At 39.9% G+C, this 144,179-nt stretch overlaps 3 protein-coding genes across 4 annotated transcripts; 2 read left to right on the top strand and 1 right to left on the bottom strand.

The window, feature by feature from the left end:
- Positions 1-34,197: 34,197 nt before the first annotated feature.
- Positions 34,198-65,015, top strand: LOC124517891 (cytochrome b-c1 complex subunit 2, mitochondrial). Its single transcript, XM_047087576.1, has 14 exons — positions 34,198-34,303; positions 37,256-37,339; positions 37,437-37,586; positions 37,965-38,029; positions 39,531-39,587; positions 39,810-39,934; positions 41,760-41,857; positions 44,426-44,483; positions 47,018-47,113; positions 47,441-47,640; positions 56,650-56,730; positions 59,194-59,270; positions 63,263-63,416; positions 64,748-65,015. The coding sequence occupies exons 1-14, from the start codon at positions 34,271-34,273 to the stop codon at positions 64,829-64,831; spliced, it is 1,362 nt and encodes a 453-aa protein (XP_046943532.1). The 5' UTR covers positions 34,198-34,270; the 3' UTR covers positions 64,832-65,015.
- On the bottom strand, positions 63,427-78,198 carry PDZD9 (PDZ domain containing 9). The gene is made up of 5 exons (XM_047087577.1): positions 78,168-78,198; positions 76,116-76,295; positions 71,452-71,641; positions 65,760-66,471; positions 63,427-64,042 (listed from the first exon to the last, which is right to left on the bottom strand). Exons 1-4 carry the CDS (start codon positions 78,196-78,198, stop codon positions 66,078-66,080), a joined length of 795 nt encoding a protein of 264 aa, XP_046943533.1. The 3' UTR covers positions 63,427-64,042; positions 65,760-66,077.
- A 6,368-nt stretch (positions 78,199-84,566) lies between these two features.
- MOSMO (modulator of smoothened) lies at positions 84,567-143,943 on the top strand. 2 transcript variants are annotated; one of them, XM_047087247.1, is made up of 3 exons: positions 84,567-84,692; positions 132,346-132,558; positions 143,363-143,943. In XM_047087247.1, exons 1-3 carry the CDS (start codon positions 84,587-84,589, stop codon positions 143,548-143,550), a joined length of 507 nt encoding a protein of 168 aa, XP_046943203.1. In that variant the 5' UTR covers positions 84,567-84,586; the 3' UTR covers positions 143,551-143,943. The 2 variants fall into 2 exon arrangements, with proteins under 2 accessions (XP_046943203.1, XP_046943204.1); XM_047087248.1 differs by lacking the exon at positions 143,363-143,943 and adding an exon at positions 137,975-138,835.
- Positions 143,944-144,179: the final 236 nt, after the last annotated feature.

Raw genomic sequence — 144,179 nt, 5'->3', positions numbered from 1 at the left:
TATTCATCTAGAATTAAATTATTAAGGTTAAGTCTATTTTTTACCCTTGATAATTTCTTAAGGTTTCCCCTTGACCATGTTTCTTCTGCCTTTCCCTGATCCCTGAGGCAGGCAATGCTTATGAAATGCAAGCTAGAACAGTAAACTCCCTTTATTCCTTTCAAGGAAATAATCTGGATGCATAACACATAAAAATCTATTTGCTTTTGTGGCTAAATTTAGTAAGTGCCTCTCTGTGCTCATGGTACACAGTCATTTACAGCTAGCTCTATTTACTTCTATTCCTACTCCTTTATTCTAATCATTAAGCAGAAACATGATAAAGAATTTTTAGTTCCTTAGTCTCCAGCTTGAGTGATCACTCTATCAACAGTGTGGTGGCCAGATAGTCAGGATACAAGATTAAAAGCATGGAGACTATAATGATGAGAAAGCAATAAATAGTATTGGACTGCACTGAGAAAGTCAGGGTAATAATAGAGAGGAGGGTAGCTCCTGGGTAGCTCAGTCAGTTAAGCCACTGACTCTTGATTTTGACTGGGGTCACGATCTCGCAGTTCGTGGGTTTCAGCCCCATGGTGGGTTTCATGCTGACAAGGCAAAGCCTGCTTGGGATTTTCTCTCTCCACTGCCCCCCTCTCCCTCTTTATCTGACCCTCCCCACTCACACATGTACACCCTCTCTCTCTCAAAATAATTTTTTTTAAAAATCTTAAAAAAAAAAAAGAATAGAGAGGAGGACATGATAGGAAATAGATACACACACATGTCTGTGTGTTCAATTAAAGAGGAAAAACCACTATGTGGGAAAGATCATTAGTTCAGGTATATATCAGGTATATTAATTATCCCTGGATATTCAGATAAATATGTCTGTTAGGCAGTTGAATATTCATTTAGTCATCATTCATATGATTTATGAACACTTATTGTATGCAGTGTTGAAGATACTGAATTAACCACACATCATATATACTGTCTTTCACATGTTATATTTCTTTCTTTTCTCCTTTTCTGGATATCCAGATTATCCAGAAAAGGAGAAAAGAAAGAAAATAGTTGCTTTTTCTATAGCATGGCAAATTATACTCTCAGAAAGGTTCTTCTATTAAGTAAAAACATATACTGGAAACATTAAGTAAAATTACTTTTCACTTATTTTCTTAAACTCACAAAGAAAATAAGAACAATTCAAAGAACCAAAACAGAACAGAAAAAAAATCATGAAGCTGAAACTTGATAGAAGAATTTAAAAATGCAAAAGCTGGTTTTCCTGAAGAAAATTCCAATACCAGTATTGAGATAGGATGTGACTTTGGACTCACTGCAATGTTGCATAGATTAACCTAAGATATATCAATTGAAGATATATCAATAAAATAACCAAAGCCAAAAAACAAAGAAAACAAAGACAAAACAAAAACAAACAAAAAACAGACCAGAATATGTGAAGACTGTAGGACAACTACAAAAGGTGCAACATATGCATAATGGGAATACCAGAAGATAAAGAGAGAAAGGAACAGAAGAAATATTTGAAACCATAATGACCGAGGATCTCCCCAAATTAATGTCAACACCAAACCACAAATCAAGGAAGCTCAGAGAACACCAACAGGATAAGTTCAAAACAACTACACCCAGGCATATCATTTTGCAACTGCAGAAAATCACAGAAAAATAAAAAAATCTTGAAAGAAATCAGAGGAGAAAGATACCTTACCTACAGAGGAACAAAGAAAACAATCACATCCAACTTCTCAAAAAATCATGCAAGCAAAACAGTGAAATGAAATATTTAAAGTGCTGAGAGAATAAAACCACCAACATAGAATTCTGTACCCTGAGAAATTACCTTTCAATGTGAGGGAGAAATAAAGACTTTACCAGGCCAAAAAAAAAAAAAAAAATTGAAGTTGTTTTTGTTTTTTTTTTTTACCAGTAGACCTGCCTTGCAAGATACATTAAAAGAAGTTATTTAGAGAGAAGGAAAATGATGCAGGTCAGAAAATCAGATCTACATAAACAAAGGAAGAGCATCAGAGAAGGAATAAGTAAAGATAAAAATGAAAACTTTTATTTTTCTTATTCTTAATTGTCCTGAAAGATAAGTTTATTCAGAGTAATAATAGAGTGATGTCAGCAAATGACCAAATAGGAGTTTTCTACAGTCTTCTCCACAAAAAGACATCAATATGAAAGTCATCCACATGTAAGAGTGGTGGAAGTAGAGAGTCCAGAAGAGAAGTTCCAGCACATCAGTGAGCAGAGAAGTCCAAGATTGGTCACACTGGTGAGAGTAAGAGAAACAATTTCACTTTACCAACATCACCCTGACTTCAAGGTGGCACACAGCTCAGTGCCAAGAGAAACCTTATTTGCACACATTTTCCCTCATGAGGGAAAGACTGAGTAAGTAAGCACCTGACTTCCCAAGTTTTGAGGAACACTGACAAAGAAACCCACCTTGTCTTTCTCCATCCAGGATACTGAGATGCACTGCATGACTGGGGCAGAGACAAGCTGGGAGAACAGGAGCAACTAAGTCTCTCAGGGGTCATCAAAGGGATTCAGATCCTACAAATTTTAATTGGATTATTCATTTGGGGGGGGAGTGGTATTGAGTTTTAAAAGTTCTTTATGTATTTTTGATACTACCCTTTATCAGATATGTCATTTGCAAACACCTTCTCCCATTCCATAGGTTGATTTTTAGTTTTATTATTTCCTTCTCTATGCAGAAGCTTTTTATTTTGATGAAATCCCAATTGTTTTGTTTTATTGGTTTTTTTGTTTTGTTTTGTGTGTGTGTTTTGTTTGCTTTTGTTTCCCTTGCCTCAGGAGACATATCTATAAGGAAGTTGCTATGGCCAATGTCAAAGAGATTACTGCCTGTGTTCTCCCTTAGGATTTTTATGGTTTCAGGTCTCACATTTACGTATTTAGTCCATTTTGAACTTATTTTTGTGTATAGTATAAGAAAGTGGTTCAGTTTCATTCTTTTGCATGTTACTATCCAGTTTTTCCTAACACCATTTGTTGAAGAGACTGTCGTTTGCCCATTGGACATTCTTCCCTGCTTTACTGAAGATTAATTGAACATATTAGTTGAACATTCATTTCTGGATTTTCTATTCTATTTTCTATTCTATTCTATTGATCTATATGTCTGTTCTTGTTTGTTAAGAAACAAAACAAATGAGCAAAGGGGAAAAAAGAGAGAGAGGCAAACCAAGAAACAGACTCTTAACTATAGAGAACATACATAGTTACCAGAGGGGAGGTGGCTGGGGAGATGGATTAAATAGATGAGGGGGATTAAGGATATACTTGTTATAATGAGCACCAGGTGTTGTATGAAGTGTGGAATCACTATATTGTACACCTGAAATATTAATATTACACTGTATGTTAACTAACTGGAATTTAAAGAAAAACTTAAAAACATATACTAGCGAACAGAATTCAACAGTATATTAAAAGGATCATATATCTGGGATTCTCTCTCTCTCTCTCTCTCTCCCTTTCTCTGCCCCTCTCCTGCTCTCTCTTTCTCTCTCTCTCTCAAAATAAATAAATAAAATTTTTAAAAGGGTGGGTATCTTGGGTGGCTTAGTTGGTTAAGTGTCTGACTCTGGATTTCAGCTCATGATTCATGAGTTCAAGCCCCACATTGGGCTCTGAGCTGACTGTGCAGAGCTTGCTTGGAATTCTCTTTCTCTCTCTCTCTCTCTCTCTCTCTCCCTCTCTCCCTCTCTCCCTCTCTCCCTCTCTCCCTCTCCCTCCGTCTCCTTCTCCCTCTCCTCCTCTCCCTTTCTCTACCCCTCCCATGATTTCTCTCTCTCTCTCTCTCTCTCTCTCTCAAAATAAATAAGTAAACTTAAAAAAAAAATAAAAGGATCATACGTCATGAACAAGGGGGACTTACTCCTGGGATGCAAGGATGGCTCAACATATGGAATGTGTGATATACCACATTAATAGAATGAAAGATAAAATCATACAATCATCTCAATGCAAAGAAAAGCACGACAAAATTCAACATCCTTTTATGACAAAAAGTCTCAAATTAATTATAGTAAGAATGTACCTCAACATAATAAAGGCCATATATGGTAATCTTAAAACTAATATCATAGTCAACAGTGAAAGGTCAAAAAAATTTCCTCTATAGGACACCTGGGTGGCTCAGTCAGGTAAGCATCAAACTTGATTTTGGCTCAGGTCATGATCTCACAGTCGTTAGATTAAGTCCTGCATCAGGCTCTGTGCTGGATGTGGAGCCTGCTTGAGGTTCTCTCTCCCTCTGCCCTAACCCCACTCACTTGCAGACATGCACTCTCTCTTAAAAAAAAAAAAAAAAGCTTTTCCTCTATGATCATGGTTAAGACAAGGATGTCCACTCCCATCATCCTATTCAACATAGTACCAAAAGTCCTAGTCAGATAAATTAGGTAAGAAAAAGAAATAAAAGTCATCCAAATTGGAAAGTAAGAAGTAAAATATCCTTGTTCACAGCAACTTATCCTTTGAAAATACAAATAAAGTCCATAAATGTCTAGCCAGGATACATAAGAAAAAAAAAGACACAAATTACTAATATCAGAAATGAAATGGGGACATCAGTACAAATCCCATGGACGTTAAAAGGATAATCAAGCAATACTATGAATTAGTCTATGTCCACAAATTTGATAATGTAAATGAAATGGACCAATTCCTTGAAAGACACAATCTTCCAAAACTCACACAAAAAGAAATAACCTGAATAGGACCTTATCTATTAAAGAAATTGTCTCAATAATTGAACTTCCCAAACAGAAACTACTAGACCCAGAGGGATTCTGGTGAATTCTACCAGACATTTAAGGAAGAAATTATACCAATTCTCTACAATCTTTCAGTGAATAGAAGCAAAGGGAATACCTCCTAACTTACTTAGCATTATCTTAATACCAAAGCCAGACAAACATAACACAACCAAGTGTGATTTAGTCCATGGATACAAGGCTGATTTCAACAATCAAAAGAGAACAATGTAATCCAATACATAAACAGTCTAAAGAAGAAAAATCACATGATTATGTCAATAGATATATAAAAAGCATATGACAAACTCCAACACTCATTTGTGGTTTTTAAAACTTACAATATACTAATAATACAGAGGAAAGTCCTCAATGTGATAAAGAATATCTACAAAAAAACTACAGTTATCATCACACTTAAAATGTGAGAAACTTGAAGATTTCCTACTTAGGCCAGGAATAAGGCAAGGATGCCCTGTCTAACCACTGCTCTTCAACATTGCACTTGAGATCCCAGCTAATGCAATAAGACAAAAAAAGGACATAAAAAAACAGATTAGAAAGGAAGGAATAAGTGGTGGTTTTTCACAGATGACATGATTGACTCAGAAAATCTGAAAGAATCAACCCAAAACTCTGGGAATTAATAAGTGGTTAAATCATGGATGCAGGATACAAGGTTAATATACAGAAGTCAATGAATTTTCCATATACTACCAATGAACATGTAGAAGGTCCTTTTTAATAATTTTTTTAGTTTACTCATTTATTTTGAGAGAGGGAGAGCATGAGTGGTGGAGAAGAGTGAGAGGGAGAGAGAGAATTCCAAGAAGGCTGCATATTGTTAGCTCAGAGCCCAATGAGAGAATTGATCCCACAACCCTGGGATCATGACCTGAGCCAATCAAGCATTGGGCACTCAACCAACTGAGCAAGCCAAGCTCCTTGAACAAGTAGAGTTTTAATTGAAAACACAATACCATATACATTACCCTCCAAAAAATGGTATGCATAGGTAGAAGATCTCTACGAGGAAAACTGCAAAATTCTGATAAAGGAAGCTGAAGAAAAACTAAATAAATGTAGAGATATGCCATGGTCATAGATAGAATAAGTAATTTTGTGGATATCAATGAATTGATTCTAAAGTTCATATGGAGTGGCAAAAGTTCCAAAATAGCCAACATGATATTGAAAAAAAAAAGTTGGAGGACTGACAGTACCTGACTTCAAGGCTTAATATAAAGGTACTGAAATCAAGACAGTGTGGTACTGGGGGGAGGGTGGGATAGATAAATAGATTAATGGAACAGAATAAAGAGCCCAGAAATATGAAGCCAACTGATCCTTGATAAAGGAGTAAAAACGATTCAATGGAGCAAAGGTAGTCTTTTAAGCAAATGATACTAGAACAACTGGATATCCACATGCAAAAAAAAAAATGAACCTAGACAAATACCTAACACACTTAACAAAAATTAACTCAAAGTATATTACTGGCCTAAATGTGGAATGTAAAACTATAAAACTCCTACAAAAAAAATTGGAGGAAATATAGATTACCTTGAACATGGCCATAAATTTTAGATACAACACTGAAGTCATGATCCAGGAAAGAAATAATGGGTAAGTTGGACTTCATTAAAATTATTTTTTTCTGCTCTGTGAAAGACACTCACTGTCAAGTGAATAAAAAGACAAGCGACAAACTGTGATAAAATATTTGCAAAAGACATATCTGATAAAGGACTATTATCCAAAATATGCAAAGAACTCTTAAAACCCATCAATAAGAAAACAAGCAACCTGATTTTAAAATGGGCCAAAGATGGGACACTTGGGTGGCTCAGTTTGTTAAGCATCTTGGTTTCCGCTCAGGTCGCGGTCTTGGGGTTTCATGAGTTTGGGCCCGAATGGGGCTCTGCACTGGTGGCGTGAAGCCTGCTTGGAATTCTCTCTCTCTCCCTCTCTCTGCCCCTCCCCCACTCACACTGTCTTTTTCTCTTTCAAAATAAAAATAACTTTAAAAAATAAAATGGGCCAAAGACACAAAGACACCTCACTAAAAATTATATACAGATGGCAAATAAGCACATGAAAAAATGTTCCACATCATATGTAATCAGGGAAATGCATACTAAAACAACAATGACTTATTACTACACACCTATTAAAATGGTCAAAATCTGGAATATTGATAACACCAAATACTGGTAAGGATGTGAGCAACAGGAACTCTCATTCACTGCTTGTGGGGATTAAAAATGGTATAGCCACTTTGGAAGGCAGGTTGGCAGTTTCTTATAAAGCTAAACATACTGTTGACATATTATCTAGCAACCATGCTTCTTGGTATTTATTCAAGGAGTTGAAAATTTATGTCCACACAAAAACCTGCACATAGATGTTTATAGTTGTGTTATTCATACTTAACAAAACCTGGAAACAAACAAGATGTACTTAAAAAAAAAAAAAAGTCCTTGAGTGGGTGAATGGATGGATAAACTCTGATTCATCCAGACAATTGAATACTATTCAGCACTAAAAAGAGATCTAATAAGCAAATTTGGCAAAATTTCACAGTATAAGATCAACTCCCAAACTCAACTCTATGTTATATATCAGCAATGAACAAGCCATACAAAGAGTCAGGAAAGCAAGTACATTTACAATGGCATCTAAAAATTAAATACTTAGGGGCACCTGGGTGGCTCAGTCGGTTAAGCATCCAACTTCGGCTCAGGTCACGATCTCACAGTTTGTGAGTTCGAGTCCTGCGGCGGGCTCTGTGCTGACAGCTCGGAGCCTGGAGCCTGCTTCAGATTCTGTGTCTCCCTCTCTCTCTGCTCCTCCCCTACTCACACTGTGTGTGTCTCTCTCTCAAAAATAAGTAAACATTAAAAAACTTAAATAAATAAAAATTAAAATTAAATACTTAGAAACAAATATAACCAAGGAGATAAAAGACCTATGCAATGAAAGCTATAAAACATAAAAGAAATTAAAGATTTAAATAAAGGGAAAGTGTCCCATGGTCATAGGAAGACTTACCCATTGTTAAGGTGTTAATGCTACACAAAGGAATCTACAGATTTAATGCAAATCCTATCAAACTCCCAATCTTTTTTGCGGAAATAGGAATATCCACCCTAAAATTCATATGAAAGTTCAGTGGACTCCAAATGGCCAAAACAATCATGAAAAAGAACAAAACTGGAGTATTTACTCTTCCTGAGTAGTTTGGAACTCAGGAAGTATGATACTGGCATAAAGATAAGGATAGTTACATAGATGAACAGAATGTAATAGAGGGCCCAGAAGTAAACCCTTGCATATATGGGCAGCTGCTTTTCAACAGCTGGTTGAAACAGTCTAGAGTGCCAAGACCATTAAATGGAGAAAGGACAGTCTTTTTTAAAAAATGATGCTGGGGGGGCGCCTGGGTGGCTCAGTCGGTTGAGCGGCCGACTTCACCTCAGGTCATGATCTCGCGGTCCGTGAGTTCGAGCCCCGCGTTGGGCTCTGTGCTGACAGCTCAGAGCCTGGAGCCTGTTTCAGATTCTGTGTCTCCCTCTCTCTGACCCTCCCCCGTTCATGCTCTGTCTCTCCCTGTCCCAAAAATAAATAAACGTTAAAAAATTAAAAAAAAAAAAAATAAATAATAAAAAATGATGCTGGGAAAATTGGATATCCACATGCAAAAGAATGAAGTTGAACACTTATATCATATGCAAAAATTAACTCAAAATGGATTGAAGACCTAAATGTAAAAGCTAAAACTAAAATTCTTAGATGAAAATATTGGGAGAAATCTTCATGACATTGGGTTTCACAATAACTTCATAGATATGAGCCCAAAGCACAGGCAACAAAAGAAAAACTAAATAAATTGGACTTCATCAAAATTAAGAACATTTGTGTACCAAAGACTACTATGAAAGTAAAAAAAACACCCTACAGAATGGGATAAAATATTTGCAAATTATATATCTGACAAGAGATTAATATCCAGAATATATAAAAATCCCCTACAGCTCAGCAAAAAAATAAAAAGAAAAGAAAAAAATTCAAAAATAGGCAAAGGACTTCAGTAGACATTTCTTCAAAGAAGATAGAGAAATGGCCAATAAACACATAAAAAGATGCTCCACATCGCTAGTCGTCATGGAACTTAAGTCAAAACCACAATGAGATACCACTTCACACCTGCTAGGATGGCTATAATCAAAGAGGGAAAATAAGTGTTGGTGAGGATGTGGAGAAACTGGAATTATTGTGCATCACAGTGTGAGTATAAAATGTAAAAAGACCACTATGGAAATCAGCTTGGGAGTTCTTCAAAAATTTAAAGAGAATTAACATACGACCTAGCAATTCCACTCCTAGATATATCCTCAAAATAATTAAAAGCAGGGACTTCAACGGATATTTGTAAACCAGTGTTCCTAACAGCATTATTCACAATGGTCACAAGGTGGAAAATACCCAAGTGTTCATCAAAGATGAATGAGTAAATAAAATGTGATACATACACACAGTTCAGCCACACAAAGGAATGAAATTTTAATAATGCTACCACATAGACGTACTTTGAAAATATTATGCTTAGGGGGAAATAAGCCAGACACAGAAGGACAAATATTGTATGATTCCACTTGTATGATGTACCTAGAATAGGCAAATTCATAGAAGCAGAAAGCAGAACAGAGATTACCAGGAATTGAAGGGAGGAGTGGTGGGAAATTGTTTAATGAGTACAGAAATTATATTGGCGATAATGAAAAAGATTTTGGTATAGGTGATGTTGAGTACACAGTATTGTGAATGTAACTAATGCCACTGAATTATACAGTTAAAAATGGCTTAAATAATAAATTATCATGCATATTTTACCACAATGAAAAAAGATCAAGAAATTAGAGACTATCAAAAATGAATAAAGTAGATTGAGGAAATTCCTTTCTTTTTAAGTTTACTATGAATCTTAATTATTAATGGATGTTGAATTCTATCTCATGACTTGCACACATCTATGAAAATGATTTTATAATCTTTGCTTTTTTCTGTTAATGTGGTGAATTATATTGGTTGATTTTTTTTGAGGGTGGCACATCCTTTTTTTCTCCTTGATAGACGTTATTTTTTAGAACAGTTGAGGTTTACAGATGAATCAATAAATGGGTTTTCACATGCACCGTGTTCCCCTCACACAATTTCCCCTTGCATTCTTGCATTAGTGTGATACATTGGTTACAAGTGATAAACCTACATTGATACATTTTTTTTTATATTTGATGTTTTTATTTTAGACTGCAAATACAAAAACAAGCAGAGAAACAACAAAAAAATTGAAATAGGCTTGTCAAATGATGTAAATTCATCCTTTCTAGGGAAGCAGAAGGTAGACCCTACCATAAAGAAAAGATGCTTAGTTAATGGTTAACCTCCATTAAAAATTACATTTAAAAGTACAGTTAAAATAATGATAGTGCATGTGTGCTCTCTTTCTCAAATAAAAAAATAAATACAAAAAAAAAAACTGGTTGAGACAAATATATGGTTAAGAATTTCCAGGGGCGCCTGGGTGGCTCAGTTGGTTAAGCATTCAACTCTTGATTTCGGCTCAGGCCATGATCTCATGGTTAGTGGGATCAAGCCCCAAGTCGGGCTCCACACTCAGCATGGAGTCTGCTTGGTATTCTCTCTCTCTGCCCTTCCCTTGCTCCTGCGCTCTCTCTATTCCTCAAATAAATAAAAGAAAAAGAATTTCCAGTGAGACCAGAACTGATAACTTTTTAATGGACTTTGTATTTTAAGTGATAAAGTTAGAAATATTGATACAGTTTTAACTTAAGCCCATAGTTTACATTAGAGTTCATTCTTTGTGTCATACACTCCTATGGGTTTTAACAAATGCATGTCATGAATCCACTACTGCAGTATCCTACAGAATATCTTCACTGCTCTAGAAGACCCAGTGTTCCACTTATTCATCCTTCCTTTCCACCTCACTAACCTATGGCAGCCACTGATCTTTTTACTGTCTCTATACTTTTGCCTTTTCAAGAGTGTCCTGCAGTTGGAATCTACACATGTAGATTTTACAGACCAGCTTCTCTCACTTAATGCTGTGTATTAAGGTTCTTCCATGTCTTTTATGAGTTGATAGCTCATTTCTTTTTATCACTGAATACCATTGCATTGTATAGATGTCCCACAGTTTGTTTATCCAGTCACCTAGCAAAGGACACCTTGGTTACTTCCACTTTTTGATGATAAGCTACTATAAACACTCATCTGCAGACTTTTGAACATAAGTTTTCATCTCATTTGGGTAAATACCTAGGCTATGATGGCTAGGTTAAATGTAAGAGTATGTTTGGTTTTATAAGAAACTGCCAAATGTCTTCTAAAATAGCTGTACATGAAATTAAAATAAAAACTTAAAAAAAAAAAATATATATATATATATATATATATATATAAAACATATATGTGTGTGTGTGTGTGTGTGTGTATACACACATACATACAATAGCTGTAGGGGCACCTTGGTTAAGCCTCCCACTCTGGATCTTGGCTGAGATCATGACCTCATGGGTTTGTGGGTTTGAGCCCCACATCAGGCCATGCGCTGATGGCATGGAGCCTACTTGGGATTCTGTCTCTCCTGCTGTCTGCCCTCCCCCACTTGTGCACATGAATGTGTGCTCTCTCTCGCTCTCTCAAAACAAATAAATAAACTTAAAATACCAAAAATTTATTTATTTTTTTTATATATGAAATTTATTGACAAATTGGTTTCCATACAACACCCAGTGCTCATCCCAAAAGGTGCCCTCCTCAATACCCATCACCCGCCCTCCCCTCCCTCCCACCCCCCATCAACCCTCAGTTTGTTCTCAGTTTTTAACAGTCTCTTATGCTTTGGCTCTCTCCCACTCTAACGTCTTTTTTTTTTTTTTTCCTTCCCCTCCCCCATGGGTTCCTGTTGAGTTTCTCAGGATCCACATAAGAGTGAAACCATATGGTATCTGTCTTTCTCTGTATGGCTTATTTCACTTAGCATCACACTCTCCAGTTCCATCCACGTTGCTACAAAAGGCCATATTTCATTTTTTCTCATTGCCACGTAGTATTCCATTGTGTATATAAACCACAATTTCTTTATCCATTCATCAGTTGATGGACATTTAGGCTCTTTCCATAATTTGGCTATTGTTGAGAGTGCTGCTATGAACATTGGGGTACAAGTGCCCCTATGCATCAGTACTCCTGTAAAATACCAAAAATTTAAAATAGCTGTACAGTTTTACATTCTGATCACTAATGAATGAGAGTGATCCACACTTGCCAGTATTTGTTGTTATCATTGTTTTGGATTTTAGCTGTTCTAATGGCTGTGTAGTGATATCTCGTCGTTTTAATTGTTTAATTTGATTCCCTAATGACAAATGATTTTGAGCATCTTTTGTAGGCTTCTCATCTGTATATATATATTTTTGGTGAGGTGTCTGTTTAGATTTTTTACCCATTTTTAGTTGGGTTGTTTGCTTTCTTATTGTTGAGGTTTTTGTTGATTTTTCAATGTAAGGCATTCTTGTATTCCCAGAATAAATCTCACTTAGTTCTAATGTACTCTCCTTTTTACATACTGCTAGATTTAATATGCTAGTATTTGATAAATATATTTTCATTTATGCTCAGAAGATATATCGTTCTATAATTTTCCCTTACAATTTGTGGTATCTAATTTTAGGATGAAGTTTATACTCGTCTTATAAAATGAAATTTGAAGTGCACTCTCTCTACTCCTGAAATCCATAGTAGGAATGAGTACATATGTTCACTAAAAAAATACGTACAAAGTTGTTTATTAAAAGCTCTATTCAGAGGCACCTGGGTGGCTCAGTTGGTTAATCATCCGACTTCGGCTCAGGATATAATCTCACAGCTGGTGGGTTTGAGCCCCACGTCAGGCTCTGTGCTGACAGCTCAGAGCCTGGAGCCTGTTTCAGATTCTGTGTCTCCCTCTCTCTTTGCCCTCCCCTACTTGCACTCTGTCTCTCTGTCTCTTAAAAATGAATAAATGTTAAAAAATAAAAAAATAAAAGCTCTATTCATATTAGGGTTTTCAACTCCTCTTTATGATTTCCTTCCTTCTATTTTATTTGGATTTATTCTGTTATTCCCTTTCCAAATTCTTAGATAACTAACTTATTAATTTTTAATCTTTCCTTTTTTATAATATAGATAGAGCATAAAGTTTCCTCTTAGTTTTAGCTGCATCCCAAAAGTTTTTATATGTCATATTTTCATCATTATTCACTTGTGTGTGTGTGTGTCTAATTTTCTTATTTGACACAAAATGTTACATCATTGGTATTAGGTATACAACATAGTGATTCATCTCTGTACCTTTTGCTATGCTCACCACAGGCATAGTTACCATCTATTACAGTATCACGGACTATAATCCCTATGGTGTGCCTTTTTTTTTTTCTGTCTAGACCTTTTATTCATGTGACTTACTCATTCCATAACTGGAAGCCTGTATCTGCCTCTCCCCTCTACCCATTTTGCCCATGCCTCCACCCCCTCTCTCTTCTGTCAGCCATCAGTTTCTTCTCTGTATTTATAGGTCTGATTCTGCTTTTTGTTTGTTCATTCGTTTTGTTTTTTAGATTCCACATACAAGTGAAATCATATGTTATTTGTCTTTCTCTGTCCACCTTATCTCACTTATCATAATATCCTCTGGGTTTAGCCATGTTGTTGCAAATGGCAAGATCTCATCATTTTTTATGGTTGTGTAATATTACACTGTGTGTGTACAGATGTAGATATATAGATACCACATCTTCTTCAACCATTTATCTACCAGTGGACACTTGGGTTCCTTCCATATTTTGGCTCTTTTATATAATCGTATATAATTCATGGAAAACATCTATAACAAAAACTAAGTGATGGAGTATCTTCCAAGAACCCTGAAATACAAACAAATAGGCCAAAATCACTATAGCAACATGACTTATGTACAATCATCGGTTATGCTGGACATACCCAAGGGAAGAGAAAGGGTAGTTTTGATATTCTTAACAGCTAGGGACTCTAGAAATTGTTATGTTTTGGAGAGAGCAATTTTCTATTTCAAAAAAATAAGCAAAACAAGCAGCAAACATATAGAAAGGTGCTCAACATCATTAGTCATCTGGGAAATACAAATTTAACTTGCAGTGAGTTACCACTGCACACCCATAATAACAGCTAAAATTTAAAAATTGACCATACCAAGAGTTGGTACAGATGTGTACAAAGGAGACTCTCATACATGGCTGGTTGGAGTAAAAAGTACTCGGAAAATTTTGGCAGTATCTACAAATGTAATGAAACTCAAATCTCTGCCCCAACAGTTCCACTCCTAGGAAAATTATTTCATATAAGCACCACAAAGTAGGTGGAGAGGGGGTGCCTGGGTGGCTCAGTTGGTTGATCATCCAACTTCGGCTCAGGTCATGATCTCACCATTTGTGAGTTTGAGCTCCTCATCGGGTTCTGTGCTGACAGCTCAGAGCCTAGAACCTGCTTCTATTCAGTGTCTCCCTCCCTCTCTCTCTACCCTTCCCCCCCCATAAATAAATATTAAAAAAATTTTTAAAGAGAGAAAGTAGGTAGAGAGTATTTTTTAAATCATGTGTAACAGCCCCAAAGTGGAAGCTATATCAGTTATCTCTTGCTGCATAACAAATTACCAAAAAAAAAAAAAAAAAAAAAAAGCAAAAAAAACAAAAACAACAGTGGTCTACAACAACAATAAATACTTACCAGACTTTCTGGGAGTTAGAAATTTAGGAGTGGCTTAGCTGGGTAGTTCTGGCTCAGTCTTTCATGAAGTTAAAATAAGGCTGTTGACTGGGGCTTCAATCATCTGAAGGCTCTCTGGAGCTGGAGGATCTGCTTCCAAGATGACTCATTCATATGGCTATTGACAGTTCCTCACTACATGGTTCTCTCCACAGGACTTCGTAAGTGTCCTCCTTACAACATAATGTCTGGCTTCCCCTACATCAAATGACCCTAGAAAGAGCAAAATAGAAACCACAGTGTCTCTCATGAATTAGCCTCAGAAGTCACACTCTGTTGTTTCCACAGTGAATAGGTCAGCCCTATTCACTGTGGGAGGGGACTACACAATTTTGTGATTACTAGGAGGTAGGGATCATTTGGGGCTACTTAGGAGGCTGGATACCACACCATATATCCACCAACAATAAAAGTGTAGTCATACACTGGAAACTTTATAGTAATGAAAACAAATGAAGTACAGTTTACAGAGCAACGTTGATGAATCTTAAAAATATAATCAGTGACAGAAGCCAGATAAAAATAATACAGACTGTATTACTGCACTCATATGAAGTTTAAAAAAGCCAAAATTAAACTCTAGTACTTAGGATTCCACACTTAGGTAATAAAACCATAAAGAATAGGAAAATAAATGCTTACCTTAGGGAGGACATGAGTTTTGGTAGTGGCACAAAGCTAATATCTGGAGTGCTGGATTTCGGTTACACATTTGTTAACTTTATTATAAATCGCTGAGCTGTACATTTATGTTCCATATTATAATTCGCTGAGCTGTACATTATGTTCCATACATTTATGTTCTATACATACATGTTCCATATGTATAAAATACATATATACATTTTATATATGTTTGATGTATTTCACAATTGGAAAAGTTTTTTTTTAATTTTTTTCATCTTTATTCATTTTTGAGAGAGAAACAGAGTGTGAGAAGGGGAGGAGCAGAGAGAGAGGGAGACACAGAATCCGAAGTAGGTTCCAGGCCCCGAGCCTTCAGCACAGAGCCCGACACAGGGCTCAAACCCACAAACCATGAGATCATGACCTGAGCTGAAGTCAGATGCTCAACTGAGCCACCCAGGCGCCCCTGAAAAGTTTTTTAAAATTTTATTCCATGGAGGTTATTTTGGGACTCATTACAAAATTAAAATCAGTATTACTGATTATACTTTTTAAAAAATACTTTAACCCAGGGGCGCCTGCATGGCTCAGTCAGTTAAGTGTCCGACTTTGGCTCAGGTCATGATCTCACGGTTCGTGGGTTTGAGCCCCACATCGGGCTCTGTGCTGACAGCTCAGAGCCTGGAGCCTGTTTCAGATTCTGTGTCTCCCTCTCTCTCTGCCCCTCCCCCACTCATGCTCTCTCACTCTCAAAAATAAACAAACATTAAAAATTTTTTTAAAAATTACTTTAACCTCAATTCCATTTGCAATAATCTCCAATTGTGTGATAATATGTATAAGTGCATCCTATCAATTAGGAATGGCTACAATATTACTACCATATTTTCAAAAGCTGTAATATCCCATTTCTCCAATGAATGACTTCACATTTATGTTTTATATATATGAATTTTTTCTTTCCTTTAGGATGAAGATTCCCTAGTCATGAGAATAGTTATAGAGATGCTACCCTAAACACGCGTGTACACACACACACACACACACACACACACACACACACCTGGAGAAGGAAACGACACCCAAATTTATGAGCATAGTTTCAGGACAGTGGAAAATTAGGATTCATATAAGTCAGGTTTGGCAAAATAAGTCTATGACCTTGCTGTGATTATCTGTCCCTCTATAATTTTTACAAACTATAGGCAATAAGACCATAGTTCATGTGGAAGTAAATCTATTAAAATATTTAACAAAGTGACATATACTAAAAGAGAAAGGGCTTTGGGATTACGTTGTCTTTTGTATTAATATATATTCTCTCTTCCAGTGGTATGGACAATTAGAATAGGATTTATTTATCTTATCAAATACGGGGCCCTTTCTGTTACTCACCTGTGAAATCTTACCTTTCTTAGGTAACGACATACACCAGGAGAATCAAGGGATTATTGGCTACCACATTCCAAAAAAGGAAATCTGCTGGGAAAAGGTGATTGTAGAAATCATATTCTTCTAGCATTGTGTGTAAGAGAGGACTCTTAGAAGGAGGCATTGGGATTAAGCATGTGGAATGGGAGCCTGACACTGGCACAGGAGAAGAAACTTTGTTACTTTTCAAAGGCCCCTGTAGTTTGAGACTTCTAACCCTAATTAATTCTATCATTCTATCGTTATCAAGAGAATAAGGATGGAAAACTGCCTTCTCTCTATTTTTCAACTATCTTTCCTTCTACTTTCTATCTTCCCCCTTCTGTGTCTTTTTGTCACTAAGCATAAACCTGGCAGGAGTTGGGGAACGACTGGGTGGAGGAAAGGGTCATCTGGGGATATTACAATGGTAATACATCATTTTTTTCTATTAAAGGTGTTTAGGATTTTGGAAGAAGCTAAAGCACTATTCAATCTAGAAGACTATTCTGTCAGATAACACTGGAGTAAATATTCCTGACCATTGCTAATATTGATAAAACAAAATACTCAAATAAACCTGCTATGAGATTCAGTTCCAGTAAGTGACCATTACGTCTTTCTTAGATTGCTGTCTGCAATTAGATACTAATTACTATTAGACACACAGAGGGACTTCTCCCTCTCCATTTGTGTCTTTGTGTGTGTCCATGTGTATACACAAATTGAACCCCCAAAGAAGAAAATGTGTAGATTTAAGATTAAGAATACAGTAAGTGACCTGTTGTAAAGAACTGAGATGTTACCCTACTTGAAAGCTATCAAGTTGGCTTACCACAGTTTCATGAATACTGGCAGAAGACTCTGGAATCCTAGGTCAAAGACAGGAATTTATTATAGCAATAGCAGTAGTCAGAGATTATATTTGTGCCAATTCTTTAATCCCTAATTTTAATTTATTTTTTTAAGTTTATTTTTGAGAGAGAGACACAGAGTGTGAGCAGGGGAGGGGCACAGAGAGAGGGAGACACAGAATCCCAAGCAGGCTCCCGGCTCCAAGCTGTGAGCACAGAACCCAACACGGGGCTTGAACTCACAGACTACCAGATCATGATCTGAGCCAAAGTCAGATGTTTAACTGACTGAGCCACCGAGGCACCCCAATCCTTAATTTTTATAAGGCAACATAAAAAGAGCCATGTAATGCCTGTACATTCAGTGGGTTGTGTGACAGAAGAGGAACTTTGGGCTTATGGAATCCAAATCTTTTGTAAAGGGCCCTACCTTTGCTCTGGAAGGAAACATTCTTAGTATACTAAACATTAAGTAAATGTTTCCTCTGGTCCAGAGGGAAATATGATCTCTCTTCAAGGCTGTTTGCTCTATATTCATCCTTGCAAAAATAGTCCAAAGCAAAAGGGCAGTTAGTGGCTTCTGTTTGCAAGTCATGCAGAAATGCAAGAGACCCATGAATTGTCTCCCAATAAATATCTGCCCCTTATTTCCACGCCATCTTGGCTTCTGGCACATTTCTTCTTGAGTGTGCCACCTATCAGCCATTCTGGTTAATATGAGATTGGAACCAAATTTAATTTGTCTCATATAATTTTCAATTATGTATAGACATAAGTAAATAGATAGGCCCAAGAAAAAATAGAAAACTTAAGCTGATTAATAACTATTTTTTAATAAAAATGTTAATCAGGGGCACCTGGGTGGCTCAGTTGGTTAAGCATCAGACTCATGGTCTCAGGTCATGCTCAGGTCATGATCTATGGCTCGTGAGTTGGAGCCCCATGTCGGGTTCTGTGCAGACAGCTCAGAACCTGGAGCCTGCTTCAGATTCTGTGTCTCCCTCTCTCTCTGCCCCTCCCCTATTCACACTCTCTCTCTCCTTCAAAAATAAATTAACATTAAAAAATTTAAGGGGCGCCTGGGTGGCTCAGTCGGTTAAGCGGCCGACTTCGGCTCAGGTCATGATCTCACAGTCCGTGAGTTCGAGCCCCGCGTCGGGCTCTGTGCTGACGGCTCAGAGCCTGGAGCCTGTTTCGGATTCTGTGTCTCCCTCTCTCTGACCCTCCCCTGTTCATGCTCTGTCTCTCCCTGTCTCAAAAATAAATAAAAATGTTAAAAAAAAATTTTTTTTTAAAAAGAAAGAAAATGTTAATCAGAACTCATCCCATCTGACTCTCCAAAAAAAGGCCCAGATGAGTTTAACTACTTTCAAGGAATCTCTGTTTTTTTTAAAAAAAAATTTTTTTTTCAACGTTTATTTATTTTTTGGGGGACAGAGAGAGACAGAGCATGAACGGGGGAGGGGCAGAGAGAGAGGGAGACACAGAATCGGAAACAGGCTCCAGGCTCTGAGCCATCAGCCCAGAGCCCGACGCGGGGCTCGAACTCACGGACCGCGAGATCGTGACCTGGCTGAAGTCGGACGCTTAACCGACTGCGCCACCCAGGCGCCCCAAGGAATCTCTGTTTTTTATAAGTACTTCCTGAAAATGTAAGAACTGCAAAATTGATATCATATTATGAGATCATATCACCTTGATATTAACAATTATATAAACTTGATACCAACACTGGATAAGCATAAATCAAGAAAACTATTTTAATTCTATTTCACTTATGAACATAGGTTTGGGCAGATAGCTTTCTAAACCTTCTGTACATCATTATCCTGGTATTTCATTTTCTTGCACTCCTGGGTTGGTTCTACTTTTTTTGGTATACTGTATCTTCCTCTTTCTTGATTTTTGTCCTCTTTTTGCTGGAGTGAAACCACAAGTAACTTTGTAGGCAAGAGGAGGGAGTAAAGTTTCTGAGTAATTGCCTGGCTGTTTCTTTGTACTTCACACTGCTGGGACAGAATGTCTGGGTATACAATTCTACTCTAAATAGTGTATTTTCTCAGAACATTGAAGACATTATGCCAGTCTCCTAACATCCAGGGTTGCTGATTAGCATTCCTTTGTAGTTAAACAGGTACCACCCCAAACATGAACACACCCAGCTCTTCCATCACCCCAAGACTTTTTTCCCTTTATGCTTGGGGTTCAAACATTTCATGAAGAAGAGTCTTGGTGTAGGTCGTGTTGCATTCATCCTGTTACACAACAGACTCCTTCAAGCTCAAGTCTTTCTTGAGCTTTGAGGAAATGTTTTCAGTTATTTAGTAGTTGCTCCCCTCTATCTTCCCCTGTTCTCTTTTTCTGTCTTTACTATTATGCAAATGTGAGATCTCCCACATTAATGATTTAAGTCCCTTATGTTTTCTCCCATATTTCTTTTGTTTTTTCTGTATTCTCAGAGAGTGCCTACATTTTGTCTCCCAGCCCTTACCTTGTTTCTTTTAAGCAATGGAATTTTTCATTTCAAAGGGTTCTTGCCCCACTAATGGCTGCTTTTTAAAAAAGCACCTTCTGGTTTTATGCATTGCAGCCTTTTCTAGTACCTAGGATTCTACACTTGGAGCCATCTGGGTGCTATACCCTACCTGACTGGAACAACTATGCTAGTTTTTAAATTTTAAAATTTTTTAAATTTTTAAACTTTAAAATTTTCATATATGTATATATTTTTTTAATTTTCCCTATATTTTTAAGATCTCCAAATCACATGTCAACTCCAAGCCCTGGGTCTCTCCAGGACTCCCCTGAGAAAATCTGCACCTAGATCTAGTGTATCCCCTCTTGCTCGCTTGGTGACAAATTCTCTTCCTTTCATTTGTCAACACACTTCCATCTGCTTTCTAACTTGAAATCTTTTATATTGTTAACCCACTCATGACCCTTGCCTTTTGTTTTCCTCTTTTGTTGGAGGTTTATTTCTATTCCATTCATTTTAGGGAGGAGAAGCACCATGTCCTCCAAAATCCAAAGACTAAAGATTTAAGTTAGAGACGAAAACAGACACACAAAACATATTCAATCGCCGAAGCGTATATAGGTAATAAACTTAAGAGCTAACCAGTGTAAAGGGATAAAGAAGGCATGGCGCAGGAAGGCCGGATGAGAAGGAGACCTGTTGCAGGAAATAACACGGGGGTGCCTGGGTGGCTCACTTTGTTGAGCACCCCACTTCCACTCAGGTCATGATCTCACTGTTCATTGGTGAGTTCCAGCACCGCTTCAGGCTCTCTGCTTCAGTACAGAGCCTGCTTCGGATCCTCAGTCCTCTGCTCCCTCTGGCCCTCCCCCTCTCTCACACGCGTTTATGACCTCTCTCTCTCAAAAATAAACATTAAAAGATAAAACAAACGAAAAAATCAGGAAAGAAATAGAGAACAAGTAGAAAGGCGGACAAAAACAGCAGGAGACCCAGGATGTAGGGTGCAAGGCTAGGAATAGGACTAGCTGAAGGAAAGCAGGAGGAAGTAGGGTTATGGAGGATAAAGGCTGAGAGGTCTGCACGCACTTGGAGGGGCTGAGGGCGGTCGGACCTCAAAACCCGGGCCTGAAGAAGCCGGCCAAACGCGGAGAAGGGGGGAGCGCCCGCGTAGGGGGAGTCAGGGTGTGGGGATACACGCGCTGGGACTAAGGGGGCGGGGCGCACGCGCCGGGGGATCAGGGAGTGGGGATGCACGCGCTGAGGGTTCAAGGTGTGGGGATACACCTGCTGAGGCTGACGGAGCGCGGCGCACGCACTGAGGAGTCAAGGAGTGGGGATGCACGCGCAGGGGGTTCAGGGTGTGGGGATACACCTGCTGAGAATGAGGGAGCGCGGCGCACGCGCAGGTGGGTCAGGGGAGGGCCGCAAGCATGGCGGTTTCGGAGAAAGCGGGCTGCGCGCTGCTTATTGAGCGCAGCCAGAGAGCCCTGGCAGCGAGGTGTCTTGGGTGAGTATCCCCATTGGCTGGGGCGCTGCTGTCCGGGAGTGTCCTGCGCCGCTCTGGGGTGGTGACGGTTGTGGGACGGAGGGAGGCGCGAGCCCCTCGCCAAGTTCCGTGGGTGAGGCAGCTGTGGTGCCAGCCGCCACGGAGACTCGGAGCCGTCCCGCGAGCGCCCGCAAGCTCCTTGCATGCAGCTCCTTCCCACCCGTCAAAACTGGCGCACACGGGGCCCCCGACCCCACCTTGCTGAAGGCCTGACGTCCAAAGTGATGGATAAAAGTGTGCCCTGGCTTTGTAAAGTTCTGGAAAACTTAGGTTGATTCCGGAAATTCTGAGAAAAATTTGAAATGACTTTTTTCTCTTTACCCAGTACAGGACTGAAGTCACTGTGAATCATCTAATTTGATTTCTACTTGAAAATGTCCTGTGTATGTGTTGTTTCAGTGTTAAAATATAGTTTGTGTGTAATTTTATTTTAAACAGCTTATATTTAAAATGGAATTTTAAAAAATGTTAATGGGGGGGAAGGGACAGAGAGAGAGAGGGAGACAGAATCCCACACAGGCTCCACACTCAGCATGGAGCCCATTGTGGGGCCCCATCCCATGACCTGGAGATCATGACCTGGAGATCATGACCTGAGCTGAAATCAAGAGTGGGATGCTTAACTGACTGAGCCACTCAGCTGCCCCTAAAATGAAATTTTAAAATGGTTTAAGACTTTAAGGAATCTGGCAGCCTTTGGTTTTTTTAGATGCTTTTTGAAAACCAACAGTTTTAACAGACGTCATAATTTTTGGTTTCGGAACATAAAATTTTAATAGTTTCTGAACTAATCATCTTCTTAAGTGTCAAATAGAGAATAAAACATCTATTTCACAGACCTTGTTGTCTTTGTACTTATAGAACCTAGCATGTGTCTGGCACATTATAGACATTTAACAAATGTTTGCATTGAATGGAGAATGGAAGAATGCCATTTTTTAAATGGACAGACCTGTTACATGAAAGCATTTAAACCCATTATGCCCACTCTATTATCTTCACACATCTTTAGAACCGTTAGTTGACAGACTTGCCTAGAGCATTATCTTTTAAAAAACCTAACCAAATCCCACCCCAGGAGCTTGTCCTTCATGAGATCAGCAGTGGGATCTCAGAAACTGTATTTTAACCAGCCAGGTGTTCTTTATGCACAGCCAACATAAAGGATCCATCTCAAAGAAACAGATCTCAAGGATGTACCACCAGAATTGTACAACCAATCTTCAAGAACTAGGGTGGCAGTGAGGGGTTTGTGCACTAAAAGCATGGCCAGCCTTTCTCAAGGGCTCTCTGCATGTCAATTTAATTTCTTCTTCTGCTACATTAGTCTTTTCTCCCACAGTGGGATGTTGCCACTGCTGGCTTACAGACTTACCTCATTACATTTTATCATCAGAGAGACTTTACCTCACTCAAATTAGAAAATGCCTTGAAGGATTCAAACTGATTTGCCAAGATCTTGTATGCCTGTCATTTTGATGCACAAAAAAAGATCTCAACTTCCATTTATTTTTTTTAATGTTTCTTTATTTTGAGAGATGGGGTCAGGGGGTAAGGGAGCAGAAAGAGAGGGAGAGAGAGAAGCCCAAGCAGGTTCCATGCTGTCAGTTCAGAGCCCAACTTGGGGCTCAATCTCAGAAACCATGAGATCATGACCTGAACCAAAATCAAGAGTTGGACACTTAACTGATTGAGCCACCCAGGTGCCCCTCAACTTCCATTTAGATCTCATGTCTAGGGATGCCTGGGTGGCTGTCAGTTAAGCATCTGACTCTGGCTCTGGTCATGATCTCATGGTCCATGAGTTTGAACCCCGTGTCAGGCTCTGTGCTGACAGCTCAGAGCCTGGAGCCTGCTTCAGATTCTGTGTCTCCCTCTCTCTGCCCTACCACCACTCATGCTCTGTCTGTCTCTCTCTCTCTCTCTCAAAAATAAATAACATTAAAAAAATAAAAACAAAGGATCCCATGTCTAGGGTGAGAAAAGATCAGTTCTCCAAGGGCTACCACATACAGTTTTATAAATTGTGGCATGGAGTGTCTTTTTTCTAATTTGCATATGTCATATAAGACACAGTAGGTATTCAGGGATGAATGTCCTTATTCAGTGATGAACAAAACAAGCATATCTCATGGCTGTCATTCTAGTGAAGACAGAATGGATACACAAGCTATTATTACTAGTACCTTCTAGTAACTAATACTAGCAATTGTGATTACTAATTATTCTGTGTTAATAGTTAAGATAAGTGCTATGAACAGGGAGAAACCATTGTGCTGTGAGGAAGACTATCAAAAAATGACTCTGGAAAAGTGACATTTAAACTGAGAGGTAAAAGGTAAGAAGATACCAGCCAGCTAGCAGAGGTCAGGCTCAGGAGTACCTTCCAGCTGGAGAGAATAACACTTGTTGAGCCCCTGAGGCTGGAAAAAAAGATTGATGTGATTAGATCATCTGACATCTAGGGCTGAAGCAAAAGGAACATTGGAAAGGTGTGCAGAGGCATTTTAGGCCTTGATAAGAGTTTGGATTTTATTCCAAGTACAATCAAAAGTCATTAGAAGAGACTTACCAGAAGAGCATTTATTTTTTTAACACCAAGCATATAATACCTACAGCAAACATTTAATGGGAATTTGTTGTTAGTTGTGCCAAATTTAATTTGGTAGTCTCATGTTAGACTATCAGTTGGTCCTTACTAATATCTGAGAGGACGTTTAATACACTGGCAGGGATAAGAGCCAGATTTTGCAGAATTAAATAATAGATAAGGATAAAAAAAGAGTAAGTGTAGTCATTTTACTCAACTAGCTTTTAAAAAAAGGAATATGTCTTTTAAAAGCATTTTTATTGCCATCCCTATTCACTTTATATTTTCCTTTTTGTTTTAATTCACATTATATTTTCAAGTATGAACTACTTCCTCTAATGTAGTGCCCTGGGGTCACATACTTTCTGTTTGTGCTAGCCAATCTTACTTCATGTGTACTTAATGCTCTAGTCTGATTTTTTTCTTTGATGGTATAGATCCCTGGCTTTAAAGTGATGACAAAATATCCAGGTGGATTTAAGTGGCAAATATTAAAACTGTAAAGTTAAATTTCTCTTCTCTTGAACCTCCTAATTCTCTTGGTTATTTCTGTCTGTCCCACTAAAATATAAAGTCTTACTCATCTTTCCACACTTCACATTATATAGTATACTGCTTCAAGCATGGTTGGTATACCATTAATGGATATTTTTTAAGCAAAATTAATTTTTCTGCTACTGATACTTTTTCCAGGTTATTTTATGATGGCAAGATACACATATCATAAAATGTACTGTCTTAACCACTTTAAGTGTACAATTCAGTATTATCAATACATTCATAATGTGTGTACAATTCATACACTTGTAATGTGTATCACACATAACTATCCATCTCCATACTATTTTCAACTTAGAAAATATTTATTTCAGGGCATCTGGGTGGCTCAGTTGGTTGAGCATCCGACTTCAGCTCAGGTCATGGTCTCACAGTTCGTGAGTTTGAGCCCCACATCAGACTCTGTGCTGACAATGCAGAGCCTGCTTGGGATTCTCTCGCTCTCCCTCTCTTTCTGCCCCTCCCGACTCTCTCTCTTTCTCTCTCTCAAAATACATAAACTTTAAAAATATTTAAAAATATATTAATTTCCAATAGTTAACATTTGCTTAATAATTTCAATACAATTATATTTCTTTAAGTTGTTTTCTAAATTCTAATTTCAACACCCACTTGGGAATCATTCTCAACGCTCTTTGGCTGTTCGTGACCACTCTTGCTCTGTATCAGAGTAATATTTCTCTTTGATTAGCTCTAAAATCTTATGGCAAACGAATACCCCATCTGTGCCTTCACTCTTTCACACTTAGGGTCACTCTCTTAGGCTGTTTCTCCACTTAAAGGGATCAAGTGTTTTTGTTTAAATATTTTAAAAATGGGGCACCTGGGGAACTCAGTCAGTTAAACGTCCAACTCTTGATTTTGGCTCAGGTCATGATCTCATGGTTCATGGTTCGTGAGTTTGAGCTCTGCATCAGGTTCTGCACTGAAATTGTGGAGCCTGCTTGGGATTCTCTCTCTCTCTCTCTCTCTCTCTCTCTCTCTCTCTCAAAAATAAATGTTAAAAGTAAATAAATATTTTAAAAATACAACTAATCAAAAAATAATATTTAAATAAACATAAAGTGGTTTCTCACCTCATCCTTGTGAATCAAAAATATGAGTTCTGTGCATATTTTCAGTAAGAAGTTAATTCTGATTTTTTTCAAGGATTGTTCCTTCTAGAATGCAAGGATCCCAGGGTTTTTTTTTTAACTTAGCTTTGATGTGCATATGGTAAAAACACTGTGCTAGAAAAGAATTATGTTATCTTATCCTCATTGTGGTAAAAGAAAAAACACGTAACATAAATATACTATCTTAACCATTTCTAAGTGTAGAATTCAGTAGTGTTAAGTGTATTCATATTGTTGTGCAACCAATCTGCAGCCACCCTGGTGGCTCAAGTCGGTTGAGGGTCTGACTTTGGCTCAGGTCATGATCTTACAGTGCGTGGGTTCAAGCCCCGCAGTGGGCTCTGTGCTGACAGCTCAGAGCCTGGAGCCTGCTTCACATTCTGTGTTTCCCTCTCTCTCTGCCCCTCCCCCGCTCACGTTCTGTCTCTCTCTTTCTCTCTCAAAAATAAATAAGCATTGAAAAAAGTTCTTAAAAAGTGTTCCTTGGACATTAAATAATCACTTTTAAAGAAGCTCCCTAATGAGTTATCTTCTAAAGCAAGGACAGCAGTGTACAAATAGCACTTCAGACGTATGGGAGACTTAACAGGACAAACACATGTTTTGAGCTTAGATCATTGAGCAACATCTCTATAATTTTTATCCCAGCTCATACAACAGGGAGAAAAAAAAGAAACCTCTGACTTCTGAGGGACAAATACATCAGCAAAGTCTCTATCATGTGGGACAGCATTTGGAAGTTTACTACAAGATAAAAACAAGGACATTGCTGGCTGCAGAGAGCACCAGTTACCAAATTCATTAAAACAGCAGATAATGGACCCCACTCCCAAAGATTCCAGTTCAGTAAAACCGCACTGGGACCAGGCCTCTGTGCTTCTCAAAGCACCTGGGGTGATTATGATGCAGATGATACGAATCATATGTTGAGAAATATTCCATGGTATGCGTCAGGCTATATCTAGGGATCTTATTAAACATGCAGGTGCCCTGGCCTTCTCAAACCCAATGAATAAGCATCTAGAGGAGTGGGACCAAGGCATCTTTTTAACAGGTTTTCTGGGAGACTGTGATGAACCTTTGTCTTATTGTTAGGGTGACTATCTGCCCACTTTTTAGTTGTAATTCACATATCCTATAATTCACTTCTTTTAAGTGTACAAATTAATAATTCTTAGTCAATTCAGCCATCACTACAATCCAGTTTTAGAACACTTTGCTGTTCTCATCACACTAATAAGATCTCACTGATAAGATCCCTGTTCCCACCCCCAGTCCTAGGCAACCCCTAGGACTTTCTGTCTCTATAGATTTCTCTTCTCTGGACATTTCATATAAATATCTTGTATGCCAGATTTCTTTCATTTAGTATGGCTTTTTAAAATGTTTATCTATTTAATTTATTTAGAGAGAATGCACGAGCAGGGAAGGGGCAAAGAGAGAAGGACAGAAAGAATTCCAAGCAGGCTCCGCACTATCAGTGTAGAGCTGGACACAGGGCTGGATCTCACAAACCGTGAGATCATGACCTGAGCTGAAATCAAGAGGCAGACGCTTAACCAACTGAGCCACCCAGACACCCCTCATTTAGTATGTTTTTGAGGTTTATACTAGTTTCTAATTGCTGCAAATTGCCACACACTTAGTGGCTTAAAACAGTGCAAATTATCTTAAAGTACTAGAGGCCAAAAGTCCAAAATGGGTCTTAGTGGGGCTAAAATCCAAGTATCAGCAAAGCTGTGTTCCTTCTGGACACTCTGGGGGTGAAACCATTCCTTGTGTGTCCAGCTTGTAGAGGCCACCTGCATTCCTTGGTTCTTAGCACCACTCTCACTCTGACCTTTGCTTCCATTGCCCTGTTATAAGTACCCATGTGATTGCATTGGGTCCACTATGATAAGCTCATCTCAAGATCCCTAAGTTAATCACATCTGTAAAATCACTTTTGCCATGTAATGTATTCAGATTCCAGAAACTAGTGTTCTACCTACACAAGGTTCATCCATGTTGTATACATGTAGTATCAGTATTTTGTTATTTTTTTATTGCTCTAGTGTATGGATATACCCTGTATTTATTCATTCACCAGTTAAAGGATATTTGAGTTGTTTTCCCTTTTTGAATATTATGACTAATGCTGCTGTGGACATTCACACACAAGTCTGTCTGTGGACATGTTTTCATTTGTCTTCAGTGTATGTCTAAGAGTGAAATTGCTGGTCATATGGTCCCAGATTTATTTTGTCCTGGTTTACTTACTAATAGTTCTCCCTGGGGCAGCTGGGTGGCTCAGTCAGTAAGCGTCTGATTCTTGATTTGGGCACAGTTCATGATCTCAGTCCGTGGGTTCAAGCCCTGTGTCGGGTTCTGTGCTGACAGTGCTGAGCCTGCTTGGGATTCTCTCTCTCCCAGTCTCTCTGCCCCTCCCCTGCTCACGTGCTCACTCTCTCTCTCAAAATTATATAAACATTTATAGTTCTCCCTTTTACTCTCAAAATTATCTCGGTTTGTGTAGTAACCCTAATTATAGTAGCTTATAGACCAGAACGTATTGCAATCAATGTAGTCCTGCCTCCTGGCCCAGAATGTTTTACAGGTGGAAAGAGTAACATTAATTATAAACTTGATATAGAAACATAGGTAGTAACTCTAGTTCTTATCTCAGAGCTTTCTAAATGTGGAGATATTTTGAAACTAAATGAAAATCAAACAAACACAAAAACCAGAAATGTTGAAGGATGGAGGGCAGGAAAGGAAGGGAAAGTAACCAGGAGTCTAAGTTTGGTACTTGAATCCCCAGACATCTGTGAAATCTCCACATCAAGAGATAGAAGGACAGCAATGGGTAGGGAAGAACAGATAAATACAATTAAACAAGGAGAATCTAACAATCTAGGAATTCAGTAAAAGCAAAAGGATTGTAATTTCTGAGTTTAAAATGACCTCAAGGGGCGTGTGGGTGGCTCAGTCGATTGAGCGTCCAACTCTTGATTTCAGCTCAGATCATGATCCCAGGTCATGGGATCAAGCCCCACGAGTGCCACAATGGGCTGTGCTGAGCATGGAGCCTGCTTGAGATTCTCTCTTTCTCTCCCTCTGCCCTTCTCCACTGTTTGTGCCCTCTCTCTCTTTAAAGTAAAAAATAATAATAAATTTTTTAAGTGACAGCAAGTTTTCTCTCCTTGTGTTTTGTGTGTAAACAGTAAAAATTTAAAGGCATATACTCCTGGAGCACCTGGATAAGTCAGTCAGTTAAGCAACTGACTTTGGCTCAGGTCATGATCTCACAGTGCGTGGGTTCAAGCCCCACAGTGGGCTCTGTGCTGACAGCTCAGAGCCTGCAGCCTGCTTCAGATTCTGCGTCTCCCTCTCTCTCTGCCCCTCACCTGCTCACACTCTGTCTTTCTCTCTTTCAAAAATAAATAAACATTAAAGGCATGCACTCCTGCTATATGCTAATTACTACACAGGGGCAGAGAGGCTAAGCCAGCTGTTCCCAGACTTTATGACTAGGCACTAGATTCACCTGGGGGGCTTTTCTTTAAAATGAAGATTCCTTGGGGCCCCTGGATGGCTCAGTCGTTTAAACGTCTGACTTCAGCTCAGGTCATGATCTCACACTTCGTGAGTTCGAGCCCCACATTGGGCTCTGTGCTGACAGCTCAGAGCCTGGAGCCAGCTTCAGATTCTGTGTCTCCCCCTCACTGCCCCTCCCCTGCTAATGCTCTGTCTCTCTCTATGTCTCAAAAATAAATAAAAACATTTTCAAAAAAATTTTAAATGAAAACTCCTAGATTCCAAACCCTGTAGAGTCTGATTCAGTCAGAGTGGTGGAGAACCCAGGAATCTGCATTTTAACTAGTACTCCACCTAATTCTGATACGTATTTGGCTCTGGGGCAAAAAATGGGCAGGCTTCCAAGGGATTCACAAGTTAAGGCTTGCAATTTTAACACCTAAGAAGTCATTTTTATTCTTGGGAATTAGTAGCAGGTAACAACATATCTTTAGTGATGTCACCACTCAAATAAGACTTCCACTAAAGCCATACCGAAGAGATGACAAACACATTCTCCTTTCCCAAACTTACCAGTGTCAAGGCCTCCTTGCTAAAGTAGTTTTGGCTACCCGAGTCATAAAATAATTTCAGAGAAGATAGATCAGCCTACCTTGCTTGCAGAATTTCACGTTTTTTGATATCATGAGGTCGAAACTGGACATCATAAGAATACAGCACTGGCATCTAGGCTGACTCCAGAATATTCTTTCTCAGTAAGGTGTGAATCCTGAGGTCCCTTCCTTCCTTGTCTTTGCAATCTTATGACACAAGTGATCTCCCTTGGATTCTCCCTTTCACATCTGACATCAACCAAGAAGGCGCGTAGCACTTACGTGGATCCCACATACAACTAAGAGAAATGTGAAAAGCAGAGTTTTTAAGACAAAAGGGCTGTATGTTTCTGTTTAATAAAATGCATGGATCCAAGAGAAAGTGGGAGAATTAAACATTACCTAGAGCAGCTTTGACTTCAGATCTTGACCACTAAAGTGAGGTGTCAAAAATAACCATGCCCTTGGCCCCTGCTCAGGGATGATATACAAATTAGTGAAGCATTCCATATTTAAAAATTTTTTACATAACCATCCCCCTCCCCAATTATGATTGGTAGCTACCTTAAACATTTATGAGTCATAGTTCTCTCCATTAAGGAGCTTAAAATCAAAGAAAGGTAAAATGTTGATTCTGGTTGAAACTGGGCAATAGGTAAATGGGAGTTCATTGTGCTATCCCTTTAACTTCTATTTGTCTGAAAATGCCAATAATGTTTTTTCTTTAATCTAGTTAAGGAAAATGAAACATGAATAAACAACCAATTATCAATACAAGGCAGTAAAGTTCCCAGAAGGGAGAATAAACTCCAGGCTATAGTGCTATCTGCTTGGGTAGGATTCTGAGAGGAACAGGGAAGGAAATGCCAACAATCAAAATTATGGATTAGGAGGAGCCATGATTAATGCCTCTGGCTCTAATATGGCAAGATGATGTTCCCAAGTACAAGATCAAACCACGTTCCTAGAGTCTATTTTGCCTCCCCATAGCCTCCTTCCTTATGATGTTCCTCCCCACCCGCCCAACTCCAGCTCAAGGCAGGAAGTTGGGCTCCACGGGTCAGATTTGACTCCATATTAAGAAAACTAACAAAGCTTTCCAGCAATGTACTCCTCTGGTTTTCCATCTTCTTATTCCTTTCCTCTCCCAGGGCTTGCAGTGTCTCCTATGCAGAAACAATTTCAAGGACCTCGTTTTCTTCTGCAGTAAAATTCGAGAGTTGTGGCAGAAATCTGACATGAGCTGGTAAGGCAACCTGGAGAAATTTCAAGGTCTTCTGTCACCTACACCCTTGTTTTTATGCTAGTCTGGGCCATGGGCATTATAAAAGAGGAAAAGAGGTTTTAAAAATACATTTAAAAAGTAATGAGTAAGGAGATGTAGGCAATCTGGAGCCTCATCTAGATAAAGAACACTCTTCTTCCCTCCCTTTTTTCTCCTTTATTTCTTATCCTCTTGGTCACCCGCTTTCTCTTTCTGTGTCTTCAATTCTCAACTCTTTTACTACTTCCCTCCATTTGGGGGCTTACTCCTCCAAGCATTAATTATTCAAAAGGTGTAGGGAGTGACAACGCAAAATGAGAATTGGAGCTCAAGGATCCAGCCTCCCCCAGCACTATAATTATGTAATTAGCTATACAACTGGTTGGGAGCTGAAGAAAAGCATGAGGTGGAAAATGTACACTACCTACCAATACCACACATGTTAACAATGGCATCCCATCTCAGTTACACACACCCTTCCTCCCCTCATAAGCAACAGTCAATGAATTAGGTAGGACACTGATATGATGTGGAAGTGGTAGATCTGTCCACAAGATGGCAGTCCTACTTTGTAGTGTATAACAATAGGAAATTTGTGGTGGTACAAAATATGAATAAACTTAGAATTATGTTATTTATATAGGTGATATCATGAATTATATTTCAATTCCTACCACATATTAACAATTTTTTGTTTGGGTCACAGTTAAATTTTGAGGTGTGGGTGATATTTATTACAAGGGAACATTCTAAATAGGTGTGTGTATGCGTGTGTGTGTGTGTGTGTGTGTGTGTGTGTGTGTGTGTATCCCACCTAACCTGAACTGTTGGATGAAATTCCAATGACTGGACTCTCAGGGGTGCAGCTAATTTGGGGGGTAATGCTTAAAAAGCACTGGAAATAGAGGTTTATATTCCATGTTAATGAATTTGAACTTTATCTTGAAAAACATGGGGAATCATTGAAAATTTTTAAACAGGTGGGTGACTTGATCAGAGCAATGTTTCCCCAATTTCACTCATTGGTATAGCACCTTCATGATTTCTGCCATAACTATTACCAGTAGTTAATTTACTCAATGTTGTTTAAACCTACTTTTACTCTCTTATAACGTAAAGAGGAAACTCATTACTAGTATTGCTTGCCATAATCAATTTCCAAAATAAATGTACAACTGTTGAAATGGAACAGTATTCATTTATAAACTTAAAATTATCTCATGCACCGCTATAGTGTTAAGTCTCCCACACTTTGGGTCACTCTCCTGTGTGGTATGGACTGAGTTAGGGGTGCCCCCTGAAAGCACAGAAATTGGGTTTGCATCAGATACTTTTTTTTCCATGTCCCCAAGTAAATTTTATTGCCACTGCACATAGAAGAAATTAGAATGTTTGACATAAATATTCCAAAAATAATTTTCCACTTTTTGAGAAACTTCAAATGTAAAGAAAAGCTGAGGGAATAGTACAATAGATGCCCATTTACCCTTGACTTAGATTAATTTTTTGAAAGTTAAAAATTTTTATTTATAAAGAAAATGATTGTATGCTAATTTGAACAGCTACATTGTACAAAAAATGACTTGAAAATTCCCTTTTGATATCCTTAAAGAGCTGGATGCCAGTATATATGCTTTTCTCTCTCTTCGGACCTCTTAATGTTAAACTGGAGTTGAGCAGAAATATAACCTAGGTTCTCTCAAATCATTCTTGGGCTCCAGACAAGGAACTGGACCTCTGAACAAATAAACGGGTTACTAATAACTAACCAGGGAAAGACAAAGCTATGAGTGATGAAAGTTTCTTCCACATGGCATCCCTCCACTCCTGCATCAGATTCTTAATGACCAGGTGTCACTTGAAATCCTGTTAGACAATTGTAGGCGTGAAGCCAGTTAGCTACAGACCAAAGAGTTAGACATAAGTTCGTCTATGCCTTGTAAATGTCTAAAGCACCACCACCCCTTCTGAAATTTCAATGTGCAATTCTTGTAAAATGCAGATTCTGACTCAGTATGTAGATTCTGCATTTCTAACTCTAAATGGTGTTAATGTTGTTTTCCCCCAACCGTGCTACGATAGCACAGTACGAGACTGTAAGTTCCTGAAGGACAGGGGACCACGTCTCAATCTTTAGCATAGCCATGGAAGGTGACTTCATGAGTCATGAGTTAATACTCATTGAAGAGGGGTGAACTTTCTTCCCCTGGATAGTCACAAGACTCCTAGTATGCAGGTTTCAGCTCAGAAGGACCCCCAACACACAGCCCTGCTATTCAAAACATTTTAATTTTTCGCATACGAAAAGTGTAGTTAAGTTTTTGTTTTCTACGTAGCCTCGGCCTAGAATATAAATTTCATGAAAGCAGAGGCCTTAATTGTGAGGACTGCCTCGGTTTCAGGACTCAGCCCATTTGTATCCCCCGCCTGTTCTGGGAGTTAAAGGAGCAAGTTCATTGGACAAGACCTCTATTCTCAGAAAGCTAATGATCTAATGAGGACTTTACCAAGCGAGGGACAGTCACGTCCGGACTCGAAGCCCGTCTCTGCAAAAAAGCAAATAGATAAGGGAGGTCTCTCCGAAAGCGCCGGCCGAAAGACAGCAGAAAAGTGCGGGAGCTCAAGAGCAAGGGTAAATCCAGAGACCACGGGTGGGATCCCGGGAAAGGGGGCTCTCTCATTGGACAATCCGGATCGGGAGAATCCAAAGTGCGGGGGGGGGGGTTCTGATGGGATGTCGTAGACGTAGAGCAGGATTACAGAGTGGATATCCGGGCCAGGACTAGAGTCCAAAAAGTGGTAACATAAGTAATCTTCTGCTTATTTACTTACAAAATTATGCGTCTGCCTATCCTGCGTCTTAGAGTAATTGGACTGGCCCAACCTCCTCCGGGGAGCAGTAGAGTGCTGTCCGCATAGAGAGTCCTCTTACGTAGAAGGCGTGGGAAAGAGTGTCGCGGGGGAAGCTGGGAAACTCCGTCGTCGGCCACCATCTTGCTTTCCTTTAACCGGCTGTGACCGTGGATTAGAGCAATCTTGAGCCATGAAGCTGCTAAGCAGAGCCGGGTCTTTTTCGGTGAGCACAGCCGGTGGGCTTGGGGAAAGGTTGGGGAGCAGTTTGTCGGCATGTCAGCTGATACGGACCGGTGGTGCTTGGTTTGGAGTTTCGGGGCCTTGGGCTTCCGTCTGCCCTTCAGCCGAATTCTGCGGGCCAAGTGGGCTGCAAACTGAGTGGGTCGCGCATTGGAGGCCCAGCTCGTGCTACGAGCAGAAGAGACCTAACGCCGGAAAACCTGAAAAGGAGAGGGAAAGAGCTTGAGAGTGGAGGTGAAGTGACTCGGTGGAGGGACCTCTGAAGGTCACTGCTGCACTTGGCATGCGGGAGGAGACAGCGAGTCCTGGGGGACAAGGAGGCCGGCGAGTACCTAGCCCTCCACCCTTACTTACCCTGTCAGCCCCGGCCCCTGCTTCTTAGTGTATCACGGAGCATCAGTTTCCCCAACGGTTAAGCTGAGCTTATGAGTAAAATGTTAAGGAAGAAATAAGCAAATTGCCGTACAGTGCTTATCACTGTGCCTGAAACTTATTACGGTGCCCCAGCAGTATAACGTGTTTTTCTTGATGTTAGAGAATTCTAGGAGGGGCTCAGGGTCAGCCCTCGGGAGCCGCTTAAGACTTCTCATTCAACCCAGACAAAACAGAGCCGTCACTTGGGGAAGACTCCTCAAATGTCAGCGTGTTATCACTGTGGAGTGGAGGTTATCATCAGGGGAAGTGAGGAACACTTTTAAAAATTTCAGGTGGGCGGGGCCCCTGGGTGGCTCAGTCGGTTAAGCCAAGGTGGCTAAGTCGGTTAAGTTTGGCTCAGGTCATGATTTCTTGGTCCGTGAGTTGGAGCCCCGCGTAGGGCTCTGTGCTGACAGCTCAGAGCCTGGAGCCTGCTTCAGATTCTGTGTCTCTCCATCTCTCGGCCCCTCCCCTGCTCATGCTCTGTGTCTGTCTCTCAATAATAAACGTTAAAAAAAAAAAAAAAAAAACTCAGGCGGGCAAGGTTTGCTGCCAGGGAATAGTTGGTAGTATCTGCATACATTTTTGGTTATAATACCCTTTGGGGGAACGTACCTGGCATCTAGAGGCCAGAAGTGCTGCTAAATTCCTACAGTCCGCAAACACATTTCCCCACAACAAAAAATTAGCCCAAGATGCCGGTAGAATCTGGTTACTAGATAACCTAGTAACCTGCTAGAGAGTGGTGAAGAAGAACAGGGAATGGAGTTTCCCTGTGCCTAATGTTTAAATAGATATACTGTGGATATATAAAGGGCTGCCATTTACAGTACAATATCACCTAAATTACCCTTTCTGGCACACCTAGACAAACCAGTAATTAACAACTCTGAGAGCAGCCTAGTTAAACTAGCAAAACACCCCAAAATCTCCATTCCATCCATCCCCACTTTCCAGTAGATGAAAGTACTCAAAGGTAACAGAACTGGAGAGGACTAATGTAAACAAATTGCAGTAAACTTGAAAACAATTAATGTTCCCAATTTATATCACTTACTTTACAGAAGAATAAGTTTATACATATTTGGTTATTAACGTAATCTAGTAATTGCATGACAATTACGAGGATAATTCTTTGCAACTGATTTGAATGGGACCAATTAAGGACGGTACATAATCAACAAAGCTGTTTCTTGAGGGAAAAGCACCTAAATCTCCCTTAACAGTGGAACTATAGATTATTCATACTTGAACAGCTATGAAAACCGAAAACCAAAATCACAAGTAGAATTAAACGTACCACACCCAGCAAACGAAATTGATAGTAAAACAAAGCTCATTGTAATTTATAATTAAAAAGTACTAATAACAAGTGAAAACTAGGACCCAACTTAGTACAGCACTGATGTTGAATATATAACAGCCCTTCAGGACATCATAGAGGAGGGGCATTGCAGCCTCTGATGGGAGTCCTCAGGAAACTCCAGCAGTATGTGGATTTGGTTTTGGGATAACATCTCTGCTGATAACCTCAGGAACCTAAGGATGAATATTATAGCAGTGTATATCATTTGACAAAAAAAACAAACAAACAATAAAGTTATGCATTTTGGATCCATTATCCAGCATTTAAGAGGACCCTTTTACCTTTCCAGTGGCTGCATATAATAAACTGACAATCTGCTGTAGCTGAAGCTATTGTTAATTGCAGGATGATCAAAATTTATATTAGGCGAAGAAATAAAACCCTTGGTTGTGTGGTCCTACTGTAGCACGCAAGACAGTGAAGATACTGTGGAAAATATCAGGGGCTTGGAGGAATTTTCCTTGGTATACTCTCTTTTTTAAAGGTTACTAAAATGATCATGGAGATGAAGTCACTTCCCTTGGGAAGTAGGCTAAAATGAGATTCTCTGAGCAGATAAGGAAAACAGTAATGCTGACATCAATAAAAGGGTATGGATGTGGCAGTCCCACACCTTTTCAAAAAAATTCCAAAGCATTAGAGCCAGGAAGAACCACCTGAAGCTTTAATAGGATGGTTATAAGAAAAAAGATGGCTAAAAGGGAAAAGAAAATACAGTAGTTCTTTACATTTTAAAAAATGAGCATTGGGGTGCCTGGGTAGCTCATTCAGTTAAGCATCCAAGTTTGGCTCCGGTCATGATCTCACAGCTAGTGGGTTCGAGCCCCGCATCAGGCTTTGTGCTGACAGTGCAGAGCCTGGAGCCTGCTTTGGATTCTGTGTCTCCCTTTATCTCTGCCCCTCCCCTGCTTATGCTCTGTCGCTCTCAAAAATAAATAAATGTGAAAAAAATTATTAAAAAAAAATGAGCACGTAGGATTAGGTATTCCTTCAGGCTCTACACAAAAAGAGATTTAAGTAACTTAGTAATACTAAGTTAATCAGCCAAATCCTCCCATGAAGTTATTTTATCACTGGACACCTTCCTTGGGCACACCAGAATATAAGACATTGTTCTTGAAAGAAATCTGGGTAACCTGTCTTTTTTGTGTTTAGAGGTTTTATTCCCTGAAAGTTGCTCCCAAAGTGAAGACCACAGCTGCCCCTGCAGGAGTGCCTCCACTTCCTCAGGACCTTGAGGTTAGTCCCACTGAGTTGCTCACTGAAACCCATACATGCCTTACTGTCTTTGGTAATATGAAAACATTGATCACATCTTACTTTATTTTAAATACAGTTTACCAAGTTACCAAATGGCTTAGTGATTGCTTCTCTGGAAAACTATGCTCCTGCATCAAGAATTGGTTTGTTCATTAAAGCAGGCAGTAGATATGAGGACTCCAACAACTTAGGAACCTCTCATTTGCTTCGTCTTGCATCCAGTTTGGTAAGCGTCTTTACTGCCTCACTTTGTTCAGAAATGCTATAGTATCATGGTCTTACAGAAAAGAAGTATAGTGGTAGCACCTGGGTGGCTCAGTTGATTAAGCATCCAACCCTTGATCTCAGCTCAGGTCTTCATCTCAGTTGTGAGTTCAAGCCCCACGTTGGGCTCTGTGCTAGGTGTGAAGCCTACGTAAAAAAATACATAAGTAAAACAAAAAAGAAAAGAAACACTATAGTGTACTTTTGGCAAACTTTAAAAGGATCTGCTATTTAGGTAAAGTCCTTTTTGAGTCTAATGACAATCAGACATTAGATTGTGATACAGTGTGATGTTTGGCAGTAAAAAATTACTAAATACGGTTGTTGTTTCTTTTTCCAGACTACAAAAGGAGCTTCATCTTTCAAGATAACCCGTGGAATTGAAGCAGTTGGTGGTAAATTAAGGTATGTTAAAAATAAGTAATAAGAGGGGCGCCTGGTGGCTTGGTCAGTTAAGCGTCCGACTTCGGCTCAGGTCATGACTCACAGTCCATGAGTTTGAGCCCCGCATCAGGCTTTGTGCTGACAGCTCAGAGCCTGGAGCCTGTTTCAGATTCTGTGTCTCCCTCTCTCTGCCCCTCCCCTTTTCATGCTCTGTCTCTCTCTGTCTCAAAAATAAATAAATGTTAAAAAAAAAATTTTTTTTTTAAATAAGTAGTAAGAAACGATGAGAACACCAGAAAATACTCAACTGTAAGAGAACTTTTCTATCTTATCCAGGTGATTAAGGATTTGTGAAGACACAAGAAGAAGGCTAATCAATTTGACAACATCAAAATGTAAAACATCTTTATGACTTAAAGTAAAAATTCAAGTAACTGGCAGTAAATATTTGCAACATAAACACGGAAATGATTATTTGGAAAAATAAAGAACTACAAATTAGGAGAGGACAAGCAAAATAGGAAATGGACAGACAAAGGATAGGAACAGTCTATTCCCAGAGTAGGAAGCCAGAAACACTGATCTTTACTTATAATCGACAGTGTCATGCCGTTACCTGTCAGATTTATAAAAGGTGTTGGCAGTGTTAAGAGGGAGAATCTCTTCTACAGTTAGTGGAATAAACTGATACAAGTACTTAGGAAAGAATCAACAAATATCTAGTAATACTGAAAATGAGATATCTTACAGTCTAAGTTTTTAATCCACATAAAGACTGGAAACAATCTAAATGCCATCTTCAGGGAAATGGATAAATAAAGTATAGTCTAGTGATATGGGACTAGTATACAGCAGTTAAGGAATGAACTAGATTATTCTAGTTAAATATTTTGCGGAGAAACAACAGATATTTTTAAGGTATCATTTTAAAAACAATACATAGTGCTTACCATTGTGTTTGTCTCTAGAGTGGGAAAGAGGGAGTGAAAGAGTTAGCCAGAGAAGGGTACAAAGAGATCTTCAACTTTAATTGCCATTTTTTTTTTAGTTAGGGTAAAATATACATAAAATTTACTGCTTTAAGTGTACAGGTCTTTGGCATGAAGTGGCTTTAGGAAACCATCACTACTATACATCTCCAGGATGTTTTTTTTGTTCCCCAACTGAAACACTCTAGCTATTAAACACTAACTCTCCTTCTGTCTTTGGCCACCCCTTACAGTGACCATTCTATGTTGTATGGTTTAGAGTTCTCTAGGTTCCTCCTGAAAGCAGAATCATGATATTCTTTCTGATTTCTAATTTCACGTAGTTTAATGTCTTCAAGGTGCATCCATGTGTAACATGTCAAGATTTCCTTCCTTTAAAGACTTTTTAAAATATTTCAAGCTTTAGTTGACGAATATGTGTGCTTTTACACTTCAGAATAAGTTTTCCAAAGGAATTTGTTGATTTAACAAAGATATAAGGAAGCCTTATTTTTCTGATTTAGATAATTCATTGTAATTTATTTCTGATTCAGTGTGACTTCAACCAGGGAAAACATGGCCTACACTGTGGAATGTCTGCGAGATGATGTGTAAGTATCTGCACGTGCTGAGGACATCTGCTTTTAAAGAAATCCTAAGCTGCTCAGTTCTTGTCCTTTTTAATGTGGCGTTATGACCTCTGATTTTGGTCACAAACTATAGAACACTATGCTTACCACAAGGCCTAAAACTTAATATAGAGAGCATTACATTTATGTAGAATGGACTTTGGTTTTAAATTTTTGACGTGAAACTCTTGATGTCTTCTATAGTGATATTCTAATGGAGTTCCTGCTCAATGTCACCACAGCCCCAGAATTTCGTCGTTGGGAAGTAGCTGACCTTCAGTCTCAGCTAAGGATTGACAAAGCTGTGGCTTTTCAGAATCCACAGGCTCGTAAGTATATTTTCAGATCACATTCAGTTGCTTGTAAGATACTGGGTTTTTGAGGAAAAAAATTGCTGTTGAAATTTTCTTCTGCTTGAGTTTATAAATAACTTTTCCAAAATTTGTCTAGTTTCTTAACTGTGTTCTTTTGTTTCTAAACATTTATGTTGTTGATTATTTTTCATCTTTGATGGTAGGTAAATTAATTATAGAATCCCTGTTTTAGTATTTAGAATCCAGTGTTTTTTCAGTAGTTTGCTTACACCAAACCGAGCAACAGTTCGTAATTGGTGCTGCTATTATTGTTTACCCAACTCACCTTTACTAGATGTTTCCAAAGGAAGCAACTTTTTTTTTTTTTTTTTAACTTTTTTGGTGTTCGTATTTTGTGTTTATATGATAACTGTCGACAAGTGTGACTAGCAAAACAAATACGTAAACAAGCAGCACCGACTCTTGGAAGTCACACAGCTTTGGCAGGAGCAGAAGCGTGCAGGTGGACCACTCGGGTCTAAGCAGGTGACCAGCTGCAGGGGCTCAGCATGGGATGCGCTTCACTCAGAATGCAGGCCTGTCAGTGTCTGGAACGTATGAGAGCTTGGTTTATGTTAGCTAATATTATGTTAGTGATACTGTTTTACAAAGGAGTATGGTCTTCATTACTCTGGACCTCCACCAAAGAAATAGATGGCCTGTAAGTCATCTTTTCTACAATTTTCTATTTCTTCCCTGCTGTTAGCAGTGAGGTTCCAGCCTTCATCCTTTCTATCTGAACAGTTATTGCTGTCTCCTGGCTGGTGTCTGCCCCCAGGTCTGCATCTTCGTCCATCTCCCACATTGCCATCAAGCGATCCTTCATGAAAACCGTTTAAAGGCTTCTCAGTCTCTGTTGCATAAAGTTCAAACTCTTCACCTTAGCATGTGTGATAACTTTCACCATCTGACCCTGCCTACCTCCATCGCTTTTTGTTCTATCTTCTTCCCCTCCCAACTGCATTTCCCCTTTGAATCTGTTATCCTACTGGATGCTTTTGTCTGTTTTCTCTGCCTGAAATGCCACTCCCTAATCATTCTCCTGGGAAACACCTACTCCTTATGTAAGACTCATCCTGGATTTTACTTCTGGTGCTCCTTCCTGATTCCCACTGCCCTTCCCTTGTGCCCCTGCTGCTTTTTTCACATCCTGCTGACATCAGCTTCATCATGCTTTCACAGTTTTTCCTCTCAACATTTTGAGGGCAGGCATTGTGTCTTACTCATGTCTCTCTTTCCAGCACCTAACACAGTGCCTGGCATAGAGAAATTGCCCAAATAATGAGCAAATGAAAGGGACATACCTCAAAGACACTGACTGAAGCAGGAAAGCAAGAACAGTGCAGTCACCAGTGAGGAGTGCAGTTTGACCTCCGAGAGCTAGTAAGATGACTTAACACTGGCACTTTCATACCTCTTTTTAACCTGACAACTCCTCATTACTTAGAGAGCCTCAGAGTAAAATTCAGGTAAATGACTTATCCAAGATCACATGGCATGTTGGTAGCAGAGCTATAACTCAATTCAGACTTGCTGAAACCCAGACCATTATAGTTTCCAGACGATACCAGGTAGATGAGAGAAGTGATCAGGTGGACCCCGTGATGTAGAAGCTGCTTTCACATAATTTCTTGCTTTTCTCAGCACATTCAACTGGCAGAATTTTAAAATTCAAGCCTTAATCTTAACACTTGAATGCCATAAGGTGACCAAAATTGTAGTCTCATTGCTTTCCAGGTTCTGAAAATGTTGACTTTATTTGAATTGTATTTCCACAAGTGCTTCTTTACTTATTTTACAGGTGTCATTGAAAATTTGCATGCTGCAGCTTACCGAAATGCCTTGGCTAATTCCCTGTATTGCCCTGATTATAGGATTGGAAAAGTGACACCAGATGAGGTACTGATAAAACACATTACCTTTTACAATGTGCTGCTTTTCACTGCCATTTCAGGTTGGTTAATTTTTCTTTTCATCTTCAAATTTAAAATCACCTCCTGGCTTTTTTTTTTTTTTTTCCATCAGCTTGGCTTTTTAACTAAAATTCTATCTGAACAATTTTTACAGCTTTTAACTTAAAGTTTTGAATCACAAAAGGAATATATGAATTTCAGAAAAATCCAGAACAAGTAAAAAAGAAAACATTTCACATACCTAAAGTCACTGAATGTTACTGCCTAGATATATTTTCCTCTAGACCTTTCTCTGTTTATATGTGTCTTTTTAAAGCAGTATTTAAATGTTAAATTTAGTAATCTTGTGACCAAAAGTCTTCTTTAACTCCTCTGAATAGGCAGATAGGAATGAACCCGTATCACTTCCCATCCCTCATTAGCCTGCTTACTAGCTCATTCGCCTCCTCCAGCACACTGGCCTCACTTTACTGGCAGTACAGACTTGCCACATGTCACAGCCGTATATATAACCTAAAACTTCACTTCTAAAATGTGAAACTGAAACCTTGAGTATCAAACCTGCAAGTGTAGATATGCATATATAATCTTAATTTCCTAGTCCATCCCCCCCCAAATTTTTTTTATCAAAAGATATTAAGAGAAAAATTTGCAAAAGAAAGAGAAGAATTGGGAACTATTAGTACTCGCAAAGTATATATAACTTGGAAATTAAGGTTTTATTCTTTCATTTCTGGTTAGCCACTAGAGCAAACTGAATTGTATATTCTATCCCTTTACTCTTTTATTTCCTGGTTAGAAAACTATCCACTTATCAATCAACAGTTTAACGCCTCCCATTCATATGGCACTTTAAAAAAAAATTATAACTGATATGATCCAACTTAAATGCTAAGCATTTTTCATAAGACTGGCCGTCAGTGAGTTTTGAAATTTTTCAGAAATCAATTTCACCCATGTGAAAATATATTATTAAGATAACTAAAAGAATATATAGAGCAAAACATCTACAAGAATGTCAACTGTAAGATTGCTTATAATTGTGAAAAATGAGACACAAGTTAAATACCCAACTTTCTGGGACTGAATAACTCACTTAGTTATCTGTAGAATGGACTTATTCATTCATCCAAAAATATTGATATGGAAAAGTTCCATAGCATATTATCAAGTGAAGAAAAGACAATTTACAAATAGGATATACCATAGGGTCCCAATTTTAGAAAATAAAGTGTGTGTGTGTGTCTGTGTGTCTGTGTGTCTGTGTGTCTGTGTGTCTCCTGGGCAAGATGTTAACCATGGTTATCTCAAAATTATTAGCATTTTTAATTGTGTCCTTAAAGGAAATCCTAAAGAAATTGGTGGTAGACTACCTTGAGCAATGGCAGCATTCAGTAGAAAAAATATATATATATGACTTTCCAGGGTGATTCCAGGGATTTAAGCACCATTGGCTTTAGGGCATAAATTGTGGTAACTTGATTCAGTCTCATTACCTTAGCCTAGTGATTTTTAACATTATGACCCATTCCCAGGGAACTTTTTTTAGCCAATTTCTTATACCAGAATTTTTAATATCATAGATACACTCTGTGTTTATATATGTATACATATATATATTTGTATTCTATATATGAAAGGAGTAAAATGTTTTTCTTGCCCCCAGGAGCCAATTTTCAGTCCCTTGGGAGCAATAGTGGGCCTGTTGAGAGTATGTTTTAGCCCTACTTTTGTATGTTAGGTCTAAATAATATAAACCAGTGATTCGCAAATCTCACTGATCTCAGATCACCTGGGGATTCATTGGATGGGCAGATGGTTGGTTGGTTTTAAATCAAGATTCTGATTCCACATTGAATCTAGTATATCAGTTTGTAGAGTGGGCCTAGGAATGGGGTGGGGGTCAGAGACAGTGACAGTGTTTGTTTTTGTTTTTTTAAGCTCCAGCTAATTTTGTTATCCAGGTTGGAAACCCTGATATAGACTGTAATCTCCTGACAAGGAACCCTTCAAAGATGAGTGTGAAGGATATAGGAGGGATATGGTGATATAACTGTTAGCCCTACGGTAGAATGTTAGTGGTACCTTATTAATGTCTATAAAGAGACAAAAGAAATCTGATGCACATCTGCTAAAATCATCTTATAATAAAAATCATAAACTTAGTCTCATTTTTTTTCAAGTTCAAGCCAGTGTGTGCTCTGATTTTTTTCAGGCCTTTTTTAATTCCTTTTTTTCAGTACAGATTTATTGAGATATAATTCATGTACTGTTTAGTTCACCTACTTAAAGTGCACAGTTCAGTGGTTTTCATTATGTTCATAGTTCTGTAACCATCATCACGTTAAGTTCTAGTTCTGAATTTCAGCAATAGTTTTAAAAATTAAATCCGTATTAAAAAAAAATTAAATCTGTATAATTCAGCACTAGGTAGTCTAGTTCACTACAGCAGCCTTTAAGCCTGAGTTTTTATTTTCTCTTGCGCTGCAGTTTTAATTGTTAGTGTTTTGTATTTCTACCTATATAACCTCATAAATGTTTTTAACTTCCTCAGTTACATAACTACGTGCAGAACCATTTTACAAGTGCGAGAATGGCTTTGATCGGACTTGGTAAGTTGGGAATTGCTTGCAGGTCAGTTTGTTTCCTTAAGAACAGTAACTAATTGGGGCGCCTGGGTGGCTCAGTCGGTTGAGCGTCTGACTTCAGTTCAGGTCATGATCTCGTGGTTCGTGAGTTCCAGCCCCGCATCGGGCTTTGTGCTCATAGCTCGGACCCTGGAGCCTGCTTCAGATTCTGTGTCTCTCTTTCTATTTCTCCCCCACTCGCACTCTGTCTCTCTTTCTCAAAAATAAATAAATATTAAAACAAAATTTTTTTTTAAAAGAACAGTAATTATGTGAGCACATGATTGAATGAAATTTGATAACTCAGTCCTCTGTTTATGTTTACAGTCCTCAGGCACTATGTGATGGGATTTTAATTCTCAGGTTGTTTTGTTTTAGAAAGCAGAATTCAACATTTATGTAAAAAAAAATTACAGTATTTGAAAAATCTTTGACAAAGGACAAATGTCTCTGAGCAAAGAGCTTTAAAAGTATTTTTGTTTTTGTTTTTAAAGATGTATAATATAATTGAAAATAGGCAAAGGGCACGAACAAACAAGTCATGGGGAAAATGTTTGTATATATGTGTATATGGCCAATTATTGTAAAAAAAAAAAAATAGCCTCACTAGTAGTTAAAAGCTTCTAACCCGTGACATTGGCAAAAATTAAAAGATTGACACCACCCAGTATTAACCAAGGTATGGAGAAATAGGCACTCTTAAAAACTGTTGGTGGAAGCATAAACTGGTCCATTTTTGGAGGTCTCTTTAAATATATTAAAATTCTAAATGTTGACAGGTTTAGACCCAACAATTTTATTTTTAAGCATTTATCATACAAAAACAGCTGGTCAAGTTTACAAAACAGTTGCACAAGGATATTATTTGCAATATTGGGTTTTTTGTTCATTTGTTTTATAAATAACACTTTAATAGAGGTATCATTCACATACCATAAAATCCACCTTTTTAAAGCGTATGATTCCATGGGGTTTATTATATTCAGAGAGTACTATGACTATTAACACTGCATAATTTCAGAACACTGTCATTATCCCCAAGAGAGGCTATATTTATTAGCAGTCACTCCCCTGTTCTACTTCCTTGCCTTTGACAACTGCTAATCTACTTCCTGTCTCTGTAGAATTGACTTGTCTGGACATTTCATATAAATAAAATCTCATAATATGTAGCCTTTTGTAGCTGGCTTTTTTTCAGTTAACATAGTGTTCTCAAAGTCCATCCCTATTGTAATGTACCAATGTTCCATTCCCTCTTCTAGCTAAAAAATATTCTATTATCACTTTTTGTTCATCCATTCATCACTTGGACATTTGAGTTGTTTTCACCTTTTGGCTATTGTAAATATAAATATTCCTGTATAAGTTTTTGTTATATGCCTGTTTTTAATTCTTTGGGGTATATTATTAGAAGTAAAATTGCCAAGACATATGGTAAGTGTTTAACCGTCTGAGGAACTGCCAGACTGTTTTCTGTGGCAGTTGAACCATTTTAGTGTTTCCACCAACAAGTGCACAAGGGTTCCAATAACTACACTTTCTCACCAACACTTATTATTATCTGTCTTTTTGATTATGACCATACTTGTGCGTGTGAAGTGGTGTCTCATTGTGGTTTTGGTTTGCATCTCCCTAATGACCAAGCACATTGAACATCTGTTTTTGTGCTTTTGGGCCATTTGTATATCTTCTTTGGGGAAATACATATTCAGGTCCTCTGCCCATTTTTTAGTTGGGCTGTTTGGTTTTTTTATCGTTGAGTTGTAAGAGTCTTTGTATATTCTGGATACTAAATCCTTATCAGATATGTGATTTGCAAACAATCTTCCCCATTCTGTGGGTTCTTTTCACTCTCTTGAAAGTGTTCTTTGATGCACAATGCAATATTGTTTTTAAAAAGTTTTTTTTTAATGTTTATTCATTTTTGAGAGAGGGAGAAAGTGAACAGGGGAGGAGCAGAGAGAGAGGGAGACAGAATCAGAAGCAGGCTCCAGGCTCTGAGCTGTCAGCACAGAGCCCAACACGGGGCTCGAACTCACAAGCCAGGAGATCATGACCTGAGCTGAAGTTGGACGCCCAACCGACTGAGCCACACAGGCGCCCCTGCAATATTGTTTTAATAGCCAACTATTGGAAACAGTCCATCAAAAAGGGATTGATTAAATAAATGGTGGTACATCCATAAAATGGAATTCTTTATAACCATTAAATGTTTGCTGTAAACCACTCACTGAGATCTAAATTACAAAAGACAAGTTAGAAATAATATAAATAGAGTAACACCATTTAAAAAAAAGGAAAATGATAATATTCATATATGTGTAGTAAAAAGTTCTAGATGAGTAGTAAAGTATAAGTGGCATCTCAGGGAGGGTAGCATTTTGGGAGCGTACTCTTGTTTTCTTTACTGTTTTTTTCTATAAAAACTTGAATTGTACAATCATGTATTTAAAGGAGGTATTTTACAATTTTGTTTTAGAAATGATGGTTCTATCTTGGTTTTGTTTCTGTTGAAATAGGTGTGAGTCATCCTGTTCTAAAGCAAGTTGCTGAACAGTTTCTCAACATGAGGGGTGGGCTTGGTTTACCTAGTACAAAGGCCAGATATCGTGGAGGTAAGTAAGCATTTTGTTCTGTTAGGACTAATTTATCAGAAGGATGTTCTACATCAGAATAGCATATTGGTGTGGGATAGGCCTGATTACTTACCACCAAACAGACTCCGTGTGGAAGGAAGGGAATAGATTGGTTGGGAGTTGTGTATTAAACGTGTTGTGTATGTGTGCGTGCGCGCTGTGGGGAGAGCAGAATGACATGCTAAGAGCACCAGGCCACAGGAAAGTTTAATTTCAGTGAGTTAATACTGTGTTGTAGAGAATACAGAGTAAAACCTGTGGGAAACAAGCCCCTTTCTTCGTCACTCTCTCCTTACATGGCACCAGGTGAAATCCGAGAGCAGAACGGAGACAGCCTCGTCCATGCTGCCCTTGTAGCAGAAAGTGCTACAATAGGAAGTGCAGAAGCAAATGCATTTAGTGTTCTCCAGTATGTCCTTGGTGCTGGACCACACGTCAAGAGGGGCAGCAATGCTACCAGCTCTCTGTACCAGGCCGTTGCCAAGGGAGTTCACCAGCCATTTGATGTGAGTCTGAATAGTCAGTATCTCTCCTTTTGTTTTTAAAGGGTCAGTGTGTATGATGTAGTCCTGTTAATCTGCTCTTCAAATAAAATCTTTGTAAAGTTGAAGAGATAGCCAGGCTTGAGTTTAGTTCCTTAGAGGATCTAACTAAAAACTTACTGTCTTTTCAATTATATTCTAGTGTAGAAAGAAGTAAATGCTTAAAAAGTGAGAGATTCACACTTCAGTTCCCTTTATTTTTTTTTAATGTTTATTTTTTGAGAGAGAGAGAGAGAGCGCGCGAGCGCACAGGGGAGGGGCAGAGACAGAGGGAGACACAGAATCCGAAGCAGGCTGCAGGCTCTGAGCAGTCAGCACAGAGCCCAATGGGGGACTCAAACTCACAGACCATGAGTTCATGACCCGAGCTGAATGAAGTCTGATGCTTAACTGACTGAGCCACCCCGGTGCCCCAGTTCTTTGAAGTTCTAGATATTAAACATTTTCCTAGATTCTAATTAGTCTTTTTTCTAGATTTTCTTCTGTCCGCTTGTGTTCTTATGGCTACTTTGTGAATTTCACTGCAATTTCCAACCGAAGGTACAACATATACACTAAGAAACAGTTTATGGACCCACCGCTCCAGATTGAGATTAAGTTAAAATAGAAAAATTATGACATTTAATTTTAACGAAAAGCCATGTTCCTCTCAAACACACCTTTTATAACAGTGAGGAAAGTGCTAAAGCTTTCACAATAATGATACTTCAAATCAAGAGAAAGTAAAATGTCAGCCAACAAACTGTTATGTAATGAGCACCCCTTGTTTGCCCGGTGCAATACCCCACATGACCTTCAACAAAAGCAGTAAATGTATTGAATTTTAGGACTAAATATTGGTCGTGATTTTACAACAGTATATGGCACAAGTAGATAATCTTTGGCCATGTGACACTTAAGAGTGGAATTAAAATCAGTGGTGTCAACACGAAATGAACCAACCTTTTAGAGTCCAAAAGTAAGAAAGAGTTTTATTGGAGCTCCAAGTTAGGACAGCTGCCCAGGAAACATGCTCTTCACAGGGAAGAAAGTGCTCCAGAGAATGAACAGTTTTTACAGGGTTATATACTTTTTACGTCCTGTGAAAGGTCTAAAGATTATAGATTCTCATTCAGGCAGGAATCACAATTTTACTGTAAAGAAACGCAGGAATCTGAGCACTGATTGTTATCTCCGGGACAACATGGTTTTCCTTTAGGCTACTCATTCACAAAGCAGATATAAAGTGCGTGTGTGGTGGGCCATAAACCACGCTTTTGATTTGAACAAAGTTTATGATATGCAGTCCTGTTGACTCAGAAAGAAATCTAAAATGATTTCCCTGTATATCAGGCCTTCAGAACGTTTTTCTCTCTTAAGTGATAGTTTTTAAACCTTTTTTTTTTTTAATCCCATATAGTTCCCCAACTGCAATGCCCAACACAAAAATTTTCACTTTTAAAAAAATTTTTGAATGCCCACTTGACATTGAAAGCCTTGGAATCTTCTGTACAAAGCCTTTGGTGTTCCCTGGAGCACAGTTTGAAAACCATTATCTTAAATTAGTTCTAAATTAAATTATAGCTGCTACTTTTTAAATTTCTTCTACATGTCATCTCTCCTCATTCATGGTCTATTCTGGGTTTTTTTCTTCATACTTACTCTTCACCATTGAATGTTAATGATGCTTTTGGGTGGCTGGAGTTTAATTCTAATCCAGTGACATAATTTAACAGAAATTCCTACTTCAGCATTTGGCCAGAAATTTGGGATATGAATAAGATAATCTCAAAATTGTAATTAAACTTCTGGTAATTAAAGAGCATTTCTTCTTGTGGTGCCTGGGTGACTTAGTACTTTGGTGTCCGACTCTTGATTTTGGCTCAGGTCATGATCTCACAGTTTGTGGGTTTGAACCCAGTGTTTGAGCCTGTGCCATTTGTGTGAAGCCTGCTTGGGATTTTCTCTGCCCACCTCTCTGTCTGCCTTTCCCCCACTTGCACCCATGCTCTCTCTCTCTCAAAAATAAACTTTAAATTACAAAAAAAAATCATCTCTTCTTATGCTTTATATTGGCCAAGTCAGTGGTTCTCAAATTTTAACATACATAAGAGTCATCTGGAATTATTTTTAAAATGTGGCTTTCCAGATTGCATCTACAGGGATCTGGGTGAGTGAATCTGTTGTAGAAACCTGAAAGTCTTTTTTTTTTTTTTTAATATGAAATTTATTGTCAAATTGGCTTCCTTATAACATCCAGTGCTCATCCCAACAGATGCCCTCCTCAATGCCCATCACCCACTTTCCCCTCCCTCCTACCCCCCATCAACCCTCAGTTTATTCTCAGTTTTTAAGAGTCTCTTATGGTTTGGCTCCCTCCCTAACTTTTTTTTCCCCTTCCCCTCCCCCATGGTCTTCTGTTAAGTTTCTCAGGATCCACATAAGAGTGAAACCATATGGTATCTGTCTTTCTCTGTATGACTTCTTTCACTTAGCATAACACTGTCCAATTCCATCCACATTGCTACAAAAGGCCATATTTTATTCTTTTTTTAAAATTTTTTTTTTCAATGTTTATTTATTTTTGGGACAGAGAGAGACAGAGCATGAACGGGGGAGGGGCAGAGAGAGAGAGGGAGACACAGAATCGGAAACAGGCTCCAGGCTCTGAGCCATCAGCCCAGAGCCCGACGCGGGGCTCGAACTCCCGGACCGCGAGATCGTGACCTGGCTGAAGTCGGACGCTCAACCGACTGCGCCACCCAGGCGCCCCAGGCCATATTTTATTCTTTCTCATTGCCAGGTAGTATTCCATTGTATTTATAAGCCACAACTTCTTTATCCATTCATCAGTTGATGGACATTTAGGCTCTTTCCATAATTTGGCTATTGTTGAAAGTGCTGCTATAAACATTGGGGTACAAGTGCCCCTATGCATCAGCACTCCTGTATCCCTTGGGTAAATTCCTAGCAGTGCTATTGCTGGGTCATAGGGTAGATCTATTTTTAGGAACCTCCACACTATTTTCCAGAGCGGCTGCACTAGTTTGCATTCCCACCAACAGTGCAAGAGGGTTCCTGTTTCTCCACATCCTCACCAGCAACTATAGTCCCCTGATTTGTTCATTTTAGCCACTCTGACTGCATGAGGTGATATCTGAGTGTGGTTTTGATTTGTATTTCCCTGATGAGGAGCGACGTTGAGCATCTTTTCATGTGCCTGTTGGCCATCTGGAGGTCTTCTTTAGAGAAGTGTCTATTCATGTTTTCTGCCCATTTCTTCACTGGATTATTTGTTTTTCGGGTGTGGAGTTTGGTGAGCTCTTTACAGATTTTACTAGCCCTTTGTCCAGTATGTCATTTGCAAATATCTTTTCCCATTGTGTTGGTTGCCTTTTAGTTTTGTTGATTGTTTCCTTTGCTGTGCAGAAGCTTTTTATCTTCATGAGGTCCCAATAGTTCATTTTTCCTTTTAATCCCTTGCCTTTGGGGATGTGTCAAGTAAGAAATTGCTACAGCTGAAATCAGAAAGGTTTTTTCCTGCTTTCTCCTCTAGGGTTTTGATGGTTTCCTGTCTCATATTCAGGTCCTTCATCCATTTTGAGTTTATTTTTGTGAATGGTGTAAGAAAGTGGTCTGGTTTCATTCTTCTGCATGTGGCTGTCCAATTCTCCCAGCACCATTTGTTAAAGAGACTGTCTTTTTTCCATTGGATATTCTTTCCTGCTTTGTCAAAGATGAGTTGGCCATACTTTTGTGGGTCCAGTTCTGGAGTCTCTATTCCATTGGTCTATGTGTCTGTTTTTGTGCCAATACCGTGCTGATTTGATGATTACAGCTTTATAGTGGAGGCTAAAGTCTGGAATTGTGATGCCTCCAGCTTTGGTCTTCTTCAATATTACTTTGGCTATTCGGGGTCTTTTGTGGTTCCATACAAATTTTAGGATTGCTTGTTCTAGCTTCGAGAAGAATGCTGGTGCATTTTTTATTGGGATTGCATTGAATGTGTAGATTGCTTTGGGTAGTATTGACATTTTAACAATATTTATTCTTCCAATCCATGAGCATGGAATGTTTTTCCATTTCTTTGTATCTTCTTCAGTTTCCTTCATAAGCTTTCTATATTTTTCAGCATACAGATCTTTTACATCTTTGGTTAGGTTTATTCCTAGGTATTTTATGCTGCTTGGTGCAGTTGTGAATGGGATCAGGTTCTTTATTTGTCTTTCTGTTGCTCCATTATTAGTGTACAAGAATGCAACTGATTTCTTTACATTAATTTTGTACCCTGCAACTTTGCTGAATTCATGTGTCAGTTCTAGCAGACTTTTGGTGGAGTCTATCGGGTTTTCCATGTATAATATCATGTCATCTGCAAAAAGTGAAAGCTTGACTTCTTCATCTTTGCCAATTTTGATGCCTTTGATTTCCTTTTGTCATCTGATTGCTGATGCTAGAACTTCCAACACTATGTTAAACACCATGGTGACAGTGGACATCCCTGTCGTGTTCCTCATCTCCGGGGGAAAGCTCTCAGTTTTTCCCCATTGAGGAAGATATTAGCTGTGGGCTTTTCATAAATGGTTTTTATGATCTTTAAGTATGTTCCTTCTATCCCGACTTTCTCAAGGGGTTTTATTAAGAACGGATGCTGAATTTTGTCAAATGCTTTTTCTGCATCGATTGACAGGATCATATGGTTCTTTTCTTTTATTAATGTGATGTATCACATTGATTTGCCAATGTTGAACCGCCCTGCATCCCAGGAATGAATCCCAGTTGATCATGGTGAGTAATTCTTTTTATGTGCTGTTGAATTAGATTTGCTAGTAGCTTATTGAGAATCTTTGCATCCATATTCATCAGGGATATTGGCCTGTAGTTCTTTTTACTGGGTCTCTGTCTGGTTTAGGAATCAAAGTACTGCTGGCTTCATAGAATGAGTCTGAAAGTTTTCCTTCCCTTTCTATTTTTTGGAACAGCTTGAGAAGGATAGGTATTATCTCTGCTTTAAATGTCTGGTAGAATTCCACAGGGAAGCCATCTGGTCCAGGACTCTTATTTGTTGGGAGATTTTTGATAACTGATTCAATTTCTTTGCTGGTTGTGGATCTGTTCAAGTTTTCTATTTCTTCCTGTTTGAGTTTTGGAAGTGTGTGGGTGCTTAGGAATTTGTCCATTTCTTCCAGGTTGTCCAGTTTGTTGGCATATAATTTTTCCTAGTATTCCCTGATAATTGCTTGTATTTCTGAGGGATTGGTTGTAATAATTCCTTTTTCATTCATGATTTTATCTATTTGGGTCATCTCCCTTTTCTTTTTGAGAAGCCTGGCTAGAGGTTTATCAATTGTGTTTATTTTTTCAAAAAACCAACTCTTGGTTTCATTGATCTGCTCTACAGTTTTTTTTAGATTCTGTATTATCTGTTTCTGCTCTGATCTTTATTATTTCTCTTCTTGTGCTGGGTTTGGGGTATCTTTGCTGTTCTGCTTTTATTTTCTTTAGGTGTGTTATTAGATTTTGTATTTGGGATTTTTCTTGTTTCTTGAGATAGGCCTGGATTGCAATGTATTTTCCTCTCAGGACTGCCTTCGCTGCATCCCAAAGTGTTTGGATTGTTGTATTTTCATTTTCATTTGTTTCCATATATTTTTTAATGTCTTCTCTAATTGCCTGGTTGACCCATTGATTCTTTAGTAGGGTGTTCTTTAATCTCCATGCTTTTGGAAGTTTTCCAGACTTTTTCCTGTGGTTGACTTCAAGTTTCATAGCATTGTGGTCTGAAAGTGTGCATGGTATGATGTCAAGTCTTTTATACTTAAGGGCTGTTTTATGACCCAGTATGTGATCTATCTTGGAGAGTGTTCCATGTGCACTCGAGAAGAAAGTATATTCTGTTGCTTTGGGATGCAGAGTTCTAAATATATCTGTCAAGTTCATCTGATCCAATGTATCATTTAGGGTCCTTGTTTCTTTATTGATCCTGTGTCTAGATGATCTATCCATTTCTGTAAGTGGGGTATTAAAGTCCCCTGCAATTACCACATTCTTATCAATAAGGTTGCTTATGTTTGTGATTAATTGTTTTATATATTTGGGGGCTCCTGTATTCAGTGCATAGACATTTCTAATTGTTAGCTCTTCCTGATGGAAAGACCCAGTAATTATTATATAATGCCATTCTTCATCTCTTGTTACAGCCTTAAATTTAAAATCTAGTTTGTTTGATATAAGTATGTCTACTCCAGCTTTCTTTTGACTTTCAGTAGCATGACAGATAGTTCTCCATCCCCTCACTTTCAATCTGAAGGTGTCCTCAAGTCTAAAATGAGTCTCTTGTAGACAGCAAATAGATGGGTCTTGTTTTTTTATCCATTCTGATACCCTGTGTCTTTTGGTTGGCACATTTTGTCCATTTACATTCAGTGTTATTATTGAAAGATATGGGTTTAGTGTCATTGTGATGTCTGTAGGTTTCATGCTTGTAGTGAGGTCTCTGGTACTTTGTGGTCCTTGCAACATTTCACTCACAGAATCCCCCTTAGGATCTCTTGTAGGGCTGGTTTAGTGGTGATGAATTCCTTCAGTTTTTGTTTGTTTGGGAAAATCTTTATCTCTCCTTCTATTCTGAATGACAGACTTGCTGGATAAAGGATTCTTGGCTGCATATTTTTTTCTGTTCATCACATTGAAGATTTCCTGCCATTCCTTTCTGACCTGCCGAGTTTCAGTAGATAGGTCTGATACTACCCTTATGTGTCTGCCTTTGTAAGTTAGGGCTTTTGTATCCCTAGCTGCTTTCAGAATTCTCTATTTATCCTTGTATTTTGCCAGTTTCACTATGCTATGTCATGCAGAAGATCAATTCAAGTTACGTCTGAAGGGAGTTCTCTGTGCCTCTTGGATTTCAATGTCTGTTTCCTTCCCCAGATCAGGGAAGTTCTCAGCTATGATTTGTTCAAGTACACCTTCAGCCCCTTTCTCTTTTCTTCTTCTGGAATTCCTATGGTACAGATAATTGTTCTGTTTAATTGCATCACTTAGTTCTCTAATTCTCCCCTCACAGTCCTGGATTTTTTTATCTCTTTTTCTCAGCTTCCTCTTTTTCCATAATTTTATCTTCTAATTCACCTATTCTCTCCTTTGCCTCCTCAGTCCGTGCTATGGCTGCCTCTGTTTTATTTTGCACCTCATATATAGCATTTTTTAGTTCCTCATAACTCTTTTTTAGTCCCTTGGTCTCTGTAGCAATAGGTTCTCTGCTGTCCTGTATGCTTTTTTTTTCAAGCACAGTGATTAATTTTATGACCATTATTCTAAATTCTTGTTCCGTTATATTGCTTAAATCGTTTTTGATCAATTCGTTAGCTGTCACTACTTCCTGGAGTTTCTTTTGAGGAGAATTCTTCTGTTTTGTCATTTTGGGTAGTCCCTGCGGTGGCTTCAAACTGCAGGGCACTTCCCCTGTGCTGTCCGGAGTAACTTGTGTTGGTGGTGGGGCCATAGTCAGACCAGATGTCTGCCCCCATTCCACCACTGGGGCCACAGTCAGATCAGCGTGTACCTTATCTTCCCCTCTTCCAGGGGCAGGCCTCTCTGTGGAGTGGTGTGGTCCCTGTCTGGGCTGCTTGCACACTGCCAGGTTTCTGGTGCTGCTTTGATGGGATCTGGCCAAGGATGTATTAGGGTGGATCCGCAAGGTGTACAGGGGCGGGAGGGGCAGGCTTAGCTCTGCCGTCTGTGGCCCCCTGCGGGAGGGGCCCTGCAGCACCAGGAGGGAGGCAGGCCCATCAGAGGGATGGATACACAGAAGCACAGCGTTGGGCATTTGCGTGGTGCAAGCAAGTTTGGTGATGGGAACTGGTTCCCTTTGGAATTTTGGCTGGGGGATGGGACAGGGAAATGGTGCTTGCCAGAGCCTTTGTTCCCCCACCAAGCTCTGTCCTTCCGGGGCTCAACAACTCTCCCTCCCAGTGTCTTCTCGCCATTCCCGTTCTCTGAGAGCAGAGCTGTTGACTTTTAACGTTCCAAATGTTAAGTCTCGCTGGCTGTCAGAACTCACGGAGTCCGGCCCCTCTGCTTTTGCAAGCCAGACTTCAGGGGCTCTGCCTTGCCCAATGGGCTGCCCCTCCACCGCCCCAGCTCCCTCCCACTAGTCCGTGTAGCACACACCACCTCTCCACCCTTCCTACCCTCTTCTGTGAGCCACTTGTCTACACTTAGCTCCGGAGAGGCCTTCTGCTAGTCTTCCGGCGGTTTTCTGGGTTATTTAGGCAGATGTGGGTGGAATCTAAGCGATCAGCAGGACGAGGTGAGCCCAGTGTCCTCCTATGCCGCCGTCTTCCTCTATCCTCAAAGTCTGTATTTTTAATAACAGCTCAGGTGATCCTTACGTAATTTGTCTGCATAAACACTGGGAAACACTATACTAAGCACTCTTGTTCACCTTAAGGAGCTTACTCCTCTGCTCAGAGTGCAGATAGCAATACCCCTGTTATCTAGAGGCTCAACTTTTGGCTACCTTGGACAGCTAAATAACATCCACTAAGCAAACATTTTCCCCCAGTCCTTTGACTTTAGTCTGTAGGAGAAGTGTAAGTGAATTGATGAAAAAGAAGTCACAATAGCAGAAGGAAGAAAGCAAGTTTGTCTAATGCCAGAGCCCACAGTCTGTACCCCTCAGCCATACCGCATCTGTAATAATAATGTTCACACATGAATGTTTAACCTTTAATCATCAAAAGAAGGTTAGAAAGTACCCAGTAAAAAGTAAAGGAATAATCCATTTTAGATTTAAGTGAAAAAAGTTAAAACCATTATAGTTTTGAAAGAAGTAACCTGTATACAAAACACTGCAGTCATTAACAGAACTGGTTACATGAAATATTAATATATTTTGCTTATACTGTGAAGGTCCAAGTTTTTGTCTATTTGGGAAATTTTGCCCTGATTATCTGGTAAAAGGACATACAGTAAAATTTCATTATATTTCAGGTTTCCGCTTTTAATGCCAGTTACTCGGATTCTGGACTCTTTGGGATTTATACCATTTCACAGGCTGCTGCAGCTGGAGATGTAAGTTGCAGACTCACTAACTCTCAAGTTTTTTTCTCCTCCATTAACATGTTTTTAGTAAAAATAGTGAGTGAGTGAATGCCATGACTTATCAGAGCTCCATATAGTGTAGTACCCTTGAAGTGTGTCTGCAGTGGAAGGAACTTAAAAATGTATACTCGTGCTAGCAGGAAAGTGGGAAGAAGTGCCTCTTTCTTGGCTCTGTTTGGACAAATGACATTGAGTTGTCTCTTGGACATCTGTATTGAGAACTCAGGTAAGGTCAAGGCCAAGATGTACATTTGGGAGTCCTCAGTATAGAGATTGTATTGAAGTGAGGGTTGTGTGTAAAAGACTGTAGGAAAAGAAAGCCGAAGCTCAAGTTCAGGGAAGTGCCACCAAGTAACTAAGGAAAATGGCCAAGAAAACAGGAAGAAAAAGAAGAGAACCTGGTATTTTTGGAGGCCAGAAAAGAGAGAATGATTAATATAATTTTGATCCACTGTGGGTTAACATCCATTTAGTTACCACAGGGAGCTCTAGTAGTTATAGCAAACTAGGACATCATTTGGCAATATTATCAGTTTTCACCAGAGTGTTGGAAGTGAGCTAAAATTTATAGTGTTAAAGAATAAATGAGAATAAATGAGAGGCATAGGCAAGTGGAGCTCAGACTTGCAGGGAAGTAGGTTGTAGTTTTGGAAGAGTTTACACACTGAAAGCAAAGAAAGATTGGAGCATATATAGGTATATAGGAGATAGGAAATTATAAATGGATCGGATCTGAAAAAGCAGGAGCAGATGGGATGTAGAGTACAAGTGGACATTTTAGCCTTGGACACAAAGACTGATGTTGGGAGAAGAGGATATCAAGAAAATGCAGAAGTTCATTCCTGATGAGGTAGGAGGCGACATCATGTCTTACAAGAACGGAGAGGGCGCCTGGGCACTCAGTCACTTAAGCGTCCAACTTTGGCTCAGGTCATGATCTCATGGCTCATGAGTTCCAGCCCCACGTCTCTCAGCACACAGCCCACTTTGTTTTTAAAAAAAAAAAAATTTTTTTTTAATGTTTGTTTATTTTTGAGAGAGCGTGAGAGTGCACACACAGGCAGGAGAGGGGCAGAGAGAGAGGGAGACACAGAATCTGAAGCAGGCTCCAGGCTCTGAGCTGTCAGGACAGAGCCTCATGCAGGGCTGAAACCCATGAACCATGAGATCATGACCTGAGCTGAAGTTGGCCGCTTAACTGACTGAGCCACCCAGACACCCCACACAGAGCCCACTTTGGATCCTCTGGTCCCTTTTCTGCTCGCTCGCTCTCTCTCAAAAATAAACATACATTAAAAAAAAAATTAAAAAGAATAAGGGAGGAGAGTTTAAAGAAAAGAATGAGATTTGAGACAAATGAATGGCTAGATGCATGGAATGGGCCTCACTGGTCGTGTAGATGGCTCCTTGAGATAGGAGACCACAAATTCATACTGTAGTCACGCATTTCCCCTATTACACATATGTTGCATATTACAGTCACTTCATAATCTTTCTTCAGTAGTATTCCTAATGGAGAAATGGAGGAGGCAGGTAGTAGGGGTGATCCAAGATTGGGAGCCTGCAAAGGAGGCAGGTTAGAAGTCTGGGCAGATGGCAAGAGAGTGGGGCACACTGGCAAGAGTAACTGTGACAGAGAAGTGAAGCAAAAGGACCTCATAGATTGAAAGTGGACAAATCAGGGAACTAAAGATCTTGATAAAGTGAAAGAAAGGGATAGTGTGATTAAAGGCTTAGGCCATGGGACTTGTAACTGGGGATTTCACAGAGCAAATTTAGGTCATGTCCAAATGCTGGGTGTGGCTGTAGAAATGGATAGCTAAAACACAGGGGAAATGAAGGTCCTAGTGTAGGTGATTAGGGATAGGTCAGTAACCCAGAATGGTGCCAAGGTCAGGATGGAGAAAATCATGGGCCAGGTTTATGAACTTACCCAACAAATATTTGCCAAATATGCACTCACATCACTGGAACTTGATTCCTTCTTGACTCCAGCATCCCAGGCATGGACAGGCTTTACAGATCAGCTGTACATGGATTACTACTTTCTTCTTAGTGAATAGTAAGGAATAGCAGTATTAATAGCATGACACTTTAATAAGAGTCTAGGGAAATTTGAAAGGTGTTTATTCTCTACAGGCAATTATAAATCTCTGTGTTTGCTTTTCCTGAACCACACTGGCATCCTCTGCACTCTGCCACTTTTTTAAGAAGCTTGGCTACTTGGCTATACTATAAATTATACAAACAGCTGCTTTATGGAACACTAGAAGAATGAGGATCACATGGTGACAAGAATTCCAAATAGACACTGTGCTAGTTCCCTGGAACTAACGTTTCATCTTGTGTTTCTGCCTCAGTAGAGGAACATTTGACTGCTCAAGACACTTTGGCACTGATCAAAAATGACCAGCTTTTTCTTGTCTGTCCTAGGTTATCAAGGCTGCCTATAACCAAGTAAAAATGATTGCTCAAGGAAACCTTTCCAATACAGATGTCCTAGCTGCCAAGTAAGTTTCAATATTAAATGTGTGTTTTGTGTTTCAGTTATTTGAAAGTTGTATTTTTTTGAGTTATAACAATATTGTGACATGCACAAAAGAAATGAAAGGTAAAGTATTTAAAAGGAAAGGGAAACAACCCACATCTACCACCCAAAGATGTAATTATTAACGTTTTGCTTATTTTCTTGCCCATTTTTATACATTTTTAAACATAATTGTTATTATTGTATATATACTTATATAATAGCATGTTTATTGTAGAAATTTTAAAATAAACAAAAACATTGAAAACAATCTCTCAATTCTTTACCAGTGATTCCTCCTTTTTTTTTTTTAATTTTTTTTAATGTTTATTTATTACTGAGAGACAGAGAGAGACAGAGCATGAGCATGGCAGAGGTAGAGAGAGGAGGAGACACAGAATCCGAAGCAGGCTTCAGGCTCTGAGCTGTCAGCACAGAGCCCGACGCAGGGCTCTAGCTCACAAACTGCGAGATCGACTGAGCCGAAGTCGGACGCTTAACCCACTGAACCACCCAGGCCCCCCCCCTCCTTTTCTTAACATTATAATGTTTCCATTCAGATTACTAAAAATGTGTTACAAAAAGTATTAACTGGGGCATCAAAATATACTTGTTGGACATTTCCTACAGTTGGAAATTATAAACTATAAAAGATATCTTTGGGTTTGAAACATTTTTATTTCATATTACTTTCTTGGTATGGATTCCCAACTGGGTCGAGAGCTAAAAATACTATAACTGAAGTCTGTGTTAAAGTACATGTGTGTTTAAGTATTTTTATTTGTATATTTCAAAGTCACAATGTAAAGAGGTCATACCCGTTTATAATCACACTATCAGTATATGAGAGTGCCTATTCTACCATAACCATTAGCAATTTCTTTTTTTTTTTTTTTTTACCTCTTTACTGATTTGATAGACCAGAAAATACAATAGTGCCCCCTTATCCGTGGTTTAGCTTTCCAGTTACCTGCAGTCAGCCACCATCTAGAACCAGATAATCCCCCTCCTGACTTATTGTCAGAAAATCACAAGTAGTTGAACATTATGTCACAACACCTACGGCACTCACCTCACTTCATCCCATCACACAGGCATTTTGTCATCTCACATCATCACAAGAAGAAAGGAGAGTACAGGACAATAAAATATTTTTAAATGAGAGGGACAGACCATATTCACATAACTTTTTTTTTTTTTTTTTTTTTTCTTTCTTCTTTTCTCAACGTTTTTATTTATTTTTGGGACAGAGAGAGACAGAGCATGAACGGGGGAGGGGCAGAGAGAGAGAGACACACAGAGTCGGAAACAGGCTCCAGGCTCTGAGCCATCAGCCCAGAGCCTGACGCGGGGCTCGAACTCACGGACCGCGAGATCGTGACCTGGCTGAAGTCGGACGCTTAACCGACTGCGCCACCCAGGCGCCCCCCACATAACTTTTATTATAGCATATTTTATAATTGTTCTCTTTTATTAGTAGTTACTGTTAATCCCTCAGTGTGCCTGATTTATAAATTAAGGGGCACCTGAGTGGCTCATTTGGTTAAGTGTATGACTCTTGGTTTTGGCTCAGGTCATGATCTCACAGTTCATGAGTTCGAGCCTCACATCAGGCTCCACACTAATAGCACAGAGTCTACTTGGGATTGTCTTCTCTCTCTGCCCCTCCTCTACTCGCACTCTCTCAAAATAAACAAACTTTAAAAAAACACCTTCTAAAAAAATATACATGTGTAAGTATAAGAAAAGCATAGGATATGTAGGGTTTGGTACTGTGGTTTTAGGCATCCACTGGGGGTCTTGGAAGGTAATGCCCCACGGATAAAGGAGGATCTGATTAAAAGATGGAAATACCTGTCTCCTATTTGGTGATTTTTAAATTCCTATTGAAAGTGCCAGCAACACCCCTCAATATCTTCAGGGAGAGTCTCGAACAAATCAGCTTGTGTTTTCATACAGCAGTTTAAAACATTTATTTGATTCCACCCATTTAGGACAGTTCAAAATGGGACTCGTAAAACTCAAACTGTCTTCATGGTCATTTAATATGACCCACCAAGGAAGTATGACAGGGCAAATTACAACCCAGGAGGGAACAACTTCTCGGTCATTTCTGTTCCCATTAGTAGTAGTATTTCTGTTACACTGAGAACACTAAAAAATTGCATCTCTTGAATAAGTACAGTTTATTAAATATTACAAACATGGAACCAGGGATTGATTGATAGGATGCAATTCTACATGATTGTACTAGAAACAAAACATGAGGAGAATAAACTGAAACACTGGATTTACAGAAGAAAAATTGTTTTCAAATCTAATTTATTTCAGAAAATGTATTTCCTTAAGTGCCCCACAGTTTTTATAAGGTACAGCAACATGTAGAAAAGGGAATTTCAGTTTTTAATGTCAATGTGTTTGTTTTCTGCCATTTTGATAGAGTTGATATTTTTCTTGTAAGGTTCTTAGTCTTTCTGTAGTGAAAGAGAGAAAGTAAGGCATTGCTGAAGGAACAAACTGATAATCTCTTGGTAAAGTTTATTGTAGCTAATTTTTTTTTAAGTTTTTATTTAAACTCCATTTAACATGCAGTATAATGTTAGTTTCAGGAGTATAATTTAGTGATTCAACAGGTGCCCTCCTTAATCCCCATCAACTGTTTCACCCATCCCCCTGCCCATTCAGTAACCATCAGTTTGTTAATTTTTTTTTATTTTTTTTAATGTTTATTTTTGAGAGACAGAGTGTGAGTGGGGGAGAGAGAGAGGGAGACACAGACTCTGAAGCAGGCTCCAGGCTCTGAGCTGTCAGCACAGAGCCCGACGTGGAGCTCGAACCCATGAACCGTGAGATCATGACCTGAGCTGCATGGTGGACACTTATTTAACCAACTGAGCCATCCAGGCACCCCTGTTAAAATCTTTAATTAAGCTGACATTGTGGTAAAACTGCTGCATTAAATTGTAATTATGTTTAAATGGTAGTCGTGTACTGAGTGCCAAAGGAGGATAGTTTGAGAGTTAAATTAAGTGTCTTAATTGAACACCAGTTTCTTTGAGAGAATTATGAATTGGATTTTGTTTTATTTTGTATTGACACTTTGTGCCCATATTTAAGCTGCAAGGACTGTAGGACCTATAATGACCTTTTCCACCTGCCTTCTCAATTATGCCCTACCCTCACTGAGACAAATCTCAGTGTAGAAATGGTCCTGGGGGGCGGGGGGAAGATAGAGAATCAGCACACAGTATTCTGCTAAGTGAACAGTGTCTTAAGACCCCACATAGATATTCTCCCTTAATAGAAGTGCCTAAAATCATCACCAGAAAAGTATTAGGAGGCAAGAGTTACTTCACTAATCAAAACTTCACATTAAAATTAGTCTTGGGGCCCCCCGGGTGGCTCAGTCAGTTAAGTGTCTGACTTCAGCAAGTCATGATCTCGTGGTTGGTGAGTTTGAACCCTGCATTGAGCTCTGCACTGACCATGCGGAGTCTGCTTGGGATTCTGTCTCCCTCTCTCTCTGCTCCTCCCCCACTTGCACTCCTTTCTCTCTCAAAATAAACTTTTAAAAAATAAATAAAGTAGTCTTAATAAAGTAGTCTTAATGAGGGGTGCCTGGCTGGCTCACTCGGTGGAGCCTGCGACTCCAGATCTCAGGGTCATGAGTTTCAGCCCTACATTGGGCATGGAGTCTACTTTAAGAAATAAAATAGTCTTAATGAGATACAAGCTCTAGTCTCAAATCAAAAGGCAGTCTGTTAGGTTTTCAGTATAATCTTGTATTGACAGCTTTCTAAATAGTAATGTAAATAATAACATAATTGATGAACTAAAGAAATAGAATGCAGCTGTTTAGCACTGTAAGATTTCAAAGCTTTTAATTTGTGTACTTACCAAAACATGTTTGAGTTTAAAATTGTCTCGCTCTTATAAGACTGGCTTCTGCATAGTTACATATTTTTTACTGGACAGGAACAAGCTGAAAGCTGGCTACCTAATGTCAGTGGAGTCTTCTGAGGAGTTCCTGGATGAAGTCGGGTCCCAGGCTCTGTTTGCTGGTTCATACACACCACCAGCCACAGTCCTTCAGCAGATTGACTCCGTAGCAGACACAGATGTTGTAAATGTAAGCAAATGAAAACTTATGATTTAACATCAAACAATTTGACCTCGACCCAATTTCAGAAGGAATGCATAAGTTCCCTTGGGCTATATATGTCACTGTCCTGCTGTTTGGTGCCTGTCCACCTGGTGTGGAGGTAGGAGGGCTCATTACCATCACGTCTGTAAATGGCTCATCAACTTGGGGTGTATGTATCTTCCTCATTCAACTAAATTACCAATAGGTTAAACCATTTTAAATTCTTAGAGGTCAAGAAGAGTTGAATTATTGGTAATTTCATGTGATTCAACCTAATAGTTGAGTTCGGTGTTTGTTCTCCTCCCGAGAAATAAACTGTCGTGCCAATCCCGCACGATCCAGGATCTCAGGATTTTTGTTCATCTTCTCAGCAGGAGACATTCTGCTATTGCTTTTTTTTTTTTTTTTCACATATATTATTGTGAGACTGAATTGTTTTAAGGGCCAGGACCATATCTTATACCTTTTTGTACTCTCTACTATGCCTAACAAATATATGAACTACAGAACAAATCCACAATCAGTGGGTTTTCCCAGTTTTTTCCACATGAAAAATGTCTACTCCTCTTGCATTGTAGAGGTCTCCACCATCTTCTCCCCAACAGCTCCACCTTAATGTAGGGACAATGAGGATAGAAAAAAAAGAAACAGGGTATTTTAAGGTCGTAACTTTGACTTGATTTCACTTCGCCCCGAAGTTCATCATTCCATACCCTTCCAAATGGCTCTCCTTTACTATACTGTTGTTGTGGGAGTCCCAGCCCAGCTGCCTCTTCATGATCTCTCTGTGCCTGAGACAGCATGGGGGACTGCTACTCACGGTAGTACATCTGACCTCATCGGCCAGCCTTTTTGCTTCAAATAGTGGCATAAAGGAAACAGATAAAAGTTTGACTTTTATGTTGACAGTTGGTGTATTTTTATCGACTCAGACTATTTGCCATCGCAATACAGAAACAGTAAAGTACTGCCCTGCCTGAGGCCGACTCTGCCCTATTTTGCAATGTCAGTGAGGTTTTCCCTATCCCCCTTTTTACCAGCTACCCTCATGTCTGGAGCACCACACTTGCTCAGTCACGTGTAATGAGGGAACATTCAAAGGGACATCGGAGCTTTGCTTCCTACATTGTCACAAATTAAAATAACATACCAGCCCTCTCCTGTAGTTAATCTCACAAGAGGCTAGTACAGAATTGCTGGCTCAGGATGCCCTGTCCATAAACTCTTGAAATAACAAAATAGATAAGTTTATCTACTGCATAATACATTTTCTTATTTCTGTTAATTTTTTCTGTCATTTGTTTGTTTACTTCAAGGCTGCAAAGAAGTTTGTTTCTGGCCGGAAGTCAATGGCAGCAAGTGGAAATCTGGGGCACACACCTTTCGTTGATGAGTTGTAAATTCTGAAACAGGAAAGAGCTGAACATTTTCTCAGCCCAGAGCAGCAAACACGTGAAAGTCAAAAATCTCTAATAAAACATATATCTTTTTTTTTTTCCCCAATAAGGTGAAATGTCTTAAAGCATAAATACATAAATTGTTCCCAGCTGACTTAAAGTCAATAAAACATTCTGTTGAAATATTTTTCTCATGTCTTGGCCATCAGTTAATCAAGTATTTATTATATGCTGAGGTCTTTGTTTTAGATGCTGCAAAGGAGAACAGGAATCTAAAAGTACAGAAGCTCAGAAACTAGTAAGATTATTATCGATGGCTTTAAAAATTTTTTTTTTAGTGTTTATTTTTGAGACAATGCAAGAGACCGAGTGCAAGCAGCAGAGGGGCAGACAGAGGGAGACACAGAATCTGAAGCGGGCTCCAGGCTCTGAGCTGTCAGCCCAGAGCCCGATGCGGGGCTTGAACTCACGAACCATGAGATCATGACCTGAGCTGAAGTCGGACGCCTAACCGGCTGAGCCACTCAGGCACTCCTTTTATCGATGGCTTTTAAAGATAAAACCAGTTTAAAACTCTGTCCTTTTGGGTCAAAACAATTAAATGGTCTGAGTTTTATCCCCTTTCTTTACTGCCTTTCTTGCAGTATAGTTATTTCTGAAAAATCTAAATTCCCTGTTAGTCGTATCTTATATTCCCACTGCATCATTTTATGTCTGATTTATCTTCACTGTGTGACAGAGTTTTGTTTCTCATCTTTTCCCTCTTCCTCATCTGTTCCCATTCTGTTTCTTAGGGCTGAAGGGGGGGAGGGGGGTGGAACTTTATGTGCACAACTAGCCAGAAAATACATCTCTTACTTATTTTAAGTAGGGCATTTGAAGTTTGCAAAACAAGAGAAGCTAACTGTCTAAATAAAAATGTGGCACTTACCTTAAAAATTGAAATTCTCTCTATGTTCATACATTCTGGTCCTGGGTTCCTCTGCCGCATTTTGTAAAAGATGAGATGTTCTTCTCAGAAGGGAGTGTGTTAATGATGTTGCTATTTTGAGAATAAGGTGGTGAGGCCTGTCTGACCCCAGGGAAGTCTTTGGATTATCACATTGAAGAATGTCTCTGACGGCATCAGAATGCACTTGTGAAAGAATGGGTAAGTCTGCACATATTCCTCCTGTAAGTATAGCAAACCTGTGCATAGCAATGCACAAAAATTAGATGCTCATGTGATCACCAGTTTGCATACTGCTGCCTAAGCAACTTTTGAGACAGGTTGACCCCTGCCCTTTTCAACTTGGGCAAAGTCTTCTAGCCAAAATGCATCTGAGGTAGAGGAGGCTGTGGATGAGGAAGAGCTTTGGTTGTCTCCCTTCACCATTGTCCAGTATGGAGAAGGGGGCCTCACTTCTCTCTTGGGATCTCTGTGAATCACCACATCAGCATTAATGCCTTTTCCTACACTAATAGTACGGTTCTTCTTTTTGTAGCCATGCCATTCTCTGGAGATAGACATTGGTCTCCTTGCAGAGTGATGCCCACTGGACCTTGAATATTTATAATACTTAAGTTTTTTATCTGAAACTACATCTTCACTGTCATCACTGCTTGCCAAAGGGTCTTTTGCCTGCTCAGTTTTCTTTGTTGTGCTGAAATGAAAAAAAAAATTAGTGAAAGACATGTATTCTTCATGTCTGCATATTCATTGTCCCCTAACAAGATGTCTTGTAACCTGCTTTGGTTCATCAAAGAAAGGATATAATTTAGCTTTAGCACTTTCTGTGTCATTGAAGTTTTTCTCTCCAAAACTGTCTTTAAATTTGTTTCCACTCCTAAATGTAAATCAGATTCTGCCTTAAGTTATTTCACATCACTTTCAAAAGTTTGAAAATAACTTAAGTCAGACTACTGACCAGAATATTAGCAGGTTTTAAGGTGTGGGTTAATTTCATTCCAGAATGACAGGTCAACCTGGCCGTCTCCTCCACAGAACTCTTCTCATGGGTCCCATGGGGTCAGTAATAACAGTGTCTTACCAATTTCCAAGGTATTCAGGAACTAGTGGACCTCTAAGTACACTAGTCATCGGGAAATTTTTGAGCCTTCTTTTGTTCTCCTGAGAACCATCATTTGCCTCTCTTTTGGGTTTACAAATGTGTATTTATACAACACCCTCTACATCCAGATGTGTCTCATTCACTATTCCACTTCTCTGTTGCTGTCCAAAAGCTTTTAAAGATTTTTTTTGTTACCTGCCCCAACTATTGGCTTTCTTGAGAGGTTGTATGGAGGTTTTTAGCAGAGGAAAGCAGCTACTCATATACCCTTGACTGAAGAACCGGTCGTCTTCAACTGAGCATGCGGCTTCAGAAGGGATGCATGTGGAGGGGTGAGGGAGGAAGGGGACACCTGGTGATCAATGGAGTGACAGATGTTGCATCCAGATCACCCTCACATCCCCGACTATTAGCTTTCTTGGTTGTTGAAACTTGCCCAATGCTTGCCTGCTATCATCTACAGTTCTCTTGAACCTTTCTAATGTCTGCATACCTGAGCCTGCCATTACTTTCCTGAACAAATGCTGTTACCTGCTCCCCCTCATCCTGGTGCTGTTGCCCAGCAGATTCGTTCTTAGATTTTAACATTCATTTAACAAAGATCTTTGTGATTATAGACCTTTGGTACATCTGTCCTGCTAATAGGAAATATGAAATTGTTTTCTTCGCCACCCCCCAATCTTTTAGACTTGGCTTGCATGATCACTAATATTCTTGCAGGTGTGACCGTTGTACTTGCTCCCAAAACTTCGAACAGCAGTAACTGAGCCACTAGTCTTAGTGTGTGATTTTCCTTCATCCTTGATTTAGTGCTGTGCAAGGAGATTCAGAAGACCTCAGGACTAGAACAGGTTGCCTTCAGACATGCCTAGGACTTCCTGAACAGCATGTGAATGAAAACAAAATCCAGGTTACTTTTTTTTTTTTTTTTCAGACTGCAAAGAATATCTTTTGTAACTCTGTATTAGGTAACTATAAAGGACAGGTAGTAGGGTCAGATTCTTATTAAACTGAAGTAAGATTATAAAGCCACAAACGAGCAGAAGTCAGAGTTAATTACAAACAGTTTTCTATCACTGGACCTGCCCAGAGCATTATGTGGAATATTCTTCAATGGGCACACAGTACCATTTACTCCTGAAAAAGATCATACCAGCTTTGTGTAAGATGCCTTTTCTTTCCCTTTGTGCTCCTTCTCTGTCCTTTCCACATAAATTACTAAAGTGCCTTAGATATAAGCACTTTGTTTCAAATTAAGAAAGGGATTTAGAAAGTGGTTGGTATTGTTCTTAAGTCCTGTGGGCTTTAGTCTCATACTTGAGTTGTGCTATTTCTGTGTTTCCTCCTTACTTTTGAATGGTCGGTCTGTCATTCTTAGATTTATTTTAATTTTTTTTTTCAACGTTTATTTATTTTTGGGACAGAGAGAGACAGAGCATGAACGGGGGAGGGGCAGAGAGAGAGGGAGGCACAGAATCGGAAGCAGGCTCCAGGCTCCGAGCCATCAGCCCAGAGCCTGACGCGGGGCTCGAACTCACGGAGTGCAAGATCGTGACCTGGCTGAAGTCGGACGCTTAACCGACTGCGCCACCCAGGCGCCCCATCATTCTTAGATTTTAAAATTCTGTATCTCAAACTCTGAACAATTAAAATGTGAACAACATAGTCGTTCTATAAATAAGTAATTAAGAACTCAGCCTTGAGAGCTGCACTCCCCAGTACAGGGCCCACCAGCTAGGTATGGCAGCTAAATTTGAATTGATTAAACTTGAATAAAACCTAAAATTCTTCAGTTGCAAATCCTCACATTTGAGGCTCTTAATAGCCACATGTAGCCCGTGGCCACCACATCAGAACAGATCAAGAACATTTACACCATTGCAGTAAGTTCTTGGATATTGTTGCTCTAGAGACAGATCTAGTCACACTTAGTCCTGTGACCACTGGCAAGTTTACACACACCTTTCTTGGCCTCAGTTTTCTTATGTAACCATGATAATAAAAAGAATTAACCTGAGGATTAAATGGCAAAATACTTGTAAAGCAGTGTCCACCACATAGTAAGCAATGAATAAGTGTTCACTGTTATCATTAATGATTTTTAACTGTCATGATTGGTTTGGTTATTGGGGGAAAAACTTGTCCCTAATTTGTGTCTGATCTAAGGGGACAGCTGGTACCAGCTCTGGTCCACTGTCACCATGTGAGGACACAAGCCCATCTTCTAATTTCTTAGGAGAAACCAGAGATGCAGATAATTTCCATGGAATCTTAGATATGTAAATTTGGCAACTAATGCAAATATTTTTTATTTAAAAATTTTGAAATATACAGAAAAATGAAAAAAAGAAACCTAGTTAAATGAAAAAACACTTTGCTAGCCCTTGGAAAAGCCCCTCCGTATCCTTCCTTCTCTCTACAGTCACTGCTATTCCGGCTTTTTAAAATGCTGTGGGAGACTAGCAAAGCACATCTGTTGGCCATATCAGTCCCTTGGACCAAAAGTTGGAATATCTGAAGTAATGTCTATCCAGTGTGGACCATTTTTTAGTCCTTAGTAAAGTTCCTAGCCAGCTTTCCCTGAGCCCATCCCAATAACCAAAGATACACAGCTGTAACAACTAGTGCTCAGAAATCTGTCAAATTAATAAGGACCACTCTTGCATCAGAGCACTGAACTTGTCACTGAAGGAGAAGGATCTCATGTTCTACATGTCTTCATGTTCTACAGAACTTCCTCACATATCTGATCCTCAGAGGAGTCTCTGGTACTCCTGTGTTACAGATAAACAAGCTCTCAGAGATTAAGTGATTTGCCTGAGCTTCAAAGCTGGATTTTAATTTTCATTCACTCTGAATAAATGAGCCCTCAGCCATGTGAAAGTCCTGTGGTAGATTTAGCCTAACAACGCAGACTTAGTCCTTGCCTTCAGTTTACGTTCTCCCAGGGCAACATAGTAAACAATAGATTGTACAGATTACTTCATTGAAATTAGGATAAATGCTGTGAAGGAGATACACAGGTTTCTCTGAAAGCATATGACAGATGGACCAGACAGTGTTTTAACACTTCCTAACTTGAAGGCCCCTTGGAAAAATTTTGCACCATGAGCCTTCAACGGTGAGTAATGACAGAGTCCTAGGCATATTGTACACAGAGAAGGGCAAGTGTAAAGTCCGAGGCAAAGAAACATAAGACAAAGAAGCTGAGAGGCAAAGTGGACTAGAGAGGGAAGAGGACAGCAGTATGTGGTGAGGCTGCGGGATACAGACCCCAGCCACATGCAGTAGCATAGACCAGTGTAAGGGTTTGGGCATTTATCCTGAGAACAGGAGGTCTAAAAGGATTTTCAGCAGGGAACACGCCACATTCAGATTTGCACTGTAAAAGCATTGTTCTGTGTAGCAAATGAATAGGGGAAGAGAGTAGACAGTGGCTCTGACTGGGGTGATGATAGTGGCCAGAGAGAGAGATGGACAAATGTGAGAGAGAGTCGGAAGATAAAATGACAAGTTTTGTGATTATATGGGGTGGAAACAAGGGAGATGGAGAAATCTAGCATAGCCTCTAAATTTCTGACTTGTTCAACTAGGCAAATGCCCCCCCAGTAAGATAGGACCACCCCAAGGAGATAAGCAGTTAGCTGGCTCTTGATCTTTAGGCATAACGAGTGTGAGGGGTTTGTGATACATCCAAATGAAGCCACCAAGTGGGAGAGAGAAACGGTTTAAATGTACAAGTTTGAAGGTCGTACAATTTGAAAATCAGTCCTGTAGGGAGAGGGACGGAAACCACAGGCATCAGTGAGGGTGCCCAGGAAATTGAGAGAAGGAAGCCAAAGATTGAGCGCTGGGGAACTCCAAGGCTGAAGCCTGGGGAAGACGTTTCAACAGAAGAGAGGGTGGGAGTTGTACAGTGTCGAATGTTGCTCAGGAGCCACACACAGTGACGACTTGAGAAGAGTCTGCTGGAATCAACCTGAGGGCTGTGAGTGGCCCTGCAAAGAGGCCTCTTGGACAAGTGAAGACAGCAAAGCCTGGACTGAGATTGGGGGAGAGCGCCTGGGAAATCATCTGGGGAAATGGCCACATCTGATACAGCTCTTCACGCACGTTTGGAGCCAAAGGGATAGGACTGTGGCCGGGGGCAGGGAGAGGGCAGCAGAGTCAAGGTGGGGTTTGTAAAGAGGCAGAGGCCCCAAAAGCCTTACATGTTATTGAGAAGGATCCACAGAAAAGCTGAATGTGCAGCAGACAAATGAGGGCGTGGGATCCACAGCACGTTTGAGGCTGACTCTGGACAAAGGGACACATTGCAGGTAGATTTGGAGGCCGAGCTCCCATTAGATGGTTCTCTCTCTCTCTCTCTTTTTCTTTTTTTTTTTTTTTTTAGCTCCAGATTCAAGGCTCTTGCCTCTATCAATCTGCCTCACATTAGGTCCTGCAGATTGTACTTCTCCAGAAGGATTTAAAAACCCACTAAATTACTGCAGCGGTTTCACCAAGACCACGTGCTTCACAGGCTCTGGGGAACAGTAGCACAACAAAGTTTTCCTAAAATAAACGACTTACCGTGTTACCGGGAATTTGGTCTCAGGGATTAAATCATATATTTCTTGCCATTCTTGGGGTATGTCAATAAAATCTCGGTAAATCTTGATTTGTAGCACTGTTCCTATGGTGATGTGTTGCAAAAGTTTTAAAAATTCTCGAAGAGTATATCCTAACACATTGGCATGGCCAACACTAATCAGAACATCACCTGAAGAAGGAAAGAAATTATCGGTAAAATTAAGATAATGGGTCATTGGGCTCATACCACTTCTGGCTGCACTGTGAGGTATTCCATTTTACGAGTTCAACCAGACTCCAGCCTTTATTTAATAAAAGTGACCAACTAGGTGACATGAGTGTCCTTCACATAATGAATGCATGCAAGATGTTTCTTAATAGCGGTGTAGAAGATATTATATCATGTTTTTATGGTATTTCTTTAGTCCTTGGTGTGAAAGAGGCTAAAAATCGTTTATAATCTGAACCATCCTTTAGGATTCTAAAAATGTTTGTTTCGAGTAAAATGAATAGTCATTATTATTAAAAAAAACCACTTACACTAAGTGAGTAAATGACCTACTTGCTATTGTACCTGCCTGGCAATTTCCAGTGCCCTCCACTCTATTAACATAAAGCCCTTCTGGGGCGCCTGGGTGGCTCAGTCGGTTAAGTGTCCAACTTCGGCTCAGGTCATGATCTTGCAGTTCGTGAGTTCAAGCCCCACGTCAGGCTCTGTGCTGATGGCTCAGAGCCTGGAGCCTGTTTCAGATTCTGGGTCTCCCTCTCCCTCTGACCCTCCCCCGTTCACGCTCTGTCTCAAAAATAAATAAACGTTAAAAAAAAAAAAATTAACATAAAGCCCTTCATTTTAATTTTCTGCCTTGTGCGGTATTAGTTGAGCAAGTAATTCTGCATGAAACAATGGACATTTAGCATGCTTTAAGCTTAAGATGTGTATATAGAGAGTATGTTGGATAAAGGGATTTGAAAGCTAGACTTCCTACTTTAGGGCATTGCTGGACAGGAAGGGAAGTGTGATGGTCAACCATAGAGCTTCTGATCTCCTGGCAAGTGGGAAGAAAACCACATCTTGACAGCAAGTCCCTGGACCCCCTAAGTGCATATCTTTGTCCACCTCCCTGCTGCCAGCACCTAGGGCATGGACATGTAAACTAGATCCAGCCACTGGGCACTCCCACCTGGGTCACTGAACCTGGGCAGGAGATGCAGCTGGGTGATGGAAGCACCCGGTTTCCAGGGGTAGTTCTATATGGCCCCGCGTTCTGTCATCATTTTCCAAGCCTGGTTCTCCAGCCTTTCTGGCAGTTCTGTCAGACTCAAGGTTCTAAGTTCAGTGCCTTCACAGGCACTGTTTTTGATTGCTTGCAGTGAAGAATCCTGACTACTGCAAGGATATTCAGCAAGAGAGGAAGGAATACAAAGAAATTACTTCTTAAGGGCTCACATTAGGTAAAATCTTAGTCTTCAGATCTTACTAGAACTAACAGCCTGCCAAATGGTAATGGAGACTTTATCACTAACACTGGATAAAGGGACTCCAATCAAGTCCCAAAGGATGTGTTCATTTCTCTGTGCGTGAGAAGCTAGGGACCCCTCAGTTACCTTCATTCCCAGACAGCAGAAGCCTAACCTCCAAGGAGGAGAGAGGATGCAGTACCTTCTGTGATACTACACCCCACTGTGCTGTAGTTGGGAATTAATGCTGATCTCAAAGGAAGGCTCCAAGGACAAACTTTCATGGTGCTAGATCCTATCAGAAACTTCAGTTTAAAAAGAACTTAAGTTTAAAAGTACTGAAGAAAATGAATACTTGGAAGGGTGAAGAAAAACCTGCTTTGGTCTTACAAAGTAGCTGATGATAAAACCAGCCTAGGATCTGCAGCTAACTTCAGAATGAAACAAGCTTCTCCCAGCCACCTGCAGAGTGTGCCATCTGAAACAGCTGTTCATCCTACAGAGGTTAATTACAATGGCAAAACAAAACCAAACACCTCACTGGATGAGTTTACGTGCCTGATGTTAAAAGGAACATTTATAGCTGAAAGCTATGGCTTGGCATTCTGCTTAATTACGTTGTTGAAGGATGTTTTTTTATCAAGAGGGCAGAAAATAAACAGCTTAATTCCCTGACCATCCTGACTGTAAACCAAAGGTGTCATTGTATGAGTGTGATTAGTCTGGCAATAGATATTAACATTGCCCTTCATAAAGAAACATCAATCTGGTATGTATGAATACCAACCCCATTACACTTTTTTTTTTCTGTTTTAATGGGCTGTAGGAATCACATTATTATTAACCTTGTCTCGATTACCTATATTAAATCAACTTTGCAGCAGCCAAGCCACTACTGAAAAATAGATTTTTATTTATTTTTCTCCATCTCTCCCGACAAGGCTCTGAGTTCCACAAGCTCCAGGTGGCTAGAGACCACATCTGTTTGGCTTACCATTATGCCCTCATGCCTAGCAGGACACCTGCACACAGTAGGCATTCAGGAAACGCTTATTGAATGAATGTGACCAGTATATGACTTGTATTTACCTTCAAAGCTATACTGTTTCTTAAGACTCTAGATATCAGTCTATTTAAAGCCATATTGGCCAAAAGGAATTTTAATTCAGCCAGAATAAACAAACACTAAACTAAACTAGCAAACTCAATAGGAAATGAAACCCAATTTGAAACACCAGAAGAGAAAAATGTAAAACACGTGGATGAGAAATAATGGGGCTGGGAGGTAACAGGGTCGAAGAAATAGCAGGTCTGTGGGACTATCACCTCTGAAAATCTCATTCATTGTTAAAAGGACTGAATTCTGGTCTTTGAAACCAAGAGCCTGAAGAGAAGTGACTGACCCATCATGAAGAGATTTGGGACTCTGGACTCTCTCCAGTACTGAAATCCCACTTCCGGTCAAAAGTGTGGGCTCTCTAGACATGGGTTCAAGTCCCAGCTCTGCCCCCCCACTTAGCTCCGTGTATTGACCAAGTTACTACATCTTCAACCCTCTACATTGTGTTACCGACCTTCCAGGAGTTTGTAAAGACTAAATTAGATAATAGATGTGGAAACACCTTGCACAATGCCAGTGACAAACGTTTATTATTCATTTACTAATGCACAGACATAATATGTGCCAGCATATTAATTCAAAGATTAAGCAAAAGATTAATTCAAGACTGCCTCTGACCTCCAGGAGCCCACTAACCATAGCCACACCATGAGGTTCTGTTTCCTGTGCATAAAAGCACACTCCTGTCCCACTCCAGCGAGTGTGTGCTCTGGTTATGAATCAGCTTCTGTTGCCTGACCCCAGAGAAACTGAGGAAAAGCTCATGGGAACCTGTGCTGGACTTCTTTTGGTCTGGAACTGTCTCCCTGGTGCTTTTTTTTCCCCAGCACCAAGCACTGACATTTGGAGAGAATGTTTTGGATTATAAGGTGGGGGCAAACTTTCATAATGGCATCATTTATCTATTTTCTTCTTTAATCCCCTGCTTCTAACACAAGCTGCAGTTAGAATCACCTGAGGAGCTTTTAAATCATGAACTGCCCTGTCCCCAGCCCCCTATCAATTGAATCAGAACCTCTGAGGAGATGGGGCCTAGGCATCTCAGTTTTAAAAGCTCCCAAGGTGATTCTAGGAAGTAGCATTATAAATCAGTAATTTAATCCACTGGGGCTCCTGTACCACAATCATTTTTTATTTAAAGAAAAAAAGAAAGAAAAGCCACAAGTCAGGAAACTCTCTAAGAACAGCCTAAGAGAAATGATTGCCAGTATTTCCATAGAACTGTCGTTTTCAAAGCACTTTCATAAAATTTATCTCTCCAAATCCTAGCAACCTCTGAGGAAGGTAGCTCTTATCCCAATTTAGAGATGAGGTGACTGAGGCCTAGAAGGTTAAATGACTGCCCAAGGTCACAGAACTAGAAAGTGACAGAGCCTGGGCCTGACTGAATTCAGGCCCAGCTAAAACCAGATGATTCTTGTTTCTCACCACCTTACCATCCCATTGTGCCTCCCTGACTCCTGAGCACAGCCCTAGAACTGGAGCAGACACTGGAAAACACATCTTGAACTGGATGGAAAATTCATTCTCCCAAAGACAAGAGAAGCAGGGCAGTGTTGATCAAAGGCCTTGGGCTCTGAAGTCTAACAGAGAGGGTTCAAATCCCTGATCCCTGGTGTGACAATGGGCAATTTACTAAATATCTGACTCCTTATCTATACGGTGGTTTAATGCAGAATCTACCTCAGGGATTGTCAGGAGGATGAAATGAGATCATGCTTCTAAACATTAACAATGATTAATACTGCCTACCTAGAAGAAGAAAAGTTTGTCCACAGAGAGGCATAAACTCTGGAATGACACCATCCCACTTGCCAGAGCAGGTGAACCTAGACAAGGAACTCAATCTCTGTGCCTCAGTTTCCTCCCCTGTGAAAGGGGGATGACAATAGTTCCTACCTAGAGACTTACTGTAAGAATTCAGTGAAAAAATAAAACAGCGAGGGTTATTAAAGTGCTAGCAACTGGCTGGCCCACAAAAAGCTCTCAAACAATGTCATCATCATTATTATGGTTACACTAAAACCTATTTACCGGGGTCTCCCCGAAGGCAGATGGGAGGGGGGGGGCGGGGAACCACAGTCACCTGGCTGGAGTTTTCCATCCGTGGCTGCAGCCCCCGTCCTGATGAGGTGGGTGATCTGGAGGTAGGGCCCATTCTGAATGATGATCAGGCCTAAGCCCAGGTGGCCCACAGTGAGTTTGGTCTGCTGAGTTTTGCTCAAGTTGTGTATGGATGACTTGACATTGAAGCCAACGTTTTTGCCTAATATAAAGAGGGGAGATTTTTTAGTCCTTCACCTGGACAGCAGCATGACAGTATCACTGGGGTTCTAAAGCCAGATCCCTGGGGCAGTTCCTCAACCTATTTATTTCTCAGTTTCCTCATCAGTAAAGTGAGGACAGTACGTGTCTAGCTTGGAGACTTGTTACGAGAATAAATGAGACAGGGCTTTGCACAGTGCCTGGCACCTGCTGAGTGCTTAATTAATGTCAGTTATTATGTATTCACTTGACAAATGTTTCTTGATGCAGGCAGTGTGCTAAGAAATAGCAGTTTCTTGCCCTTATGGATCCTCCAGCTTAGTGGAAGAGACAGATACTAATCAGTCACATAAATAGATGTTGAATAACAAACTGTAACACATGCTATGAAGGAAAAATACAGAGAGCTCTGAGGAGGACTGCCAGGAGGCCAAGGTATCCTGCGGGGAAGGCAGTTCAGGCTTCATACAGGAGGCAAAATTTGAATCGAGGTCAAAAAGACCAACAGGAAATCTTGAGACAAAGGAGGGTGGGAGGGAGCAAACTGGATTGAGGCTGTGAGGAAGGAACAGAGATGCACTAGAGCACTCGTGAGGAGCAAAGTCACAGCCGACTGGCGCGGCCTCACAGGCTTACCTCACTGGAAAAGCTTAGGAGCAGTTTAAGCGGGACCTTGTAGCGTTTGTATTTTCTTAAACAAAACAAACAAATGAACCCGGCTGGCTGCTGTGCGGGGCACAGACTGCCGGATCCAGAGTGGATGTGGGAAATCAAAGTGTTACTGGAGTCACCCAAGCATGCCATGGCGATGTCAGTAGAAATGATAGCGAAAGATCATTTGGGAGGAAAATCCGGGAAAATGGGTGGTGGTGGAAGGGTGCCGAAGTATGTTTTCTCCAGAACTGATTCTCACAAGAAAAGTTTCAAAGACTATGGAGTGATTTAAAACAAGTTACTTTCCTAAGAGGAAGCTTCTCAGAAGACTCATTTTCAGTACACAGGAAGTTTCTGGGGACATTTGTTTTCAGCAGCTCTTCCTGAAGGACAAGTGATAGGCCTTTGCAAAATCCATGTGACTGTGGTGTTTTGGGGGGGCCCAAGAGGCCTGCTGAGGGAGGGGTGCCCCCTGTCCCCCCCACCCCCAGGTTCATGACCCTTCCCTGTAAGCAAGTGTCCTTGCTGTCTCCAACCTCACCTTCCCCCAAACCGCAGAGACTCTATAGAAAGTAAAGTAACCCAGTATAAAGAAGGTACCACATTCGGAGATTTTTCAGGATTCTGGGAGCCATTTGGAGCAGCTCAGACCCTCCTTCAGCCTCTAGCTCCTGAGCATACAGAGAAGTGGCATCTCAGACAAGGTCTGAGTTCCAACCTCAGCTTGCTACTTCATTGTGCTTAGGATAAAATAATCTATAGGAGACCCAGTCTCAAAAGACAGCAGGGTTAAGGGAAAGAAGGCAGACTCAAAAGACTCCATACCACACGATTCCACTTTTATGACACTCTCCGTGGAAAGGGCAAAACTATAGAAACAGATCAGGAGTGTCAGGCACTGAAGTGCAGGCTGGTGGCAAAGAGGAGCAAAGTAATTTGGGGATGGGGGAGGGAGCGTGTGTGGGAGGGAAACTTCCACATCTTGATGGTGGTGGTGGTTATATGCGGGTATTCATTGGTCAAAACTCAGAGCTATACACTAAAAATGGGCGGGGGGGGAGGGGGAGGCTCTTACTGTATGTAAATTATAGTTTGGTAAACAAATGATGGCGAGGGTCTACCTCCCAGGCCAAGAGGGTGACGTTCCCATTTTACAGGGGAGGCAAAGTAATGAAGGCTTTGTCTCCAGGGCGTCTCCCTCTCCCCACTCCCCAGTTACCTTTTTTGCTTTTATGGGCGGCCTTCTCCATGGCCCCAGGAGGGCAGACCGCTCCTGGAGCCGAAGCTGGAGTGGGTCCAACTCCCAACTGTTTCGAACCCGCGAGGAGGGGGTGCACAGCGGGCTGGCCACTGGCGACCGGGGGACCCCGGGCGGCAAGGAGATTTCCGGCGCTGCCCCTCGGGATGGCCGCCAGGGGGCAGACGTGGGGCATCCGTGGGGTCACAAGGCCTCAGCGGACTTGGAAAAAGGAGTGAGTGAAAGTTTTGGCGGAGAACAAACTCGTTCAGGGAGCAGCACAGTGTCTGGCTCACAGTGGGTTCATCATCCATTCTTGGAAAACAACCGAAGTGGGGAGGATGGAGGAAGCACAGAGGCGGGTGTGGCAAAGCTGTGAAATTGTGGGACCCAGGCAGACCCTAACTAGAAGCCCATATAAGATCACACAATCCCCTGCTGCACTCCCAGTAATGATGTTTTTAAATATTGCTGCATCAATAGTCCCAACTGTTTTGGAACTGCACTGTTTTCATCAATGTTTTGCACGAGAAGAGGGGCCAAGGGTGGCTCGGGGAAAAAAAAAAATGAGTCACGATTAGGAGAGAAATTAATTCTTCCTTCTTTTTTCCAAAATAATTCTTTCCTCCCACACACACATTCGCTCATAGGACAAATATTTACTGGAAGCCCGCTCTGTGGTTTGTGCTGATGCTGGGGACACAACAGTCGGCAAGACAAACAAGGGCCCTATCCTTTTGGAACTTAGATTTAACGAGCAGATCAAGTGGATGATTTAAGAAAACTGTAAATTATCAAAAATATATTCTAGAAGAAACAGAAAGCAATGTGATGAGGTAGGTAGGTCCTGTCCTCATTCCCACCCCGATAAAACAGAGAAGCTATGCACCTTACATTCATGCCTTCAATAGTTATCAAGCACTTATTAGATGTCAGACACTGTGCAAAGATTTCCATGGTAAACCCAGTTTACCGGGCTGTTTCTGTGGCTCTACCCAGACAGTAAACCAGGGCAGATTTTCATTCAATAAATCCCACCTTGCAGAGGCTGGGACAAAGGGAAAGAACAGTCATCCATTTTCTTGCTCTCAACCTCAAGGAGTCTCCAGCAGGTGGCTTCTTGTGATCGATCACCAGTTTCCTCCTCCAAACAGTCTGGCAAGGTGTCTATGCAGACACCAAATTAACTCTGTCATAAAATGCATCCTTTTCCTCTGTTTTCCTATTAGTAGGGGGACAGTGAGAGTTTGTGGAACTAAAGCATGTCAGCATCGGAGGTTCAGGGAGGGGAGCCTATCGGCGCCTGGCACATAGGGTGTCCATCTGCCTTCCCTCCATTCCAGGCTGAAAACTCTCTTCAGGGCAGATGCCAAGATCACACCAATGGGTGGAACTGCAGGATACAAACGGTTGTGGATGCCATCCTGTGCTGCCCAGATCCCCCTTCGGGACTGAAGGATTTATTCCTGCTCCTCCACCCCACCCCTGCTTCCAGCTGAGCTCCCTGCCCAAGATTACACCTTCCCAGGGCAGCTAACATCCAGTGACTGGTCACTGTGGGGTAAAAATCTGGCTCCCTCAGTCCAGCTCGAGCAACCCTGGAGGGCAATCCCAGCTCCAGAGCTCCTGTGGGGTCTACTGAGGTCCTTCTGTGGCTGCACTGCCACCTGACTTCTCCCTTTGCCTAATGCTGCTCCCCCTTCCTCCCCTCATGGGCGTGGCTTCCAAGAGCACTCCCCAATAAACTCCTTGCAGCTCAAGAGTGTTTCCTGGAAAGCCCACCCAACCTGCAGCAGCTAGCACCAGGGATGGTCTGCAAGAGTAGATGCCAAGATGGAATTTCGGAGCTGGGTGACCCCGCTGTTCAGGTGATAATGAGGACCCCATACCCAGTAGAGGAGGTGTATACATCACCTTGGGCACAAGGAAGCACTAAGATTGTTCCATTTTTCACCAGAGAAAATTGAAACAGTTTGTCACCCACATGATCCACCTGAGTATCTCTTAGTGCTCCCTTGCCCTATTTTGACAGTGAACAGACAAAAAAAGCAGCCACAGCCTGAGAAATACATGGCAACAAGTGGCTCAGACTCCTCAGGGATGGAGGTCCGAACCACCCCACCACATAAGCCACCTAGACCACCAGAGGTGCTAGCAAAAGGTGAGAGGAATCTAGGATGGGCAGGAGAGGAGGGAGGTGATGAGCATGTCGCTTATGCCTGGAGATGAGCTGCAGCAACACGGGGAGCTGGGGTTTGTCCTGCTAACCTTCCTTTCATAAGATTCCCACAGGAAAAGATGCTCACCGGGGTCCTGCTCTCAGAACTGAAAAGAAGCGTGCAATGGGTGCACTGTGACAAATGTTGCCCCGTGCTACCCAGTCCTCCTGAAGACTGAAGGACTTAGTCCCCAGCTCCTGGGAAGGTTGTAGGTTCATGGATCTCAGCTGTCGGCCCTCTCAAGGAATTGTCTTTGGCTGAAGAGCAGCCATACCCAAGGTCATTCCTGAGGTAGCTCAACTCCAATGACTGGTCCATGTGGGGATATAAAGGCTTGGCCCCTTTTCCCCAACTCTGAGTGGCCACCCCAACTTCAGAGTTGATCACGGGGTCTGCCAAAGCCTCCAATAACCGAATCACAGCCAAACTGCTCCCTCTGCCTTCCCTCCCCCCAAAGGAGTTGCTCCTTAGTGCACTCCCTAATAAAGACCGCACGCTAATCCATAATCTCTGGTTGGAGTCAGCTCCAGTGGAACCCAATCCATGAGACAAAAGGAGATTTGAGCCCAAGGCACAAACTGTTAACCTCTGGATTTAGCTCTTTGGTCTTATCTAATTCCAGAACCCCCAGGTGCATGTATATGGTGCAGCCACCAAACTCTTGGCCTTCATGGTGAACTTGACCCCCTGGGGAAGCAGTGTGTTCTTTATCCTGTCAGGCCAAAGATACTCCTTAAAGAGAAGAGTGATTATATAGTCCCCTCCACAGCTTTCACCAAGGTCCCATCTGGATTCAGCCTCTGTTGGGCCAAGGCCTACCATCCATCATGATAAAGCACACTGTGTTCACAGCCCCTTAACAGCCGCAGAATGGCTATTTATGACTTTAGGCTGCCAGCATAGATCCCTTCGGGGGGCCTTCTGGGTCCCCAAGGATTTTCTGCCTTAAGGATCCCTGTGGCTCATCTCTCTGAATGAAATAGCCCCAGCTGCTTTGCTTAAGGGAGAGTGAGGAGATGGGGAGCTTCTCCCACTGAAGCAGAATGTCTGACTTTCCCAAGTTCAAGTCAGTAGAAGGGAGGGGACTAGAATATAGTTCTGTATCCTTTTTGCTCCACCACACCACCTCTCATGAACCCTAGGGTTTGCCTCTACTAAAATCTAGACTGGGGGTGGGGGTGGGGGCTCAGTCAGTTAAGCATCTGACTTTGGCTCAGGTCATGATCTCATGGTTTGTGAATTTGAGCCCTGCAATGGGCTCTCTGCTGTCAGCACAGAGCCCACTTCGGATCCTCAGCCTCCCTCTCTCTCTGCCCCTACCACACTCATGTATGCATGTGCTCACTCTCTCTCTCTCCTAAAAACAAATAAAAACATTTAATAAAAAATAAAATGTAGACTGGGATATAGAGGAGAAGGGAACTGATCTGTCCTGTAGATCTCGGACAGATCCAGGACTCTGCAATATCGGGTCTGTTGGAAGTAGAGAATGAGATATGGGACTAAAATCAGGATTAATGGAAAATATGTAATCAGAGTATTTAGTCCCTGCCTACCCCTCCCACCCCCATGCTGGGTGGTAAAGAAGGAATGGGAAGGTGACTTTCTGAAGTGACTTGTGGCCATTAATCTGGTGAAAATTTTCTCAATTTTTTTTTTTAACTCCAAATTGGTTTTTTTTCTTTAAATTTAAATATAGTTGACATATTAGTTTTGGGTGTACAACATAGCTATTCGACATTCATAGATGTCATGAAATGATCACCACAATAAGTCTAGTTCCCATTATACAGCTTGTTTTTATCCTTTAATCTTAGATCCAGAACCTTTTGTAGAGGGGCAGAGGTAGGAGGGACTGGGAAGTGCTGCCCAGGTAGAAGGGGGAATTTACACTCGTATTTTTTAAACGCAATGATCAAGTGATCACCATACCACTCACAGGCAAACTGTCCCAACAGTTCACCTCAGGATTCTCATCAATGCCTAGTAGTGAACATCGGCGGACATTATTTGAGAATTCAGAACTATAAAGCTGGGAGTTTCTTCTATGCCCGGGCAATAGAAACTCTGGACGAGAAGCCAAGAATATGACTCCATCAAACTTCTCCAGTACTTTAAAAAAAAAAAAAAAAAAGTGAAACCCTGCTGCAGTAATGTGATATGCATATCTGAGTCCCTGGAATATATCAATCAGCTTGTGCCTATTTCTGTGGCAGAGGAAAACTAAACAGTGTCATAATAATTTAAAAAAAAAAAATCCTTCCCCCCAGGAGACCAATGTTTGGACAGGAAAGTCTATAGACTAGCAATTAAATCCCTCCTTACCCAATCTATGTGGTGACACTGATAACTCTGCAAGTTTCTGCAAGGCTGTTGGATTTGGTGGAATTTGAAACTTGCTGAGTTTTGGGAACATGTAGGCATTCCCAAAATAGAGACAGATGTCAACCTTCTAGGTCTTTCTTGAGATGACCTATGTGGCATTTAAGGAGAAGATGACTGTCCCATCTCTTGTTTGCTGCGTGGGGGACTATCCAGGAAAGAAAGAGCTGGATCCAAAGTTAAGGTTAATGGTGACTTGGTCCAAGAGTCAGTCACAAAAGAAAAAGCAACCTCCACTAGATAGTAAAATTATAGATGGAGAAATCATCTGTATTGCCAACAAACTATGCCAATGTCTTGTTTCTGTTTATCCATCCAAACTAAGCTTCTCCTCAGGCCTCAACTCAGTAAATACTATCTCCAAACACCTGGTTACTCAGGCCAAAACCTTAAGAGTCATTCCTGAGGCCTTTCTTTGTTTCAACTCCTCCCCCGTGGTCAGTCGTTTTCCTTGCCTATAAAACACCCAAAGCTAGCCATTTTTTCCATCTTCACTATTCGCATCCTAGCTAAAGCTACATTTCTCTCCTGGAGTACTTTGCCTGTTAACTGGTATCCCTTTCATTCCTGTCCCCCCACCCCCTTCCCCAACTACACTATCTTTACAGATTAAATAAGACCTTGTCAGTCTCCTGCTGAAAATCTCCTGTGCCTTTCGCTTGCACTTAGAACAAAATCCACACCCTTTACCATGGCTCCCCAAACCCTACATCTGGTCTCCGCCTACCTCTCTGTCTTTTCATACTACCGTCCAGCCAAACAGGCTATTCCACAGTTCCTTGAACAAGCCAACCTCTTCCTTGTCCCTTCCCCTAATCCTCTTTGCACTTGCTTCTCCCTCCGTCTGGAGTAGTCCTGCCCAAATCTTCACACGTTAGGCGTTTACGACAGTGGTGGTCTCAGTGAACCTTCCCTGACCATCCTAAGCATCACCACAGCCCTCCTCCTCCCCCCGCCATCAGACCGACCCCCATTTAGTTCATAAAGCAACACCTGAAATGACCCATTTTTAAAGATAAATTTTTAACATGTTTGCCTCTTCCCCACCAGTATGTAAGCTTCCGGAGATTGGGAACCTTGTCTCGCAAGTCCAGCCCAGTAACCCCACTAGGTGTCGACAGTTATTTCCTAAATGGGGCAGTCCCGGAGCTGAACGACGCGAAAGGGGCAATGCTAACACAAGGTGACAAGGGCTGTACGGGACCCCGGGTCACTTGGCAGAGTCTCTCACCCATCAATCCAGTGCCCGTTTTGAAAGGCTAAAGACTGAGGGGCATTTTGTCACCAGTCATTAACAACGATAACATTATTATTGGCAAGAAAGCTCAAAGGCGGCGTGGCCTGCCGGTAGGCGCGGGGCAATGGGGCTGGGCCGGTGCCAGGTCCGGCTCCAGGGCAGCGAGACGTGAGGCCCAATAGAGGCCGGGGCAGCCGAGCCCGGGACGGTGGGGAGGGTCGGGGGCCGCGGGCCGGGGCTGCGAGGCGGGCGGCACAGCCGGGAGAACAGAGCAGGGACGCCACAGCCCGGGACCCGGTCTGGCCTCTACAGCGCCGAGGCTTCGCTTCCGGGTGAGGGGCGGGCGAGCCGAGCAGTTCCGGGGCGGGCGGCGGTTCCGGCTGTGCGGGCCGCGCCGCGGCTGCTGGTCCCGGGCGCGCGGAGGGCGCGAGTGGCGCGCGGGGGCCGAGGGGGCGCGAGGCGGCGGCGCGGGGACTCCGGGCCCCGGCGGCGGCCCATGGGGCGGGAGGCGTGAGGCCGCGGCCTGCCCGGGGCTCGGGGGGTGGGGGGAGCGGGGCGGGGAGATGGATAAACTGACCATCATCTCAGGATGTCTCTTTCTGGCCGCCGATATCTTCGCCATCGCCAGCATCGCCAACCCGGACTGGATCAACACCGGGGAGTCCGCGGGTGAGCGGCGGGCGCGCGGGGCCGGGCGGGGGATTGGCTGAGGGCTGAGGGCGGGGAGGGGAGACCCGGCCGGGGGGAAGACGGGGCCGGCGGCTGCGAGGAAGGGGGCGGCCTGAGGAGGGAGGGGGCGGAGAGGCGTCCGGGGCGGCGGGGCCGAGCGCCCCGGGGGCCGGAGGGGAGAGGGAATGGAGAGGAGGACGCGCGGGCGCGAGCGGGACCCCGGGGCTGAGGGGAGCGGCGCCCCGGGCTGAGCGAAAAGTGGCCGAAGGGCGAGGAGACCTGGGCTGGGCTGGCGGGTCCCGGACGGAGAAGGGGGGTGGCGGGGAGACGGTCGCCGGACCTGAGGGACCAAGGAGGAACGAGCTTCGTCCTGGATTGGGGGCGGGGGTAGGGGAGTCCAGGTGGGAGACGGGAAGAAACCGCTCTGGAGAAAACTGAGGCGCCTGGGCAGGAATTAGAAACGAGGTGGGGAGCCGGGGCTGGGAGCGAGGTAGCCCGTGGGGCAGTGCGAGGACCACCAGAGAGCTGCGACGGGAGTCAGGTCCGGCCCCGGTCCCCCGAGGGAGGGAGCTGCGGCCGGGTGCCCGGTGGCCCGACCAGGCAGGGTTAATGTGCTGGAGGAGCTGGTGTGCTGCGTGCGGGTCCCCCTCCCCGCGCCCTCGCCCATCCCCTGCCCGCTCGGCTGTGTTTAAGACGCATGTGGCTTCCGATTTTCCCTTTGAAGTCTGTGTGGTTATAATTTTGCTTTATTTTAGGCCCGGGAGCTATAATAATACTAATAATAAACTTCATTTTATGGAGCATCTTTCATTCCAGCGCATCACAAAAACGCTTTAGAGATCTTAATAGTAGTTACAAAATTAAATAACACATTAGAGTTGCAGGCAGCCCAGCAGCAGCAGCGGTGCCCGCTGGAACACCACCGAGCTGGAGGCAGCAGCGACAAGGTGGTGCCCTCCGGAGAGAAGTAGGCATCTTTCTGAAGGGGATCCCGGGTGCAGGATTTTTCTCAGCTTGGGCCGTCATCGCACATACGTACCTGTACACACTCACACTCACCCAGACCTGTGAGACCAGCCCTGTAATTAACGTAACAGCTGTCAGGAGAGCTGACTGGAATGAAGGAATGAGCCTGTTTTCTAACTGCTCGTTCAGTGCAGGTGAAGGGAATATAGGGGGGTTGGGACTGTCAGACTCCCTCCGTGAATAATTTGTTATAAAAATGTATCACTGTGCTGTCAAAGTTACTTCTTAAGTATTACTTACGGGTCTGTATTTATCCTGCAGTATATTTAGCTCTTAAAAAAAAAGAAAGCTGTAGCTGGGACATTTGTTGCTCCCTCCTCCCTGCCTCCTCTCCTCCATCTAGATCTAGTAACACAAAATCATGCTGTCAGATTTACGGGTTATTAAAATAACACACTAAAAAATTCTCCTTTTCTTGCCTCTACAGTTCTAGCAGAGCTCTTAATGGTAAAACATGCATGATGATTATGATGTGACTGAGCTGTTAGCTAATGCTACTGTGGTAAATTCGCAATATATAAATGTATCAAAGCAGCACGTTCTACTCCTTATGTACAAGATGTTATACATCAATTATATCTCAGTTTTTTTAAACTTGTGAGGTGTGTAAGAAAGGATAGGATGGTTTGGAATTTGATGAAACTACATATCCTGTTTCTGAAAATGTTAGTGTCAGTTTGTACAGTTATATGTGTGACATCCACTTCATGACCTGTTTTTTTAATCCTAATTATATGTGCAGTGACTCCGTTTATGAGGCTTTGGGGCTTTTTATACTTAGGGGCAAAGAGGTTTCACTGTTCTAGCAGAGAAGATGCTTTCTGCAACGTGCTTTTAGGTGAATCCCAATGTAAAAAATAGACTAAATGTCCGTGGGAAAGATACACAGTTGGCCATTGAACAACATGGGTTTGAGCTGCTCTGGTCCACTTATACATGGACCTTTTTTTTTTTTTTTTTTTAAATAAATACAGTACTGTAAATATTTTGTCTTATGATTATCTTAACATTTTCTTTTCCCTAGCCTCCTTCATTCTAAGAATACAGTATATAATGCATATAACCTACAAAACATGTGTTGATCAGCTATTTATGCTATTGGCAAGGCTTCCAGTCGACAGGCTATTAGTAGTTAAGTTTTGGGGGAGTAAAAAATTATGCATGGATTTTCAACTGTGCAGGATGGGAATAACTCCTTCATAACAGTAGACAAAGTCTTCAGCTGTGAGTTGCTGCAGAGATGGGAGGGACAGAAGTCTGCTGATCGAAGGAAGTAGAAAATGTGTGAACTAGGTAAATAATTGCAGAGAAAGCATGCCAACCAGTGGCATAGTAGGATTGTCTAGCATTGTGGAAGCCTCACTGAAGTCAGTGGTGAAGAACATACAGTGCAATCAGCCAACTGCCTTGTTGACCTCTGGTAGTGCTCGGCTGCTTTGATACCAGTCAGTGGTGAAAACCAATAGAACGTTTCCTTCGTGATTGGAGTTTGCCAGTGAAATGCAACAAAATCACAAAGGAACAAAGGTGTTTAACTATTAGCCAAAATGTCCCTGTAATGCTGGTTCATGGATTCTCAGCTGGATAAAAAGTAAAAGTTAATAAAGGAAACAGTTAATGGTATATGGTCAGTGGCATCGCAAACCCAACAGAATTGAAGGACTGGCTGGGAGTGATTGATACGGCAAAGTGGAAGGGCAGGAAATTGTGGGCACGAGGTCCAGAGTGTCAGTGGGGATGTGTGGCTAAAACAGGTGGGAGAGGTGATCTTTCTCCTAACAGTTTCCCTTGCCATCTCACCCTTCAATTAAAAACTTTGTAGCTTGGAACAGGAGTTAGTAGGAACGGTAGGAAATTTTTTCAAAATCATATCTAACTCCTGTTTATCACCTTAAATATATCAGACGGTAAGCCCCCCAGAACTTAAATGTGATGTTCCTTTGTTGACTCTTGAGCTCTTGTGTTGTGGTAAGATACACTTGAAGTTTGATAGAGAGTTTGTACACTCAATGTACACTTTTATTTGAGCAGACAGATCTACTCGAAATTTTTTTTTTTAATCTGGACAGAATTCCACCTTCCAAATCAATGAAACATTTACAGGAAGTTCGAATAAGATCGCAGAGGTGACAGGACCAGCTTTATTCTAAGATCTGTACAGAAGTGACAGCCTAGCAGCAAAAGGTTATTGTGTTGATTCCCTCAGTGCATTAAATACAGCATATTTTGACTGTGATGTTTTTACTGCAGTATTTTAAGTGAACAAAATATATTTTGAAAGTTGAATCCTAGAGCCGAAAGGTTCTGCAGATATAATTTGAAAACCACTGCCATGAACTAGTACAGAAAGTTTCAGGATTCAAATCCAGACTTCATCATTTACTAGCTGTTTGATTTGGGGCAAGTTACTTAGCCTCTCTTTACAGTTCTTCCTCTGTAAAATAGGGATATTAGTAGTACCTGCCTCATTGGATTATTATGATGATTGATTTAATCCATGTAAAACATTTAGAAAGTGCCTAACACACAATAAGTGCTCATTAAAGGTTAGATATTGTTGTATTGCTGTTCTCATTTATAATAACATGTTGATTTTTTGAAATTAAAGCTCAGAACTTGTTACTGTGAGAACTGACACATTTTCTTTATTGGGTGTTCTTGGGTATAAGGCAGTATCAAGAATAAAATGGCCAGGGGCACCTGGGTGGTTCAGTCGGTTAAGTGTCCGACTTCGGCTCATGTCATGATCTCACAGTTGGTGGGTTCAAGCCCCGCATTGCGCTCTGTGCTGACAGCTCAGCGCCTGGAGCCTGCTTTGGATTCTGTGTCTCCCTCTCTCTCTGCCTGTCTGTCTGCCTCTCTCTCTCTCTCAAAAATAAACATTAAAAAAAAATTTTTTTATAATAAACGTTAAAAAAAATACGGCCAGGCTTATCACAAGTGAAATTCGTCTTCTCTCTTGGCATTTCTGCATTACTCCTATACTGTTCTTCTTCATTTAGTCTTTCATCACCATATTCTAGTTTCTCTACTCCTCAGTTTCTGCTTGAAGTACCACAGAAGGAAATGAAATAATCCAAAAACAATAAATAACTGAATAGGATAATTTCCTAAAATCTTGACTAATAAACTGTACTCTCATAAGTTTATGGGCCATGCTTCATACTGGCAGAATTGTTAGTTTGTTTTTATTGTATTGGTGCAAATACAGAGAAAGTACATTCCTTCTTTTCTCGTCTGTATGTGGTAACATGTCCTGAGCTTGTTCTGATATCCTGTAGGTTCTGCACAAACTTTTGAAGACCTAATGAGATAGATATGAAGGAAGTACATGGGGGCGGGGGGGGGCACTTCAGTAAGGACCCTTAGTGTTTTCTGTTAATAAAAAATACTGAATGGCAGTTGAATATCATGGCAAAATTGCATAATTCTGCTGTGCCACGATCAAATTTCTTATGGTTACTGGAACTCATAGCAGTATCTTTCATTTTATATAGTGCTTTATAGGTTTTGAAGCAACTTAACATCCATGACTTGGTTTGATTTCTTAGGCTTTTTATATTTAGCCAATGTAGAATAGCCATTTCTACATCTTTTCCCACATGTCAATGCTTTGCACATGAGATTTGAGTTTCAGTGTTGCATATTCCCTTCAAGAAAACCCTTCATTGAAGTATTACCTATATCTTACTTATGCATACCTTTTTTTACTTAACAAGATTAAAATTCTTTTTTTTTTTTTTTAATGTTATTCTTGAGAGTTAGAAAGCATGAGAAGGAGAGGGGCAGAGAGAGAGAGGAAGACACAAAATCTGAAGCAGGCTCCAGGCTCTGAGCTGTCAGCACAGAGCCCAACACAGGGCTCGAACTCACAAAATGCAAGATCATGACCTGAGCCGAAGTTGGATGTTCAACTGACTGAGCCACCCAGGTGCCCCAACAAGATTAAAATTCTTTTTTTTTTAATTTTTTTTTTTAACGTTTATTTATTTTTGGGACAGAGAGAGACAGAGCATGAACGGGGGAGGGGCAGAGAGAGAAGGAGACACAGAATCGGAAACAGGCTCCAGGCTCTGAGCCATCAGCCCAGAGCCTGACGCGGGGCTCGAACTCACAGACCTCGAGATCGTGACCTGGCTGAAGTCGGACGCTTAACCGACTGCGCCACCCAGGCGCCCCACAAGATTAAAATTCTTAAGTGGCTGAAGTTCTTGCCAGATTACAGAAGAGGGAGATTTGGGTTTTAGTCTTAAAGTGATGTCCTTTGCTTTGTACAAGTCCCTTAACTTCACTGTCACTGTTTTCTCATCTCTAAAGAGACAAACTTTTTGGGAGGGGTGGGGGGAGTTTTATTATTGAGTTAATTCTAACAAGGTCAACAATTAAGCAAAGCTGCTTCTGATGAATAAAATGATCTCGGTGCTCCTGGGTGGCTCAGCTGGTTAAGCGTCTGATTCTTGATTTCGGCTCAGGTCATGATCTCACAGTTCACGGGTTGAAGCCCCACATAGGTCTCTGCACTGCCAGTGCTGCGCCTGCTTGGGATTCTCTCTCTCCTGTCTCTCTGCCCCTCCCCCTCTCGTGTGTACGTGCTCGCGCGCGCTCTCTCTCTCTCTCTCTCTCTCTCTCTCTCTCTCTCTCTCTCTCGCTCTCAAATAAACTAAAAAAGATGATCTAGAAAAAAATGATCTAGAGATTCCTTTTTTGAGGCATCCTTTACAGCAAAGATTGTAGTGACCATTTAGGGTTATACCATCCTAAATCATCCTAGATGAATTTTCTTAGTGTTCTTAACGAAGATTTCCAAATGTTTTCGAAAAGTCTCTTCCAGTACATAGAGGAATTCCTCCTTTATGTCTAATCAAAATTTCCTTTTATACAGTTGGTTATCACATTCACTTTGTAGTCTGTCAGAGTGTATTTATTCCTAAGATTTTCATTCTTTTTAAAATTGTTTAGAGTGTGTAAGGAGTCACAATAACCGACACACTCTTTCCTGCTTGTTATTCTGAACTGAGGGAAAGAAAGAATAATTAGGATCCATGATATTATTTTATTGCTGCTAAAGAGAATATTGGAGAACATGGCTTTTATCTGTGGGCAAGCAACTTCCTCTTCTTACTGGATCTCACGATTGAACAAACTTAACCATCCAGTCCCAAACAGGACTGAGGCACCTGCCCTATAAGACTTCCAGCATGAAAGAACAGAGGAAATGAGGGCTCCTTATGGGCGACTTGCTCCCAAGGACAAAAAGTTGGACCACATATACCCAATTTTTTCATAACTGCCAGTCGAAGTCATTCCTCTGACCTGGGAAGGAATAAGTGAGGGGACACAGATAAGCTAAGAACATTATTCTAATAGCCTCCCCCCCCACACCCCTATCCCTCATGGGGGGAGAAAACCACTTGACACCTAGGAGACGGCTGACATTTTGTGAGGAAGAGATTTCTTTTCGCTCAAGTATAAAAACTGGCAGGTGCTTGGGGAAGTGAAAGACTTTGAAAGAGTATCATTTCCCATTCTGCTACCCACTACCCTCTCCACAGGAAATCCTGGAAACCTCAGATAAGGGACTGTGGTGCTTGACATCTCTCGTGTTAGAGTTCAAGATCACAAGTAGATCCTGGCCTACAGATTGGGGTCGTTGGTTTAAAACATTAAAATTATAAGCTGCCCAAGCAGATATTTATTAAACACCATTTATTAAATAATAAAAAATTATTAAACAATAAGCCCTCTCCCCTGAATGGTAACAATTTAAGTCATTACAGAGGTACTTTCGCATGAAGGAGCTTTGTAACATCAGTTTGAACAAAGCAGTCTGTCTAGAACTTCATTTTGGCAATCACTTTGGACCTGACATAGTGAAGGACAGAATTTGGTTCTACCTAAGGGCAAAAATCTTGAAATTATGTTCTCCTTTAATTTAAAAAGCACTAACAATTTCTTCAATGGTCTTTTGAGTCTTCTGCCAGTACACTGCTTTAAAAAAATTTTTTTTTATTTAATTTTTTTTTTTGAAAATTTTAGAACATTTTCAGTACCCCAGAGAGAAACTCCCATCCCTTAGCCATCACCCCCCAACATCCTGTTCTTAGGCGAGGGGACCAATCTACTTTCTGTCTCTAAGGATTTGCCTGTTCTGGACATTTCATGTAAGTGGAATCATACAACATGTGGTCTTTTATGACTGTCTTATTTCACTTAGTGTAATGTTTTCAAGGTTCATCCATATTATAGTAAATATTAGTACTTTAGTAATTAGTCTTTTTATTGTCAGATATATTTATCCATTATCTATTCATCAGTTAAATATTTGGGCCAGTAAATTTCTTTTACTTCAAACAATAATACTTCAAAATGGTAAAGTGGTACAAACATTTTTTTGGCTTTTTATTTTATTTTTAAAGTTTATTTATTTTGAGAAAGAGAGAGTGCATGCATGTGAACAAGGGAAGAGCAGAGAGAGACAGAGATTGGGAGGAAGAGAATCACAAGCAGGCTCTGCACTGTCAGCGCAGAGCCTGACATAGGGCTCGATTTCACAAACTGTGAGATCATGACCTGAGCTGAAATCAAGAGTGGAACACTTAAGCACCTGAGCCACCCAGGCATCCCTATTTGGTTTTTTAAAAAGTGACATTATTGGGGCACCTGGGTGGCTCAGTTGGCTGAGCATCTGACTTGGTCTCAGGTCATGATCTCGCAGTTCATGAGTTCAAGCCCTGCATCAGGCTCATTGCTGTCAGCACAGAGCCTGTTTCAGATCTTCTGTCCTGTCCCTGCCCCTCCCCTGCTTGTGCTCACTCTGTCTCAAAAATAAATGAACATTTTTAAGAAGCGACATTAAGGGTATCTTAGTGGCTCAGTCAGTTAAGCATCCAACTTCAGCTCAGGTCATGATCTCACAGTTCATGTGTTCAAGCCCCATATGGGGCTCTGTGCTAACAGCTCAGAGCCTGGACCCCTCTTCGGATTCTGTGTCTGTCTGTCTGTCTGTCTGTCTCTCTCTCTGCCCCTCCCCCACTTGTGTTCCATCTCTCAAAAATAATAACCATTAAAATTCTTTAAGTGACATTATCAGTATAAATAATACTTAGCAAATAATAACTTTGAATAAAAATTCTGAGACCAGTCTTTTTTATAGTGTTCACAGGATGTACTTGAAGCTTGAAATCACTTATGTTCCTGTAAATTTTACAGTGTAGGCCAGTTTTCCAATAGAAGATTAAATTTCCTGAACAAAGCATTTATTTCGTTTACAACCTTGGTTCCAGAAGTCCTCTCTTTTTACCATTACCAACAGGGATATAGGCCCTTTGGGATGAAGGATATAGGCCAGTAGGCCTAAAAGTTGTGGAGAAGGGAAGTTTGGGACCAAGAACATGGACAGAAGCCATAAGTAAATGGAGATCACTAAAAGGAAGGAAATTGTGATAAAGAAATTACAGAGTGATGATGCTGTTGCCTTTATTAGACTGACCAGACTTCTTAAATTCTGTCATTTGGCTGCTAGAGCCAAGGCTTTCAGAGCTGGCACAGTGTAGTCAGTATAGCAATCCTCCACTGTTCAGCAGAGTCTGACCTGGAACAGGGGTTGTTTAACCCCTTTCTTGACAAATACTAGGTTTATACTGGAGTTGCAACACAATAAACTTAAAATGGTCCTGTGGGATTTCGAGTCAGCCATATCTACATTTGATTCTTGGATTCCCTTTTTATGAGTTTTATGATCTGGGGCATGTAATTTGATTTCTTAGCTATAAAATAGGGACTGTATATTTATTTCAAATGAAGGTTGTGAGGAAATATAATATGGCATATAAGGAATCAGCACATGGTCTAGTACATAGCAAAATACTCAAATATTAATCATAATTATTATATAAAAAGTCATAACATTTGAATTTTTTAACATTTCCCTTTTTATTACCTATCTTATTTACTTAGAGCTTGCCTTGTTCTAAACAGAAACTTAAGGCAACATGTTGTGTCTGAATTTGAATATAACTGAAACCCAGCCGAACCCAATCTAGGAAGAGAGACTCTGAAGTCCGTGGTAGTGGTAATGTAAGCCACACATACAAGTACAAAAAGCAAGGCCTGCATTGGGTTCATAGGTTTCTGGAACAGACTGAAGAAGAAAACAGATTTCTAAATGAAAGGCAGCCTAGCATAGTAGAAAGGGCACACAGATTTTGGGGTCAAACCAAAACTGACATAGTCAAATCCCAGTCCTGCTATTTACTAGCTATGTAATTTTAGACAAGTTGTAGTTTTAGAGTTTTTTATTAATAAAAATTATATCATTCAGATTTGATTAATGCTTTTTTTCATCCCTTCTAATTGCTATGCACATTCAGACTCCAACTTTATGTTCTCCTGTAGGTTAAAGGGTAACAACTGCAGTGTACTGTGAAAATCATTTAGTTCAGAAGTTGTTTTCTTAACTTTTTTTTTAATGTTTTATTTTATTTTTGAGAGAGAGAGAGACAGAGTGAGCAGCGGTTGGGCAGAGAGAGAGAGACACAGAATCTGAAGCAGGCTCCAGGCTCCAGACTGCCAGCACAGAGCCTGATGTGGGGCTCGAACCCACAAACCGTGAGATCATGACCTGAGCCAAAGTCGGACGCCACCCAGGTGCCCTCGGAAGTTATTTTTAAAGGAATATATCTAAGACCTAGTGGTCTGTAAACTTTACAGTTGAGTATAGAGTCAGTTAGCTTCACCTGAAAGGCTGGAAATATGTTTGAAATATATGAGATAGTTGTTTCTTTATAGAAACCTGACAAGTAGTATAACTGAGGATTTAGTTTTTGTTTATAGAATAAAATTTCTTCTAGTTGTTATTAGTTTCTGTAATGCAACTGTGAGTTTTTGTGTTTTTTCCATACTGCGTTTTTTTTTTTTTTTTTTTTTTAAATTTGAGAGCATGCACAAGCTGGGGAGAGGGGCCGAGGGAGCAAGAGAATCTTATGCAGGCTCCACACTCAGTGCAGAACCTGACGTGGGGCTCCATCCTACGACCCTGGGGTTATGATGCAAGCCGAAATCAGAGAGTGGGTCGCTCAACTGACTGAGCTACCCAGGCGCCCCCATACTTCATTTTAATGTGTATGTAAGCAGTGGACCATATTACATAATCTTATAGGGGAAATTTAGTCACATAATGAAATATTGCTGTTTATGAAATTGTTATTGTTGAATTGTAAATAAGAGCTTAATCATGCAACTTGAATGGATAATGATTTACATAGTGAGTTTATTTTATACACCCTACATACCCAGGAGATTAGGTTGTACAGTGACAGCGGTGACAATGTATAGGTATAAATTTCATAGTTACAGCCTTACCTGTCTATGATGATTTATGCAAACATGACATTCATATCTTTTTGGTTGTCAGAATGTTTTATTTTCAAGCTCTGGAGCTACACAATTTTTCCCGAGTTTTCTTTAGTTCTTTGGCCAACTAGCAGCTGGCTGCTAAAAAGGTGATTACATGCAACACCTGATCCAGTTGATAACAACTGATTGGATATCATGGCTGCATTGTTTCATTCTTTGTTGGCTACAGACTGATGAAAAAGTAATATTTAGCAAAGCTATTGCATTTCAACAAGAGAGGTTAAATAAGAGCCATGAAGGAACCTAAGGATCTTTGAATATCAGGTGCCTAAAAATAAGTATCTGGATCAAAGTCACTCTTCAAAAACACACCTATGCGAACATTACTATGTATTCTCTCATTAGCTGTAAATTACAGGGAGGAGAATCCTTACCAGACATGGCATGAGCAAGCAAAAAGGGGTGTTCCTTTGAGATTTGTTGCTTTAGAGTTGACAAAATAGAGAAGCATATGGATTTGGGTGTTACGATCAATGATACGTGTATTTATGAGTGTATACCAAAATCGTGTAATTTACTTATATGACATTACAGTGTATGATTCCAGTTTTAAAGCAAAGAGACATTTGTTTGAACTGTATTTTTTTTCTTAATTGGGAGGAAAAGGCTGCACTTTTTTTGTGTGTCTCTTTATACTAGCTTTGCTATAAATAAAAGGTCACATTTGGCATTTTGACACTTGGCTGTTGTATATATTGAGCAAAAAGGCAGCTGTTGACTTTTAATATAGATCTGTTCAACTAGGGACTGTATACTATCATTAGAGATTAAACAGGGGTAAAGATAAATGCAGTTGGTTGGGTCAAGTAAGAAAATGGGAGAGCAAAATTTCACTAGGTCTCCCCTTTAGTGGTGTATTCACATTAAGTTATTCCCCCAGGAACATCATTGGGTCTACTTTCAGCTGTAATAAAACAGGTTTTTTTCAAAAACAGACCGTCTTCAGATTAGTTTTGCTGACCAGCCCACAGATTTCTAAGCTATTTCATTTATGACTATTTCATTTTAAAAGTACCATTCAGGCGCCTGGGTGGCGCAGTCGGTTAAGCGTCCGACTTCAACCAGGTCACGATCTCGCGGTCCGTGAGTTCGAGCCCCGCGTCAGGCTCTGGGCTGATGGCTCAGAGCCTGGAGCCTGTTTCCGATTCTGTGTCTCCCTCTCTCTCTGCCCCTCCCCCGTTCATGCTCTGTCTCTCTCTGTCCCAAAAATAAATAAATGTTAAAAAAAAAAAATTAAAAAAAAAAAAAGTACCATTCATTTTAATAAAATAAATCTTTAATTTACTCTAAGTAGTCCTTAGATCTTCCCATAAATATTTCTTATACCACTGGACTTTATTCCAGACAGTCTCGCAACAAATGCTTATTGAAGTATGTATGGTCTGTAAGGAACTGTACTAAATATTTTGAGAGATTGCATTTAAGTAAATGAAAAAATATTTTATTCTCAAGAAACCTGTGTTCTCTTTGGAGAAATAAATTTATATACATAAGAAATAAGTGTCAAATATATGATGTAGCTACTTTCTGTCCAGGTGGTCGAGGAGGAGATGGCATTTGAGGTTAATAGATGATACACTTAATGAATATTTAAATAATTACGAAAACTTGGGCAGTGCTTGTCCTTGAGGGTGAAATAGCGTGAGTAAAGGCAGGGAAATTTTTGTTCTAGTCCATTTCTATACATTGCTGCTAAATTCATCTTCCTAAAGGATAAATGTAAGAAGAATCACAAATACTTACATAGCATTTACTTTATGACAGATACTTTTCTAGGCACTTTATATGTATTTACTAATTGAGTCCTCACAACATCCTTATATAGATGCTGTTATTAACCCCACAGAGATACAGAAAAGTCATGTAACTTGCCCAGGGTCACAAAACTGATAGGTGGAAGAGCTGAGATTTGAACCCAGGAAGTCTAGCTGCAGAACCCTGGCTATTAACCACTTCATGTGCTCGTACCAGAAAACTTTCAGTGACTTTTCATCTTCCACAGCACAAAGGCATTCAAGTATCTTCACAATATGACTGTAGTTTATGTTTCCAACCTTAGATCATACTTTTTTTTTTCCTGCACGGATCTACATTCTAGCTCCTCTGTATTACTTTCTATTTCCTAAATATAATCTGTATTCTCATCTCTAAATCTTTGCTTGTGTTATCTATTCTCAGCCTGAAAGTTCCCTACTAACAGAGTATGATTTATTGATCTCTGTACCTTAAGTAGCAATCAGTCCAAACTTGCATGTGGCAAGAAAGAGGAGGTGTTACAGTTGACACTAAGATTTTGAACCTAGAGTAGGGACTAGAATTGGGAATTTTGGAGAGTGTGCTGATTTATGGGTAAAGGTGATGAGTTTGGTTTAGACATGTTATGTTTGAAGTGAGAGTAGAATATCCAAGCACAAAGGGACTAGAACTCAAGAGAAAGTAATATTTGGCATTCCTAATCTTACCTCATTTTTTTTTTTAATTTTTTTTTTCAATGTTTATTTATTTTTGGGACAGAGAGAGACAGAGCATGAACGGGGGAGGGGCAGAGAGAGAGGGAGACACAGAATCGGAAACAGGCTCCAGGCTCTGAGCCATCAGCCCAGAGCCTGACGCGGGGCTCGAACTCCCGGACCGCGAGATCGTGACCTGGTTGAAGTCGGACGCTTAACCGACTGCGCCACCTAGGCGCCCCTCTTACCTCATTTTTACAAGTATGATACTTACATTGTTACATAGATCACATTATTGTATAGTAGCTGAATATCCTCAGAATGCAGGCTTGTTTTTTTCTTTTTTTTTTTCTTTTTCTTTTTACCATTTATCAGTTGGTTTTCATTTTGGAAGTAAGGCCCAGCTACCATATAGTCATTCCCAACTTTGACAAAGAATATTATAAGATGAAAGTTAATTTTTAGGTTGACTGGGTGGTTCCCTGGATCTATACAGGAGTTAGATTCCTAGGTTAGCCCATAAGACCATATTGTACCTAAAATATTTACTTCTGCAACCACAACAAAATTGTATAAAGCAGTACAGTTGCATTGTGAATAGCATTTTTAAAGAGATAAAAAGGGCTAAGAAAAGGAAGTTTATTTCTCTGATCCTTTAATTTGCCAGTTTGACTTTAAAGCTTATGACATTCCTATAGTCAGTGGTATTGTCATAGCGTTGTGTGATGACAGATGGTAGCTGCACTTGTGGTGAGCACAGCATACTATATAGGCTTGCTGAATCAGTGTTGTGCACCTGAAACTACTGTAACATTTTGTGCCAACTGTACTTCAGTTAAAAACAAAAAAAAGCTTATGACATTCCTTCTATGTGATGTGGGTGTTTCACGGAGATTCTTTTTACATGTGTCAACAATATTTTATGTCATTTTTTGACTACCAGAGGAAGACAAGAGAATTTGCAGGAAATGTATGTTTAAGGGATTCCCTCAGGTGCAATAACCTGAGATAGAGTTAAATCAGTGGAGATAAGGAAGGTGTGTATGAGTACATGAAAGTACATGTGATATGTGGGGTGTGTTATGGTGGTGAGTGGACATGGGGGAGATGAGTTTGTAACGGGTAAGTGATCTCTGCCATGGGGAAACAAGGTGCTACAGAAGAGATTGGATCCCGTGTTCCTCATTCAAGCCCATGGAAGGGGCTGTTAGTGTGGCCTAGTGTGATTACCGGTTGTTTAGGGGGACCTATAATAGATAAAGGAGAAAAACAATATTTTGTATGCCATTTAGGGTATCAGATGGTACAAAATAAGTCTTTTTTTTTTTTAAACTTTATTTATCTTGAGAGAGAGAGTGCAAGCACGGGAGGGGCAGAGAGAGAGAGAGGGGGAGAGAAAGAATCCCAAGCAGGCCCCACACTGTCAGTGTAGAGCCCGACTCAGGGCTCAAACTCACGAACTGTGAGATCATGACCTGAGCCGAAATCAAGAGTCAGATGCTTAACCCACTGAGCCACCCAAGTGCCCCAAAATAAGTATTTTAAAAAAATTTTTTTAATGTTTATTATTTTTGAGAGAGAGAAAGAGACAGCAAGCAGGAGAGGGGCATGGGGGGGGGGGGCTGGGGGAGACACAGAATCGTAAACAGGCTCCAGGCTCTGAGCATCAGCACAGAGCCTGACACAGGGCTTGAACTTGGGAACAGCAAGATCATGACCTGAGCTGAAGTCGGCCACTTAACCGTCTGAGCCCCAGGCGCCCCTCCAAAATAAGTGCTTTTAACTTGAGTACCTCTGTTGAAACTTGGCTTCTAATTTAGGATTTGCTGTAGATGTTTTACTTGTGCTTGAAAAGTTATCTAATGTGGGGTGCCGGGGTGGCTCAGTGGGCTGAGCATCCACCTCTTGATTTTGGCTCAGGTCATGATCCCACGGTCATGGGATCAAGCCCCATGTCAGGCTCCACACTTAGTGTGGAGCCTGCTTAAGATTCTCTGTCTCTGTCTCTCTCTCTGTCTCTTTCTGTGCTCCTCTCTGCTGCTCGTGCTCTGTCTCTCTCTAAAATACAAAATGTATTGGGGTGCCTGGGTGGCTCAGTTGGTTGTTGTGTCTGACTTCGGCTCAGGTCATGAACTCACAGTTCACGAGTTCAAGCCCCAGGTCGGGATCTGTGCTGACAGCTCAGAGCCTGGAGCCTGCTTCAAATTCTGCCTCCCTCTCTCTTTGCCCCTCCCCACTCATACTTGCGCTCTTTCTCTCTCTCTCTCAAAAACATTTTAAACATTTAAAAAAATTTTTTAAATACTGTGTGTGTGTGTGTATTTTTGTTTGTTTGTTTGTTTTGTTTTTTTTTTAAAGAAAAGAAAAATTACCTAAATGCTTATTCTTTGGGGCACCTGGGTGACTCAGTCGATTAAGTGTCCGACTTCAGCTCAGGTCATGACTCGCCCTTCATGGGTTCAAGCCCCACATCGGGCTCTGTGCTGACAGCTCAGAGCCTAAAGCCTACTTCAGATTCTGTGTCCGACTCTCTCTCTGCTCCTCCCCAACTCCTGCTCTGTGACTCTCTCTCAAAATTAAATAAACATTTAAACAAACAAATAAATAAAATACTTATTCTTTATTTTCACCAATTGAAAACTAGTTTGTGTTCCCCCTTCATCCTCATGAATCCTATCTCTTGATTTAAAATAAATCTGGGTATGTATGATACATTCTTAGAAGATTATTTTACTGGGGCACCTGTAAGTGGTTCAGTCAGTTAAGTGTCCGACTTTGACTCAGGTCATGATCTCATAGTTTGTAGGTTCGGGCCCCACGTCAGGCTCTGTGCTGACAGCTCAGAGCCTGGAGCCTGCTTTGGATTCTGTGTCTCCCTCTCTCTTTCTGCCCCTCCTCCCCTTGCACTCTGTCTCTCAAAAATGAATAAACATTTTTTTTAAAAGTTATTTTATTAAGAAAATCATAGTGAAAATAGAGTAGGGATTGAGGAGCGCTTGGGTGACTCAGTCAGTTGAGCATCTGCTCTTGATTTGGGCTCTTTTGGCTGGTCATGATCTCAGTTCATGGGATCAAGCCCTGCTTGGGATTCTCTCCTCCTCTCTCTGCCCCTCTCCTGCTCACGTGGGCACTTTCACTTGTGCTCTCTCTTGCTCTCTCAAAATAAATAAACATTAAAATTGCTTTTTAAATGTTTATTTTTGAGAAAGAGAGAGACAGAGTGCTAGCAGGGGAGGGGCAGAGAGAGGGGGAGACATAGAATCTGAATGAAGCAGGCTCCAGGCTCTCAGCTGTCAGCACAGAGCCCGACGCGGGGCTCAAAACTCACCGACCATGAGATCATGACCTGAGCTGAAGTCAGTCGCCTGACTGAGCCACTCAGGTGGCCCAAAATAAATAAACATTAAAAAAAAAAAAAAAAAAAGAATAGGGATTGAAGTCAGAACTCAGTTCAAGGTCTGGCTCTGCCATTTACCAGCTGTGTGGCTTTGGACACACTGGCCTCTTTTTTTTTTTTTTTTTTTTCTGTTATTACTTGGCCTCTTTAAGCTTTAGTTGCCTCATCTATAAATGGGCATAATACCTCTTACTTTGCAAGGTGGCTGTAAGAATTAAAGTTAATATAGCTGAAACATCTACCACAGCAGAGGCATTTATAGTAGCTATTGTTATTGTTAAGCAACTAAATGGATTAATTTTTTATTACATTGGATACATAGAATATAATGCAATTCATTATTTACCTATCATATAGTCACCAAAAGTAGTCTCATTTTTTTAAAAATTTAGGATATATGACTGTGTTAGACCTGGTTCCCGATTTGTTTTTAACATACACACTGTACTGTGCCCCTGATACTTATTTGGATTGCTACCTTCTTCCACTAAGAGAAAAGAGTACCAGGCAACCTATCCAAATGTGTATATGAAAGTGCTGTTCTACATATCAAAGGTAACATGTTTTTGGAGATTTCCCAGTAATGATGACAGATTATACTAAGCCATTAACATTCCGCCAACCTTTTACTCTAGCTAACATTTGCTGGGCGGGTTATGGATTGTAGTCTGGGTCCTAGAGTAGATTTCTCCCCACTGGCTAAGTATATAAAGCATGACCCTGACCTCATTAGTTGAAGTCAGCAACCAAATTTAGATAAAAAGTTCTAAAAGTAAAGCATGATTGATGTCATGGGTAGCCTATAAGGTCATTTGTTAAAGTTCTGTTCATTTGCTTATTATGAAATATAAAAAATATATATAACATAAACTATATTTTATTATCCTGAAGATAAAATAATTACTTTCAGAGTTTAATTTAAAATTTAAAAAATCATTCATGAATCACTTAAAAACCATAGCAATAAATCATATTTTAAACAGATGTATACAGTCATATATCAGCATTTTAGATAACCTGTAGGACTCCCGCTCTAAGATTTAGTGGGTTAGGATCAGAAGACAAACTCTTGTATGTTGAAGTGTCGCTGATCTGGGAATAGCTCCTGGCTTTAGAGGACTATTGCCTGCATCTACCTACGTACCACCCAATAGGTAACTATCATCCAGTAACCATTTAGAATCCCACAATAGCTAGTAAGATGTCTGCTCTAAATAGACCACCCTCAGGGCTTCTGGGTGGCTCGGGTCATGATCTCTCTGTTCCTGGAATCTAGCCCCTCAACGGGCTCTGCACTGATAGTACAGAGCCTACTTGGGATTCTCTCTCTCCCTCTCTCTCTGTCCCTTCTCCACTCACTCTCTACCTCTCTCTCAAAATAAATAAATAAACTTTAAAAAACAAATAAATGGGGGCACCTGGGTGGCTCAGTCAGTTAAGCATCCAACTTTGGCTCAGGTCATGATCTTGCAGTTCATGAGTTTGAGCCCTGTATGGGGCTTTGTGCTGACAGCTCACAGCCTGGAGCCTGCTTCAGAGTCTGTGTCTCCATCTCTCTTTGCCCCTTACCCCCCTGGCACTCTCTCTCTCTCTCCCAAAAACAAACATTAAAAATTTTTAAATAAACCACCCTCTATTTAAGATGTGATTATCCTTTATTGTGAATATCTTTATGGTTATTAGGGAGGTTGGATACATTATGGGGTTTCCTATTGTGCTATTTTTTTTTTTATTTTGCTTTTTGCCTCTATAAGGTTTTGGCCAGTGCTTTTGTTCTCTGTATTAGCCTAGAGTCAACTAAAGTGTTGTATCCCTTATATATTCCCTCCTGTTGCCCTCTGCCCTCCCTCTTCAGGAGCTTGTTGTGGCAAATCCCCAACTTGACCATTCAAGCAGTCCATACCCAGATGAAAAAGTCTGGGGTGCAGATGTCATCAGCTCTTCCAGATGGTCAGGGAACTGGTGCAGTTCCCACTGACTTTTCTTAATATCCCACTTACATACCACACAGCCCAATTACTGTGCTCAGCTCCTGTTTCTCTGAGCATATGGTTTTCTTGAATTTTTTTAGGAGCACTTTTTAGAGGTCTATCTTTTGACTATATTGTTACAGGCTATAGAGGCATTTACTCCTTTTCTGTGAACCTGTTCTTTTATACATCCCAGAAATTCTTTTTTTTAATGTTTATTTTTGAGAGAGAGAGTGTGTGCACCAGTGGGGAGGGGCAGACAGAGAGCAGGACAGAGGATCTGAAGTGTGCTGTGCCTGACAGCAGAGAGTCCTGCACGGGGCTCAAACCTCAAACCCACAAACGGTGAGATCACAGCTGGAGCCGAAGTCAGACGCTTAACTGAGCCACCCAGTTGCCCCAATTCCAGAAATTCTTTAGTAATTCTGCTTCGTTGTTGATATATTTGTCATTTTTCCCATGCTGTTAGATAATTTTTAAAAATATATATAGTACCTTGTCTTTTCAGTGGGATTTGGAGGAGAAAGGAGAGTAAATTGACTCATTTTACCTCTCAACAGTGTTTAATAAGTGTTCATTGGATGAGAGAAACCACTGGATGGCTAGTGCAGTTGAATTGGTCTAAATGTTTATAAGAGATTTAGTCCATATTGGCTTATTATCTTTTAAATTTTTATTAGTAATGGGAAAATTATGATACAGTAATTTTTCTAAGGTCACATATTTTATGTAAGCCGCAAAAGGTTAAAATTCTGTAGTCCCTGTATGGTAGAAACATAGGTGTGATCAGTTAGAATGCAGGAGGCATCATAGTTAAGTGGCTAACAGCACAGACTCTGGAGTCCGGGTTCACGTTCTATTTATGCCACTTCCTAGCAGCATGATCTTGGTAACATGCTTCAGAAGTCTGTTTGAAGATTCAGAGGTCTGTTGAAGATTAAAGTAATCATGTACATAAAACACTTAAAGTGCTTGGCACATAGTAATGTAAGCATCAACTAAAATTAGTGGGACTTTTTTAAAAATTTATTTATATATTTTGAGAGAAAGAATGCGAGCTGGGAAGGGGCAGAGAGAGAGAAACAGAGGGAATCCCAAGTAGGCTCCCTGCTGTCAGCACAGAACCTGAGGCAGGGCTCGATCCCACAAACTGTGATATCATGACCTGAGCCAAAATCAAAAGTTGGATGCTTAATCCACTGAGCCACCCAGGCGCCCTAACGGAACTAACTTTTGAAGAGTCTTCACTGTAATCGTTGCAGAAGCCATAGGCAGCTATCTTAAACTTGATTATAAATGCTATGTTGTTTTAGCTTGTAGATGTAAATGTTACCATACTGCAGTATACAGTCTAGCCCATGGACAAATGGCCAAAATTTCTACCTCAGATAATGAATAGTACCGCTACTGTAATGAAGTGGGAAGAGTACTCTGTTTGAACCATGCTTATGTTTTACGTATTCAAAAAATTAAGAATGATGGAAAGAAAACAAATCCTAATATCAAATACAGATTGAAACCAATGAGCCCTGCTATATCAAATTAATAATGTAACTCACCCACGAAGAAAGAAATAACCTTTGAACTTAGAATTCTGACTGTGCTCCCTTAATGGGATATAGCCTAAGGACAAAAAGAACAAAGAAATACTGAATTTAGTATTCCCATGTTACTGATGAAGAAGCATATTCAAAGAGGGAAATGATTTGCCTGGCATCGTCTAATTAGGTGGTAGAGCTGGATTCAAAAGCCTGTGCTCTATTCATTATAACACACTGCTTTTTTTATGTTTATAATTTGCTGTTCAAATGAGTTCCTGTGCTCCCATCCTGCTTTCATCAGTACCTACCTTACTTTCTTTTACTGGCTTCATCTGTAATTATTAGTCAGAACCACATTTTGAAGAGTTCCCTAGCCTCTTGAATCTCCTTTCTTTCAAGAATTTTGTTCCATGAGAGGTGCCCAGGTGGCTCAGTTGAGTGTCCCACATCTTGGTCTCAGCTCAAGTCATGATCTCACAGTTCCTGAGTTTGAGCCCCACTGTCAGTGCAGAGCCTGCTTGGGATTCTCTCTCCCTCTCTCTCTCCCTCCCTCCCTCTCTCTCTCTCTCCCCCTCTCTCCCTCTCTCTCTCTCCCCCTCTCTCCCTCCTTCCCTCCCCCTCCCCCATTCACACTATCTCTCAAAATAAACAAATTTTAAAAAAACCATTCTATGCAATCATGCCTACCTTTCTGAAATCTGCCTTCCTAAATTAAAGGGTATGTGATATTCCCACCCTTTGTTTATGAATTCTAAGATGACATAATGGATTTCCCTTTTGATTCTCATTCCTCTTCACCAGTAACTAGTTTCTTGAATTATAGTAGTGTCAAAGTCATGATTCTTTACAAATACTGTCTGTATTGATAACCAAGCCTGGAAGTTGTACATGAGAGAGCTGTACTCCTAAAAACATTAATCTGTTTGTAATTTAAGATATCACATGGTGATTTGGTGGTGAAACATGTAGTAGGAGAGTGGTAAAGAATGCCATTGTTGGACCCGCATTGTTTACATGAGAGATAGTAGAACAAGTATTATGGTTTTGTAATGATCCGTTCATTAAGAAAGGCAAATACAAATAGCAGTGAAACAAGGACATCATAACTGGCTGTTAAATGAACTCTCTGTCCTTTGAAAAGGGCATGATTAAGGGGGAAAATATGTAGATGTCTTGAGTACACAAGCTGCTATTTGAGATTTTGCTGAGTAGAAATGATGAGAGGAATCAAACTGTACAAAGATTTAGTTGAATCTCCCTTAAAGTACTTTGTATAGTAAATCTCCAAACTTATTTTTTAAATTGCAGCATTTGGAGAACCTCTTCTTGAATTAGCAAAATCAAAATGGAATTATCTTTTTAATTATTTTTTTAAATACTTATTTTTGTGAAAGAGTGAGCATAAGCAGCAAGGGGCACAGAGAGGGGGACAGGGGATCCGAAGCAGGCCCACACTGTTGGCAGAGAGCCTGATGTGGGGCTCGAACTCACAAACCATGAGATCGTGACCTGAGCTGAAGTCAGGTGCTTAACCAACTGAGCCACCCAGGTGACCCTGGAATTCTCTTTTTTAAATCGCTCCTGAACTCTCTTTAGTGTGTGACTTTAAAAATGTAATTTTATATAATACACCAGTGAAATTGTCCAGAAGATCAAGGACCAGAATTTTAATATAACTTTTTTTAAAAGTATGGTTGACAGATTAATTTGAAAACATGCTTTTTAAGCAGAATTAAGAATGTAAAATAGTGTTACAATCTTTTATTAGATTAACTGAGTTTCTTAACACCTGGAGCAAATTATTTTAGTTATTTTCTGTCCAAAATAGCTATTTGTGAGGAAATGTGCCACTTTGTGTCAACGTTTTTGAGACCTCTCCATTGATGTTTCTAAGGTTTTATTTCTCTGGACAAACACTTAAGAAAAATCAAACTGTTCTACAGAAATATTCCTAAGTAGTAAACTTTGAGCACAGCTGTCGAATCAGACCTGGTTCGTGTTCCAACTGCAGCTTTTTCTAGCTGGCTCCTAGTCATTAAACCTGTTACTCAGTTTCCTCATTGGATTGTCTTGACAATTAAATGAGCATATGTAAAGCACTTAAGACCGTGATGGATACTAAGTGAGCACAACTATTATTTATCTTATCACCTCCAGAATTATGAGTGATGGGGAAAGAAAATTTATTATAAGCGCCTTTCATTTTAATGTCAAGGTTTTGAAGTAGAATTTAAGATAAAACTAGATTTTTCTGGACCCAAACACTTGCGATTCTGTTTGGGAAGTGAGAAAGAAAGCTGCCAAATACCTACTCTGCAGTGGCGAGAAGGTTGCATTTCTAATTTGTTTCCTGCCCCTAGCCCTTGCCTTAAGTTCCTCTGCCTCAGTATGAAAACTTCTGTATTTGGAGATTCTTGCCAGACTCAAACAACAGTGAACTATCTCCAGGAGTTTTATTACAGCTAGTTGACTATAGCCCTTTGGAAGAGCATCTGGATGCAGTTTCAATCTTTAAGGTCTATGATTTTTTAGGTCATTAAGTACCTATAGTTCTAAATTATTGGTTTCATTTCTTTTCCTACGTTGTGCCTGTCCATTTTAAGAGCTGTATGTCTTTCATCCAGAAAGTATAAAGTATGTAGTTGACATCAATAAAAAAATCATCATCATCAGTTAAACTACTGCAGTTTTCCTTACTTTCAAGTTCACAGAATATAATTATTCTACCAAACATATCCATGCATGTACATATATACCCATACATACAAGTGAAATTGTCCTTTATGTGACTACTCAGTTGTATAAAGTAATAGGAGTTACGATATTTGTTTGATTATAATCATTTCAGCAATATCATGGATAGGCTGCTGGACCCTGGAATTAAAAGAGAGGATTGTAACATCAGAAGCACATTAATTAGTGCTGTCTGAATATTTTAAGGATGTTTTAAACTTATTTCTAAAATAGCCGTTTCTTGGGGCACCTGGGTGGCTCATTCCGTTTAGTGTCCAACTTCAGCTCAAGTCATGATCTCACAATTTGTGGGTTCGAACCCCATGTCGGGCTCTGTGCTGACAGCTCGGAGCCTGGAGCCTGCTTGGGATTCTGTGTCTCCCTCTCTTGTTGCCCCTCCCCTGCTCATACTAAAATAGCCATTTCTTTTCTTAATTTACCTTTTACTATATTTAACCTCTTTCTTTTAGGAATTATGTAAAATCTACTGAGTCATATTTCCTTTAGTTTTCTCTTTCTAAATATGTATTTTCCTAAAGGTGATGTAAATTACATATTTCATGTTCTACATTTACACTCCACTTAGCATTCCCTCACTGCTCTATATGTGAATGAGTGCATATGATCAGAGCATTGTTTCCTTTACCATTTCTGCAGTGTTCATGTTTTTAAGTCCTAAAAGGCAGATTGTTTAATGTATATTCCTAGCATTTTAAATTCGAAAGTACATTTCAAGTTCGAAAGTACTCTTTCTCTAAGCTGTTAGATAGTATGATTCATAACATGAAACAGGGTTGCCTCTTGTTCTTTCTTAATTGAGTTGACATTTATAGTCTTCTGGCCTTATCTTTCTAGGGAGAAAATCTAACATACTCTAATGTCATATACATTATCATAGATCTTATTATGGTTTGAGAAAATTCTCTTTTATTCATTCTCCTTTCCTTTTTAAAGCTCCTTTCATTGTGTCACTAAAATGTGGTTTGGCAGTCAGTTGACTTGGAACTTCAGACGGTTACATTTTCTGAACAGAAAATGCTGTTGCGTTCTTAACGGCTTTTCAGCAGCTATTTGGATCTCTTGCAGAAATTTTTTTTTTTAAGTTTGTTTATTTATTTTGAGAGAGAGCTTGCATGCAGGGTAGGGACAGATAGAAAATCCCAAGCAGGCTCTGCACTGGGTGCAGAGCCGGATGCGGGGCTCAAACTCATGAATCGTGAGATCATGACCTTGAGGCAAGACCAAGAGTCAAGAAGCTTCACTGACTCAGCCACCCAGGCACCCCTCTTGTCAAAATTGCTTAAAAAAGGAAACATTTCTAAATTACCGGATTGTTGAACAACTTCAGACAAAAATTAATGATAGTCTAAAAACACTTTTCTTGGATTCCTCTCCCTGTAAAGCTATGTTTCTTCACCCTACCCCCAGATTCTGAAAAGTTTTTAGCAAAATTGCTTATGAAGTTCATTTGTAAGTCAGAAGTAATCTAAACAAGGGGCATCACCATGTTATTTCCTACTCTTGATAGAATTTATACTATGTATTCTACCTTCATCTTGATTCAGAACTGATAAGAATACACTGAGCCTTAGTACTCTCTTGGGTCTTATTTTCCAGACTTGCCTGTAGAAATGTTTTCACTGGGATTCAGAACCTGTAATGCATTGCTGCAGGAAAGGTTTCAAATACAAAGTATTTGAAAAATCAAAACTATATTTTATGGTTAAGCACAAAGCTTAACCAGATAAGGCAGGTCACTATTTTTCTATTTGAAACCTGTTTAGAGTGCCTGAACATTAAGTGCTTCATGCTTATTTCTAGGCAAATTATGCACCAATGCTTTTCTCTTTACAATTAACATTTCCAGTAGCTTAGGGCTTTTTTTCTTAAGTATTCTTTTGAGCTACAGATGATCACAGAAGTGATTCTGACTTAAAGTTAGTTTAGCCCACCCTTTGAAAAGCGTTTATCTTGGGGCGCCTGGGTGGCTCGCTCAGTTAAGTGTCAGACTCTTGGTTTCAGCTCAGGTTATGATCTCACAGTTGTGAGTTCGAGCCCCACATTGAGCTCCACGCTGATAGCACGGAGCCTGCCTGGAATTCTCTCTCCCTCTCTCTCTGCCTGTCTTCTGCTCTCTAGCTCCAAATAAATAAACTTAAAAAAAGAAAAGCATTTATCTTTTACCTACTCTGAAGCAAGATGCCATAAACAAAACCTCGTTTTAGTCAGAGCTACAGATAATTAAACAGTTCATTGGAATTCAGTAAGAAGAACCCTAAAATAGTAATAAGCACATGTTGCTGTGTGAGCACAGGTGGAATGCCTTTAATTCAGGCTTGGAAGGTTAGAAAGGACCACAGGGAGGAATGACATCTAAGCTGAGATCTAAAGAACAAATAGGGGTGTGCCTGTGTGGCTCAGTCGGCTAAGTCCGACTTCAGCTCAGGTCATGATCTCACAGTTTGTGAGTTTGAGCCCTGCCTCAGGCTCTGCGCGGACAGTTCAGAGCCTGGAGCCTGCTTTGGATTCTCTGTCTCTCTCTCTCTCTCTCTTTCTGTGTCCCTCCCCAACTTGTGTTCTCTTTCTCTCTCAAAAGTAAGTAAATAAACATAAAAAAAAAATTTTTTTTAATTAATAAAAATAAAGAACAAATAGGAATTGGCCAAAGAAGGGAAGGTTGTAAAAATGGTTCAGGTAGAAGGAAAAGCAAGTGTAAAGCCTCAGATATTAAAAAGAGAGAGAGAGAGAGAGAGAGAGAGAGAGAGAGAAAGAAAGAAGAGAAAAGAAAAAAGAAAGTAGGGGCGCCTGGGTGGCGCAGTCGGTTAAGCGTCCGACTTCAGCCAGGTCACGATCTCGCGGTCCGGGAGTTCGAGCCCCGCGTCAGGCTCTGGGCTGATGGCTCGGAGCCTGGAGCCTGTTTCCGATTCTGTATCTCCCTCTCTCTCTGCCCCTCCCCCGTTCATGCTCTGTCTCTCTCTGTCCCAAAAATAAATAAACGTTGAAAAAAAAAAATTAAAAAAAAAAAAAAAAAGAAAAAGAAAAAAGAAAGTTATGTATAGGTTTGGAACCTGAAACCTGATAGTGCCTGATCACAGTAGTTTGAAGGTAAGAGTGGCATTAGATGCCTCTGGATGGGGAAACAAACAGACTAGATCATGAAGAGCTTATTTTTCCATCTCCTCCCCCCAAAAAAATAGCCCGCCCCTGTTTTTTAACAGATTTATTGGTATATAATTCACATGCTATACAGTTTATCCCTAAAGTGTACAATTCACTTGCTTATAGTGTATTCCTAATGTTGTTCAACAGCCATCACCATGGTCAATTTTAGAACATTTTCATCACTTCAGAAAGTAACCCTGTACCCCTTAGCTATCACCCCCGAACTGCCCAGCACTAAGGAACTAATAATCTACTTTCTCTGTATACTTATCTATTCTACAGGTTTCATATAAATGGAATCATATAATATGTAGTCTTTTGTGACTGGCCTCTTTCACTTAGCTTAATGTTTTCAAGGTTCATGCTATAGCAACATATCAATACTTCATTTATTTTTATTGATAAATAATCCATTGTGTAGATAAACTTTATTTTGTTCATCAATTAATGGACATTTAGGTTGTTTCTACCTTTTGTAACTCATGAATAATACTGTGAACATTCGTGTACACATTTTTGTGTGGACATATGTTTTCATTTCTCTTGCATTTCTAGGAGTGAAATTGCTGGATCATATCTTCAACTTTTTGTGGAATTGCCAGGCTGTCTTCTAACGTGGTTGCACCATTTTACATTCCCACCAGCAGTGTATGAGGATTCCAGTTTATCTGCATCCCCACCAACACTCATTATATCTGTTTTTCATAATAGCCATCCTAATGGACATGAAGTCATTTCTCATTGTGGCTTTGGTTTACATTTCTCTGATGACTAATAATGTTGAGTATCTTTCCTATGTTTTTGGCCATTTTGATATCTTCTTTGGAGAAATGTCTGGCTGATCCTCTGCCCATTTTTAAATTGAATTATTTGTCTTTCTATTATTAAGTTGTAAGAGAAATCATTTTCAGACATGATTTGCAAATATTTTCTCCCATACAGTCTTTTCACTTTCTTTATGGTATCATTTGATGTACAAAATTTTAAAAATCTGATGTCCAATTTATTATTTCCTTTTTTGTTTGTGCTTTTGGTATTGTATCTAGGAAATGATTCCCTAATCCAATGCAATGAAGATTTTTTCAGAAATTTTCTTCTAGGAGTTTTAGCTCTTCATTTAAATCTCTTGCCTATTATGGGGCGCCTGGGTGGCGCAGTCGGTTAAGCGTCCGACTTCAGCCAGGTCACGATCTCGCGGTCCGGGAGTTCGAGCCCCGCGTCAGGCTCTGGGCTGATGGCTCAGAGCCTGGAGCCTGTTTCCGATTCTGTGTCTCCTTCTCTCTCTGCCCCTCCCCCGTTCATGCTCTGTCTCTCTCTGTCCCAAAAATAAATAAACGTTGAAAAAAAAAAAATTTAAATCTCTTGCCTATTTTGAGGTAATTTTTGTATATGGTATGAAATAAAGGTCCAAATTCATTATTTTACATGTGAATATCCAGTTGTCCCACCACTACTTGTTGAAAAGACACGTCTTTCCCCATTAAATAGTCTTGACACCCTGGCTGAAAATCAATTGACCATAAATGTGAGGGTTTATTTTTGGATTCTCAATTCTGTTCCCTTGATCTATCTATATGTCTGTGGGAGGGAAAGCATTCTATACTTTTGTGATTAGGTCTCAGTCCTTTAGTGAACCTGTGCCCCTGTGCTGTGACCTTCACAAGTGTTTCTCAGCACCCCTCCTCCCCGCTGTTGGTTGAGACATGAAGGCTAAGAAAGGCTGGAATTGGCTATGTCTCTTTCTCCAGCTCTATTAGGCTCTGGTAAAACCCCAGTCAGGCTCTGGTGAAATAGTTTCTTTTGAGACCAAGCCTCATTGAGAACAGGATGCTCTTGGCTTATTTCAAAATAACTGTTTTCCCATTTTTCCTGCCAGAAGCACGAGGAAATTTTTCTCCTGTCTTCACTGTGAGTGCCTGCTATACGTAAAATTCACAAAAGTGTGGGAGGTCCCCTAAGACTGCTCCTCCCCTCCTTGGAATTTTTAACTCTCAAACTTGACCACGCTGAGCCTTGAAGAACTCATCTGTTTACAGTTTAGGTTTTCCCACCCTGGTACTTGTTCCTCCCATGGAGGTTTCTTGGTTTCTGCCCCAATAAGTTGTGATTCTCTCTATTTGCCCATTTGTCCCTCCAACTTTGGAGACAGTGGTTTGCCCTGTGTCCTCAGCTCTTTGATGGATCTAGGAAGAGTTGTTGATATTCAGTTCAGCATTTTTCTTGTTTTGTGGGCAAGAATAACAACTTCTTAGCTCCTTACGTTGCTGGATCAGAAACTAGAAGTTCCCACTTATTTTGTTAGATTTATGCTTGGATATTTTATTCTTTTTGCTATGATTGTAAATGTATTACCATCTTAGTTTTCAGACTGTTCATCACTAGTGTGTAGAAATATGCTTAATTTTATATATTGATATCCTGCAACCTTTTAAAGGTCATTTATTCTAGTAGTGTTTTAGTGGGTTTATTTTTCCTGCCTAATTGCCTTGGTAGAACTTTTGGAACAGTGTTGAATACAAATGACAAAAGCAGACATCCTTTTCTTATTCCTGATCTTAGCAGGGGCGAAGCATTGTCCATTTTTCTCCATTAAGTATGGTGGCTGTGAAGTTTTTGCATATATTATTTACCCAGTTGAGGAAGGTCACTTCCATTCCTAGTCACAATGGTAACATTTTTGCCAAGCTGTAGTATAATGTCACAACTAGAGTATTAACATTGACTGCAGATCTTAGATTTCCCTGTTTTTACTTGTACTCACTTGTATTTATGTGTTAATAACTTCTATGCATTTTTATCACCTGTGTAGTTTTGTTTGTTCACTGCCACAGTCAGGTTCACACACCCAAATTGTGCATGTCAATAGTTCATTTCTTTTTATGGCTGAGTAATATTCTGTGCTATAAATATACCAGAATATTTTTAACCATTCACCTGCTGAAGTACATCTGGGCTGATTCCAGTTTTTGGTTGTTTCAGATAAGCTGCTGTGAACATCCATGTGCAGGTTTCTGTATGAACCTAAATTTTCATTTCTCCGGGATAAATACCCAAGGTGTAATTGCTGGGTCATATAGTAGTTGCTTGTTAAGTGTTTTAAGAAACAGCCAAAATGGGGCCACCTGGGTAGCTCCATCCATTAAGCGTCCGACTCCTGATTTTGGCTCAGGTCACGATCTCATGGTTTGTGGGTTCGAGCCCCGTGTTGGGCTCCTCACTGACAGTGTGGAGCCTGCTTGGGATTCTCTCTCCCACTCTCTCTGTGCCTCCCCAACTCTTCCGTGCTGTCTCTCTCAAAATAAATAAATACACTTAAAAAAATGCCAAAGTATTTTTTAACCTTTTAAGATATAGTAAGAATTTGAACTTGATTGTCAAACCAGAGAATACATTTAATGAGCAGGTAAGTGTATGAATATGAAACTCATAAATCAGACATGGACTGAAGCTGCAGAGTAGTTAGCAGTGTATGATTGATTGTAGAAGCTGCGGGTGGGGGTGATGTTTCCTAACAGGAGCACAGGGAGTGGAGAATAGAACCTTGGACATAACCCTGAAGATCACCAACATTTTCAGGAGACTAAGGAAGAGCCTGACTTGAGGAAAGCCAAATGAAAAACTTGACATTGTAGAAGCTGTGGGGAGAAGAAGAAAGATGTATTCAGTGGTGTTACCAAAGAACAATTAATATGAAATTGAAAAATACTTTGGTTTTAAAGAGTTTGTTAATAACCCTGGTGAGAGAAGTTTTAGTGAAGTGATATGATAGGAGCCTTATTCACAGTGGCTTGAGAAGTGACTAGTAGTTGAAATAAGATAGCAATGGAGGTGGAAGATTGCCTGTGAAAGGGAGAGGGAGGTTAATTAACTAGAGAAGAATGTGGGATCCAGGGTGGGTCATTTTTAGATAAAAAACAAAGATTTCTAGGTCATAATGAGGGCCTAGTTGGGCCTTTAGGGCATTTTTTTTTTTTTTTTTTTTTTTTTTAACAATCCCAGTCTTAGGGTTCTATATTTTTTTCCAGCAGAGTTCACCAGCCTGGGTGGAGATGTGGGAAGAGGGGAACCATTGTGTTGATCTAGGGTTCAAATTTGTCCAGATGACATAGAAGGAGCCATCAAATGAACTAAGCTGAGCGGTCTAATATATAGACTTTGAAGTCGAACAGGTCTGTTTTCATCCTATCTTGAGCCCTTAGTAACTTGGGCAGATCACTTGAACTATCTCTAAGCTTCAGCTCTCTGATAATAATCATACGTAATCACATCAGTGACCTAATCATAATCATACCTGGTTCTTTCAGTGAAGAGGATTAAATGAGACAGATAAGTCCCTTAAAATATAGTTTGGTGCATAATAAATGTTAATAAATAGCAGCTTTTATTATTACTTGTGGCCCAGTCCTGTCACAGGTTAGCTGAATGACCTTCAAGCAAGTTTCTTTCCTTTTTATATGTAAAAAAAAATTATAATACTTACTGGGAGTATCAGTTGGTTATCTTTTGGAGGTAAAAAATACTAAGCATTCTGCCTGGCACATCCTTTTTACCACTTATGTTAGTTGAAGCAGAATCTGTAGGAGATTTTTAGAAAATTAAATTGGAAAGTTAGGTGGAAATTTTGACCTTTGCCTTATAATTAGTAGAGAGCTTTAAAAGTTCATGAGAACAGAGGGATAACATAAAAGTGGTGTTTTGGGAATATTAATTTATCAGTAGTACGATAGGATTTATGGTCTCAGCTAGTTACCACCTCTTTAGAGAGGCCTACCCTAACCACCGTGAGAATCTAGGATAGTGCTTCCCCAACACCTTACCCTGTATCTTTTTCCTCATGACGTTTGTGACTATCTTCAATTACCTTATTGATTTACTTTTTTTCCCCTTTCTCCTACTACTAAAATATATGTTCTATGTGAAAAAGGATGTTTCTTACTGCTGTATTTCAGTGCCCAGAACAGTGGCTTAGCACACAAAAAGCATTCGTTCAGTAAATTCATGTAGAGCAAATGAGTAAAATATAAGGAGGGACTGGAAGGAGAGCAACTGCTGAAGAAATTAGAACAATAATTTCGATATTAGAATATGAAAATCTGGACAGGGGTGATAACAAATGAAGGAAGGAACAAATAAAAAAATATATGTGATTTGTCTTACACAGTAGAAGGGACAAAAGGAGGCAAGCAACTAGATTCCAAGATTTCCAAACTGGGTGATTGAAGCAGTATCATTGAAAGTTTTTCATCTCCTTTTATAAAAACCTTTTATACCCGTTACTCAGAACGGTGCCTAGCATATAGTGATGAGCAGTAAATCAAATATTTACTCATTTATTTATTCCTTCAAAAATGAATGAGAGAAAATAGAGGAAATCAGAAGGTTACATCTTAGAGGCACCTGGGTGGCTCAGTAAGTTAAGTGTCCCACTCTTGATTTCGACTCAGTTCATAATCTCACGGTTTGTGAGTTCAGGCCCCGCGGTGGGTTCTGTGCTGACAGCTCGGAGCCTGGAGCCTGCTTCGGAATCTGTGTCTCCCTCCCTCTCTCTCTGCCCCTCACCCGCTCACGCTCTGTCTCCCTTTCTCTCAAAAATAAATAAACATAAAAAAAATTTGTTTTAGTTTTCCTTTTTTTTTTAGGTGTGGCTATGTCAATTATATCTCAATAAAATTGAAAAAATATTCTCAAATAAACAGGAAGAGATGGTACAGGGAAGTTTTGGGATGATGCACTGAGCTTCGAGGAAGGCAAATGAGGTAGCTTCATTTGCATGACCTTGATTTTTTCCTGTAAGTGGGATGAAAGGTTATCTACTCACGGCAGGCATTAAAGAATTTGAGGAGTGTGGTAAGGTCGGTAACAGCCGCCGTAGGGGATGCAGCGGAGTGGACGAAGCAGGAACATGAGCAGTACTGAGCACTGTCTGGCTGCTGTCAAGCTAGGTGGCATGACTGGTGGATCCAGTCAGCAGTTACCTGACATTTTTCAAATTGAGAAATCGTCCTGAAAATATGTTTCTTCTCTTGGGTATTTCTCATGATGCCATTATCTGCAAATTTATGCCTTTTTTGATGCTTTTAGCCTCACTTCATGGAATAATGAACTTCCTATGTTTACTATACAAGGTATAAAGTATCTAAAATTTACCTGACTTACAACTTAAAAGTTGCTAGAACAATAACTAATTTATTAAGCACATCTGTGTGCCAGGCATTGTTGTAACCTTCTTGCAAGAATAAATTCATTTAATAACTTCCCCAGATCCTGTGAGGTAGGAAGAAAGTGAGTCACAGAGATCAGTAACTTGCATGAGGTTACAGAGGTATGAGTAGCACAGCCCCAGACCGACTTGTTCTGTATCTTACTATACTCCTAACCACTGGTCTGTGCCACTTTTCACAGCCCTTGTGTTAAGGATAGCTTTTCAAACAGCTTGGCAAGTTGTTTTGCATTATCTTGATGAGCTTATGTTTAATAGTAATACTTAGTTATAACTAAGCGAAGGGAAAGAACCCGCTCTTCTCTGTAGTCTCTTATGTACAGTCGAGATTCTGACATGTTTCATAGTTAATTCAGAGTGTTAAGTTTGAGTATTTTAGAAAAATGAATATGTTTTCTGTTGTCACCTTACCAGAGTGAAAAAGGCATAAGAAGGGCAGTCCTTATAAATAAAATGTGTTGAGTTCTCTAATGTTGGCTGTGGGCCTTGGTGCATAGTAAAAATATTTGGAAACTGATAAAATGATTAGTCACTGGATCCTGAAAATGTGTCTGCTTTTTACATTTCTTAAAAAGATTTCCTAAGTTAAAAGGGTGGCAGTAAATATAAAGACTTTAATTAGTGCTTAAAACTTTTTTTTGCAATAGGTATATTTCAAGTACTCAATACTAGTGGCTGTCATATTAGTGCAGGTCCAAGCTGCCCAAAGGATCATTTATTCATGGAGTAAAATTTTAAGTGTTCTTGGGTGAACCTGGGTGTCAGTAGTAACTCATTCTGATTTATTTAATTCCTTTGGGGGCCCTTGTGAAGAAAAGTTGAGTTAAGTTGAAACAGCTGCATCATCACCATGAAAGGCAGCTGAGGGATGTGGGATTAGAATACACGAGAGAGCTAAAAGGACACTTTAACCCCTATTGATGACTTTATTGCTCTATTTTTAAAGAACTCTGGCTGACATAAATCTTAAGACATATTTTCTTGTGGTAGTTATGTTCTATAAAAGTCAGAGTGAATGCTGGGTAAGTAAATACTGGGTCATTGCCCCCAGAGGAAATACAGGGTTAGGTTCCTAGGAGTCTCTGGTCACATTTTGTCAACCAGTCACTACATTACCTTCTTTTATGTGTGTTTCTATTTAAAGACACCTTATTTACTATATATTGTTGATTCAATGTTAATGAATTCTTGCTCTTAGGAACACTAGACAGCATGTCAGCCATATACCTGGGTCATTTTAAACAGCTAAGTCACCAAGAAAAAGCACAAGAATACAAAAATGTGGCATTAAGAGGGCACAGAAAGGATCCTTTTTTACTGTATGAGAGCTGAAATAAGGCAGAAAATTACCTAGTTTGACTTCAGATAGAACTGTGTGTTGGGTGTCAAAATTTTTGCCATTCTGCACATGCATATTATGTCCATGAATGACCACAAAAGTGCCACAGATATTTATTTAGGGTTTACAAATAAATTTTAGTGAGTGGGCATCTTTGGAGTATGGAATCTGCAAATAATGTGAGGATTGAGTGTCTGTGAATGCATTCTAAACTTTAAAACAAAAAGTAAAGATCTAGGACTTTCTTGCCTGTCTTTACCATTTCCACCTCCACTTCTTCTTTCCAGAAGTAACCAGTTTCCTATGCATTTACATATATGTGCACCTACAGAATTAATATGTATTTTTTAATAAATGGATCTCATGTTACATACTGTTCTATAGTTTGATTTTTTTTTTTTCTTCAGGATGTCTTGGAGATCTTTCCCCATCAGTAAACACAGAATTATCTCATTCTTCTTTAACATTCTGTGATGTGTATGTACCATAATTTATTTAAACATTCCTCCATTCATAAATATATATATTTTTTACTATTATAAATAATGTGCAATGAACGTCTTTGCACCTGTTTCTTTGTCCATACATGTAGGGTTTTCTCTGGATTATATATGTGAAAATGAAATTGCTGAGCAGAAGGGTATATACACTTTAAATTTTGTTAGAAAGGCAGTTGTGTCTGTTGGATCCTCTGGGAAGTTGACATGGAGATGGAGTTAGAACTGCAAACAGTGCTCGAGGATTAGTGCTTGTCAAGAACAAGGGGGCAGAAGCTAAAGGACAGGGAAGTGGTCAGGTCCCAACACAGATCTGAGTCTCTGCCAACTCACTGGGGCCCTCAAGTAAGATTGCCTCTTAGAGGAGTAGTATGCTGATGGGAAGAATTAGCTAGGCCCTAGAACTCCCTCATGCACAGTTATTAACTAGGCATTCCTGGGAAGAAAGTGGCCTGATCTCAAAAACTGAGGTGACTAAAAGCACTAACAGCTGGAGGCTAAGTGCACCCTTTGGAGCTAAACTGCAGGGTGTCTGCAAGGGAGATCTTAGCAGTTTACCAACATGGCCTCCACTGCAGTATGGTATAGTATAGCCTAGTGGATAGTAGCAGTGGCTAGAGCCAAACTCCCTAGCTTCAGCATCTTTGTGTAAGGTGTTACTCGACATCAGCTTCTTCATTTACAATATGGAGAAATAATAGTAGCTACGTCACAGTTATTGTAAAGAGATAAAACGAACTAGCATATCTTAAGCACTTAGAATAGTACTTGGGACCTGTTTGTACTCTATAAGCATTAACGGGTGTTGCTACTGCTATTATTATTATTATTATTATTATTATTATTATTATTATTCCAAATTGCTTTCCCTAGAGGCTATACCAGTTTTTTCCCACCATCCCAAAATTGTATGACATGGTATTCATTTCTCCGTACCTTTTCCAGTACTGGATGGTATAAGTCTTTCTAATTGTTGCCAATTTGATGAGCAAAAAATGGTATTTTGTCTTCATTTGCATTTCTTTATTATAAGATTGAACATCTTTTCATATTATTGGTCACTTATATTTCATCTTCTGTTTGTATACATGAAGTTTTTAATTTTTTCTTATTGATTTCTAGTACCTATTCAAATATTCCAGATATTAAACTGTTAAATAGTTGTAAATATTTTCTCCCAATCTCACATTATTTTTCAAGTTTATTTTCCAATATTGTTTATTGTTTCTTTTGTCATAAAGGAAAAAGTTTAGAATTTTGTATATCAATTTACGGGTTTAGAGTTTGGGGTTCTTACTTTGAAAGGACTTTCCTACTCCAAATGTAGTTTTTGTTTTTGTTTTCTATATTTTGCTTTGTGAAGCATCTTGAATTTATTTTTACCCATACTTTAAAATAATTAGCTTTATTTTCTTCCCAGCTATAGACAGTTGCTCCAATACTATTCATTGACTAGCACATTTTTTTGTCCTGATGCTTTGAAATGGCACTTTGACCATATTCTAAATTCTTATATGTATTAGATGGGAAGATACAGACATTTTTAAAGGTTTTAGTATATGTTGCCAGATTCCCCTGAAAAATACATTTAGAATTTTGTCTTATTGGAGAATGCTTTACTGCACTCCCTCAACCTATTTTTTTGTTTAGTTTTTGTATTTTTAGTTTTTGCCAAGTTAGTAGTCAAAAATAAAAATATTATTTTGATCTGCATTTCTTTGATTACTAGAAAGAGTGAACATTAAAATATTTAGGGGCGTCTGGGTGGCTCAGTCGGTTGAGCGTCTGACTTCAGCTCAGGTCACAATCTAGCAGTCCGTGAGTTCGAGCCCCGCATCAGGCTCTGGGCTGATGGCTTAGGGGAGGGGATCGGCTGCAAAGGATTATGAGGGACCTAAGCTTAGCTTAGGTGTGTGTGTGTGTGTGTGTGTGTGTGTGTGTGTGTGTGTGTAAAGGTTTATTTATTTTTTTTAATATATGAAATTTATTGTCAAATTGGTTTCCATACAACACCCAGTGCTCATCCCAAAATATGAGGAAGTTTTTTGTGGTGATCTTCTACGTCATAACTGAGATGGCTGTGCACAGTTGCCGAAACTCACTGAATTGTACACATAAAAGTGGCGGATTTTATTGTATCTGAAGTATACCTCAATAAACCTCAATTTAAACAATTGTGAAGAGTTATCAGGAACCCCTTAAGAAATAATTCATTTGTAAATTCAGGCATAATCTAAAAAAGTGAAGTTTCTTGCTCAAAATTCCATGAATAGTGTGTCTGTGGTTAGAGTACATATCTTCAGATTCCTAATCTCTCTAGGCTGCACAATTCTCTTGGCATTAGATCACATCCTGCTATCTATTGTTATAAAGGTAAAACTCAGGTTTTTCCTTCCTGTGTAGGCAAAAACCCAGTTTTTCCCTACCATGTTTTTCTTTCCTGTGAGTCTCCTTTACTACTCACACAGCACACTTCACCTCGGACACTTCTGGTCACCAAATGTGTGGAGGTTCCCCCACACACAAAACACGCAACTAGTTCTCTGTGACACCAGCTGGGTGTCCTACAATTGTACTCAGTTCTGACACTATCCAAAGACAGTGTTGGACCCCACAGGTTAAGGGCTCACTCCCGCAAGACTGCCCCTCCCAACCTGCCTCCAAGACACGCACTTCAAATGCCAGTTGCCAACTCGGCTATCACCTGTGCTTCTCACCTGTGCTTGGCTATAAATTGGAGGTTCCAATGACCCCCTCCTTGGGCTCAGTTAGTTTGCTAGAGCGGCTCACAGAACTTAGGGAAACACTTTCACTTACCAGTTTATGGTAAAAAGATATGATGAAGGATATAGATGAACATAAGATGGAAGAGATGCATAGGGCAAGGAATGTGGGAAGGGCTGCGGAGCTTCCATGATCTCTCTGGGAATGCTCGTCTCCCAGTACCAACCCGGAAGCTCTCCATACCCTGTACCTCTGAGATTTTTGGAGGCTTCATCTTGTGGACATGATTGATCACTAACTCCATTTTCATCTCTTTTCTCAGGAGAATGGGGGGGCGGGACTGAAATTTACAATCTTCTAGTCACTGCTTTGTGTTTCCCTTGACCAGGCCTCTTCCAGGAGTGCACCCCACTCCCCCCCTCCCCAGTTGCCTCATTAGAAAAAAGACACTCCCATCACCCAGGAAATTACAAAGGTTTCAGGAGACCTGTGTCAGGAACAAAGGCCAATATAAAAACGGGAGATGGTCCTAGTGTTCTTATCACTTTGGAAATTATAAGGATTTTAGGGGCTCAGAGGTAGAGACCAATATATATATGTTCAATGACCTCATAATTGTGCTTTTTCATTTTCTTTAAGTGTTCGTCTTAACTCTCTGTATATATTATAACCTCTGGAAATACAAGGTTCATATCTGTGTTTCTCTTCATACTTCCCACATTGTATTGCACAGAGCATGTGCTCACTATTTGCTGAATTAATGAAAGCTTGGCCTAGTGCACCATGCCTCCCAGACTTGGACAGAAAAGTCAGGAATATCTCATGGCGTAGTTCCAGGCCTCACAAATTCAGCTGAGACTTTCTCTAATGTATGGTTTCCGTAGACCACCATGTCTTTGCTTAGGAGTTTACAGCTACCACAAAGCTAATTAATGGGGGATTGATGTTTTATTTATGTATTTCTGTGAAAGCTTAGGTAGTGAAACTGAGGGAGATACTACTTTACATTTTCAATCTGAACACAAACTCCTCTTAAAGATTAAATAGAAGAGCAGCCGTCAGAATTGGAACTTTTGTCTTTTTCTAAAGCTCTCCACTCTTAAATCCATCCTCTTTTATAATTGAGGGACCATGCTAACAGCACAGAATAAACACAGAAAAATCATCTCTGTGTTACACTCACTTTCTTTGCATTTTCAGGACTCTAAACTTTTTCAGCTGTGATTTGTTTTTAATAATTATGTAGATCAATAGATCTACATAAATTGAACACTTATTTATGATGTCTTCATCTTACACCCAAGAAAGCAAGGAACTGAAAGGTACTGTGAGAGAACAATAAATTTAGAAGGAATGTGGAATCCCACAGATTGTTTCATTTCTTAAAGTATATACTTATAGTGAAATAGCAATATATCAATAATATTTAACATTTACCAACTTCTTACTCTGTATCAGGCATTTGTTCTGGGTGCTTTACACATATTCCCCCTTGTAAGCGATACAGCACCATGAAGTCATTTTGTTGTTTTCCTCATTAATAGTTGAGGAAACTGAGGCACACAGAGATTAAATAACTTGGCTAAAATCTCACGACCAGTAAGGGATGGGCCTGGAATCTCAATCCAGAGCCTGAATTCCAATCACTGTGATATGACGTCTCCTAGTTAGGTCAGTGGACAATATGATTAAATAGTTTAGAACTTGATTTAATATCAGAATTATTTTACTATGTAAATTGAGGGAGTATAATTTATTAAATAAATGATGCTGAATTATTTAATATTGAGATATCAACTAGTTGGAAAAAGAAGTTATTTTGACAGACCTGGAAGTCATACAATGGAACCTTTGCTATACCCTCAACAAATTTATTTATTGTGACGCACCCTACAAATTCCTTTCTAAGAAGATGGTGGTGCACGTTTTCTGTATTATGCAAATAAATAAGACAAATATCAGTGATATCAGTGTTTATTGTAATATTTGAGAGTAGAATTTAACCAAAAAGTTTGGGTCACCTGGGTGGCTCAATTGATTGAGCATCCGACTTCGGCTCAGTCGTAATCTCACGGTTCATGGGTTCAAGCCCCATGTCCGGCTGTCACATGGAGCCTGTATCAGATTCTCTGTCTCCCTCTCTGTCTACCCCTCCCCCGCTTGCACACGCTCACGCGCGCTCTCTCTCTCTCTCTCTCTCACACACACACACACACACACACACACACACACACACACAAATTAAACATTAAAAAAACTTTTTTAAATAACCAAAACTTTCCTTGGCGATAGGATAAGGGCCTAAAGCAGGGAATCTTTTTGTTGAGACAAAGAAATTGGGATATATCTTTAAGGATGAGCTGGGACTGGCATATTCCTTGAACATTTATGAGAAATGTGGGTGTGGGAGTTACTCCTATGAACCGACAAAAATATCGTCTCCCACTTTGTATTGACCTCCTGTGAAGGTTCCTCTTAGACTCACTGTCATTGTGCTTACAAAGTTGTAATTAAGTCTGCTCTGATATAAATCTAAAGGTTTCTGATGGTATTTTTAGGAATACTATTCATTCTTTTCTTAGTGAATAGTGTTCAGGAAGTCAGCATCACATGGTAGGAATAGTTGAGGAGTGGTTAATTAAAAACCTGAGTTTCAGGGGCGCCTGGGTGGCTCAGTCGGTTGAGCGTCCGACTTCGGCTCAGGTCATGATCTTGCAGTTTGTGAGTTCGAGCCCCGCGTCGGACTCTGGGCTGACAGCTTGGAGCCTGGAGCCTGGTTCTGATTCTGTCTCCCTCTCTCTCTGCCCCTCTCCCGCTCATGCTCTCTCTCTCTGTCAAAAATAAATAAACATTAAAAAAAAAAAAAACGAAAACCTGAGTTTCAGTTTTGGCACTGCTAGTCACTTTGTGTCCCTTGGACTTATCACTTCATTCCTCTGGGCCTCCGTATCCATCAAACTCTAACTTCAGGAGATTAGGATTCATGATCTCTGAGAGCCCTTCTAGTTCTAAATTCCCTAATTTTATGGCTCTTTTTGGCCAGGAATCTTGCATGATTGAGAGCCATTCTTGTCTGCTGTATTGCTTGTTTACTTCTTGATCATTGTCCACAGACTAACCTTTCTGTGATTGAAGGCTGTAGAGTTTTTAACGTTCAGCCCTTTGATTAAAATACTTTTGTAAATATGGGGTGCCCGGGTGGAGTTATATATCCAACTTCGGCTTAGGTCATGATCTCATGGTTCGTAGGTTGGAACCCTGCCTCGGGCTTTCTGCTACCAGCGCAGAGCCCTCTTGGATCCTCTCTGTCCCTCTCTCAAAATAAATAAATAAATAAATAAATAAATAAATAAATAAATAAATAAATAAGTAAGTAAGTAAGTAAATAAGTAAATAAGTAAATAAATAAATAAAACATTAAAAAAAAAGCTTTTGTAAATAATTCTGCAGCAGTTTTTTGCCCACAAAAACTATTTGGCCTACCAAATTTGTTTGATTGTATTCCCTTTACCAGTATAATCTCCCTTAAAGCAGTTCATTTCTACATGTAAAACATGGAGACTATTCATTAAGTGAAATGAATGTTAAACTTGTTTTGGGTTTGTTCTGCCACATCAGTCAGGAAGGAAACAATATGATCTGTTGCATTCCTCCATGGCAGTTTGTCATGATAGTCTAGTTGAAATGGAAGAGAAAATGTAAATGCGGTTATTTAAATCCCATTTTAGTTCTCTACCTGATTTACTTTCATTTCTTTGGCATTCTCTAATTTCTTTTAGATCCAGAGCATGTGCTTAAAATCATAAGTGGTTGAAAGATTTCACAGTGTGCAGTATATGTGCAGTTAGTACATTTTATTTACATTTAATATGTAACACTCTACACATTTTAGAATTTTAAAATATAAAATGAATGCATATTTTTTAAAGGACAGAATTGTATCAATGTACACTCAGATAAGAGTGAAAAGTATGACGGTTCTCAACCCTACTCCACCCTCTAATCCTACTCAGAGTAGGCCACTCTTAGCCATGTGACAGATACCGGTCCACGTATTTTTTATACATTGTATAGACAATTTAAACATTGTGGTGGGCTTTTCTTTAATGACTTCATATTATGTTAAGAGCTTCAGTGATTGAGATTGTAATAGGACAGATTCTGGTACCATATTGTACTTGTCAGTAAGGCAGATTTTAAAATAGAGTTTAACTGCTAGTTTATGTTTAATGTATTTATAGGATTAGACTCAAGGCCGAGTTTATGGAGCAAGAGCTGATAGAATAAGTTACAATGAGAGAATGGCATAGGGTATGATATAGTTGATCTAAAAAAATTTTTTAATGTTTGTTTTTGGGAGACAGAGTACAAGCAGAGAGAGAGGGAGACATAGAATCTGAAGCAGGCTCCAATCTCTGGGCTGTCAGCACAGAGCCCAATGCAGGGCTCGAACCCACGAAGCACGGGATCATGACCTGGGCCGAAGTTGGATGCTTAACCGAATGAGCCACCCCAGTGCCCCGATTTAGTCGATTTCAAAATGAGATATGACCTCTGAACCACAGTCCTACTTACAAACAGCTGGTAACATATATATTTAAGTAGAGATAGAACAGCCAGTGGAGTTTAAGAGAAAAGAAAGTCAAACTAAAAAGGAAGATTAATGACTTTTTTATTTATTTGCTACCCAACACAACATATTGTAATTTCATTCTGTTAGCAACACTTTCTCAATCCCAATGTTCTCAGCTTGCTACTCCTATAAAATCTGCCCCCAGAGTTTTTATTCAGCAGGTCTGAACTTGCCTTGTGCTTAATCTTCAACCTGAATGATATACTAAAGCAGTTGGGCAGGAGAGTGTTGTCCTGAGTACTTTTTATGACTAGCAGCCATAGCAACCATCAGATGTCAGCCCTTTTATTTTGGAATATGAGTTTCATGAGTGTACTCTTGTGTTAAATTATTGTGTCTACCGCCCTGTGTATGTTTTAACTAAAACAAAAATATCTAATTTACTTCCCTGAAAAACAATCGCTATTCAGTGCTTACAGTTCCAGTTGTTTTACAAGTATTATTTCATCATCTTATTTATTTCTGACAGAAATCTAAATGTTAAGTCATATTAATTTGCTGCTGAAACAAGCTTAGGAAAGTTAAGGGATTTACCCAAGTTTGTCAAAGCAGAGATTCAGATTATGACCTGTGGCTTTAACTTCTGTGATAGTGGAGTAGGGACTTCAGAAAATCTGCTCCTCGATAAATGCAGTGAAAACACTGGCAAAAATTCTCAGGTCAACTTTTTCAGAACTCTAGAATTTAACTATAGGCTTACAACAATCCAAGGAGCATTGATTTAAGAGAATCCCCTGAATCTTGGTAAGAAGAGCAAGCTTTGTGGCAGTTTAAATTGTGCTAATCACACCCCCCTCTCCCTGCTATGCAGTACCCTGGAAAGTCAATAGCCATGCAAGTTTGGTAGCCTATAAACCAGCTGCTCAGCAACCACTTGAAATGGCCAGAGGGTCTGGTGCTCCTTAAAGCCCCATCCTCAGAAATTGATACTATGTACTGCCAGCTCTAGGAGAATCTCCTCAGGGCTTGCCTTTATTTGACCAGATTCAGAGCTCACTGCCCTACCCTCAGGGCACTTCTTGAAAACAATCAACAGCAGTTGTTTAAAGTTGCAGGTAGCTGAGGTGATATTATCTTTGACACTAACTAAAGGCTAATGAACAACATGAAGGAAAAACCAGGGAACAGGATGTCCAGAGAAGTCTTTGAGAAACTCCTAGGAATCTGGACTATATACATATTTAGAGCTTCTCACATATACAGGAAAGACCTATGAAGACCTTAATTAATCTCTTGCCTCTAGCTAATCTTGAGGCTCCATGCTAGCATGAAAGGAATACTAAGGCAGAGTTGTAAATTGCCTGTTGGAGCTTTGAAAATGTTCCACAACAGACACAGTAGAAGCTGAAAGATACATTGATTTGAGGCATTTAAAGAAATCTAATTCCAACCATTAGTTGACTACTAAGCTAATGGAAAAGACTTCAGAGGCCACACACAACAATGAACCCAAACTTTACAGAACTATTCCAGGAAAGTTGGTAAACAAATAGTACCAACAGCAAACCCTAGGGGAGGGAGGATTTGATTTCTATAGTTGTCATATTGTAATATTTTTAATTTTCAGTTTTCAACTAAAAATTACAAGACACACAAACAGGGAGGTATGGCCTATACACAAGAAAAATAAAAGCAAAGAATTGGACCCTGTCCCTGAGGAAGCTCACTAGACAAAAAGTTTAAATCAGCTGTTTTAAGTATATTCCAAAAAATAAAGGAACCCATGTATAAAGACTTAAAGTAAGAAAACAATGTCTCCGGGCGCCTGGGTGGCTCAGTCAGTTGAGCGTCTGACTTTGGCTCAGGTCACGATCTCACAGTTCATGAGTTCGAGCCCCATATCGGGCTCTGTGCTGACAGCTCAGGGCCTGGAGCCTGCTTCATACATATTATGTGTCTCCCTCTCTCTGCTCCTCCCCTGCTCACACTCTGTCTCTCTCTCTCAAAAATAAATAAAGGTTTTTAAAAAACTAAAAAAAAAAAAAGTCTCATAGAGAATATCTAACAAAAAGATGGAAATTATAAAAAAAATAGAAATTCTGGAGTTGAAAAGTACAATAACTGAAATGAAAAACTGGCAAATTTGCATCAGCAAATTTGAAGATGGGTCAATTGAAATGATTTAATCCGAGAAGCAGAAGGAAAAAATAAAAAATGAACTGAGCAATTGAGAGACTAATGGGACATTATCAGGTCTTCCAGCATACACGTAATGGGAGTCCCAGAAGGAGAAGAAAGGAGCAGGCGGAAAGAATATGTGAAGAAATAATGGCTGACATCTCTCTAAATTTGATGAAAAATTTAAATCTGCACGTTGAAGAATCTCAGCGAATTCCAAGTAGGATAGACTCTAAGTAATCCAAACCCTGACACATCATAGTTAAAACCCAAAGACATCATGAAAACAGCAGGGGAAAAGTAAATCTTCATATACAAGGGATCCTCAATACTATTAACACCTGACTTCTCTCCGAAACCATGTCATCTCACTGCTCTCTGTGGCCAGGTTGGCAAGCATTTGCTGGACATGATTAGCTCTGACAGACTCTGTTGGGTTTGTGTGCCTCTCTGCTTTTCAAGGCCTGTGTGTCCGGTTTTCTGTGACACAGCTTTTCCTTGTAGGGATGGCATGCCTTATAATGACCCTCTTTGTGACAACAGACATGCTCAGACTGGCTGTGCTAAATCATTACAACAGTGTCTGGATCTATAGATATCGGAGAGTCAAAAGCCTCTTGAGTTAAGATACCCCACGCAGCAGAGTAAAACTCATTATGACTTCCTTTTGCATGTAGTGATACACACGTGAGCTACTGAACTGCATGTGAGATGCTGTAGTTCTTATGTGGTTTCCTTTTTCCTATTGTGTGCAAGTCTTTTATTTGGCTGGGTTGGTTACCTAGGAAACAGCTGCAGGGTAAAGATGGATTGGCTGTTTGGGAAATAGAATCACAGGCCCCTTAAAGAAGCAAAGGACCTATTGGATAAAACAAAAATTAGTGAATGGCTGAGCTTGTGGTTAATTATTAATTAGTGTGCCTTAGGAAGTCACATTGAGCAAGACAAGGTCTACAGAAGAACCTATTTAATCCTGCATGATTTTAACTTTAGCTTGTTTTTAATTCTTTCAAGCTCACCAAATGCTTATTAAGTCCTGCTTTGTGCCCACTGCTACAGGCCATTCCAGGGGGCTTCCAATGAAGTAGAAGGTTCAGTTCTCTCCTGAAAGGCCCATTTTCTGTTTGAGGTAAAAAAGAAGCTACCTTAAAATCAAGTGCATGATTGTGTGACACAGACTAAATGTGCCCAGAGAATTTGGAGGATGTAAAAGGTCTTGGCTAGTCAACATGAGAGATGGATTTGAATCTACAAACAGGAGATAATTCTTTGAGGTAAAAGATGAAATTTAAAGACCTGGTGTGAGTTTGGGCACAACAGTACCTGAATTTACAAGATGTAATAGCAGCAGCACAGTTAACCTTTGCATATCCCTCTCCCCAGACAGCTTATGGAAAATATGGGACTATGATAGAAGTTATGTTGACCTAGAGTCTTACTCAAGAGAAAGAATTATAGCAGCAATGTCGACTCTTTGTACTAGCCCTCCTATAATTTATTTAAGGAAAGTCTGTTTTCACTAAAAGTGTGACAGAGTATTGGTTTTTAGAATCTCTGACCATACAGCAATGCTGGGCACATAGACATTCAATAAAATTTTTGTGAATTGATGTACTTACATACAGCATATCTCAGCTAGCTTTAGCATTCTTTTCTTCCAGAATGTAGCTGCTGAGTATTTGGTCTTGATGTGTGGTAGTAAGGACCTTTGTAAATATAGGAGTATAACTCTGCTTTTAAAACTGAACATGTGTCAGATTATTTCCATTTGGTTTGTAGCAGGGACAGCTCTCATTTTCATTGTCTTACTTGTTCTGTTTGTAGTCATTTGATGTGGTATGCCAGTCAGTAGAAGCAGCAAGAGCAGTCCCCCTTAGCAAGCTTAACAATCTACAGGCACAGGAAGTTACATTGAATTTGAGCCCTAACGCTCTTTGCCATATCTATAAACGGGAGGTAAGAGGTAGCATAAGAATACTCAGAAATATTTTGAAGGAAAGACAGTTTAGTTACTGGACCTACAATTTTAAATATTTGTCAGCAACAAGTAATTATCAAATGTAAATCTAAGTTCATTAGTTATATAGTGTTACCAATAAAACTTTCTTTGCATTTTAAATGAAGTTGTGAAGAAAGTTACTGCTGTAATCAGAATCCACAGTATTGGATTTTGTCAGAGGATTTTTCATTGCCTGTTGTCTATTCTTAGAGCAATTACAGTTTTATAAATGGGATAGTGACTATAAAGGGTAATTTGTTAGAAGTCTTTTGCTGAATGATCAAGAGTAGTTTCCTGTTCATTCTTGAGCATTCTGTGAATCCCTTCTTTATTTCCAAAATTATAATAAAATGCTTTATCATAAGACAAGCTCTATCCCCCAAGTTTTCTTTTCAACGAAACTTTTTACGGTTTCAATTTAAAAACAATTACGCAACTTCCTGGAACCTACTCACCCTATGCTCTCCCTTTTTCTGGTTCAGGCAATTTCAAGGTTAGCAATTAAGTGTCAAAAACTTTTAACTGATTTACTTCTCTTAGACCTACTAAGTCACTGAGCTCCAAGCAGCACCTAGAAAGGATAGTGTGTGGAATTATTATAAAGGTTTGCTCACTTTCTATTCCCCTCCCAACCCCCATACGTCTCCATTCTGCCAGAGACAATCCCAAATTATAATGCTGTTTACCTATGTGGAGATCACAAGATGGGCCTAATTATTGGATGATTTGACAGAAAAGGGTACAGCTTCTTTGAGTGCTCTTCTTCCACTCTACCAAAAGAGTTATAGTCAGAATTAGCATTGAGGGTACGGGGGACTACAACTCAGTTTTCAGAAAACTGATTTTTCACTTCATTTTCTTTGAACACTTGGTTTATTTCTAAAAATATATCAATGGCAAAACACAGGTTGCAGGGGCGCCGGGTGGCTCAGTCAGTTGAGTGTCTGACTCTTGATTTCGTCTCCAGTTGGCCCAGGTTGTGACCCAGGGTCGTGGGATTGAGCCCGAGTCAGACTCCACACTGAGCATGCAGCCTGCTTAATAGCCTGCCTCTCTCTCTCTCCCTCTTTCTCTCTCTCTCTCTCCCTCTCTCCCTCTCTCCCCCTCTCTCTCTCTCTCTCCCCCCCCTCCCTCCCTCCCCGCCTCCCTCCCCCCCCCCCATCTCCCCCTTGCCCCCCCTCCAGTAGCCCCATCCACCTATACGTGCATCTATATCCTCATGTCCAGCTCTGGTCTACCTTTCCCACTAAGGCAGGTTCCCATAATGTCTCTAGGAATTTTACTGACTGTCCTCAAAAAAGGCACTTGTTTGTGGCAAGTGCTGTGATTTTGAGGTTAATGTGTTTTTGGTGGTGGTGGTGTTAATGTTTTTGCTCAAATTGAGAAAGTAATTAAGACCAAAAAAAGATGCAGAAATCTATTATGTTTTCAGTAGTTACAGGAATTTCTTTTCTTGTGTTTTAGACAACAGTTTTCCCATTTGTAGATGCTCTTAAAGGGAGAAACAAGCAGTTTTCACTCAAAAGTAACATTTTAATTGTTCTTCTTAATGAGGAAGAGAATAAAATAAATACTTTTGCCTTCCATATCTAGGTTTCTATAAATCAGTTCACCCTAAATTTGATAGAGGGGTTCCTTGGGTTTGACATAAGAACATGTTTATGTAAAAATAGCACCTGATGTTTTACAAAAATCACTTTCATGTTATTTAAATGAGAGAGGGGGCCTTTGAAAAGTTTCCACTAATGCCTTTGCTCCTCTGCTGAAGCATGCTGGTAATGGTTTAGCAATCTGAACAGTTGTACGTTGTACAAATTGTTGAACTTACCAAAGGGGGAGGACCTACCAGTTTTCCCAACTTTTTCTTGAACTTAATGGAAAGGTATTTATATTATAATATTCTTAGGCTTTTTAACTTTAATAAAATATGTTCTAATATTTAATCCATTATTTAATTTTATCTCTATATTATGATTAGATATTTCAAGTTTTCCTTCATTTTCCTGAAAAGTGTTTTTCTCCTCATCCAAAATCAGATAATGTACATTGGGTCTTGGATCTGAGAACAGAAAAGTTCCACTTCTTTCTGCTAGTATGTAAGTTCCACAAGAGCAGGAACCTCATCTGTCTTGTTTGTTATTTCGCTAGAGCCCAGAACATTGCCTGACACAAGTACTCTGAAAAGTACTTGTTCAATGAGTGACTGAAAGAACTGCCTCTTGTGGTTTTGTGATTTTTTTTTTTTTAAGTTCATTTTGTATGTTAAGTATGACTACGTTGTGAATTGCAGAATGCTGAATAATAAGACTCGGTGAAATAAATGCCTGAGCGATCCACACAGAAATAAGATGACTCAGGGGGTGTTGGTGGGGAATATTCCCTGGAATGACAAACCCACTCAAGTGTTCCCACCTTTTTGCATCTCCCCAGGAGCACTCACTGTGGGCCTTGTGCGACAGTGTCAGACAATCCATGGACGAGACCGGACGTGCATCCCACCTCGGCTTCCCCCAGAGTGGGTCACCACACTGTTTTTTATCATCATGGGAATCATTTCATTGACTGTCACATGTGGTTTGCTGGTGGCTTCCCACTGGCGAAGAGAAGCTACAAAATATGCTCGATGGATAGCCTTCACTGGAAGTAAGTAACCTGTGCTCACCAAATTTGTCTAGAAGGCGCGCACTCTGGTAGTTTAATGAAGATAATCCAGAATCAGTAATAAGGACTCCGTAATCATCAAAGAGCACCCCCACTCTGGCCATCACATAGACTCTGCGCAGCCCCGTCAGTTCTTCAGGATTCTCACCACAAGACCAAGACGTCCGAAACCTTAATTGCTTTGTATAAAATGCTATCTTAATGAATTTTATTTTTGCTCACATTGTAACATAAGTGTTCCAGGTCTGTGGCTCAGAGCTACCCCTAACCCAAGTCTTTTACTCTTCTTAAAGGTATTGGCATCCTCTACCAAATAAAGATAAATCTAGAAGAGAATATACAGAAGTATAAATTAGATTAAGGTGGTGATTTACTTTTCAGTATCATTAATTTGAGTTTCTGCTATGAGTTGTTGTGGGACCATTGAAAAATCAGCACATATGGTTGTTTGATAATTATTCATCAACATTTCTTACTCCATTAAGCTATGCCCCATGGTATGATATATATTATACATTCTCTTGTACTTTGCAAGATTGGTTTAATTTCCCAACACATCACTGGCTTTTCCCAAATTAAAAGCAGCAAAAATGCACAAAGGAAAGATATCTCTGTAATTTTGCCTTCTTGTTTCTTTCTCTGTAAAGTAATTTTGCTCCCCTTCCCCCAGAGGGAGAGGACATTTGTCAATGTCTGGAAACATTTTTGATTGTCACAGTGAAGGGGATCCTACTGATATCTTGATAAGAGGCCAGGGATAGGGTAAAACATCCTACAAATGTGAGGGACACTCCCCACAACAAAGACTTATCTGGCCCAAAATGGCAATGGAAATGTATTTATATTGTAATATTCTTAGGCTTTTTAACTTTAATAAAAGTTAAAGTTATATAAAGAACAGAATAACTGACGGTACTTATGCCAAATACCATGGGGTTTGACATCTAATTCAATGCCTTATAATTATCTCAGGTTTGCATAAGCTTTAAAAAATGAATATTATAATACAGCTTACTTTCACTTGATATTTTCATTTAGAACTTGTATCGTAGGAGTAAAACATAATCCCATGTCTCCCCATTAGTGTTAGATTAGAACTCATTTTATCCTTAAAGACCCTAAGATAGGAACATTAGTTCATGAGTCTCCATTTCTTCCCATCTCTCTGTGAAGCGCTTTAATGTGTATGTTTCTGGCTCTGTTTTATTTTTGTCTACATATCTCCCTTAGTTTTAAAACTTAGATCAAGTTGCCTTTGACTAAAAAAGTCTTCATTTTTGTTAAGAAATGTGAAACAAGTTGAAGACCTGTTTGAGGTCAAACAGACCTCCTGAGACCATTCTTTTCTGTATAGTAGGGTCCACAGGCAGCTGTAGAGACAGTGCTGCTAAATTAAAGGGTATTGATGAAGAACTTAAAGAGAATTGTTACTCACAGATACAATTACTTATCAGGTAGAATTCATTCTTTAAGAAGTAAAATAAAATCAAAGAAGGAGTATTTAGTTTATGGATTTTTAACTTTTAAAAAGAATATGTGCATATGGTACATAATTCAAAGCCTAAGAAAGGGTCACTAGGTGAAAAGTAAGTCTTACTTGTGGCTCCATCACCTAGCTACTCAATACCTCTTTGCTGGAAGCAACCATTGTTACCAGTTTCTGGGATTGCCTACCAGAGGTGCCCTGTGGATAGAAACGTATATGTGTGAATGTTCTATAAATAATATTCTGTTTATACTGTTCTGTACCTTGGTTTTTCAGCTCAACAATATCTCCTAGTTAACGTCATCTAAGCCAGCACAGAGCTCCATTACTCTTGTGTGCTTCCTTCAATAGGTTGTTTTTGTTAACAGAGCTAGTCTGCTGGGGTGGCAGTCTTCAGAGAGATTGAGCTCCCCCTGGTGTTTCCACTCAGCCTTTGAAAACGTACTTTATCTCTATTTTATATATTTCTATTCCACTTAAATTACAGTTTTGGTCAGAATGTCAGGGTAACATTTTCTGACAGGTTTACACAGTGGGGAACTGTCAGAGGAGAGCCGCATGTGATGCAGCTTGCCTCTGAGAGCAAGGGTAACAAAGGTGTGTTTTTTTTTTCAAGTCTGACCCCTTATCCTTTCCTCTGCCACTGTAATTTACATTCTCATCTCCCAATACACCCAATATCTAGCTCTCACCACCAAGAAATCTGTGCCATGGAAGATTTGAAGCTATTGTCTTTACAGGCTTATTTAGAACCCAAAATTTAATTGTCAAAAGTTGATAGGTATTATCAGCATTAATATTTTTTTTTAATTTTTTTTAACGTTTTTATTTATTTTTGAGACAGAGAGAGACAGAGCATGAATGGGGAGGGGCAGAGAGAGAGGGAGACACAGAATCGGAAGCAGGCTCCAGGCTCTGAGCCATCAGCCCAGAGCCCGACGTGGGGCTCGAACTCATGGACCATGAGATCGTGACTTGAGCCGAAGTCGGACGCTCAACCGACTGAGCCACCCAGGCGCCCCATTAATAATTTTTTTTAAGTTTATTTATTTTGGGGGAGAGATTGAGAGAGAGAGGCAAAGATGGAGGGAGAATCCCAAGCAGGCCCCATGCTGTCAACTCAAAGCCTGACGCAGGGCTTGAACTCATGAAACTGAGATCGTGACCTGAGCCAAAATCAAGAGCCAAACAATTAACCAGCTGAGCCACCCAGGCACCCCTACATTAATAATATTTTAAGATCTAAAGTAACTTCACAGGTCCCAATAGCTTAAAAGAAAACTCATCCTGGAGCACCTGGGTGGCTCAGTCAGTTGAGCATCCGACTTTGGCTCAGGTCATGATCTCACAGTTCGTGGGTTCAAGCCCCACATCGGGCTCTGTGCTGACAGCTCACAGCCTGGAGCCTGCTTCGGATTCTGTGTCTCCCTCTCTCTCTGCCCCTCCCCTGCTCATGTTCTGTCTCTCTCTCAAATATAAATAAATGTTAAAAGTTAAAAGAAAAAGAAAAGAAAACTCATCCACTTACATTAAATCTTCCCAGAAGTATAGAGAACCTAATTCTCTGGATTAAAAACCAAGATTAGATCGAATAGGAGTTTATTGCTTCCTTAACATCTCATTAAGCTTTTTGTAACTAACTTGGAAAATATTTAACTATTGTAAAATATTAAACTCTACTTTAAATATAGTCATTAAATGATTACTCCATTGTAAAAGATAGATTTTATTTTATAGTAGAAAATAGAAAAGGATAAGAATGAAGTTGGCACATTAACAGAATGAACAATTGTAATATCTGTGTATCTCTAAAGCACTTCTAAATTATTTGTTTCTTGAGATTAGATTAGTCAACATTAAGAAACAAGTTGTTTTTAAAACAATAACTTTATCCCATTGTTATTCTATTAGTTTGTGTATACACATGTAGATTGTGATTTCATTTTACTTACCAAGCCATATTAAGGCAGAAGAACCATTAGAAATTTGTGACAGATGACACTGATAACTGGACATTGACAGTACTAATAGTCTTTCCTGCTGACTATACAACAGAAAGGCCAGAAAACCTAATACTTGACTCTTTCACTTGTCCTGTAGTAGGCATCTGAAAGAATACAAATTCACTTATGTAACATTATTTGGTGTGGTTCATTGGCCCAAAAAGAAATAGTCTCTATGTCTGTCTATATAATATAAAATAATCCACCTAAGTGGTGCAAAGCAAACAGAATGCTGAGGTGTTCCTTAAACTAGTGTATTAATTAAGAAAATGTTATTTCTTAATACCTTGGATATTGCCTTAGAGGTATTTCTTCCAGGAAAAGATTCCTAATTGGTTTTTTAAGGACTCACCTATTAAACTTGTTGATTGCTTAACACAGAAATAATTTAGGACAAGTGTTGGCTGGTATGTTTATCCAGGACTCTGTATTCCTGATACAGAAAAAAGTTATGTTTAACTTGGAAAAAGTTTCTCATTTGGTTAATGATGGAGAGCTTCAAACCCTTCACATGCAGTGAGTATAGTAACCTATGTTCACATTACACTGAAAAAAATGTTTCTGCCTCCAAAGAAATTTGAATGACTGTGAATATTTGACTAATGTGCTTTCAAAAAGCATAAAATATTTCCTTGAAAAAGCTAGCCTATCGATAGGTAATTTGTGTTCGCTAAGAAGAGTGTTTCTTTGGTAGCCCAGGGGAGCAAGCTGTTTGCTAAAATAGAGGGCTGTGGAACTCTACCCAGATACTGGGTTTTCTGATACCTTTCTAGAAACATTTTAGCAACTAATATACAGTATTTCATGGTGTTTGTATACAAAACTCAAAAGAGTGTCCTCCTGTCCCACTTTAACCCCTGTGTACTCAGAAACCTGAGAGAGATTTTATTTTTTTCTAATATTGTCCATAATGAGAGATAATGAGAGAGTTTGCTAATCATCTCAGAAGGCTGAGATTCTTTCCACTAGATGATTTTAAATCATTAAGATAAATGGTACTATATTTGTGTGTACCTTTTCTCCATTTCTAATACCGAGAGGAGCTGAGAATTAACAGGATAATAACTATGATGATCATCATATGCAACATTTATTCATCACATACTGTCAACCTGGCACCATGCCAGGGACTTGACATTGTTTTGTTTATCCTTCTGGTATTTACCCCATTTTTAAAAATTTTTTTTTTTTTTCAACGTTTTTTTATTTATTTTTTTTGGGACAGAGAGAAACAGAGCATGAACGGGGGAGGGGCAGAGAGAGAGGGAGACACAGCATCGGAAACAGGCTCCAGGCTCTGAGCCATAAGCCCAGAGCCCGACGCGGGGCTCGAACTCACAGACCGCGAGATCGTGACCTGGCTGAAGTCGGACGCTTAACCGACTGCGCCACCCAGGCGCCCCTATTTACCCCATTTTTAAAAGGAAACCAGAAGCCTAAGATTGCTAAGCTATAAATAGTGGAGCCAGAACATAGCCCCTATCTAATTCTAGTCAGAGCCCTTAATCACTACATTAAACGGTCAAGTATAGTTTATGTAAACACCTGAAACTAATGTAACACTGTATGTTAAATATACTGAAATTAAGATATTTTTAAATTAAAGTTAAAAAAAAGAATAGTCTACGTAAGCACTTAGTAGGTTTGGAGGCCTTTCTTAATGCTGATATTCAAAATCGTCCTAACACTTATATAAAAGGCTTTTACTGTATTTAATTGTTAGGCTTTGTGGATATTATGTGATATATAGCATATGTAAATCTTTGACAAGTGCGCCGTGTTTTAACAGGTTTGACCACGTTATCAACCCATAACCCTTCTTCTTTTAAACTTCCTTTGTGCCAAAGTTTCATTGTTTTCTTCATCACCAAACCATGTTACTAATGTTGTGTTTTGGTTTGTTTTACAGTGATCCTTTTCTGTATGGCTGCCCTAATATTTCCAATAGGATTTTACATCAATGAAGTCGGAGGTCAACCTTATAAATTACCCAACAACACAGTAGTTGGGTCATCATACGTACTTTTTGTCTTATCAATTTTCTTTACTATAGTAGGACTTCTATTTGCTGGCAAAGTTTGTTTACCAGGCTGATGAATGTCTAATTTGCTCAACTCTTTTATTATTTTTAATTTTATTTTATTTTTTTATTTTTGGAGGGGAGAGGACAAAGGCAAGGCATCTGAGCAGTCCTCTCATAGGAAGATGCTTAGATGAAACTGATGCCGAAAAGGAAAAAAAAATGCTTTGATTTGTTCTCACTATGCACTTTGGATTTAAAAAACAAACAAACAAACAAACAAACAAACAAATAAGGAGAGCCTTTTCCATAACCAAATACAGACAATATTGACTAAATCTCCTGAGCATATTCAGGCAGTCAGGTCTGCACTGTGATAGCAACCTAGTGAAGGAGAATGCTTTATAATGAAAAGCATGTGGCCCTTTGTGACTCTGTTGTTCCGTTTTTAATGTCTAACGATTAATTGAGGAAAAAAAACAAACTCTAAGTATTTATGAGTCATGGTGGACCAGAGGCTTGCAAGAGAAGTTCACGTGGGGCTGGCCTCACCTCCTAAGAAATTAGTATTCACAGCTTCCTTGTAATGGTATGAGCCTTTGGTGCCAGAATGATTTGCTGTTGCATTACTACACCAAGAAGCCAATAGATCAAAACTTGTTTGCTAAAATGTATGTAAAATTCCTGAAATTCCCTATTCTCTGTGTACAAAACAAAACAAAAAAAAAAATCAAACACTAAGAAACATGTTGGGGGTGGGTGGGTGGGGAAAATATTCCTTATATTTATATAAATATATATATAATATATATATTTTGCTGATGCAGTATACAGTGTGTATATATGTGTGTGTGTGTGTGTATGTGTGTGTAAATTTATATACACACACATGCAAACCGTTCCTGGAAGAGAACTCTGAATGCTTTGCTAGCAAAACACTGTGGTGTGCAAACCTAGAACTCAATAGAAAAAAAAGCCATTTATCTGAAGGCTGCGTAGTGGAGAGAGTCTTCAGTTTACCTCATTCTTTGTAGCAGCCCTTGATTTTAACAGGTTTTTGTAATAGGTACAAATAATCCCATACCTTTCTAGGTCCAATTTTAAGTTAAGCTAAAATTCTTTGTAGGGTTAATTTATTTGTATATGATTGTAGAAGGTAAGATCATGTAAAATGTTATAATTTGGGGAATCTTGACACTATTTAAATTATTGGCAACTGTTGTCTGTTGTACAAAGGCTCTCTTTTTCTACTGGCTTAGTCTGTTACACGAATAATGCATTTTCTGTGTTCAAGCACACAACTTTACATAAATACAAAGTTCACTGCTAATGTCAGTTCATAATATTTTGGCTATCTACAACACTAACTTCGCTCTGCTATAAAAGTGAAATTTGTGTTCATCTGTATGCATTATTAACACATCTCCTTTACCAAAAACCTGAGCAATACAATGTTTTCTTTATATGCTATATGCCTTTGTTTGCTAGAAGCTAACATTTTTGTATTTACTTTAAAGGGCTGTACTAAACCCACAGCTTTACGTTTTCTCCTAGAAGCATTGCCACTAACCCTTGAATCCATAATAGTTTTAAAATACAGTATTTCTCTTCTCCACGTTTCCATGCTTTCATATCAGTGCTTAGTTGTTATTCCAGGTGAACACTATGACGATCTCCTGTTTGAGATGTGGGGCAGGAGGTTCTTTCTTGGCAATGGAGCTGAGTTTTTCTTCTTTTTAGTGAAACGGCAACCCAGATGTCCCTATCCAGTAGAGTTAGAGTCCCGTGTAGTCCATGCTTCACACAAACAGAAATGAATGCACTGTTTTTTCAAAAGAGCTCAATTATAAATTATAAGATGATTACTTCCGAGATGTGGCTGCCTCTTCAGATATTCAAAGAAGAAAATGGAGGAGCCTGACGTGTTTCACACTGGCTTGTTTGACATTCATATATCTTACTGTTAACTCAGCAGTATTTTATTGTGAAAGAAAACCCCAGTGTCCCTGCTCACTCAGGAGTCAGAAGAGGTGAACCACCACTCTGGTGCATTCCTTGAGTATTCTGGGGGAATGTCACACCTTTCCTTCCCAGGGTTAAAGAAACGTCTTGGGAAATGACTGAAGGAGACCGTTCTTCCCCAAGTATTATCATGTCTAGTTAATTCTGAGAAAACCACTGGGTGTGTTCTATGGACATTTGGGATTGCACTTCCCATTGTGATTTGATTGGTCCTCAGTCAAATGGATCACTTTGAAGGGAAGTTTTGGTTGTCACCATTAATACCACTGAGATAAAGTGTTAGCAAAGTATGGTTCAAATTAATTTATGATATGATCAAGAGCTTTTCTCTTCCAAAAGATGAATTTTATTGTAAATAGTTTCTCAAAATATTTTTAACTGGATCACAAGCATGGGGAGAGAAAGTTTCTCAGCTGCTAAGAATTTCCCCACTGTTTACTTCTTTCACTTACAGTGGTATTGCATATAAGATTACAAAATGTAAGGTTTTATTTGTATCTATTACCCAAACCATTAAATGTCTTTAATTTCCTCATTGTCTTGGAGGTCCAGTGCACAAAGGGCTGATAGGGGAACCCTCCCTCTAACCAGTCAGCACTCTAACCCAGGATTGAGATTGTCCCATCAAGTAGTATGTGAAGTCAAATCTTTGTACTCTTCCAGACCAAACAATGAAATGGATTCATTCATTTAAAATTCTATAAATTCTGTAAGTGAAAAGATAGACAACTGTCAGCAGTTGCTTTTTAAAAAGATCACTATAATAAGTACTACATAGTACGATATTAATTTATAGCAGGAAATCATATCTTGTAAACTGTATATAAAACACTGTTTTATGGTGCAATCATTTGTCAAACTTTTGTCTGTTACATTGTTTTTAGAGTGTGCGCATTCTTCTCAGACCTAAGAACATCACTGTAAAATCTGCTGAAAACTGTTTATAGGTTTTATTTGCACAAGACTTAATTAGTTTGAAATTTTTGGAAGCTCCTATTGAACATGCCTAAACATCTGTAAACATGAAAAATCTTGGATTCATTAAAAGCAAACATTTCAGTATGATTTTTCCCAAAGGTAATCCATGTTCTATGTTGTTAATGTGTGTACGTAACTTTTCTGACTCTTATACTTCTTATCCTATTTTCTCTTCCATTTGTTTTGTTTTTGAAGAATAGCTCCTCTTTTTTTTTTTTTTTTAATGTTCTAAATGACCAAAACACTTCATTGGTTTTTACCCTTCTGCCTAAAGCTTTGATATCCCTGCTTGATGTTCTGTGAATTCACTGTTTAATCTCTTAAGTAAAATAATAAACAGTCCTGGTGACATACAATCTATTGATTTAGAGGAAAGGCCCTGAAAAAGTATTGGAAACTAACTTTAGATATACTCTTAGCTATCATTTCGCATCGTGGGCTTCATGGGAAGAACATGTTGCATTTATTTTGTCTTTATTAAAAGACTACTAGCCACAAGTTACTCTGATTGTAGTAACTGTTTTATCAACCTGCTTTGATCTTCTTTTAAAAATTAAATTTACATTCACAGTTCAAAACAGTAAGCTGTCTTTCAGAACTAATTTTTGAAGGATAAAAATATATGAAGGAAAAACATGGCCTGTGTAGGTTGCATTCCCTACACAGGACTTAACTAGTTGTATCACCTCAAGAGATTTTAGAGTTTGTGATCAAGGTCTGTATATTACCCCAAATTTTATTAAGAATTGTTTTCTAATTGGTTATAACATTTTTCAATTAATAATTTCAAAACAAATTGTTAATACAAACTGTATAAAATGAACATAATTTTCTTCACTTGTATTTTTGTTATTGAGCAAGTTTATCAAAATAAATTGTCTACTAAAGAAACTAAAAAGGCTTCTATTGCTTTGAAATAAGCTTTGATTTTAAGATTTTACTTCAGAAGTTGAATTCTTACAGAGGTTTTACCTATTCACACAGTGACAGTGCCGTGCCTCTTTGTTTTGTTTTAGCATCGGGCAGAGGGAAGGTCTCCGTCTCTTTTTACACTCCTGCTCCCAGCTCCTTCCTTGGCAAGAGATGCCATTATTCTAGAGTGTAGATGAGGCCATATTTACCAATAAGAAGAGTCACTCAGCAGTAAAAAAAAAAAAAAAAAAAACATATACACATGTATGTGGCTTTCTCTTCTGCATCATATTTTTATGGACTGGGAGAGATCTACTGAGCCAAGGCCCTCAAAGCCAGCCATCTTGTGTTTCTTCCTCACACATAGACCTAAGCCATTCATCTTTGCTTCTGTTTCTACTTCACTGCAGGCCAAAGGATCTTAACTTCTAAGATTTTTAGATTGGGGTTGAAGGAGAGTACAGAGTCTCTAGACTCAACCATGTGCTCCATTACAGCTTTACTGCACCTTTCTCGAGGGGTCTTGGGATTAGCCCAGCTGAGTAATAGCTAATAATCAAATAAAGCACTGCATTTACTCTTTGCTGCTGTTTCTCCTTTATATGGCCTTTACAGGAGACTCATGGGGAGTATGAAGATAAAGACAAGATAGGATTTGGACATCCTTGAGTTCTGGATCATGAAGGCATCTTATCTTCTTAGGGTGGCCAGTCATCCCCATTTGCCTGAGACTGAGGGGTTCCCTGGGACATGAGACTTTCAGGCCTATAACTGGGAAAGTTCCATGCAAAAGGGATGAGCTGATCACCCTATCTTTATACCATCCAAATCTATCCTGATGTATAACACATGAGAGGTATTTGAAGAGTTCCGTAAATATTAATAGATCAATTGGAAATTGTAATAGTAGACTTCCACTGAACTTATAAGATAGCGGGAGAAAACACTTTTCCTTCTTTTTGGTAATAATTTAGGAAAAAAACAGACTGGCTTGAAAAACAGTAACATGAAGGCACCTGACTGGCTAAGTCGGTAAAGCATACAATTCTTGATCTCAAGGTTGTGAGTTCAAGCCCCATGTTGGGCATAGAGCCTCCTTAAAAAACACAGCAACAAAAACCATAATAACATGAGTCCAAAAACACATTTTGACTTAGTCTTGCACTAACTTTGTTCTAACCACCGTATGAGAAGATTTTAGGAAAAATACCAAGACTAAAGGACTGGGTTCCTCTTATGCAAAGTCAACTCTTCTGGGTCACAGTTACCCAGCAACAAAGTAAAAGTAGGTATTTATAAATGGAATCAAAGATAGAAAGCATAATGCTGTATTACTTTTTTTTAGAGTTTTGGTTCTTTTCCCAGGAGGAGAAAACAATGGGATGGCATTTTCAAGCACATTCAAGTTTTCTACAATTCAGTCCCAGTTCCACTCACAGACTTATGACCACCCAAGATTAAATTTCAAGAAGAGATTTCTCATGAGACTCATAAGATTGTGGAGCTGGATGAAATCTAATAGAGCATATCCAGTGTTAACTTGTTCGAGATGAAAATGAAGGTCAAGGCCTCAGAAAAGTATACCGACTTTCCCAAAATCACACAACCAGCAGAGCCCTCAACCCAGGAGAAAATGCCTTTGACAAATAGTCATTGGGCAGTTGACCCAGGACAGCTGTTCTGGTCTACAGCCGTCTGAACCAGTCTTCCTTCAACTTCGATCTACTTCGATCCACCCGAATAACTTCTGCCAAAATAATCTTAACACGAAAGCATATCGTTTCTTTTGAGTTCCTGTCATTCCTAATCTGCAGAATGCAGTCCCATCTTCGTTAACATAGCTTCATGATCTGGCTTTCGGTTTTGTTTCTTCCCCACCACTGTATCTTTTTTTTTTTTTTTTGTAGTTTTATGGTTTTATTAACACAAATACAATGTGCACATAAGCTGCTTGTCCATTCATTTTCTTCGCTGGCGCAACCTGGCATTAGGATTGGTGACTCTAGTGGACAGTTGGGCTGCTCTTTCCACAGTGGCTTTGTGGTTCTAGGAGGAGACAGTCTTACCACTGTATCTTTTTATCCTACGCAGACAAGCCAGCTATTCTCCATTCTTTCACTACACCTGCTCTTTGTCTTAGTTGTGGCTGCACTACCTCCTTCTCACAGTTTTCCCTAATACT

Source organism: Lynx rufus, unplaced genomic scaffold (genome assembly GCF_022079265.1).
Source record: "Lynx rufus isolate CCGP_SWC_20201006 ecotype Redwood Valley unplaced genomic scaffold, mLynRuf1.p SCAF_23, whole genome shotgun sequence".
Taxonomy (NCBI): domain Eukaryota; kingdom Metazoa; phylum Chordata; class Mammalia; order Carnivora; family Felidae; genus Lynx; species Lynx rufus.
The sequence above is the reverse complement of the archived record's forward strand: the minus strand, read 5'-3'. Positions and strand labels throughout refer to the sequence as shown.

What these genes read in the sequence shown, in the direction of transcription:
- LOC124517891 (XM_047087576.1), top strand. Translation starts at nt 34,271, where the DNA reads ATGAAGCTGCTAAGCAGAGCCGGGTCTTTTTCG. An exon ending in GCAGTTGGTGGTAAATTAAG is followed by an intron (nt 38,030 to 39,530) that starts GTATGTTAAAAA and finishes TTTCTGATTCAG; the next exon opens with TGTGACTTCAACCAGGGAAA. An exon ending in TTTTCAGAATCCACAGGCTC is followed by an intron (nt 39,935 to 41,759) that starts GTAAGTATATTT and finishes CTTATTTTACAG; the next exon opens with GTGTCATTGAAAATTTGCAT.
- PDZD9 (XM_047087577.1), bottom strand. Translation starts at nt 78,198, where the DNA reads ATGGAGAAGGCCGCCCATAAAAGCAAAAAAG. An exon ending in GGATGGAAAACTCCAGCCAG is followed by an intron (nt 71,642 to 76,115) that starts GTGACTGTGGTT and finishes TTCCTTCTTCAG; the next exon opens with GTGATGTTCTGATTAGTGTT. An exon ending in ACCAAATTCCCGGTAACACG is followed by an intron (nt 66,472 to 71,451) that starts GTAAGTCGTTTA and finishes TTTTCATTTCAG; the next exon opens with CACAACAAAGAAAACTGAGC.
- MOSMO (XM_047087247.1), top strand. Translation starts at nt 84,587, where the DNA reads ATGGATAAACTGACCATCATCTCAGGATGTCTCTTTCTGGCCGCCGAT. An exon ending in CAACACCGGGGAGTCCGCGG is followed by an intron (nt 84,693 to 132,345) that starts GTGAGCGGCGGG and finishes GCATCTCCCCAG; the next exon opens with GAGCACTCACTGTGGGCCTT. An exon ending in ATGGATAGCCTTCACTGGAA is followed by an intron (nt 132,559 to 143,362) that starts GTAAGTAACCTG and finishes TTCTTTTCCCAG; the next exon opens with GAGGAGAAAACAATGGGATG.